This window comes from Eumetopias jubatus, unplaced genomic scaffold (genome assembly GCF_037043125.1).
Source record: "Eumetopias jubatus isolate StellerSeaLion01/CBP00866 unplaced genomic scaffold, mEumJub1_p1.0 scaffold_8, whole genome shotgun sequence".
Classification (NCBI taxonomy): domain Eukaryota; kingdom Metazoa; phylum Chordata; class Mammalia; order Carnivora; family Otariidae; genus Eumetopias; species Eumetopias jubatus.
Window position 1 is genome coordinate 76,439,885 of NW_028274814.1, and position 144,179 is coordinate 76,584,063.

A 144,179-nucleotide genomic window follows, 5' to 3' on the forward strand; every position below is an offset into this window, starting at 1 on the left:
CAAAAACATTGCCTTTTAAAGATCCTATTTGATCTATGGTTAAGATATATACTTTCATTAAAATCAACAAAATGATGTACCAAAATTCTATTGCATTTACCAGGATATAAAAAAGTTTTAGTAGCGGTTTCTTTTCCCCTTCCTTAATAGATTTTATATTCAAGTCAAAGATGGATGGATCTAAGACAACAAGAACAAAAGTTGAATACAGATGTTAAAATGCCTGTTCTTGTGACGCAGCCAGGGCATCACGGATGTTAAAGTGACATTTTTTTTCCTGCTTTGTTTCTATTTTCTTCTAATTTACAAAATCAGATCGTTCTAATCTAGAATTTTGAATTCTCTCTATTCTTAATATTTGCATTGTGATGCGACCTTTTCTCCATGTTGTTAAACACCTTCTGATGATATTTTAGTGACTGCATGATAATTATATTTTATGTATGCATCATTATTTATTTAGCCATTTCCCTAACAAAATGTTAGACATTTTGTGGTCTCCATTTTGGGCTACTATAAATAATAGTTCAGTGAACATCTTTATGCATATATATTTTAACAATGTTACTGATGTATAATTGACATAGAATAAACTGTAAGTAAAGTGTAGAACCTAGTAAGTTTCCATATGTGTATAGACTCGTAAGTTTCCACATGTGTATAGACTCGTAAAGCTATCACTACAATCAAAAATCTTTCTCGGATTCTTTAATCTCTCTTTAATTGCTCTTTACCCCCATCCTCAGAAAATCACTGATCTGCTTTCTGCCACTGTGTATTAGTTGGTATTTTCCAGAATCCTGTACAAAGGAATGATAAAGTATGTACTTCTTTTGTCTGGCTTTTTTCACTCAACATAATTATTTTGAGATTGATTCGTGTTGTTTTATGTTTTGAGAGTTCATTCCTTTTATTGCTGAGTACTCTTCCATTGTATGGATATACCACGATGTGTTTATCCACTCATCTGTTAATGAACATTTGGGTTGTTTCCAATTTTTGGCTATTACCAATAGGGTTCTTATAAACATTTATGTACACATCTTTGTGTAGACATATGCTTTTATTTCTGTTGGGTAGAAGACTGGAAGTGGAATGGCTGGGTTGTGTGGTAGGTGTATATTTACCGTTTTCAGAATTCCAACCACAGGGTGTGATGACAATTCCAGTTGTTCCAATGTTTACTGATTCTTATTATAGTAAGTCTTTCATTTTAGATATTCTGAATAGGGTGGGATATCTAGATATTCTAAGTAGATATTTTAATAGGATATGGTGATATTACATTGTAATTTTAATTTGCATTTTGCTAATGGTTAATGATGTTAAGCCACTTTTTACATCCTTATTTGCTATCTGTATAACATCTTTGGTGATGTGTCTGTCCAAATCTTTTTCCCATTTTTTTATTGCATTATTTGTTTTCTTATTATTAAGTTTTGAAAGTTCTTTATATATTCGGGATACAGGTCCTTTATCAGATGAACCATTTGCAAACATTTTTCTCCCAGTCCGTCATTTGACTTCTCAATCAAACAAAACAAAACAGTGTCTTTTAAATAGCAGGTATTCTTGATTTTAGTAAAGTCTCACTCAGGTTTTATTGTATTGATCTTATTTCTGGTATTGCACTTGAGAAATCTTTGCCTAACTTAAGGTCATAAAGAATTTCTTCTATGTTATCGAATTTTATAATTTTAGATCTTACATTTAGATCAATGATCCATTTTGTGTTAATTTTTGGACACTGGGCAAAGTATGGAATGAAGAGGGTTTTTTGTTCGTTTTCTTTGTATATGGATTGTAAGTTGTTCTATTTTCATTTGTTGAAAAGACTATCCTTCCTCTAGTAAATTGCACTTTGTACTTTTGTCAAAAATCAATTGACCATATGTGTGTAGGTCTGGACTTTCTGGACTTGCTATTCTGTTCCATTGATCTATTTGTCTATTATGATAACAGCATCATGCTGCTTTGATTACTGTAGCTTTATAATATGTCATACTATCAGGTTGTGTTAGCCCTCCACTTTTATTCGTTTTCTAAGTTGTTTCAGCTCTTCTAGGTCCTTTCATTTCCTTATGAAGTTCAGAGTCAACTTGTCAATTTTGATAAAAAAAATCCTGCTTGGACTTGGATTGGGATTACGTTGAATCTATAGATGAATTTGAGGATAATTTACATCTTACTAATATTGGGTCTTCTGATCCATAAATATAGTATATCTCTCAATTTATTTAGGTCTTTAATTTTTCTCAGCAGTATTTTTCCTTTTTTTCTTTTCTTATTGCTTTGGTTGAATCTCTAGTTCAATGATGAAAGAAAGTGGACATCCTTCCTTGTTTTCAATAATATAAAGAAAACATTCAGTCATCTTTCATCATTAGGTATGATGTTAGCTGTAAGCTTTTTTTGTAAAAATTGTTTTTTAGGCTGAGAATTTTCCTTTCTATTCCTAGTTTACTGTGAGTTCTTATGAGAAATATATGTTGGATTTGGCAAAATGCCAAATACAAATGGATTTTGCCAGATGTATCTACTGAGATGATCAATGTTCCACTTTAATCTCTTAATATGGGTGGATTATACTTATTGCTTTTCTAATGTTAAAGCAACCTTGCATTCCTGGGACAAATCCTATTTGCCATGATGTATTATCCTATTTATGTCATGTTGGATTCAATTCACTAAACTTCTATCAAGAATTTTTGCAGTAAGCGGGGGGCGCTTGGTTGGCTCAGTCAGTTAACCTCTGACTCTTGGTTTTGGCTTGGGTCATGATCTCAGGGTGGTGAGAATGAAGCCTGCATCAGCCTCTGTGCTCAGTATGGAGTCTGCTTGAGATTTTCTCCTTCTCCTTCTGCCCCTACCCCTGACCTCTCTCCCTCAGATAAATAAAATCTTAAAAAAAAAAAAAAAATTTTTGCACTAAGGTTCATGAGGGATATTGGTGTATAGATTTCTTATCTTATAATGTCTTTTCTTTTGGTATTGGGGTAGGGCGGGCCTGCTAGACTGAGTTGGGAAGTATTTGTTCCTCTGCAATTTTCTTGAAGAATTTTTGTAAAGTTGGTATTATTTCTTCCTCAAATATCTGCTAAGAATCACTAGAGAAGTCATCTGAGCCTGAAGTTTTCTTCGGGGGAAAGCTTTAATTTCAAATTCAATTTCTTTAATAGATATTGAATTATTTAGGTTATTTATTTTCTGTAAAATGGGCTTTCATAGTTTATGCCTTTCAGAGAATTTCATCTAAGTTGTCAAATTTATTGGCATAAATTTTTTAAAAGCAATATTCCCTTATTATCCTTTTTATTATCTGTTGAGTCTATAGTGTTATTACCTCTCTCGTTCCTGATGTTGTTTATTGTTTAACTTGTTTATTCTTCTCTCCCTCTCTTTCTCTCTCTTTTTTCCCTGATCAGTCTGGCTGGAGTTTTGGTTTTTTTTTTATTAATTGTATTGATTTCCTCAAAGAACTAGTATTTTGTTTCATTCATTTTATGTTGCTTTTCTGTTTTCTCTTTCACTGATTCTCACTCTGATCTTAATTATTTCATTTCTCCTGTTTACTTTGGATTTTATTTGCTCTTTATTTTCTAATACTTAAAATGGGAGCTGAAGTCAATGATTTCAGAAACTTCTTTTTGAATATAAGCATTTTTGTGCTAGAAACTACCCTTTGATAATTCTGTCAGCTGAATCCCACTATATCCCACAAGTTTTGATATGTTTTGATTGCATTTGCTTTCAGTGCAAAATATTTTCTCATTTCCCTTTAATTAATTTATTACTCAGGGGCTATTTAGAAGTGTGTTATTTTGTTTCCAGATATTTGACAACTCTCTAGTTATCTGTCTGTTATTGATTTCTAATTTAATTAATTAACTGTGGCAAGAGAACATACTTTGCATGACTTAAATCCTTTTAAATGTATTTAATCATATTTTATGGTTCAGAATATTGTCTGTCTTGGTAAATGTTTCATGTATACCTGAAAAGAAATATGTATTCTTCTGTTGTTGGGTGAAGTGTTCTTTAAGTTAACCATTAGATCAAATGGGCTGATAGTGATGTCCAAGTCATTGATGTATGAAAGAGTATTTCATTAATAAAAAACCTGAAAACAGTTCTTAGAAATGTTGATCTGCCAATTTAGATCTTGAAATGAGATGTTTAAATTGTTGGCTGATTATACCAGTTGATGGTTTCAGTCAGATCAACCTGTGAAAGGTTATGGTGGTACGAACACCATGGCCCAATTGCTGATGATACAGTAATTTAGTGATTTTGGAGAAAAAAAAGTTTTTAGTTGCAGAGACTTTCCTCAAATAAAATTTTACCAGGAACTTCAATACATATATCAGATAAAAGTGGAGCTTTTCAGCTTTTATGTGGACTTGAATTACTCAGCCTCACTCTGAGCCTTACTCTCCTTCCCCCAGAGTCAACCACTGAGATACCCCAGCTGAAGCTTTCAGATACCATGGCAAGTTTTGAAAACCATAGATCTACCCAAATACTCTGCTAAATAAGAAAAATAATTCCACTCAAAACACCTACTGAAGCAAGGTAAATAGACTTCAACTCTTGCATCAATAATATCGATTGATAAACTACCTAGCGGATTACTTGGAAAAGTTTCTGAAATTGATTCCTGTCTCAACAGTAAAATAAAGGGTCATGTTCAATTATTGATGTCTGCCAGGGGTGCAGGTGCGGAACTGGAAGAGCACATGCCTTGCATTTGATATTCTGGGTCCTGAGGTATAGACATGTTTGGTGTCTAAACCTGGTTGCACATATGATCTCCTGAGTTAAATTATAGGTTTTTTAAAGTAGGAAAACTACCCAATGGCGTTAGTCAAGCTCTTTCAAATTGAAATCTGCAGAACGTGCTTAGGTAACCTTGTGCGATAGAGATTTCTATAAGGATACACAGGAAAGTGAGAAACTGTGGGAAGCCATCCCAGAATTTCCTTCATGGCAGGTCAGTGGTCCCAACCATCTGGCAAGGGAACCGAAGCGGGGACAGCTCCTTCCTTCCCCAGTGCTCTGCCTCATTATGACCCACCTGCTCTCTTCTTTTCTTCCACTTCTCCTGCCATAACTAACTCCAATTCATGTTGTCTCAAGTCTTCTGCTTTCTGTCTTCTTTCTGTATATTTCCCTACTACATTCCTCTCTGTACAACCCAAGTTCAAATTTCCCACAGATAGTGATAGGTTAATGAGTGACCCTCCAGAATGCAGTGTCCCTTTGGGCAGAATTCTTATGCCAGGTCACTGGGCAGCCCATAGATAAGTGTCCTTACATCAGGTGCCCATCCCTAGTCCAATCACCTGTGGCTAAGGTCGCAGAATCACAAGGTACAAACGATGGAGAAGGGACCATGTGTCTGGCAGGAACTCTGAAGAATCCCAGCAGAGGGCAGCGTACCTGGCAGGCACAGAACAAAACCTATACATGACAGCCAACTCCAACAGAATTGTGTACATGGACTGACCTGCCTGGTGCTGGATGACGAACACATTTCCTTATGATGGGCTGCAGCAGTGGTTTTCAGACTATGCCAGGCAGGAAATCTTGAGTTCTGCCCACAGGAGACACTTAGGAGGTAGGACTCTGAGCGCCCTCTGCCCATTTTCAACCAGAGCAGTTTCATATGATTCACTATTACATATTGGATTTTCAAATAAAACTTCATTTGAAGATAAGATTCTACTACTCACAAACAGTGGATGGAGAGCCACCAAGGTATAGGAGCAGAAAAACTTTTGTTTGGATAATTTTTTTTTTTAAGTAGTGAAAATTATATTTTTAAAGAACAGAGTTAATAAGATATACACTGAAATACAAGATATCACAATGTATTTTACTCAGTTTTCTGTAAAATGCTTTTGGGAAGGGTAAATAGGAAAACAGAATAAGGTTACTTAACATTATGTTTCTTATCCCAATTGTTTTTATGTTTTGGGTGTTATGGAAATTGCTTAATCATAACTGTAAATATATATTTGATGAGTAGGATAAAAATGTTGATGGCAATGAGCAGATTGCACATTCAAAAAGTTAAAATAACATATTATTACAACTATTTTACTTGATTTTGTTTACAGTTACAGAACTGCCATCTCAGGGTAAAAGTTTATGTTAATTGTTAGTTACATTAACAGTTAACTATAATGAACTGGGATATAGCACAGCAACCATACACATTACTTATATGTTAGATCAAGGCATACATTATATTTTATTATAACAATCATATTTGTTATGCTCAGTCTTTAACATAGAATGATCATCTGCTAAGAACGTTTTTTAAAACCTGAAGGCATCCTGATGGTATTTATAAATATGAATTACTTTTCTTTTTTTTTTTTAAGATTATATCTGTTCATTTGACAGAGAGAGAGAGACAGGAGAGAGGGAACACAAGCAGGGGGAGTGGGAGAGGGAGAAGCAGGCTTCCCACTGAGGGGGAGCCTGATGCGGGGCTCGATCCCAGGACCCTGGGATCATGACCTGAGCTGAAGGCAGACGCTTAACGACTGAGCCACCCAGGCGCCCATGAATTACTTTTCAAATTGAGGAACCATATTCTTACTCTAGGACTGGGGACGTCCCAACCCCTGTCAATTACTTAAAACATGACTCATCCAGCAAAACTGTCAAGCCACTGTGACTTAATGACACGGCAGATAAAAGTATCTGAAACTCTCATCCAAACATTCCACTCCTTAGGTTGTGCAAAAATACCCCCGATGGGTCCTTCTCTTCAGAATGCTCCCCAAATGCCCTCTTTAACAAACACAAGGCAATAGCCTTCCTTTGCCTCCTCTCAGACTCCAAATCAGCGTCTGATTTAAGCAGAAAATTATTCAACTAGTCATCTTTCCTAGACACTTGTTAGAGTAAACATGTAAAAAGTTGCAGCTCCTCATCTGGGAGAACACTCAGAGGTCCTCATTGTTGTTCTATGTCTCCCCAGTCCTGGCGGGGATTATGCCAGCAGATTCTCACTATTGGTACTACTGAGAGCAGAAGGGAAAAGGAAGGGAGGTTGGAGGGAGCAACAGGAGCATGGATCATTTCCAGTTTTGTTTTTTTTTTTTTTAAGATTTATTTGTTTATTTATTTGACAGAGAGAGAAAGAGAGCACAAGCAGGGGGAGTGGCAGGGAGAGGGAGAAGGAGGCTCCCACTGAGCAAAGAGCCTGACTTGGGGCTCCATCCCGGGACTCCGGGATCGCGATCTGAGCTGAAGACAGACACGCAACCGACTGAGCTCCCCAGGCGCCCCTCATTTCCAGTGTTATCCAACATCCTGATTGTGTTGACTCTGTTGTCAAGTTTTGCTTCATGTTTACATAAAAAATGAGGAGGTCAGAGTGAAAGCAGGTGTCTTGGACTTTACATGGAAAGTCATTTGCATCAAGGACAACTAACAACAGTGGAAACATGGCAATTTTTCCAATGCCTTTGTTTTTTTAATAAAACAATAACTGGCTGCCAGTACTCATATAAATAAATAGTAAATCACGCCTTCCCTTCTCATGAACTCTCTTATTTGCCAATGAGCTTCTTCTAACCAAGTCAGTTAAGATGGAGCCTTGATGTATTTAAGTGGTTATGCATAAACATAGTTATGGGGCAAAAAATAACCATGCCATAAACACATTGCAATAATTAATTTTTATTCCTGTGTGTACTTAATCCTGTAGTCTGGACCTTTGATACAGTTCATTCAAAATAAAAATAAAGCCCTAATATAATCTTAGTAAGACCTTTTCCTCTGAAGTAAATGTCCCTGTGTAAATGTCCTAAAGCTATGGAGGCATTAAATGGCTTACAGTTGGATTTATGGTTCAAACTTGAAAGCCCTCTATTATCCAGGAAATGGTACATCACACCCAGCATGGCCCATATGAAATCGTGAGGCTAAGGGGCGGCTTCTGAGGCTAGGTTAGCCATTGTACTGTACCGTGAGTCAATTTTCAGATGGCTCTAACTATATTCTTAAACCTACCCAAGACCTAAGAAACTGTGCTGTCAGTTAGGAGGGAGATTGAAGGGGACATAGCACACAACTCAGCCCAAATGTGTCACTGTTCCTGGAATAAAACCCAAATCATGACCTTCTGAGGCTGGCAAGTACCATTTTCTTAATGCTGAATAACAGGTATCCCTACCGAAGGAGAACAGACACACAGCTAGTATACAATCAACATGGGCGGAATTTAGAAGTTTAGCTCTTTTTGAGAGAGGGAGGCAAACCACAGGAGACTCTTAACTATAGAGAACAAACTGAAGGTTGATGGAGGGAGGTGGGGGGGCTAAATGGGGGATGGGGATGAAGGAGTGCACCTGTTGTGATGAGCACCGGATGTTGTAGGTAAGTGATGAATCACTGAATTCCACTCAATATTCCACTATATGTCAACTAACTAGAATTTAAACAAAAACTTAAAATAATAAAAATAAATAAAAAATAAATAAACAGCTGATGGGGATTAAGGAATGCACTTGTTGTGATGAGCACCGGGTGATGTATGGAAGTGTTGAATCACTATATTGTACACCTGAAACTAACACTGTATGTCAACTAACTAGAATTTAAATAAAAATACACAAAAAAGAAAAAAGTTAGCTCTTTTTCGTAAAGATTATCATTAGAAATATAGTACATTCAGGGGCAAATAATAAAAGAAATAGGACACTATGGTAATTTGTAACACTGATGGGTAGAGAATGGTGCAATACACTATTCTACTTTCATAGATGTTTAAAATGTTTCCTTTTGGAGCTTAAAATGCAGTTTAAAAAGTAACTCCACCCTCTTTCCTATAAAGGAGACTCTAGAGAATATTTTCTTTATATATAGTCCCACAAAATAATACAAAGTTAATTTAAATCACTGAAACACAAACTTTACTTGCTGACTGTTTTTGCATGTTTATAAATCTACACAAGTTTTATAATTTAATCCTTGAAAAGCCAAATCAAATAAAGCAACATAATATAAGCACATTTTCCAAGTACCTCAAAGTCCATGATTCCAGTAGCAGAGGTTACACTAAGACAAGAAAGAAGGCTCTATCCCGGGGCGCCGGGGTGGCTCAGTCGGTTAAGCATCTGCCTTTGGCTTGGGTCATGATCTCAAGGTCCTGGGATCGAGCCCCGCATCAGGCTCCCTGCTCACTGGGGAGTCTGCTTCTTCCTCTCCTTCTGCTCCTCACCCCTGCTCGGTGCGTGCTCTCTCTTGCACTCTCACTCTCTCTCTCTCTCTCTCTCAAATAAATAAATCTTAAAAAAAAAAAAAAGAAGAAGAACTCTATCACTGTTCTAAAAATATTTGCTCTGATGGATGCCCTGATGTGACACCCCTTGTATGGGGCCCTAAGAAAAGAGAAATGAAATAGGTAGATAATTGGACCAAAAGTAGTTATGTGATTTCCAATTCGATAATAATGGCTTAGGTTGAATTATAGGAGTGGACTCGTTGGGGTGGGGTATATCATGCCGGTGAAATCTGGAAGATCGTTGTGGAGCTTCTGGGGTCCAGACCCAATCACCTGATATTCGCTGAGACCTGTTATTAAAGATAAACAAAGCCAGGCAGTAGTTAAAGCTGTGAGGGTAGATTTTATGCAGTCACAAACTATTGCAATAGGAAAAAGAACCCAACGTGAACTGAACTCAATGCAGCCAAAAGGCAGAAGGCTTTGTAAAGACTGGAGTGTGCTAAGGAAAGGACCCTGAAGGGTGTTAAGGGGGATTGGTCCATGTGACTAGATCATCTGGATTTGTTAATTAGGGCTTAGCGGAAGAGAAGCAAACGTCTCCTATCTTTATGACCCACGGGAAGCATCGGTGCAGGTTAGAGCAAGACAGCCCCCAACGTAGGCCCTGACCCTCCCACGGAATCTGTTAGCAGAGTCATCTCCCTGAGTGTTCACATTCCAAAGACTCTCAGGTCCCTGGGAAAACAGTTTGGGTGGTAGAATTATCTCTCAAAGGGCAGAGAAAAAATTGACAATTGCAAGCTTTCTAAAGAATTTACCTGAAGATGGATTTCAGGGGCTGATCTGCTTATCACCGGGTTTTGGCCTGGGACAAATAGTAAATTCTCTGGGAAGCACTGAGCTTTTTCAGGGAGGTCCTTTAAGAGGGGCTGGAGTAAACCTAGGAGAGTGGCCTTGAGCTGTTAGAAACTGTGCTAGAGTTGATTCAAGCAGATGGGAACGGACGAAATCATTTGTGCTGAGAGTCTGTAGTTTTTATAGGCCGAAGTTGAGATCAGGCTGAGAAGGTTCAGAAGAGCCTGACTACAGCTCGGTCAAGGAGAAAGCCTTTGTCATGGCTCAGACTTTGCACTAATATGATCCTGTTGCATTAAATACATCCCTGCTCCTTGAAAACCAATATCATGGTACAAGCATAAGATGCCTCACAGCAGGTGCATTACTTGCCAGGGCAAGAGAAAGAAAGGAAGTCTTAGTGGTGAGTTTTAAGATAAAATTTCCAGGGGGCGCCTGGGTGGCTCAATCAGTTAAGGGTCTGCCTTCAGCTCAAGTTCATGATCCCAGGGTCCTGGGATTGAGTCCCACATCAGGCTCCCTGCTCAGTGAGGAGTCTGCTTCTCCCCCTCCCTCTACCCTTGCTCCTGTGCTCTCTCTCTCTCTCTCTCTCTCTCTCTCTCTCTCTCGTGTGTGCACTCCCTCTAATAATAAAGAAATACAATCTTAAAAAAAAAAAGGTACAATTGCCAGTGACCAAGATCCCTGATTGCTTCCTGATGTGAATTGTCATTCGAGATGTGAGAGCATCCGCAGATGCTCAAGGACGTAATCCATGGCAAGATGGTCGTTTTACGCCACAGGGGAGAATCAGGAGGAGATGTAGAAAACGCAAGGCCTTTATCAGATTAGGACAGGAGATAACTGTGAATTTACTTTGTAGAAAGGACTGTTTACATATTTATTTTCCTTATCAACACAAAACCCCTCTCTTTGTTCTTCTCTTCCTTTTTATTTTTTTCCACTTTACTGAAATGGAGAGAAGACATTCCTTATTAACACTTAAACAGAAAATAATATATGTATCTGGTTAGAAAATAGAAATTCAAACAAGGCAAACACACAAAATGAAATGACAAGCCACATCCCCTCACATGAATTGGCTCCTTCTTGTCTAGGAGTTCACGTCAGAGGGAATTGCTATTCAATAGTGTTCTGTGATTCACTCATGACACAGAGGAACTTGTATATACATCTATGAATGTGCATGTGTTCATGTGTATTTTTCTACTTATTTTTCTTCTCTTTTTAATCTATTGAATAGGGTACCATACTATATATCTCTTTACTTGTTTTTTTTACTTATTACCAAATATTGAAAAACATTCCACATATAGATCTACATTATCTTTTATGTACCAGTATTTATATCTATAGACTTTCTTTCTTTTATTTTGCCAATTTCCTACTGACAGGAATTGATTATTCATAGTTTTTTGCCATTACAGATAATAATGTAATAATGAAATTTGATATCCCTAGAATCTAGGTGAACTTCCATCAATATATCTGTATAGCAAGATCCATGTGATGGGATTGTTCCTTCAAAAGACATATGCAATTAAAATTTTTATAGATAATAACAAACTGCCTTCCAGAAGGGTATTCAAATTTACACTTCCATCAGCAGGATACAAGAGGCTTTATTCCCCCAAACCTTCACCAGGAGTAAGTACCATCTAACTTCCTGCCCCCCCTCCATGTAATAGGTATTTCATTGTTTTGCTATTCATTTCTTTTATTATAAGCATCTTTCCTATATTTATTGGCCATTTGTATTTTTGTACGATAAGGTTCATGATCATATCTTATACCCATTTTTCTATTGGCTTGCTCACCTTTTAATTTATTTGAATGAGCTCTTTGTAAATCAAGAAAACTAGCCTGTCCATCTGTCAAAGTCTTCTAATGGTAAAAATAAATTATCTTCCTTCATCTTAGCAGATGGAATTATTAAGCCCTCTTATAAAAAGAATTTCAGTCTGATACCATTTAAAAATGAGATATTGGAGGTGACAAAAACCAAACTATCACTTATTTCAAAGGATAAGTGAACAGTACTCAAGGGAAATTTGATCAATAAGAGTTGGGAAAGCAACCAAATATCCATGCTTTATAATCTGCAGAAAACTTGTGCACCAGAACTTCAAAAAGCTGACTCTTTCGTGTAGTTCTTCAATACCTTTCAGAATCCTGAATCTTTCCAATTTTAAGTGATGCTGCTGACAAATGTTAAGTCTTATTCTGAACACCTCAACATCACTGCAAAATAGTGGTAAGCAAATCCTTAAACTAAAATGATATCAACTTATACTCGAAGATAAGGCATAGTACGGCAAGAGAATTATGTTGTCGAGTAGCCATTATGATTAGAGTCGGGGGACTTGTCTGTCACTTTCTTGTCATGTAACCTTAGGTAACTCCGTCTGGTTCTCTGTGTCTTAGTTTTCTCATCTATAACATTAAGATAATAACTTTTTTACCTATCAAATAGTTGTTTTGCAAATTAAAAGATCGCATGGTAAAACATTTCTGCAAGCCATGTAGCACTCTCAATTACTTTAATTGTTGGAAAGTAAGTAATATATCTATAAATCACATTCAGCAATGTCTCATTGCCTTCCTGATTGTCCTCCAGCTTGTGGAAGATTGTGGTACTGATCACAAAACCTAATATAAAATTTTCCCATAATGTAGGTATAAAACGAGCCTTAAGTTAATTTTATTTTTTTCATATTTAAACAATGGCATATTTTGATTAAATGTGCACATTATAATTTCTTATTTGATCATGTTTAATGTATGTCTTCAAATACAGGAATGATGAGAATCAGAATCATCAAGAAATCCAAAGCAGTCCTTTGCAAAGATGATTTATCTGTTACAGGAAATAAAATATTTAAGGTATATAAAGTAAGACTCGCAAGAATGCTATTAGAAAGATTTCTATATAAGAAGCATTTCTAAAATGTTCTTATTCTAATTTCTAAACATTTAGGGAAAACTTTTTTGTCTTTCAAAAAAGGTATCTTTTTAATGCTTAAAATTATGAGGATTATGTTGTCCTAAAATCTACATTGTACCCAGAGATGTTAATATGGAAGCTGAGAGGTTTGGGCCACTTTAGGGATTTGAAACTTTATTCAGAAACACTCAACCTTGTCATTGAAAAGGGCTTTATTATTAAGTGCAAATGGCCTATTTTGTGGAAATTGCCAGTGAACGGTGTGATGATCTGAGAAGCAGCCCTCATTCTGGAGGTTCGAGCAGCATACAAGCCCAGGCTACCATTTGCAAGAGAATTCTTTCCTTAAAATGATGATGAGTTGAGTTAATTGTACCAGACAAGGCAGACGGGACATTTCATTAATATTTAGGGACTCCTCCCCAAGTATGCCTGCTCTTTCACCACACACACACACACACACACACACACACACACACACACGTGCATGCTCCCACACACTTAGATATTCCCATTTGGTGCCTGCCTCCTAGATAGAACCTCAAGCATGAGATAAAAGGAGTCTCTGAGCTCCGGGCAGGTCATTTTCTCAGGAGCCATTGCCTCTTGACCTCTCTGCTTGTTCAGATCTGGTCTATCTTTCTTAGCCTTTGTATTACTGGGTCTCATCTCATTATGGCACCAGTATGACTGTTATTGGTCCAAAACGGGTCTAGATTGGGACATTCCTAGATGAGTAGTCAGATTTTGTGGTTACCTTGTGCAAGACCATGTTTGAATCCCCAGCTTTCAGGAGCCTGGCTCCCACTTTCAGACGGTTAATTGTTTTCTCCGAAGCTTCTGTGTGTTCCTGGATTTCAAGTCAGCTCTAGTAACTATCGGTAACTGACATTAACTACAGTAGCTAAACTCTGTGATGGTTCATTATGTTTTGAATGGATTCAGTCCAGATTTCACCATTATCTTAGCTGCAATTATTGCTACAGTGGAAGTCATTATGCCATCTAAGGGTGTTTTACACTTGCCTTGAACCTAGAGTCAGAAACTGTGCTTCCTTTTCAAGTCCAAAGGAACCCTTTGCTTAACATTCTGCACTCATATAAGTTAGCCTGCCCCCTGGTTACCAACTTCAATGAACAGATGTTTTAACATCTGGAGAACTTCCAACAGGCTCTATCTCCATGTGCCTTTGGGATATGTTTCTCAACTATTCCTGGCTATTTCTTACTTCTGGCTTTTTTCCCCCCTTCCTGCTTTTTGTTTTATTTATTTTTATTTTTATTTATTTATTTATTTATTTATTTATTTATTTATTTATTTTTAAAGATTTTATTTATTTATTTGACAGAGAGAGACACAGCAAGAGAGGGAACACAAGCAGAGGGAGTGTGAGAGGGAGAAGCAGGCTTCCCGCAGAGCAGGGAGCCTGATGCAGGGCTCGATCCCAGGACCCTGGAATCATGACCTGAGCCGAAGGCAGACGCTTAATGACTGAGCCACCCAGGCGCCCCATGTTTAGTTTTATTTTTAAGCATGAATCACTCCCTAACATTCGCTATACATTTACTTGTTTATTACCTGTCTCCCTAAATAGAATGTAAGTCTCATTGCCCTCTGTGTGCCCGTCTAATACCTCACACTGAGCCAGTATCTGGCACATAGGAGCTGACGAAACATTTGCTGAATGGATGAATGAATGATTTGTGTAACCTTGGACAAGTTACTTCTTTTGAGGTTTCCACGTTGTTCTCTGCAAGATGAGACCATCAGACTAGATTAGATGATTTCTAAGGACCTCTCGCAACTCGTGGTTGGGACTGCGAATACAAATAACTAAAGCCTGTTTGGAGAGTGATGGGAAGGGGCAGACACACAGATGGTGAGTGATTTTTGTGCTTCCCTGAGTAGAGGGGTCAGGGAAGGACTTTCTGAAGAAAGCCAAGTCATGCACATATCCAGGAGAGGAGAAAGTCTGTAGAGGGGACTGCAGATGCAAAGACAGGAGTGTGTTTGGCATGGTCAAGAAACCGTTCGGGAGGTGGGTGTATCTGAAGTATAGTAAACAAGGAAGAGAAGGTTGGAAGTTAGGTGAGAAGGTAGCCAGTGGCCGGGTCATGTTGGGGGTGAGGGGGGAAGGGGCTATATTGTGCTTGGTGTGAGAGGGCATGTCCATGAGGTATAGTGTACGCAGTGTGTGTGTAGTAAAGTCTTGTGTTTGTGTGATGTGTGTGTATGGTGTGCATAAATGTGTGGTGTGGTGTGATGTGTGTTTATGTATGTCTGCTTGATGTAAGAGGTGTGTGTATGCGCATGCGCGCGCACGCTACAGTGTGTGACAACGGTGTGGTGCTCATGTGTATTGGATTTATTTGTGCTTGGTGGAAAGGAAATGTGTGTGTGTGATGTGGTATGTGTGGTGAGTGTGTGATACACCGTGCATGGTGTCTGGAGTGTAGCGCGTGTACGGTGTGGTGTATGTATCATGTGTAGGGTGTGCAGGTGTGTTTGGTGTGAGAGGGGGGTCATTGTGGGGTGGTATGTGTGTATGTGGTGGTGTGTGTGTGTGTATTGAAGTTACTATTACAGTGACAACAAAAGCTTGTCAAAACTCATGCTGCCGGTGTGTTTCAAAACCTCAGCTTGAAAAGAAGAGAAATATTTCATTTCTGAGTGTTGCCTTCGGAACAAGCTCACGGGATTAAAGACCACCTTGCATAGGTTACTGCATACTAAGAAGGAATCTTGCTTATCAGATGATCCAGATTTTCAATAATCCACTGATGCTTTCTGAGAAAGAACAGTGTTTTGCTTCTGCTACATCATCATGATCATTGAAATCTAATACCTTTTAACATTGTAAATATATAATGCAGCAAAGCACACGTTACAAAACAAATCCATAATACATCTCAAGAAAGTACAGAGTCTTAAGATTCATTTGTTTATACGTCTGTTTCAAATGTGAGTTTGAAAGCCCAAGGATTCTTGACCTATATTATCTAGTCTCTTATGCCCCTGGCATCTTGGGCTGCCAAGAAAAGTGTATCAAAGTGTCAGGGAGAGCAAAATATGTTGTCACTTTCAACTCTGTTTTATGTATGAATATCTGTACCCAAAACCTCTCCTCATTTAATCAGTGAAATGAAATGATATACTGTTTCCGTCTTGACCCACATAGAAAACACAACCAAGACTGATGTACTAAAGATGTGCTTCACGATCAAGCTTTCAGTTATCCCAGAAGACAGTGGAAAATGCTTCACACGTTTGACAGATGACATAACAGATTTCTCCCCTAGGCATGACTGTGGCAGTTGTGTGCCAAAAGGAAAATCTATCCAAAACACAACTGGGTAAACTGGGAAAGGGAGCAAGAGCGGTGAATCCCCTCTTCTTGTGAGAGTTGTTGAGTGGTGTGCCCCTAAGTGTCCCAAGACATGTTTACTTGTTGAATATCCTGACCCAGAACAAAGGAGACTTGTCTTAGGTAAGACAGGTGTATTTCCTCTAGTGGCCTCAGTCTACGGATCGTTTCTAGGTTGTTATTGGTACTTTCAAATGAAAGACTACACATCTCTAAGGTGTTTTATGTTTAAGAGACTGAATTCACTAGAGGTCCTTGAAAGGACAGAACTGCATTGTAAAATAGTTGATTGCTTGAGCTCTTCAACCAGACGGTCATGGTTTGAGTTCTAGTTTTGCTCTTTACTAGTTATTGAACTGTGGGAAGTTTGTTTGATTTCCTCCTCACAAAGTTTCTATTGAAGATAGAACATGAGGCTGATTCTAGAGAGAGGATTAAATGAGCCAGTACACGTTAAAGTCCCTGGCACAAATTCAGCCCTCAGTGTTAGCCAATAAATATTCCGCTTCTGTGTCAAGTGTTCAAAATATACGCAACATCTGATCATTAAAAATCCATACAACTTTCAAAGCGTTGTCACATGCATTATCTGACGTGCTCCCCACAATGACCCATTATAGTAGACAGAGCAGATATTGTCCCACTTGGCAAAAGAGGACAGATTAGAGATCTATGACTTCCCCAAGATCTCCCCAGTGCCATGTCATGGAACCGGGATGCAAAGCCAAGTCTTCAGTGTCCCAGAGCTCCTTCCAGGGGATCAGTTGACCCAGTCAAATATTGAGTTGATATGTGACTCTAGAAAGAATATAAGAGATTCCAACGGAAGTTCTAGGTTTCTGTGTAGTGGGAGCATCGGGGATCTCCAAGACCACTCTCAGGCTCAATGATTCTCTAGAAGGACTCACAGAACTCAGAAAAGCTGGTAAACGTATGGTGATGGTTTTTACAGCCAAGAGTACAGATTAAAATCAGTAAAGGCAAAGATGCCCAGAGCAGGAGAAACCAGGCCTAAACTTTCAGTTGTCTATTCCCAGACAGTTGTACGGACTGTGCTTAATGCTTCCAGCAACAAGATGTGATGACACGTACAGAGTATTATTGCCAACCAGGCACACACCTGAGCCTCCGTGTCCGGGGCTGTTAATGGGGGTCAGTCCCATAGGCATGGAACATCCGAGTGACTGACCTTAACTACTCAGTCTCCAAGTCTCCACGGGTCAGATGGATATAGTGTGGTCCAGCGCCCCAGGCAGATGGAACAGAAGTTCACCATAAATCACATTGTTAGCATAGATGATCTGGCTTGGAACAAAGAATCAATTACACGAAGACACTCTCACCAGGAAGGATATTCCAAGGGCCTAGAAGTTATCTGCCAGAATTTAGTTAAGGCCAGTCCTTTCTTTAGGATGTGCAAGGTTTGAGCACTTTGAGTCTCCTGAGCTAATCCTATAAAGGATTACACAGCAGAGGGATAGTGTCTGGGCATCCTGAAGATACCAGAGCACAGCAGGAGGTTACTCAGAGGCAGACCCAGCCCAAAGGTGAGCCTAAGAACCAATTTCTAAGTTTGGTCCAAGCATCAGTCCTGCAAGCCAATGGGCATTTTCAGCTATTGTGGTGGGCTACCAGAACCTGGAAAAGCTGTCTTTCAATCTAGCTATGATGGGAGCCCCTGTCTCTCTTTGGGGCCTATTGGCATTCTGGGAGTATCCCACTCTGCACTCTGGGAGACCTCCCACACGGTGAGAAGGAGAGAGGCCTACTGTTACTCCATAACCAGCCCTGAAGTAAGGGCTTTATGGCAGGCACATTCAAAGTTTCATTAGAAGAGTAAGAAAGTGATGGGGTGCCTGGGTGGCTCAGTCATTAAGCGTCTGCCTTCAGCTCAGGTCATGATCCCAGGGTCCTGGGATTGAGCCCTGCATCGGGCTCCCTGCTCTGCAGGAAGCCTGCTTCTCCCTCTCCCACTCCCCCTGCTTGTGTTCCCTCTCTCGCTGTCTGTCAAATAAATAAATAAAATATTTTTAAAAAGAAGAAGAGTAAGAAAATGAAACAAGAACAACTCGGGCAACAGAAAACTCAACTCAGAATGGCTGAAACAGCTAAGGGATTTCTTAGCTCACATAACAAGGAGTTCGGAGGTAGTGCAGCTTCGGGATTGTTGAACTCAGCACCGTGACATCATCAAGAACCCAAGTTCTATCTTCTGCTCTTCCATTCCCATCATGTTGGTTAGCTTCCTCATGGCTAAAAAAATGGCTGTAGCAGTCCAGGTATCGCATCTTTGCAGTCCATTATCCAAACTCAAAAATGGGACTTTGCCTTGTGTCTCTTTTAAAGAGCTATGAAACCTTTCCCAGAAGCCTCGGCCACCAGCTTCCTTGATGACCCTTGGCCAAAACTGCTTCTTCTTAAGCCAATCACTATCAGGGAATGAGATTTTCTCCATTAGCTTGGTGTAATCAACCTTCCACAGCTGGGACTGGGAGTGGGACCAGCATTCCCTAAAGCCCACGGTTCCTTGGAAAAGTGTGGACCCTAGAAAAAAACTCAGGGTCTGTTGGAAGAGAGTGAGTTGGGGATTTGCTATTGGATAGGCAACCAAAATTGTCTCCTGCAGCAAACTGCCAGGTAGATTAGCATAGCAGAGGCGATTCTCCACAGCTTCTGAAACTTACAGTCTTCATGGGGGAATCCCAGGGGTCATTTGTATTGCCTCTGTTTCTTGGAGTTAAATGATTCTTAGGAGAAAAGTCCAAAGGCCTAAAGAGCCATGTCTGATGCTCATATAAGCTTTATCTTTCGACTTTTTGTCCAGGTGTTCTCTGTGAAGGAGAGCCCTGGACTTTAGGAAGGAAGCATACCCTTCATCTCACCAATGTCTTCATCATTACATCAGATGCGGCCACCCCAGTGGCTCCGATGCTGGTGCTTCTGACTAGAGTCCCTTAAATCTCAGGCAGGTCTCCATCACCAGAGGGTCCACAGAGGTTTTCAACATTTGTCAACCTTCAGTGTCTTTCCTAATCCCATGAGATTTTACAAAATTAAGACTTCCTATACTCTTTTTCTTTTCCCCTTGCTCATTTCATTTTCCACTGCCCACGTACCCTCCGGTTTGGTAACATTCCATCAGGAAACGGGATGGCTGAGAACCTTCCCCAGTGAACCTCAGTGTAGGATTCCATTAATCTAACAATCCCTTTGGCTAGTCCCAGTCTTTTCAATTTACAGAAATAAATCTGTGCTCTCAACTGGTGGGAACAACTTTCCAGCTATTATTTCTCAGTTGAAAAACCATTCAATTGCTTTCATAATTTGGTGTTTTGTATTTGGCTTCCAAACACCATATCCTAGAGCTGATAATACAGTTCACTTACCTTAAGTGCTTCCCCTCCAGAGCTATCCACCCACCCTCCTTATTGTGTTTAAATGCAGGAGGAGACAGCAACATCCTGACCCTCTATTAGAGCTCAATTCCTTTTTCTTCTCACTTCTGTCTCCCTTTGTCAAGTTCCCTAAGAACCAGCTCAATAACGGCCTTGCACTTTTGGTGATCTGTTATTTTTTCCTTATTCTGCCTCTTCCCATTAAATGATTTGGGATAACGGTCTTTTTATAGGTTGGTTTACCCAATAGTAGATGGCCTGTCTGTAGGTGAAAATATGCTTCACCCAATCCTTTTTTCAAACAGATGCCTTAAAAGTTGATTCTGGAGCCTGTCAACAGGAAGGATTCCCGAGGAGGATGAGGAGTGAGGGAGGGTATCAGAATAATCACAATAACCCTTTGATGGGGACTCACACTTTAACAGATGAGCTTGTTGGCAGAGCTTTGGCTTCTTTTTCCAATTATAAAAACAATACATGTTCCTTGTCAAGAATTTAGGAGAAAAAAAAACATATTTCCTTTCTATGGACAGCCCCTATCAGAAGAGATGAGGAGGAGTATATTGCAGGCAAGCATTCTAATGAACAAGACTGAATCACATACTCTACCTGCACAATTGCTGTAAGACACATTCAAGGCAGAAATACAGATTGTCCGTCCTTATGCTGGCGATTTGTTAGCAAATGAACACTGATCACTGACATCTGAAACATCTAAGATACTTTCTTAAAGAAATATGAAGCAGGTTAGTTCAGCAACATTCAACAACAAATACATTTCAGTTCCTACCAAGTTCCGGGTACTGTCCTAGGTTGGGGAATGTGGCAGTGAGCAGAACAAAGCACTCATGGAGCTACATTTTTGTAATACTGCATGTAATGCAATGTAAGGTGATAAATGAAATGAACTTGCAGAAGTATTTGATTATTGAACTGGTAAATTTGTTTTTCACAGAGGTATGTGTTAGTAACTCTGAAACTACTTTATGTGCATTATAGGCTTGTGCAAATAAATAAATGAATTGTGGATAATAAGAGCCAAGTATCTTAAATAAAGAGAAGATATAAATAAGGACAAAAGGGAGACTACAAGCAACCCTGTGTTTGATGGGAATCAGAGAAGTGAATGTGAGTCATGCTTTTAAGTAGATAGACAGAGATGTGTGTGCGTGTGTGTACATTCAGATGTTTCCTAGCTCTTTCATTGAAAGGGGCTGGCAATGATGACACCCCAGTAATGGTGAGCACACCTGGCACCCACCACATCTTGGTTTCTAAACATCATTCTTCAATCAAAGGAACCAGGGCTTCTTGGAGAAATAGCTGATTCCAGGACTGGAAAGGGAAAGTCCAAGGATAAGCCTGGACTCAGTAGAATTCCAATTAATGAATGCTGAAGGAATGACAGAAAAATGATTCTTTGGTAAACATCACAGTAATAATTGTCACAGGCTAGCAAGATTGCCAAAATTAGTGGACAAACTATGATGAAAAATAGGATATTTGCATAGTCTCAAAGTATCTCTCCACAAGATACTTATTAGTTACAATGAGAAAAAAACCCTAACTTTACAGTGGAGAGTCCTGGCAGACACCACCTTAACCAAATGATCAAAGTCAGCATCACCAGTGAGGAGACCTACTGACCTTGTGCACCCCTGACAGGCTGCCTCGAGAAGGGCTCAATATCACTTCTTTAACCTTCTTGCCAAAAATGCATAAGCTCTGCATAGTCACGAGAAAACAGCAAACCAATTCAAACCGAAGGACTCTTTTAAAAGAGAAAGGCATGGAAAATAAGGAACTGTTTCAGATTGGAGGAAACGTTAAAAACTTGAAAACTACATGCAATGGGGGACGTGGATTGAATTTTGGACCAGAAAGAACTATTGACGAAAACTGAATAAGGTCTGCAGGTTAGTTACTAGTAGTATATAGATCTTCCAAAATAGCACTATGCTACCAGTTAGTCAAAGTTATTAAGAAAATGACTATTACATGGAAGACAATAATCACATGTATTCATTTTAGGAAAAGGAAAAAAAATGCTTAGAATTCAGAAATCAGAGTTACAGCTGAATTATATATGTTAAGGTTATGTGAAATGCTCCAATCACTTTGATACAGAAATTCAAAATGATTCAAGTTCCATTCATCTCAAATCAGGCAACTTTCTCTCCCAATTCAACTCCTTCAAGTATGAAGGACAAGGAACCATTAGATCCAACCCAAAGAAAAGAAAAGCCATCTGTGCTGAAAGAGGAACAAAATTAGAACTCCATAATGGAACTTTGAACCCTTGGATTGCCTTTAGCTAAAATTTTTCCAACTACTTTTAAGCATCCAGTTTTACCCTTTCCTCTGAATGATGACATGCATGATACGTATGTCTCTGAATAAGGAGGAAAAAGAACTATTCTTTGTTTCCTTTGTCCTGTTTCCTTCTCTGTGAGTTGATCTTTTTATTCGAGTTCATTCCCATGAGAAAATGAACCCTGCATTGCTCTAGGCAAGACCACAGTCTAATAATCCGTTCTTGACTTTGATACTCTTTTGGTATATGTTTCAGTATGTTTGTTTCAATATACTGTTCAATAAGTTTGTTTAATGGGGTGGGCATACTATACTGTATTCCACTAGGTCACATTACTGGGCTGTCGCTGGGAGACAATTCTCCAGGGTCTCTGGCATTTCCGCACCTCTTGTAGGCAAGGTGCTCTCTTTCTTCCAAACTATCTGACCTGGAAACCTGTCACCTCCTAGCCGCCAATGAAACTGTGGCTGACAAACTTGTTAGCATGCAAGGAAAGCAAAATCTCACATCCCTGACAGTTTTTGACAGTCGTTTGAACTTGCTAACCACAAGTACTAATTTAGGCACGAGAGTTTAGGATCGGTGGTCAGTCCCAGAACCGCACTACATGACATGCCAGTAAGCACCCCAAAAATACTCACTTGAGACAGGCTTAGCACCTGGAGGGAGTTTTGTTTCGTTTGTTTATTTGTGTGTTTTTAATGATTTCTCTTAGAAGTCAGTGTCTTGTTTGGCAGGAAGAGTACCCACCTGTGTTTCTTTCAGCCCGCCACCAGGTAGAGAAAGCTGTTTTCAAAAACCGGAGTTAGCTGGTATCATGGTTCTAATTCATGCCAATGACATTTTAGCCCCCTGATAGGTCGGTTCGCTAAGCACGTGCCTCCTAACCTGCTCCATAATCTGGTTCTTTTCTTACAAGAGCAAGTGCGTGCATGCGTGTGTGTGTGTCTCTGTGTGTGTGTTTGCATGAGCATCTTCCTGCTTTCTCCCCCGGCAGTAAGCCTTGCTGCTGTGATCAACATGTTTCTACAAGCCCAGAAAATTACATTCATTACATTCCTGGTTCCATTTTAGAAACGGCTCTGAAAATCTCGAAGCCTCTTTTGTTTTGTTTCCCTTTACAGCAGCACGTGCGGTGGGGAGGACAGTGGAGGAGACAGGGAAAGGTGGCAGCAGATGGTACAGATCACATAGGAGACTGAGTAGATGGATGACTTTGACGTGTCTTTTCTTTGGAACGGATGTGTTGCCAGGTTGCAACAGCTCAGGAAGATGAGATGAGTACTTGCCGCAAATCTTATCTTTGCTGTCAGAGATTTACTGAACAGGAGTAGTGTTTGGCTCTTTCTTTTATCTGTTGGCCGGTAACCAAACAAAAATGCTCCATATGCTGGAAGGGACTACCCTATTTCGTTCAATGCAAGATTTCACCCACTGTGAGATGCTCCATTATTTTCTGATCTAGTAAGGAAGAAAAATCGTTGCCAATTAACTCTGACACATTGCCTATTATAAGACACATCCCAATTTCAGAGATGTTACAACAGGACAAACCGTGTGTGGCTCAGGATGAATGACATATGGTACCAGCGGTGCAGACGGTTTGCCTAGGCCACTTCAGGGTTTTTTTATTGTCTGACTTAGCCTGAGAGTTTGGGTCCCTGAATAAAGAATAACAGCTAGGACTTTTTAAACACCAACCTGTGCCTGTCCCATTTACGTTCATCCTCTAGACTGGAGGGGGATGAGTCCCATTTTACAAAGCAGGAAACTGAGGGTGAAGGGGAAGCTGCCAGAAGGGGGGGATCCAGATTCCAACCCAGCCCAGTCTCCTCTCCACATGGAGAAGCCTTCGGTTCCTCTGAAGAACTGTCACGTTGGAGAAGCAGCGCGACTGGAGAGCGGCTGTGAGAAGGGTACCGAATCTAAATATTTGCGGATCTGTTTTAGAAACAAGTCCCACCCGCCACGCAGTTGTCACACAGGAATAATTGTGAGACGGCGCTCCTCTCTTTAAGCTCGAGTTAAAAGTGAAAGGAGGGGCGAGGGGGTGGCGTTCACCCCGCGGCAGCCATTACTAGTGATATAATGGGGCTGATGCTTCTGGAAGCTACAGAGTTGCAGCGTCATTGTTTACCTCCTGTCAAGTCTTTATTCCCACGGAGAAAGCCCTTGCAGAACTCTGCCTCCATCCACCAGGCTTTTGGCCTTTTCAAGAGGCTGAGAGGTTAAAAGCCTTTGAATTCTTAACGCATATGCCTAAAGTATTTCTAGTACATTATTTAAAATATACCTTTCTCCCTCCCTCCCTCCCTCTCTCTCTCTTTTAGCTGTGATTTGAAGAAGTCTTCACCACACAGAATTTTAACTGATGGCAAAAATATAAAGCCTTGAGGTAATGTTTTATCACTGTTTATTACTGTAGCCAAAGAAGAGGCCTTGACAAGTGTTAGCTGCTGCTGGGTTGCCATGGCACTAATCAGTCAAGCAGGGATGGGATTTTTAAAGCCTGCTTAACCCTTTCTCTTACCCATGAGTGCAACCCTGAATGAAAGACTTGCATTTTGTGCAGTACTCTTGGGTGAAGCAAATCTGCCCCTTTGTAAGGAAGCCTCAGCCTAGCTGTCTGGGTTGTCGTGGCCCCTCTCCCCCTGGCCCCAGCCACATGCTCTGCTCCAGCCTCATGGGCCACCATCCCTCGGGCCTCTGAGCACAGACATGCATGGCTTCCTCTGCCCGGAACACCCTTTTGCACCTGTCCTGGCACCAACTCCCATTCACGTTCTATTCTGTGAAGGTAGCACCTCCTCCAGGTAGCCTTCCCCATCCCCTCCTCCGCGCACTCTGGGTTAGAAACGCGTCCTAGGTGCTCCAAGAACACTCTGTATTTACCTCCATCTTGGCACACATCACCGTGAGTATCATTGTTTAAGACAGTCTTGGTGAAAGGCGTCTAGAGCGGGCGTGGCTGTGTTCAAAGCTCTCCTTCGCTACTTACAGCTTGTGACCTTGGCCAAGTCACTTGACCTCTCTAAGCCTCAGCCTCCCTCTATGTGAAGGGAGAATAATATTAAGGTTTACTTCACAGAATAATTGTGGGGGTTACATGAGGTAATCTAAACAAAATGCCTAGCACAAGGGAAATTTCAATAATCAGTAGAGTAAAAATTTGTCTCCTCCATGTAAGCTCCATGAGGGTAGGGACCATGTCTTTTATTTTTTGATTATTCAGGACCTAACATAGTGCACATTTCCTAAAAGTCTAACACACGATGGCCAAGGCATGGGTTTCTCTACATAAATGAATTTTTCAGATAGCTACAGTTTACCCCTGAACACACACAAAGAAAATCCTTTCTTGTTTCTGCTTATTAAATTAATTCGCATATATTGGTGAAAATTGTGAAAACACAGCATGGCAAGAAACAAAATGAAAACCATCTGTGATCCTACCATTCACTGTTAATATGTTAGTGTACATCCTTTCACACACGCATGCATTCTTTTTAATGCACATGTATACATTTATATTACACTGACATATTCTAATTTAATTTTCAAAACATTTGCTGACTATTTCTTTATTGACAAACAATGTTTCATAGAGTCAGTACTGCAGTGAACATCCCTTGCGTCATATGTCTTCGCAAACATACGGCATTTCTCTTAAAATGTTTTTCTTGAACTGGTTGTGCCTTCCCGCAGTCTATAAGCATATCCATATCACTCTGCCCTTATCAGCACTGGCTTTATCTTAAAAAAAATCTTTGCCAATTTGATAGACAAAAAATAATATCTCATTTTCCCCCTCCTTCTGTAAATTGATCACACAGACCCTCACTTAGACTTTCTGATGACTCAGTGTGGTCATTTTGAGCATCAAGTACTCATCCCTCTGAATCTCCTTGCAATTCCCAGGGGCTAATGAGGTGTGTGAAGCTCTTTGTCCCTACACTGAATGGCCCCAGATGGTTGGGCTTTTCTTCTTTGATTTTAGTTTCTTCCTACACTGTAACCACCATATGTGACTTCTGGCTGCTTCCAACAGAACATTGACTCTTCTAATTCTCTATTTTTGATTCATTGTGTTTAACAAGCATTCACTGGATGCCTACAGGGTATGAGGTTTTTGGAAAGACTTTGAAGGAGAAAGGAATACAAATAGTAACCAAATATATGAAGGACCTACCCTGAAAGAGGAAATAGAGTCAAAAATCATTATACAATGGAGTCAACTGGAGATAGACTGAGTCCTTAAAATTAGGACTGCGGACAAAGAAGAAGAAGATTCCAAAGTGGGGTCCCGTATTTCTTAAAGCATGCTTTCAAATTCTACCCCAGGAAACTAGCACTGAGTAAAACCCTTTTAACCTTTGGCATAGAAACTAGATAAAATTATTTAAATCCTGTGTGAAATGAGATTAAGTAAACTTAATTTGGGGCTCTGGGTGCCTCTTCTGCCATAACAGCTCTAAACCTTCTGGCTCTGATTACAGGAGTTTCAGCGGCTCTTCAGAGAACATTCTTGCTTCTTTCTTTGGTCTCAGCTATTTCTTAGGGAAGAGATTTGGTGCCAGGATATTCCAGTTAAATGCTTCTGGGTAATAGTGAGAAATAGTGAAAAAGGATGATGTTAATAATGTGGCTTCTTTGTAACTGAACAATCTGAGATTCTTTCCTTTTATCCTCTCTTTGAAAAAGATGCTAATACAGGAGTGATACAACCGGTTGAAATGTAAATATTACTCAGTATCTAAGATATTTTATTTACATGTGGCCAAAATACACATTTTGAAAACTTCACCTAACATATCTTTCCTGATGTGTACTAAATATTGGACTATCGGTTTGCAAATTCCTAACTAGAATTGTTTTGTTCAGTTTTCACCCAGATCTACTGGCATCACCTAAGCCCAAATGTGATCTGTAATAAGATGACTTTTCTTTTTTTTTTTTCCTGTTGGACCTTCAGCATACAGCATAGAACCAACCTCACCAGGGGAATATCTGACTTAGTGAAACATTTACTCCATTTCCCTATAGCATATTATCCCATATAATGCTTCTTGTGATTGCAAAGATAAAACAATTTTACAACCAATAATGAATGAATGATGGGCAATTTCTTCTAGAATTCCTTTTCATCTTTGTCAGCTTTATGAAGGTTTTCGCATTTTCACATATATATTTCCAAAGAGTGTATGTGTATTGGGAAAATGTCCTGATAACTAATCTGACACATCTTCTTTTAACAACTCCAGAGAGAACATAGATCATTTATTGCTAGTTTTTTCAGTAATTTTTCTACAATGAAAGGATTTATGAGGTTAAAAATTTCCATCCTGTATGTACTTGTTCGAGTGCCTATTTATAAGCTTATACGACTAACTCTTTGATTTTCTAGCACCACTTAAAGTTGGTGGGCAAAGCTGACTTATTTGAGTTATGCCCCCATAAAACCTTGCTTCTTAAAAAAAAAAAAAGTTCCAGATAGCTGATTCAGGGCTATCCTTTATATATAGATTATGCTGTTACCTAGCAATGCCTTCAGGGACTACTGAGGCATAATATTTGATTGGTCCTCTAGTCAGTTAAAAAGTTCAATGTGTAGTATTAATTTGACTTTTTATTAGTAAACAAAATTATAAATTCAGTGACAAAGAGAAATCCTATGGTAACAGTGTAGCACAATGTCTTTAGGTTACATCCAAAAACTGTCCTTTACTATCATCATAAACAATTTCTTCTAGCCTCCCCCCCCCCCCACACACAGATCTTAAACAAACACTAGCAAGGCTTCCAACCAGTCAAAGCCACATCTGTGGGACAACCCAGCCCCATTAAGTTCCTACCTGGGAAAACCTAAAGTTGACAAAATAATTTACTGTTTGTTCCAGCCAACACCTGAAGACAGGACCTCTATTCTCCAGCGTCTGTGGGACAGCAGAAGCCCAGCTTCCATAACAGCCAATTAACAACCCCCCATGGCCTAAGCACGTTGACCTACCCACCCCCCCAACCTGCTTTTTGTAATTTTCCACTTCTCTGACTCCCACTCAGTCTCCACACCTCTACACAGGTCAGCGTTGAGCTCAGTTCTACATTCAAGCTTTTTCTCTACTGCAGTAGTTACTCAAGAAAGTCTGATTTTACTGGCTTTACCTAGCGTCCAGCTTTTTAAAACAAAAACAAAAACACATCCCACTGAAAACTCAAACTAAACCAATTAAAATATGGACATGTAGAGACTTTCAGGTCACCTCAAAAACATGTCAATAGCAGTAGTCTATGAATTAACCATAGTAAAATGGCAACTGGCCAGAGTTATGAAAACAGGTGATTTACAATCCATTCTAAGAAGAGGATTTAAAATAATGTTCTGCTCATCTCAATCATTCCTCCCATAAAATGAAAGAATCCAAGAGGGAGGTCTTTTGACAAACAAGTAACTACTCAAGATGAACTACAGTCAAGCTTAAGAACATCACCCTTATCCAAACGGTTAATTTTTCTGTTGGTGATGAGTTTTATTGCTGGTGGGCATTCCAGGAGTGTTCGTGCTGGATTTCCTCACTCGCCAACCGGGGACATGAGGTGGAACTCCAGTGGACATTGTAGCTGGTTTCTAACAGTCACTCCTCAGATGATTCATCAAAGCCAACCATGCCACTTACCTGTGATTGGGCTGAGATGTCAGGTGGGATTTGCTGGAGTTGTCTGGGGAAAGAGCAAGTTGTCTCTGCATCCTGAACATGGACAAGGATGAAGTTAGTGCCATAAAGAGAGGGCAGAAATAGAAGGAAGCTGGATTCCAGATAATATTGTTGAGCCCCTGAATCAACCACCCCTCCAGCCTGCATCGACTAAGAGTAATATAAGAGAAGGCACTTATTGTTTATGACATTTGGGGTTTGTATTCTGTTACTGGCAACCAGAGACATCTTAATCGAGACAGGAATCTGCATAGTGTTTTATAAGGTTCTCTCTCCACCAGCAGTAGCAGAGCCCACAAGAGGGAGGCAGCGCTCTCCAAGGAAGAGAGAGGGGCCTTCCAGCCCAAGGGAGCCCCCCAGGGGCAAAACTGTCGGTTTGATCTGAGCAGGGGAAGGTAGGTCTCCTAAAACTCAGCCTGACCAGTTCCCAGGGGACACAGAATGTTTGATAAGGGAAAGTGGTTAGGGAGGGGGCAAGGAGAAATCATTTTGAAATCAGCAAGTCTGTGAAAGCAGCTAAATGTGTATGTGTGTTGGGGTTGGGGGATGAGGCAGGGACGGGTGAGCTAGAGGGGAAGATGAACATTAAAGAGAGGAAAGATAATGAAGACAATGATATGAGAGGATACTGAAGGTTTCTTTTTCTTTTTTCTGAAAAAGTATGTTACATTTGGATCACCTGGTTTATTTGTTTATTTTTAAAGATTAGCTAGAACTTCATTCTGAATCCATCTGGTCCTGGTGACTTTTTCAAATAATAAGTCTTTTTTTTTAAGATTTTATTTATTTATTTGAGAGAGAGAATGAGAGACAGAGAGCACAAGAGGGAAGAGGGTCAGAGGGAGAAGCAGACTCCCCGCTGAGCAGGGAGCCCGATGTGGGACTCGATCCCGGGACTCCAGGATCATGACCTGAGCCAAAGGCAGTCGCTTAACCAACTGAGCCACCCAGGTGCCCGTCAAATAGTAAGTCTTTTAAACAGAGCACCGGAAGCTATCTCCATCCTGATGGTGTCCTTGGCTGCAAACGCCACTGGTCTTTTCAGCACCGGGATGGAACAGACTCAGCTCATTTATTCAGCTCTCCTAAAAACCCAAGGAGACCAGTAGGCATCCTAAGAGCACCTACCTGTGCTAGTGCCATTTCCCTCCCTTCAGAGGTCCTCTAGGTCATTTGATACTAGTCCTAGGGCTCTTTGCAGCAGGCTCCAGGCTCTGATTCAGTCTAGAGGGCAGAAGTCCTATGCCAGCTGCCAGATTTCTCCATCCAGCCCAGCTCAGACCAAGGCCATGCTCCCATCCTCCAGGTTCAGCTTGCCTGCTAGCTGTAGGACCCACTCATCTCCAGGGGAGAAGCAGTTGGATTGTTGTGGTGGAGGAGGGACAAAAGACATCAACTTCCAAACTCTTCAAATGTTTAGGAGGAGAAAAACTGGAGCTGGAGGCGTCAGAAGGATCCTCTAGAAGATGAACATAATCAGCCTTGAAGAATGTACAAACCTAGGACAGGAGAAGGGAAAGGTATTCCAGGCCAGTAGGGACATCCTACCTTAAGGAAGGTCATATGGTAGTTAGCTTGGATGAAATTTCGGGCTAATATAAAGCTGGTTGGATAAAATTGGATCCTGATCAAGGAAATCTATAAGTGCTAGATTGAGTTTGATCCTGGGTGTGGTAGACAGCAAGGGAAGTCAGGAAGACCTGGGTATAAATCTTGGTCTTTCATTTGCTGACTTTGTGAACTTGGGAAAATTGCTTAAATTCTCTGACCCTCATGGAGATAAAAATACCTTCTTCCAGAGCTCTTGCTAAAAGATCATGTCTGTAAAAGCTAAGGAATGACATATCATCAACTCTTTTTCCTCTTCCGGTGGTATTGAGGAAGGAAGACATGGTCTCCTGAGACCCCAGAGGAAACAGAAATGTTGCTGCGGGGAATGAGGTTGAGGAGGTGTCAAGAGGAAATCAGTTTGAAACAGACAAGACTGGGAAGGTACCAAACTGTACTTGTGTGTTCACTGGGGCCGTTTCTGGGGACACAAGTTGTTGAAAGAGCTAGTGGGGAAGATGGGATGATAGAAGAGGAAAAGGAACTAAGAAAGTGAAGTAAGCGTTCTTTAAGATTGCCTATGCATGTGTGACTCTGGGTCAGTCACATAGAAGACAGAGCAAATCGCACGGATCGACACATCAAGCACTCAATTGGATGATTTAAATTATGGCAAATCGTAGTAGAAGAAAAAAACCAGCCATCAGAAGAGTTGTAAATAGAGTTCCCCCAAAGCTAATATATAACTTACAGTACCCTTTGGGAAGTTCGGAATTATATATTATTTTTTTAGCTTTGTACACAAACACATACGTTTTTCTTCCCCTTGAACATGGGGTGGGGGGAGGGGAGGGACAAAATGTCCATGATTTTAATTGGTATTTCAGCCATCCTGCTAAAGAAGATTCACAGTTACTAATTTTAGGATGCATGTGATTAATCTCTCAGATACTGGAAGAAAAATATAATGCCCAAATAAGAGACACTATTTTTTATCAGTTGTTTAAATATTATTCATCTAAAAGGAACGATTTCAGATCTTAGAAAAAGGATCATAAGAACCTCACAAACACTTCTCAGGTTTTTCATATGTTTTGAAACACTGAGGAAACCATCTGCAGGAAATGTGGCAGATGCATTAAAGAGTATTCTTATTGAAACAAATTAAAATAAATATATGTGTGAAAGTGTCTAGCATGATGCCCAGCAAACAAGACAAACTCAATTAATGGTAGGGGAATCCAATTAAGTCCTTTAATCCAAATTTAACCCAAAATACTATCAGACAGCCCTTGGCTTTAGAACAGATTTGGGTCCAAAAATGTGGCTGGAGTAAGCCTCAAGGGTAACCATTGCTAATTCAAAGCTCCCAGAGACAGGCTGAGGATTGACATTCATTCCCTGTTTCAATATTTAATTTAGTGGGTTACAAGGAGAATATTTCTGTTGCACCTTTAAAAAGTCCATGATTACCTAAAGGCATGGTTGTTTTGGAGGCTGCTGGGATTAAGATGGTGTCTCTGGTGACAGGAGAGTTCAGTGATCCACAAAAGCGGGGGTTCTACACACTCCTCTCTGAAGTCTTGGATGGCTATAAGATGTATTAACTAGAGATAATTTTTTGTGTGTGGACGCACTCCCCTCATTGAGTTCTCATTAAATCCCACATACTTGCAGACATTTTCTCATTTGATCCTCATAACAACCCCCTGAGATAGGTATTATTATCATCTTCATTTTGTATATGGGAGAACAGGGTCTGGGGGTAAAACCAGTGTTGTGTGGGTAGATCAGTGGAATTTGAAATTAAATTGACCTCAATTTAAATCTTGGCCCATGACTTTGGCATTTCCTACCCATAATGGGCCTCCATTTGCGAATTCTAGCTTTGGTAGAATAATTCTTAGAAGACTAGAATTAGAAGTTGAGGTTATAATTACCTAACAAATATTTTTTAATAACTGTTAACAGCAAGCTGTGGATATCAAATGCCCATCAGGCAATGTTTGGGAATAACTGGCTCAAATTTGTTTTATTCATCAGGTTGTTTGGCATTGTGAAGTCCCAGTTTGAATTCACTCTGCACCACAGCATCAAGCCAGAACCTAAATTTTCAGGAGTTAGGATTCCCTAATTGATTTGGTGACTTTCTCTTTGTTTCTTAACAAGTCCCCTCCCCCACCATCCTCCTCCATAATGTAGGTGTTCTGTATTCTACTTGCCTCCACCTGAAGATATATGAAGGGAAAACTGAATAAACACATACCGTTATATTATATTTACTCTTTCCAAAGCACTGGTTTCCTTCCTGAAGATCCAAGTTCCCATCTGGTAGCATTTCTTAGTGCAGGTCTTCTGGCAATGAATTCCCTTAATTTCCATTTATCTGAAAAATGTTTTTGTTTCACCTTCATTTTTTAAGTACTTTAATGGAGAAACAGTTTGCCTTCAGTTAAATGCCCAAATTGCAATGTTCAGCTTGATGAATTTTTATGTAGGTCTATACTTATGTAACTACCATCCCAAGAAAGATATAAATATTTCTGCCGCCCCAAAACTTCCCCTGCGCCTTCTCGTCGTCAATTCCCTTCCCTATCCCCCAGCCTTGGTAGTCGCTAATCTGTTGTCAGTCCCTGTGGTTTGCCTTTTCCAAAATACCGTATATATAAATAGACTCATACAATATGTACCCTTTGGAGTCTGGCTTTTTTTGCTTGGCACAATGTATTTGAGATTCATCCAAGTCACTGCCTGTATCAGTGTTCATTTCTTTTCATGTCTGAGTAGTATTCCATTGTATGGATGGACCACAGTTTATCCATTCACCGCTGAGGAAACCTGGATTGTTTTCAGTTTCTGGCAATTTTGGATAGAGCTGCTGTAACATTAGGAAATACATTTTTGTGTGAATATGATTTTCAATGATCCCAGGTAAATGGATGGAGGAATGCTGAGTCATAAAGTAAGTGTATGTTTAATGTTATAAGAAACTGCCAAACTGTTTTTCAAAGTACTGTACCATATTATATTTCCACCCAAAGTGTAGGAGTTTTGGGTTCTTGGGGCCTGGTATTACCAGCTTCATTATGTTTTAGCCACGCTCATTATGGTTTTAATTTGCATTTCCTTGATCAATAACAATGTGGAGCATCTTTTCATGTGATCATTTACTGTCTATATGTCACCTTCGTTGAAGGGTCTTCAAATCTTTTTTCCATGTTTTTCCCCCCGGGTTGTTTGTTTCCTTATTGCTGAGCTTTCAAAGTTTTTTATCTACTCTAGCTACCAGTCTTTGATTCGATATGTGTTCTGCAAACATTTTCTCTCGTTCTGCAGTTAGTCTTTATTTTCTTAACAGTGTCTTTCAAAGAGAAGCTTTCAGTTGTGATAAAGTCTAATTTATTATTGTCTGTTTTATATAGTTTGTGCTTTGCTATATCTAAGAAATCTTTGACTAACCCAAGGTCACATAGAATTTTTCCTATATTTTATTCTAGAACTTTTACAGTTCTGCATTATACATTTAGGTCTCTGAGACATTTTGAGTTCCTTTTTGCATATGGTTCAAGGTACCATCGATGTTCTCGCTCTCTTTTTCTTTTTTGCATATGAATGTCCAGCTGTTCCAACACCATTTTTTTACTTCCTGAGTCCACTGGCTTCATTGATTCTCTGTTAATAGTTTATTTCATCTGTAGTATGTCTTTCAAGAGTCTTATTTCATACTCACTTTGGCTAAGAACTGAGTTTTGAGCTTTAGTAATAAAACACTTGAAGGATTTAGGAAGGAACAATGAGAGGGAGGCAAGGAAACAAAGAGCAAAACAAACAGACTGTCTATTGACAATCTTTGGGCTGCCGGCCCTGGTGTGCCTCGCTGAGAGAGCACGAACCTTACACACAACCCAGGCTCAAAGAGAGATCTGAGCCTGGGGTCCTGCCTGGAGAAGGCATAGTCAGGTGCCTGCCTCAGGACCAGGGCCCTTGGACAACCCCTGCTGCATAAGGCTCTCCTAGGACAAAGGGTGTCAAGAGAGAAAAGAAGGCTCTGAATGGGGGCTAGAGGCTATGAAAGAATCTTTTCAGTTCTACCCAGTTCTACCCAGGTTTGAATCATTGTTTTCAGTGTCAAATACCAAGAACCCCCACACCTGAGTAGGTAATCTCTTGTTCTTGCTAAGACTCAGATTAGTAAATGTGAACCAGGCACACGGATGTCCATCTGGCAACCTAGTAAAAACCGTGGGCAGGAAGCTTTCCCCTTACTCCTCTCTCTCCTCCTCCCTCTAGGAGGAAGGCAACAGAAAGGAATAATTAGTCAACCACCCAAATAATTATTTGAGCTTCAGTTACCAATAATTGTGTCATCGGACATGGTGGCTGGCTACAAAATGCAGAGATGTGGCGCATTGGAACTATTCTTGAGATTGTCAAGTGGTTAGTGGACACCCTGCCATTATTATGCTCATCCTTGCAGCGGGAGGTCCCTTTGTTCCCTATTGCTTCCTAGTTATCTTCGCATTCTACAAGAGCAGCACATGAGGTGACTCTGTCTTGTGCACTGTCTTTCTCTCACATTGTTGTTGTCTTAAAGTCACAGAAAGTGCTGGTAAGATGAGATATTTGTATATTTCTAATGTCTGGGTCCTGGCCATCAACATTCTTAATCAAATCAAATTCACGCGTTCTGCTACAATTCACCCATGTGGTACAAAGGCCCCAGTCAATCAGTTGGTCTAGTTGCTCTAGACAGACCTAGCTTCAGGTTGAACTGACACCACACCAACCAGTTGGCAGTTGGAAAACAGAGAGGTTTAGTGACCATTACGTATAGAAGAAACTGAGATGACTACTAAAGCAATTCAGTAAGTAGCTGAATTTTCTATGCTTTCATAAGACTTGACTCCTAGGGTATCCCACGTGGCCATATTCATGCCCATTTCCCCCATGTGTCACCAGCCCCCTGCAGACTATGTCTAGTTTATCCACACATCATAAATACCTCCCGATCATCCTTGCATCTAGAAGAGTGACTAATTCAATATGTGTTCAATAAATATTTGTTGACTTTGGTTGAAAATTGTTGAATGTGCCGAAGACATAGAAGGCAGTTTATCTTATCTGTGGGTATCACAGATCATGATCAGTTTGGCACTGTTGGTGCCGATGACATAATCAACTGGCTAGAATTCAACCTGATCTCAGCAATTTGGAATGTTAGGCCGCTGAAACCAGAAATTAATAGGAATACGGGCAAAGACCTGTGTAAAATGTATTTGTAACTGGGCTTTCCTAAGTCTAGGACGGATATCTGGTTTGACAGCTTCTGTCTAAGTGAAAAAGATCTAGCAGTTTTCAATGCCACACACTCAAATGCAGGTATGATGTGGCACTTTGCAATGCAAAGGCAATTTAAATGACAAGTACCCAAAGCCTGAGGTGCAGTTCAGGGAAGTAGCACACTCATTGCACGCTGCTAGCCAAGCCACAGGTGGGATGACGCATGAGTTTCCAGCACTACATTCTAAGGGGAGAATAGGCAATTAGAGCATGTTCTGCAAGGTGGGAAAAGATGAGGCTTAACCCATGGTATGTACATGGCTCTGAATAATTTGTGAGTCACTGAGTTCAGGGAGTGAGAGGGGCCCTGTAATTTACAATGTAGCTAGGAAAATGTTTTCTTTCTGGGCTCGGACGGAACTGTCTCTGTGAGCTGATGTTTGCCCTTGGGAGACATGTGGGCATAATCTAGTAGAGCTCTGTTAAGAGCAGGGAATATCAGGAAGTCAAAGAACAAAGTGCACGGAACATCCTGCTTCTGGTACTTCATCTACCCGGTGCCTTCTAATTGCAGGCTTCAGCCCGGACGTTCTCGTGCACAGATGCTGTGGATCCTCCTTGTGCCTCAGCTTTGGGCTCAAACTGCCTGCTCCCCCTGCAACATGAGCAGCCTGGACTGATTCTGCTGGGACTGGCTCCTGACATGGGGAACCCTTAGAAAATATGGGTTCAGGGACAGGAGCAGCCCTCTCAGGCTTCCTTGGCACACCCTTCTGCTTTGGATGCTCCTTGTGCCCTCTCATCTCTTGAAACCCCACTCTCCCCGGAGCTCGTGTGTGACCCTTGTGTAGTACCATCTTTCTGCCCTCTTCACCCTTTTGCACTGATTCTTAACTCCCTCAGACTTCCACTTCCTCTACGTTCTGGAAGGTTGTTCATCGGCATCCTCTACCCACTGGTCTTGCCATACATCAGACCCGGTTGCTCTCAGCTCCTTCTCTTTTCCAGCATTTACTTTTTCAGAGCCTGCACTAATTTGTATGAATGTTAACAATTTTGTAAGGAGATAGAAAAATAATTTATAGGGGCACCGGGGTGGCTCCGTCAGTTAAGCATCTGCCTTCGGCTCAGGTCATCATCCCAGGGTCCTGTGATAGAGCCCCGCATGGGGCTCCCTGCTCGGCAGGGAGTCTGCTTCTCCCTCTCCCTCTGCCCCTCTGCCCCAACCGTGTTCTCTCTCGCTTGCCTGCTCTCCCTCTCTCTCTCAAATAAATAAATCTTTAAAAAAAAAAAGAAAAAGAATTGATATATACTTTGCACACCTGAGATTTAATCCTTTTTTTTTTTTTAAGTGGCTTCCTATCCTGCCTGTCTCATAACGTATCAGTTAGGTGCATAATCCCTGGGGTCAGACATGTGCAGGTTCAAATCCTGGGCCTGCCACTAACTTGTCATTAACTTGGGCAAGTTACTCAGTATTGCTGAGCATTAGTTTCCTCATCTGTAAAATGGGAATTACAGCTACCTAATGCATAGATTAAATGAGATACTATAGGTAAAGTTCTGGCAGAGTATCTGGTACCTAGTAAGCCTAAAGACACTTATTGTTACTTATAACACTTCTAACTATGTGCATTTTTATACTTTATATCTAGGTAATCTTATATAACTAGATACTATAATACTTAAAATTATTTCACAATATCCCTTGAACATCCCTGCTCAAATTTCTCCTGTATCTTCATGTTTAGTAGAGGGTATTGAGTCACAAATTATGGAAAAATTTAATTGCTAGTTGAGTAGAATATTTACAGTTACCTTATGGTACTAGCTTTATCTCAGAGAACTGATCTTAGAAATTTAATTTTCCTCTTCTTTCTTTCTTTTTTTTTTTTTAATTTTTTTAACATTCCATTATCCTCAAAGCACAGTGGCCAAGTGCCCATAGTATCTGGGCAACAAAACCAAGTTCAATGTAAAAGTATTTATTCATTCTGGAGCTTTCATATTATTTGAGTTAGTAAATCAATATTAACTTGCACAGTATCCTCATATCCATGAATTAAATTAGTTCAAGGCTTTTTTCCAAAGGAGCCAAACCTCATAATTAATTTTATTTGGTCGTTATCCAGAATATCATAATAATTTTTAAATGTCAGGTCAGACATTTCTAATACATAGAAATCCCATTTGGGAGTTCAGAAACCTATCTGTTTGCTCCTTTTAATATTGGTGTGTCCTGGCCGATGGTTTTTTAAATAATATTATCGCTCAGTACTTTTTCTTCTTAAAAAGCATCTGGGTTTCAAACTAGCTAAAATCAGGAAAACTTAAGGAAGAGAAGTCAAAGCCGTTTGCATTGGGATAGCAAGAAGATAGCAAGTTGATGCTGAGTAGAGAAGGAAATGGAGGAGAGAAGACAAGTAAGAGAGCATCCCCTGGGCACAGGCTCAGCGGTCCCAGATGGAGCATCCGCCATGAACTCAGAGAAGCCTCCGAGCAGGGGCAAGAGGTTTAGACTCCATGTTCCTCATGGCTCTGGGGGAGAGGAAAAGGGCTGCTACCAGGTATAAGACACCTAGCAAAAACAAATACTCATCTGGGAGCATGTGAGGAAACTGTGTCCCTAAGAAAAATTTCCACAGAAACCCTTTATATTCAACAAAGGAATGACTGGGCCCTGGGCACTGGCAGTGCCCACCTAGATGATGCTCTGAAGGAAATTATGTTGTGTGCAGAGCCCAGGGGTGTTAGATTTTGTTTCATCACTGCAGAAACAGGAGGAAAAGATCTCCTCCTGTAGGAGAGCCTGTGGCCATCTGACTGCTCATGGGCACACTTGCTCTGTCTCCTCATTGCATTCCCATCACCCTCACATTAAATTGTCCTGCGCATGTGGAGCTTCTGCTCTGTGACTGAGTCTGGCTGGAGCAGGAGTGCCAAAGGTGAGGGCACAGATGAGGACTGTGGCATCTTTACCCCAAATGATGTTTCTTAGCCCAGCCTCAGGGGGCAGGGGGTGGCAACTGGAAATTTAGGGAATGTTTCCAAAAGAATGTTTGAGACTCTGGCCAAGGAATGAGTGCCAGATCCTGACAGAATTGTTTCCATGAGAGAACTGGTAAGATAAAGGACAAAAGCTGAAGGAATACAAAGGACCCTGAATGTAGTCAGGTCTGCTTAAGGACCCATGTGAGCCAGTGTAGCAGGGAAAAAGAGAAATGGCCTTTCTCCCCTCCTCTGCACTAAACCCGGCACCACACTCACAGCCCGGAATATGGTAACTTTGGCATGAATACTGACATCCTTACCTCAGACAGTGGAGGCTGGCCACTGTGGTAGGTTAGTCAAATGGCAGCCAGCAGAAAGACATGGGGGACGCCATGTGGTAACTAACTGTCTGACAGGTCTGTGAGCAAAGGTGAAGCACCTCTTTGGGGAGTCCCCAAAATAAATAGGAACGAGTTGGTAGGGGGTCGGGGGAAATACTAAGTTACTCTTTGAGAAAATGGAGTGGTGCCACAGGAAATTTCATGGCTGGTGAGGCCAGATAACGCTGGGTTTACACGTCCAAATATTAGAAAGGCAACAGTCAAACATCCCATTATAGTTCTTGCCATGATCTCAAAAAATAAAGAGAAGAAGAAAAAAAAAATAGAAAGGAAGGAAGGCACCTCAAATCTACCAGTGTCATGAATTTGGTGTAAGATTGACTCTCTTCATGCTGAATGATATAAAAATGCATTCTATTTTTCACAAAATGTTTGCAAAAGCCCGCAAAGAAATTGCCTATCATTTTTAATTTTGAAAAGTAAAGAAGGACTAATGATACAAATTTGTATCTAGGTGATACAAATCACAAATGGCAGCACTGCCATAATTTGCTTTATGAAGGGCCCACTCACCTACCATAGAGGCACAACCACAATTTAGACTCTAACAACTAATCTCCATCTTCCACTCTCTGCTTCTGATCTTCTACATCTCTGAAAGGCTCGTGCAGGACCTTCTGTGCCAATGTTACTTAGTCTCAATTAAGAGCAAGAAAATTAATATGGAGTTTAAATTGGGGTGACCTCTTCTCAAAGATGAAATAAGGGACTATCAAAGTTCATCAGAACATCTGGCAATGCTCGCTGAGGGAGAAATGTCCATAAGGTTTAATTATCAAAGGCAAGGTTTGTACTGATTACAATAATTCATAACCTCAGAGTCAGCACTTTTATTCTTAAACTTAAAGCCTCAGTTAATTGAAATTGGTGGCCCATTCTGCTGCACGAATATTTCTGGTTCATCATCCCTTTTTTAAAAAAAAGTCAGTACTTTGTCAGCATCTTTCTAAATACTTTATGAGTCAACTGTTCTGCTTTAAGAGGCCCAGGTCCTTTCCACATAACTGAAATTGTGTTGATGATTACAAACCTTACAATGCCTCTGCTCCGTAATTCTGAACTCACACTTCTCATTTTTCCAGTACCATTCATTCATTCATCAGTCAATTTGACAAATATTTACTGAATGCCTACGATGTGCCAAGTACTCTTCTAGAGGCTAAGGGTATAACAGAGAACAAAACAGACAAAAATCACCTCCATGGAGATTAACTTCTAGTTACAATGTTCAATGGATAAGGAATAAGAGGCTGGGCTGATTTAAGTTATACTAGGGCATACCCTGGTACTTGATTTTTGATTAATCATGGAAGTCAACTAGCCTGATGTTAGATGAGGCTTTTCCCTGAAATATATACTTCTAATCTATTTAAATATAGTTTCAGGGAGTTGGGCCCTGGCTAGTGAAGGTATCCTCCATTGTATTTCTCTTAATTATGGACAATGAGAGAGAAAAACCCTGGATAGTAGAAAGAACGCTGAATCTCTGACTCCTTTTAAATCTATAACTATTTTTACTCCCTCAGTCTATGCTATCTCCTTTACTGGAAAAAGAAATTTTTTTTAAGTAAAACAACTCCATTTTTTTCAGTGCTGAACAGAGGACAGAACATCATTATCAACCATCACAACCCTTCTGCAATCTTAGTCCTGTCAAGGAACATCCTGTAATTTCCCCTCCACCTCCAAAATCAGAACTGAATCCAAGATCAGTGCAGAACTGGGGGCTAATAATAGTCCACTCCCACTGATAACAGAAAGGCTGAGGTCTTCACAAACCTTTTCAAAGAACAGTTTGATGTAACTTTAAAGTCACAAATGGCTCTGTGTCTCTAAGCCAACATTTTGCAGAGGGCTGAGCTCAGTTAGAAATCTGAAAACTGAAAAGAACCAGTGAAGCCAGAAGCTAGTTCATAAAAGAGCAGCTGAAATGGCCGAAAGCTTGGGAGGCCTCCTGGTGAGGAGATGCTAGAACCGAACATATTGCTCTGAGTCGGCCAGGTAACAGAGAGCACCTAGAGGAATTCGAAGGTGCTTGGCAGTGAGGCACTGCAAGCGATAGACCAAAATGCTGAGAAAGCTAAACTCATAATGATACTACGTTGAGTGCTTGACATGTATTATCTTTTTGAATCCGTCCGATAACTCAGGAGGCAGAGATTGTTGCTATTATTCCCATTGCATGGTTGAGGAGAACTGAGACTTTCCCAACTTGCCCAAGGCCAACAGCTAATATAGAAGAACTAGGATGTGAACCCAAGTTGGCCCCAAAGCCCCCAGACCCTTGTTGCTACACCACATAGCCTTAAGAGCAGAAATAGCCAGCTGTCCGTAAGGTAAAAATAAATGAGGACATATAAACAAACAAGAATTCAATTATCATCACCCCAAAGACTGTAAATGGAATAGAATGTCTTATTGAGATGGCTGGGGTTCAGGTCTGCCAGAAAGCTAAAAGCTATATTAAAATGGCTTTGGGGGGGTGGTCCTCTTTTTTCTGGTAATGATTGAAAGATGGTTTTTACTCATTATACCACTTGGAAAACATAGATGGCATAAGGAAAATTAATATTTTGATTAAATAACATATCTGATATCCTGGGAATGTTAAATACCCAATTAGAGAGTGAACTTTTGTCAATCAGGGAAAACTGAAGTACCTACAATTCAGAGACTCTAACATTATAATGTCAGGTAAGTGTTCATGTCTTAGTGATTCTGTATGGCTAAAGAGGTGGGCAGAATGCACATAGAAAATTTCTGAACTACCTCTGCTCTGTCTGAGGGTGGAATTCCTAAATGTATTTTGCCTTAATGTCTTAGAGAAAAGAGCCTTAAAGAAATTGGTATAAATCTTTCAAGGAATCTAAGATGACAATGTGCTTATATTTCCTGTGATAAAGTTAATTTGTATGTTGGGGACCCACAAAATGAAGGTCACAATAGTGGCCCAGCCCATGTCACAGATCTAAACCTAAATCGGCCTGCACTTAGGGGAAACACCTGTCAGGGTAACTGAACGCACACCAATTACAGTCCTCCAATCTAGCTTTTGATAGCTTACCTTACCCTAGAAAATAGGACCTGCTAGCTTTCCAGAGAAATCCCCAACCTCCTGGGCACTTGTAAGAGGTAGGTGTATGCCAGTAAACAACTGAGGGGGAGGGGGTTTGATTCATTATTTGCAGGTTTCCATGATGTAAATACTCCTGCCATGTTGGATTGCAAGCTACCAAGGTGACATCAAGCCACCTCCTAGAAATGTAACCATCTGCTCCCACAAGCCAGTACCAAGGCTCCAGCACATCATTGATTCTAGGCCTTTAAGGCAAGTTCAGCCAACACTCTTCTTGTCATAGACTTTAGGATTTCACAAGCAAAAATAAAAATTTTTGAAAATTAGAGGAAGAATACCTAAAATCTCTTCCTCTCCTTCTTCTCCTTCTCTCCCTCCTTCCTTTCTTTGCTGAGTGCTAAAAAAAAACAACAACAACAAAAAAAAACTATAATCACCATCATTTCATAAAAGAAAGGATGTTTTAATGACAAAAACTGAAAGCAACATAATTTTAGAATAAAGAATAGCCTTTAGATCTAGTGAATCTAGATCTATGAAAATGCTATTACCTTATTTTTCTCATTTTGTTATTATAAACTAGTGGAATCTTGGTCTATCCATTAGGATGTTTTGGCTACAAATGACAAACAAACAAAACAACAACAACAACAACAAACCTGGCGGTGGCTCAAATAGCTTGGGTCATTTTCTTGTATCAAGAGGTCTAACGGTTAGTGGTTGCCAGCAGTTCAGCTGTGCTATGATGTTGTCAGACTCCGCCTCTTACCCCAGGTCTTCTTTCCACTGTCTTCTTTTTCTCGTGCTTGTAACCTCATATCCATTCGATGGCCTCTGTACTTCCAGGAAGACAAAAGGAAAACTGCAAAAGGCCTTGCTGGAGGTGGGATTTTGTCCCCCAGAAAGGGATGATGAAGTCCTAACCCTAAGTACCTATAAATGGGACCATATTTGGAAATAGTCTTGGCAAATGTAATTAGTTAAGATGAGGTCAGACTGACTTAGGGTCGGCTCTAATCCAATAACTGATATCCTTCTAAGAAGAGAAAACAGGCAGATACAGAGAGTAAACCCCCGTGAGAAGCTACAGAGGAGACACGGAGGGAAGATGGCCAGGTGAAGGCGGGGGCGGAAGTTGGAGTGATACAGCTGACAAGCGGAGGAACATCAGGGACTGCGGGCCACCATCAGAGCCAAAGAAAGGCAAAGAATTCCTCCGTAGAGCCTTGGGAGGGAGCAACACCTTGATATCAGACGTATAACCTCCAGAACTGTGAGGGGATCATGTATGTTGTTTTAGGGCCCCCAGTTTGTGGTCTTTTGTTATGGCAACCCTGGGAAACTAGCACAGGCCCCTCCATCACAAAGCCTTGTCTTGGGAAGTCTCCAAATTTGCCTTTGTAGCCCACTGGTGAGAACTGGGTCAGATAGCCAAACTTAGAAGGATCAATGGCCAAGGGGAGGAGATTTCCATGACCTATTCCGATTCATCCTTGAGCCTAGGTAGGGACTACTCTCCCTGTGATCAAGGGATCTCTCTCCACCATCTGAACACGTTGGAAGAAGGGCAGATGGCTTTGGGGAGGCAATGGGCAGTGACTGTCATACACGAAGATGGACTGTTCTGCTGCTTTGTGGACGACACATTAGCAATGCTACCCTATTGAACAGTGCTTGAGATTCACCCCAAAACAGATCTTCATATTCTCTAGAAGCACTCAGAGGTTTAGGTGAAGGATCTGGGTAGGTGGTTCCAGAGTAAGAAGTTAGAAAGATGAGGGTATCTGAGAGGTGGTGTTCCCAGGGAGAAACTATGTGATCTCATCTAAAACGAAGAGAGAAATTATGGAAGCAGCCCAAATGTTCATCGATAGATGAGTGGATAAAGAAGATGTGGTATGTATGTACAACAGAATATTATTCAGCCGTAAAAAGAAATGAAATCTTGCCATTTGCAACGACGTGGATGGAGCTAGAGAGTATAATGCTAAGTGAAATAAGTCAATCAGAGAAAGACAAATACCATATGATTTCACTCATATGAGGAATTTAAGAAATAAAACAAGCGGTCCTAGGGGAGTAAAAGAGAGAGAGAGACAAACCAAGAAACAGACTCTGAACTATAGAGAACAAACTGCTGGTCACCAGAGGGGAGGTGGGTGGGGGATGGAGGAAATAGGGGATGGGGATGAAGGAGGGCACTTGTGATGAGCACTGGGTGATGTATAGAATTGTCGAATCACTATACTGTACGCCTGAAACTAATATAACACTGTATGTTAACTCTCCTGGAATTAAAATGAAAAACCTAATTTAAAAAAGTTTTACTTAGCTAATAATAGCTAAAGTATCATTTCAAATTAAGTACCAAACCTTTGCAAGAATACTTGCTAAAATGGCGGTGGGGGGTATCAAACTATACATTCAGTATGATCCAACATTCCTTAGCCAAAAATACTGGGAAGAAAATAGCAAAATGTTAATAATGATTATCCCCAGGTAGTGAGATTTGTTTGATCGTTACAGTTTTCTCTTTTATTTTTCTGTCTTTTTCAAATTTTCTACAATGAGCATGGATGATAATGACGATGATATTTAATAGTTATGAAATGAACATGCGCTAAGAACTTTACTTGGATTTTTTTTTTCATTTAGTTTTCACAATTTTTGCAATAGGCACTATTGTTATCCCCATTGCACAGATAAGAAGGTTGAGGTACGGAGCCATCACTAAAGAAAACAAAAGAGAGTGAGAGAGAAAACCAAGAGAGAGACGATAATGGAATTTAGAGGAAACGTAGTGTCAGGAAACTGGAAATGAAAGGTTGGTGAAATGATCTGGTGCTCATGAAAATCCCCCATCCTTACTCCAAGGTAATTGTCACCCCAGCTTAAATGTAGGCAGCAACATATAGTAAGACATGAGTTTTTAATCTTCACTCAGTAACGGCTTAAACAGTTAAACCCAGCACCAGACAGTAAATGCATCCATGTTGTTAAACCTAGTTTTTTCGTAGCTAAGACAGAGATTAAACGTGCTCATGAATTTAGCTCCGCTGCCCAAGCATCCCATCTGCCAGGCAGCTCCCAGTTGTACACATTCTGGAAGTCCTCTCAAACCTTAAATTCCTTGAGTGCCTATCTGGGAACTATAGACATGGTCTGGAGGCCACGTCTTGTAGAGACTGTTACATTCCATTGGCATCTTCCTAGATCACCAGCCAAGCGCTATTCGGCCGCATCCTCTAACTGGACCTATCCTTTATCCCACCTGCTCTGTGTATAGGGTTTTAACTGGCCACGTGATCTGCCTTCCTCTTCCGGTTCTGCCTTCCTACACTGGTTCTTTGACCATGACTGCTTTATTCCCACAGTTTCCTCTGCCTGGGAGCACCTCCTCCTCTGTGTCCCCTCTGCTTCTCAGACATACATCTGTCATAGCAGCAAGACCTACTGTGGCTTATTACGTGTCTGTCTCACCTTACTAAGGACTTCGGAGGCAGTCTTAGTGATACCTTAGTGATCTTTGTATTCCCAGCATCTAACACAGTTGGGGGGCTATTAAATATTGGATGGATAAATAAAGGCTAATCCCAAGGGAAGCAGATCATGTTATACATTCCTCAGCTGGAGCTCACGGGGCTTGGCGATGTGCCACACTGAAGCCTGACAGGGACAAGACTTCAGGAAGGGTGACTGACCACAGGTCTTCCTGGTCTGTGGAAAAGCGGGAGATGCACCGTGAGCCCTAGGGCGAACATCCTTTGAAGTAATCTGATTTATTTCTGCAAAATTCAGTGCTTAGGTGTTGTGATCCATTTCTAATGTGCAAATTTGCTTTCCTGAGAAACTGAAAGGAACTTGAGCAACTTCTTAGGTAGTTTCCAGTCCAAACGACTTCTCAGCGTGAAGGCCTTCCTTTTCTGAATGTGCACGTGGACAGGTAGCAGTCGGAACGGAGAGCTGCAGAGCCTTGCCGCTGTGAGCGTGGTGTGGAAACTCTCATCATCCACGTGAACACGTGAAACGTGAGCCGGAGCCACGCGGCTCCGTGGCTGTGACGGGGTGGGCAGGGACTAGAGGGGGCTGGCTGAAAGTGAAGTCCAGAGGCTGTTGGAAACATACTCATTTTACGTATTCTCCCTAAGAACGGACTTGCTGCTGGTAAATGAACTTTTTCCAGCGCGAGTTAGGCAATTGCTGGATTTAGGTGCCAGACTCTTGTTGCTTCTTACTGCGAAATGCCCCCCACGTTGTTTTCCTTTTTCCTTTCTGCCATTTAGGCCCTGTTTCCTTTCTGCCATTTATGAGGTCACTGTGAACTTCCCGCACACCACAAGTGTACGGCGGGGGGGGGAGGGGGGAGCACCGCCACCTGTCTCGAGACCTCCTACCGTTCCTCATGATTCACTTCACTGTGCTTTTTCATTTCTTATACTTTGATCATGTTTATCTTCTCTGTTTCCTTCTGCTTTATTGCTCACATTTGTTTCCTACCTGAGTCTGGAAGTGACCTTAAGAAGCCATCTAAGCAGAAGGGAGGCATTGTGTTTTCAGACTTTGAGAAGACCGCCACTGCTCCGTAGGGTGCCTTCTGTGAACCAGAGAAAGGCATTCCTTCTGGACAGATGCAGCCCCACACCAGAATTCAGGCTTAGTGAGCAGAGAGCAGAGTGATTTCAGGGCCAACTCTAATGCACATTCTAGAGCGACCTGCCCAACCAGAAGGTACGGTCCTGTTTAGAAAAAAAAAAAAAAAGAGCCCATAGTCTTGCTTAAATAAATGGTTATCGTGATCATTTTTCTCATAATAAAAAGATTCTTCTTTAAAGTCCATTTAATGGATGAGTGGCCTTGAATACACATTTATTTCTTCAATCTTCAGTAATGTAAGGACCTCCTTAAATACGATTCAAGGCTAAACAGTGGCTTTCTGCGGCCATAACATCAAAGGCAAACACCATGGACGAATCTGCTAAGCTGTCTCTTCTCATGCTACAGCACCATCACATATATTGTCTTCGTTTCAGGAAACAACTGATGAGCAGGGACGATGAGCCAGACTTTCAAATCCCATCTTTTTTTCTCTCCAGGTTGGCATTTTCGCTTCAACTAGCCTTATGATGAAATGGGTGTCCTTGAAATTTCCAAACAGAAAGCTCCTGAACATAACTCTCTGCTGCTCCGGGCTTGGGAGCCACAGAAGAGAGCTCTTGGGTTGGCTTCTCTAGCCCCATCTGGCACTTGACTGGCCCTTCCCTGTGCCCCCCCCCCAACACCCACTTCAAGACAATGTGCTCGGACACCTGCTTGAAGTGCACGGACCAGTTCAATATCGCTGGAGGGAATCTCTAGGTATAAACTCCACACAGAAGAACAACAATAAGACTTCACTCACACAGTATTTTGTTACTTAGAAAATATTTTCCTATGCGTTAGGTTCATGTAATCTTGCATCGGAATTATCATCCAAAAAGCAGAAATGCATAAACTCAGTCTAGGGAAATAGAATTCTCTTTCAAGCTGTCGATCCCAGCCCGTCCTTTTCTATGGTTCAGGTTGGTTCATAAAAGGCACGAGTGACCGCCCGGCCCCAGGGGGCCCCATTTTCTGGGTCTCAGTCTTCAAAATGGGTACAGATCTCACCCCAGTTCATTTCTTCTGACCCACTTCTTCCTGGCCCTGAACTCCGAGCCTGTGGCCTCCACATCCTTTTTCCTTCCAGCTCCCTGCAGGCTAAGGGTAAAATGCTTTCTCTCAACTCCCTTTGGACTAGAAACCTGGTCTATACCAGTTTCCAAGGGAAACCTTCTTTACCTGCAGCCACCTATATCCTGAGTCTGGGACACATGATTCATTCACACAGAACCTCTATCTTTTTGAAAAGACAGTAATATTAATTAATGCTTCTTCCTGTCTGTATGATAGGCATGGCGCTCTGTGCTTCATGCATTTTCTCCCATTTCATCCTCACAACAAACAGGGATGGGGGCTATTAAGAGTATGCCCCTTTACAAATGAGGAAGCTGAGGCTGAATTTAAGCCACTTTTATCAAATGGACCTAGCTGGCCTCACAGCCATGGGCACTCTCTTTTCAGACTTGTTTCACCTCTTTATATTCTTCATGATTCCATATATTTCATTAAATCCATCTTCAGAGACACACAATTTTTGCTTAAAATCCCTAGGTTCCTCCCAGATTCCATACCCCAGCATTACCATTCAACAATCTACCAGATCTCAGAGGGTTGCCTCCCCCAAATCCTCAGTTTGAGCTTCCTCAGACAATCTAGCATTGCTCACAGCCCAAGGCATTCACTTTACTCTCATCCCAGGCAAAATGGAGGAAGCCACATTTTCATTATAACCCAGAAGAAGAAATATTCACCCCAGGCCTGGGGCTATCCATACAGGACTTGGAAATATGCATCATCTAGTCTTTGCCCTAAGGCGGAGGTTTTCAGCCCTGGATACACATTAGAATCACAGGGAGCGCTCATAAAGCTGGATGTCTGGGCTCCCAGCCTCAGGGCAACTGCTGAGGGATTTCTCCGGGGTGGGGCCTGGGTGCAAGTGGTTTTCTCCTTTGTTTGTTTTTAGTTTTTTTTTTTCTTTTTAAAGATTTTATTTATTCATTTCAGACACAGAGATACAGAGAGAGAGAGAGCATGAGCAGAGGGAGAGGCAGAAGCGGGCTCCACGCTGAGCCAGGAGCCTGATGTGGGGCTCGATCCCGGGACCCCAGGATCACGACCTTAGCCGAAGGCAGACGCTCAACTATCTGAGCCACCCAGGCGCGGTGATTCTAATGAGAACCCCTACCTGCCCTTCTCTTTGCCAAGCCATATTCATTGCCATTTTCTACAGCTGACTCAGAATCATCCAGATGCTATTTGGAGCACCTAGCACTTGCCAAACGGATGATTGTGCCTTCTCCATACCTTTTCATTAGCTCCTGACCGACAGAACATCAATTTACTTTGTCTCCTCTGTGTGACTACCTCCAATCTACCCCAAATCACTGTGGAATATCTATACATTGTTCTAGAACTACTGTTTTCTCATTGCATCTAGATTTGCTTTACTTAAACAAACTGATAACTATCTCCAAGATGTAGGCTATGCTTTATCATCTTTGCCTCTTTCCACAGTGCTGCAAATAGCTTCTAAACCACCATGGACAGTAAATGGATGCTGATTATAAGAAAAACTATTCTTCTTGCTTTTATTTCCCTTTGGTATGAAAGGCCATTAAATAGGCTGCAGAGAACAGGGTGTTTAGAGGCTGAAATAAGAGAAATATGTAGCCTGGAATAAAACCTAAAGATGTCCCGTAAGCAAAAGGGAATCTATAAATACTGCAGGCGGATTACCTGTCAAAGTGGGTTGTTCTTTTAGTATGAACTCACTGAAATGTTAAATGTTAACATCAAAACTTCCCTTCAGGAATAGTTGCTGGAGTTCCCACCTTACACCAAAGGCTCCAGCACTCTCTTTAGAATCTCTAGGAGAAGAATTCGAATTGGATGAGTCCAGACCTCTACGTTCATGTTGGAGCATAAAATTGGCAGCCTGGATCCTAGTCTAGGTTCTGCTACTAAGTAGCTGTGACCTTGATATGACATTGAGGCCATCAGAACTCACAGACTCCCAGGGTCTCTAGGGTAATAACGTTAATATAAATAGCTAACATTGATGGAGTACTTGCTGTGTACCAGGCCCTGTGCTCAGCATTTTTCATGCCTTATTTCACTCAGTCCTCATAGCCCCTCCCAGAGATGGGTACTATCATTATCCCCAACTGAGGAAACTGACCCTCACAGAGATTAATGTGTCCAAGGACAGGGGAAACGCATTTTGATGCAACCATATTCACTCAGCCCTAGCTCAAATGCCCATCCCTCTTTCCCCACATCTGCAACCGAGTGCATGATTCTGGGCTCCTCGGACACTTCCCCTGCACTGATATTTCAGTGCTGTCCCCCTTCGGTGTGTGTTCATTGTTTTTGCAGGTCTTCCCCAGCACGCTGAGAGTACTTTGAATCCCAGGCTTGGCAATTAGAGACACTCAATATAGATGCCAAGTTGGGGGTATAGACTCTTACTGAGTCCTCACAACATCTCTGTAAGTAGAAGTCTTCTTGCTTTTACGGCTAAAGGCTCAGAGAGGCTAAGTAATTGACTCAAATTGGCACAGGAAGTAAAAAGTGGAATCAGGTGTTGTATCCAGGCAACAGAATGTCCCCATTCCATACTGGTATCACCGTCCATTCAGTTGTCCAAGCCAATCCAGAAACCCCTCTTAAATTAGCCAAACTAGGAAGCCACTAGGTTGAAATAGCTCAAATGCCCTGGCAGCCTATGTAAGCAAACCAAAATCTAAGCCCAGATTACAAATGGAAACCTAAGGATAGCCAGTCACAAGTGGCCAGCTAGGCTTTAAGCTAGAGCCAATCAATGACATCCTTGCTTTGCGTCTACCTTTTCTCTAGAAGGTAAGTCTCGCTGGAAACTCCCGTTGGTGGGGTTCCCCTAAAGGCTTCTGATTTGGCACGGCCCCCTCGAACTGATGTTTTGTTCAAATAAACTTAAAATTTTGAATACACCTCAGTTTGTCTTTTAACACCAGGGAATCATTCTCTACAATACTTCCCCAGTGGTGATTCCTTTTTTTTTTTTTTTAATATGGAATGCTTCACAAATTTGCATGTCATTCTTATACCCTCCTCCACTCCACTCACCGCTCGGTTCATCACTCTGTCCCCATCCCTCGATCGCATCCATAATTCAGATTACTGCCTTTACATACTCAGATTCCCATGATAGCGAGAGGGGAAGATCTGGAATGTTGGCCGACCCCCACCACAAAAACCTTAAAACTTGTGAATGACTTGTATAAACTACAAGCATTTCTTTTTTTTTTTTTAAGGATTTTATTTATTTATTTGACAGAGAGAGAGAGAGAAGAGCAGGGGGAGCAGCAGAGGTAGAGGGAGAAACAGGCTCTCTGCTCTGCAGAGTGCCTGACGTGGGACTCGATCCCAGGACCCTGAGATCATGACCTGAGCCGAAGGCAGACGCTTAACTGACTGAGCCACCCAGGCACCCCCAGCATTTCTTATCATCTCTTTTAGAGACGAAGACACTTCCACACGCTTAGTCCTGAATCGCCTAAATCATGGTTCCATGGGAAGTTAGCATTGTATTTTCACTCACTGACATTAATTTTTGCCTGAGGATCAGCACACTGCTCTAGTCCTGTAAATCATACGAGGCAACCAGATAATCTCCAAGATTCTAATCTTGTTTGCTGATCGTATTTCACTGGTTTATTTCATCATCTGCTATTTAGGACCTAATCGTGATAACTGCACTGGTTTCCTTGAGGTGTCGTTGCTTTTAACCCATTTCATTGCTCAGTTTCTCTGGGGTTGGGGCCTTGTGTTGCTCTTGCCCTCACTGAACTGAATTACCCGTATCCCGCCTACCTGTCATTGAAAAAATATCATGTGCTGTGATATTGAGGTGCTTCTGCTGTGCTTTGCCACCTGTAGGGGGGACACTTGGCCACACTGCTTAAGACCTCCCTGCAGTACTTACTGCTCCCCCTTTGCAGCCAGCATCCTTCAGATAACTTTCTCCTACGTCCCTGAAACAGATCAGTTTCCGCACTGCCTGCCTCATGTCTGAGGTGGGTCTCCTTACAAGCATGAGAAAAAGTTCAAACCCATAAATGTCCCTTTGATATCTACTTATTGCAAACACAAGAGAAACTTCTTCAGAGCAAAAGGAGTCAGTCATTTTTGGCAGACTGCTCAGACAGTTTCAACAATGAAGTTTCTCCGAATATTACGGTCTCCTGCTCTTCTGGGAACCATGGAACAAAGTACTCTAGCTAATATTCTCAGATGACCTGCCAAGAAGGAAGGTCACTCTGGTAGGAGTTCCATATGCTATTTAAAGAACAGATGTTCCTTCGGTGGGAGAACAGCATTAAAACCAGGGTTTTAATGAGGCAGGGAAAGGTGAGATGTGGCAAAAGGCGATGTTGAATGAAACTGTTCTCTTCAAAAATAATGCTGGCCATTTATTCTGTTTTGTAATTCCATTTAACCTTACTGGTTTCATTTGGAGTATTGTGAATTATTTATTAGCATTATATATTTAACTTGTTAAATGAAGAAATGTGTTCTCATATGAGAGGAAAAGAAACCTGCTTGAGTCTTTTAGCCTTTAGGAATATTTCTAAAAGTTGGAGCTGTCACGAGGGAGAAAATAAGGGTCATGAGAAGCGGAAACGATCTCTCTCCATATTCATTATGTTTACATTTCAATTCTGTCTCACAACTGATGGCTGTAAGACTATTCCTTTTCCTTCTACCTCCCTTTCTTCCTCCTGTGATTGTCTAAATTCATTTAGAGGCAGTCAATCCCAAAAAACTAAATGGTAGTAGATAGAGGAGGCAGTGGGCATTATGCTCTAGAAGGTGTAGTTCCTGTAAGTAACATGCTGCAGTGAGAGTCAGAAACAAGATTGCTCAGGTCAGGCCAGTCCAGTTCAGCGTCAGACACAGGGCAAGTCAGGAAGATCTAAGAAAATCTTACCTGAGTCTATCAGTTATCTGTTCTACTTTTTCTATTCTCCACTCTCTCACCTTCTATTCGATTTTTTGTGTGTGTAGTTAAATATTTATTTTTCACTTTATTATGTCCATGCAAATAGCATTCATAACTTAATATTGACTGCACAATGATTATTATTAAATTTTCTTACCATTTGCTTTTGTACTGTAGGTAATAATCGCCTTTAAAAAAAATTGCTTAGTTTTCTTTCTCTCCATAACAATTCTTCTCACACTTTCCAATATTCTATTAGACCAGTTTCCCACAAGATCCGTCAAACTAGGAAATGTATCAATTCTGATTCCAAATAAATAAATTCTTTCAGGGGTGCCTGGGTGGCTCAGTCAGTTAAGCGTCCAACTCCTGGTTTCGGCTCAGGGTTGTGAGATCAAGCACCATGGCAGACTCTGTGCTTGAGACTCTCTCCCTCCCTCTGCTCCTCCCCTCCCCCAACCCCGCCACGGGCGCGCTCTCTCTCTCTCTAAAGTAAATAAATAAATATTTAAAAAATAAAATAAATTCTTTTAAATTTGTGAGGGCCAGAGCATATAGTTCTTTTATGAAATTTGAAAATTGTACCACTTTTGAAATAGAGTAATTTATAAGTGTCCTTTTTAAAAAATATGCAAACCATAAAAAATATAAGTAAACCATACCATCTTCAGGTGGGAGCACTTTATTGGACTCAGTAGAGCTCAGGGACTAAGTTTCTAGCATTAGAGTACCTGTCTTCAAATCCTGGCTCTGCCTGAAACAAGATGTACCTGAAACAAGATGCTCACCTATTTGTGCCTCAGTTTTCTCAACCATAAAATGGAGACAATAGTAGTTACCACAAGGACTGTTTGAAATTGAACTTAAATAATACATGTAAATCATTTTATAAAATGATTTTATAAAATGCCTGATAAAATTTATCAGCAAAAGTGAGATATTGTTTAACAGAATAACAAAGGAAGAAATAATTTTTAAAAAAAGACTATGTAAAGCTTATGTATGAAAAAATATGAACACATAATTAAATGGAAAAATCATAAACTGGGGAGTACTGGGTGGTTCAGTCAGTTAAGCGTCTGCCTTCAGCTCAGGTCATGATCCCAGAGTCCCAGGATCCAGCCTTGCGTCAGGCTCCCTGCTCAGCAGGGAGTCTACTTCTCCCTCTGTCCCTCACCCTGCTCGTGCTCTCAATCAAATAAATAAATAAAATCTTAAAAAAAAAAAGAAAATAATAAACTGGGATAAAAACATTTATAGCATGCATGACAGAGCAAAAAGTTAACATTTAATATATCATAAGCCTTAGATAAAAGAGAAAAACAAGCAAAGTACATGAATTGGTAGTTTACTAAAGGAATAAAACTGGCTATCTGGAACCATATCTGCCCTCACTTGTAATAGAAATTACATATTAAAATATAATAATATACAAAAAATGAAAGAAGACAGAAATTACTAATATCAGGAATGAAAGAAGGGCCATCACTATGGATCCCATGGACTTTAAAAGAATTACAAAAGAAAATGATGAATAACTCTATGCCCCCAAATATAATATTTCAGGTGAAATAGACCATTTCTTTGAAAGATACAATCTACAAAAATTCATACCAAGGAGCAATAAACAATCTGAGTAGGCCTATGTCTATTAAAGAAATCAAATCAGTAGTTAATAATCTTTCAAAACAGAAAATACCAGGCCTGAATGTGTTCACTGGTGAATTTTATTAGACATTTAAGGAAGAAATGATATCAGTTCTCTACAACCTCTTCCAGAAATAGAAGCTGAGGAAATACCTCCTAACTCATTCTATGAGTTCATTGTCACCCTAATAGCAAAACCAGACAAAAATATTAAAGAAAGGAAAATGACAGACCAATGTCTCTCATAAACATAGATGCAAAATTCCTCAACAGAATACTAGCAAATCAAATTTAACGATATATAAAAAAAAATTATACATCATGACAAAATGGGTCTTATTCCAGGTATGTGAGGCCGGTTCAATGTTTGAAAACCAATTAATGTAATTCAGGACATCAACAGCTAGTAAAAAGAAATCATATAATTACATCAATAAATGTAGAAAAACATTTGAAAAAAATCCAACACCAATTCATGATATAGAAAAACAAACAAAAAAAACCACCCTACCAAACTAGGAATGGAGGGAAACACTGAACTTTCTCAACTTGATAAAGAATATATACAAGACACACAAAAGGATGCTCAACATCATCACTCATCAGGGAAACACAAATCAAAACTACAATGAGCTATCACCTCACACTTGTCAGAATCAAAACAAATCAAGAACACAAGAATCAGCCAGTGTTGGCAAGGATGCGGAGAAAGGGGAACCCTCCTACAGTGTTGGTGGGAATGCAAGCTGGTACAGCCACTCTGGAAAACAGTATGGAGATTCCTCAAAAAATTAAAAATAGAATTGCCATATGATCCAATAGTTCCACTATTGGATATTTACCCAAAGAATACAAAAGCACTAATTCGAAAAGACACATGCACCCCTATGTTTACTGAAGCATTATTTACAATAGCCAAATTATGGATGCAGCCCAAGTGTCCACTGATAGATGAATGGATAAGAAGATGGGGTAACTATATATGTATAATGGAATATTGGCCATAAAAAAAGAAATGGAATCTTGCCATTTGCAACGACATAGATGGAGCTAGAGAGTATAATGCTAAGTGAAATAAGTCAGTCAAAGAAAAGATTTCACTCATATGTGGAATTCAAAAAACAAAACAAATAAGCAAAGAAAAAAGAGACAAACTGAAAAACAGACTCTTAACTATAAAAGACAAACAGATGGTTACCGGAGGGGAGCTGGGAGAGAGGATGGGGAAAATAGGGGAAGGCGATTAAGAGTACACTGACCATGATGAGCACTGAGTTATGTATAGAATTGTTGAAGCGCTACATTGTACATCTGAAACTAATATAATACTGTATGTTAATTACACTGGAATTTAAATAAATAAATAAATAAATAAATAAATAAATAAATAAATAAATGACTCTCTACAAAATATCTACACCTAATATCCTACTTAATGGAAATTAGATGCTTTCTCCTTAAGATTAGAAATAAGGCAAGGTTGTCCTCTCTTGCCACTCCTTCTCAATATTGTACTGGAAGTCCTAAGTAATGCAGGAAGATTTTTTTTATAAAGAAACGAAAGGTATACAGACTGGGAAGAAGAAATAAGCTGTCTTTGCTTACAAATAACATGACTCTCTGTGTAGAAAATCCCAAAGAATGAACAACAACAGCAAAAAAAAATCCTGTGATTATAGCAAGTGATGATAGCAAGGTTGCAAGATACAAGTTAATATATTAAAGTAATTGCTTTCCTATATCCAAGGAATGAACAGTTGGAGTTTGAAATTTAAAACACAACACCGTTTATATTAGCACCGAAAAGAAAAGAAAAACCCAATTATAAATTTAAAAACAAATGTACAAATCAATATGATGAAAACTACAAAACTCTGATGAAAGAAATCAAAGACCTAAAGAAACGGAGAAGTATTCCATGGATAAGAAGACTCAATATTGTCAAGATATCACTTCTTTCCAATTTGATCAGCAGATTCAACTCTATCCTAATAAAAATTCCAGCAAGCTATTTTTTGACTATCAACAAATTGATTCTAAAGTTTATATGGAGAGGAAAAACACCCAGAATAGCCAACTTAATATTTAAAAAAAAGAACAAATTCAGAAAACTGACACTATCTCATTTTAAATCTTTCTATAAAGCTGTAGTGATGCGGTATTGGTGAAAAAATAGACAAACAGATCGATGGCACAAAATAAAGAAGCCAGAAATAGACCCACATAAATATAGTCAACTCATCTTTGACAGAGGAGGGGCAAAGGCAATTCAGTAAAGTAAGGATATTATTTTCAATAAATGTTGCTGGAACAATGGTACATCCACATATAAAAAGAAAAAAAAAAGAATTGACACAGACCTTATGCCTTTCATAAAAATTAACTCAAAATGGATCATAGACCTAAATGCAAAATACGAAACTATAAAACTCTTAGAAGATAAAATAGGAGAAAATCTAGGTGACCTTGTGTTTGGCAACAAGTTTTTAGATTCATCATCAAAAGCATAATCCATGAAAGAAAACTCAGTAAGTGGGACTTCGTTAAAATTAAAAGCTTCTGGGCGCCTGGGTGGCTCAGTTGGTTAAGCGACTGCCTTCGGCTCGGGTCATGATCCCGGAGTCCCGGGATCGAGTCCCACATCGGGCTCCCTGCTCAGCGGGGAGTCTGCTTCTCCCTCTGACCCTCTTCCCTCTCGTGCTCTCTATCTCTCATTCTCTCTCTCAAATAAATAAATAAAATCTTAAAAAAAAAATTAAAAGCTTCTGCTCTACAAAAGACACTGTTAAGAGAAGGAAAAAACAAGCCACAGATTAGGAGAAAATATATTTTTTAAAGATTTTATGGATTGATCGATTTGAGAGAGAAAGAGCATGCGTGCAGGAAGGGGCAGAGGGGGAAGGAGATGAGAGGGATAGAGATCTTAAACAGACTCCCTGTTGGGCATGGAGCCCACCCTGGGGCTGGATCTCATGACCCTGAGATCATGACCTGAGCCCAAACCAACAGTCAGTGGCCCCTAGGAGAAAATATCTATAAAACACTTAAGTGATTAAGAACTTATATACAAAATGTACAAAGAACCCTCAAAACTCAATAAGAAAACAACCTGATTTTTAAAGTGGGCAAAAGATCTGAACCTTACCAAAGAAGATATAGATGGCAAATAAGCATACGAAAAGATGCTCACTGTCCTATGTCATTAGGGCACTGCAAACTAAAACGAAAATGACACATCTATTAGAATGGCCAAAATCCAAAACAATGATGACACCAAATACTGGTGAGGATGTGGAGCAACAGGAACTCTTCAGTGCTGGTGGGAATGCAAATAGTACAGCCACTTCAGAAGACAGTTTGGCAGCTAATATTTCTACCAATCTCTATTTTTTTTTTTTTGTTTTTGAATTTTAAATGCATATTGCTAAGTGAAAGAAGCCAGTAAGAAAAGGCTACATACTGTATGATTCCAACTATATGACATTCTGGAAAGGGCAAACTATAGAGACAATAGAAAAATCAGTGGTTGCCAAGGTTTCTGGGGGAAGGCAGGATGAGTAGGCGAAGCACGCAGGATTTTTAGGGCGGTAAAACTGTTCTGTATGATACTCTAATGGTGGATACATGATACAGTGATACATGATGATATGTGACACCAGGAAACATGGTGGATACAAATATACATTTGTCCAAACCCATAGAATGTACAACACAGTGAACCTTAATGTAAACTAGGAACGTTAGTTAAAATGATATATCAATATTGGTTCATCACTTGTAACAAATGTACCACATGAATGCAAAATTTAATAGGGGAAACTGGGAGTCAGGGGAGGGGGGAGTATATATGGGAATTTTTACTTTCTACTCAATTTTTCTATAAACCTAAAACTGTGCTAAAAATAGTCTATTACTTTAATATATATTTTATATATCGTCGTATATAATGATATAGCATGTTTCACTTATGACATTTCAAAATTATTTTTATATTGCAATATCCACTGTTAGGATGAAATCTACTCTCCACTCAAATATATTATACATTTATACTTATACATTTGCATATATAATTTGTGTGTATGTATTTTTTAAAGATTTTTTAAATTTATTTCGAGAGAGAGAGAGCGCGCAAGTGCATGAGTGCGGGGGAGGGGCAGAGTGAGAGGGAGAGAGAAACAAGCAGACTCTGCACTGAGCATGGAGCCCAACGCAGGGCTCGATATCACAACCCATGAGACCATGACCTGAGCCAAAACCAAGAGTGGAATGCTTAACCAACTGAGTCACCCAGGCACTCCTGTGTGTATCTACTTTAAAATCTCTATTGCTTCTCAGTGCCCTTTACAAAAAAAAAGCCATGTTTACTCCTGTGCTTGTAGAACCTACTACAGTGCCTAGTCCATAGCAGATACCCAATACACATTTGCTAACTCAATGTTTGTTGAATGATATGTCGAATACTGAATGTAGATGACTAACTATGAATGCACTAAAATGTGCTATCATGTAGCATGGACATATTTCTCCATCTTATTTATAAAGTTCTAATGACAGGCATTTCCAAATGCCTCGCTGGCATCAGGACGCAAGGTGCCTTTAGCATTCTCCTGATATGTCAGACCAATCACTCTTGATCTCAGTTCAGCTTGTTAGAGTAGGTGGAAAATCATAAGGACAGTTAAACAGTAAGGGATATACAAGGTGTGGATTAAAAAGCACAGTTGCTCATTTAAATTCTATTTCCCCAGGTTCTTAAAAACAAAATAGAGATTTGCTGGAAGCTATTTGGAAGGCTTTTTAAAGTTCTCAATAGTGTGGTTATTAATACTGCCCTAATAGTATTATTATTGTTATTATTATTATTATTCCTTAACAAAGAAAACAAGTATTTTTCAGTTCATCTTTGAGTAAACCTGAGCTTCTATATTAAAACAGGTCATTAAGCTCTGCCTGATTGTGAAGGCATATTAAAAGCCATTTGAATCAACTACAATATCAATCTATTGGTGTTGCAAATATCCAATTATCTATATTCATTGTAAGCACCACAAATAAAACAAAAACAATACCGAAAAGATGCTTACGAGGAATTCAGGCTTTGAGAACCTGATTTCAATGAACTGCAAAGACAAAGAAATGAGAATTCATTAAAAACTCTGTACTTAACAGAAGGGTTAAAATTTGCCAGGATAGGGACTTGCTACTCAATAGCACCATCTCAGCTTCCTTTCTTGGGTTTGTAAGACTCTGAAATTGTGTCCAAATTTGCCTATCAAGAAATGTCGCTGCATTGCAGAAGCACGTGGGTTTCCAGGCGAGGCCAGGCTGGATGTTGCCTAGGAAACCATTACTGGTTTCTGCTATAGCTAAAATGGAAAATGTCTGTTCCTGAGGCAAGAAAGCCATCAGAATTCTGTCTCGGGCCCTTCTGTAGTTTCTGCAATCCTCCCTGCTTACCTGGCCTCTATCCGCTGCTCCCATTTGACCTGATGCTGTGTGGTTCCTGATTCCCAGACGTTCACTTGAATTTGACTCCCTCACTATCTAGACAGAAGTAAAAACCTAATGACTGCAAAGTTGTTTGGTTTTACCTACATAGTACTTTTGTTTATTTATTTTGACCAATGTTTAAAAATCAGGATATATCTCACAAAAACCTTTACAGGTTTTCTTTTTGAAAAATTGGAATACCTGTCAATAACTGAAACCACAGTCTCTCATGGAGTAATCTGCTAGAACAGAATGGCTAATGCCTACTTAAATGACATGTGTTCTCTAGTTTGCCACAATCCCCACTATTCCCTATTATCTCCAACAGTGAGGCTGAGTATTAAGTTTTCATTTACCACTCTACTTTCATTTTTGTTTTTCTTTATGGTAGAGAGGTATTTCTCTCTTCCCATGTCTTTACAAGAAGTGGCAAAATGAGATATGAGAGGTTTAAGAATTTCTAGAAAAAAAATACCTTCTTGGAGGAAACAAAGACTATTTCTATATGTTTAATATGGAAAATGAGTATACATACAAAGAACAGACCCTGCCCATTTACCCTCTTATATCTTATGTCTAATAGCTACAGCCATTGGAGTTTGTGGCTGCTCTAGTTCTCAGATATCTGGGTTTTCTTGGAGTGGATACTATGCTCTGGACTTATCCCCAGTCCTAGCTTGCTCCCTCATTTCCTTAATTCGTCCCTGTTTTTACAGACCAGGAGAGGCAATCATACCTCTAATAGTAAAGCTTCCGGGTGGTTCTAATTGCTCCTCCTCATTATCTACAAATAAGCTGATTTCCACAGATGGGCCATAACATTTCCTTCTAATTTAGAAATAAATGCTCGATAGTCCATGATTCTTCATATAAAAGAATCTGGATATCCTAGCTCCCTTACCTCCCTAATCATTTAATTTTCTTTGTAATTGTGGTTGTGTGTAGATTATGCTATAAACATCAACTAATTTAGCCAATGTTTTTTTTGGTGGTGTTGTTTTGGTTTTGTTTGTTTGTTTGCTTATGAAAAAGAAGGAAAGGGAAGGAAGGAGGGAGAAGAAAGGAAAAGGAACACAAATAGCACTCAACAAACTGGAATATTATCATTAGGGATGTTTAGACTGCATGACCCAGAATGACTTCTTCAAGGAGATGACGTGTGAGCAAAGATGGGACAAAATGAAGGAATGAACGTGGGGTTATGGGGTCTCTACAGGGCAAGAGCCTGCCCCACACAGAAGCACACGGGCATGTTCTGGAAAGAGCAGATGGGCAGATGGCATCAGGCCTAGTGGGTAGTGTTCTACTTCCTCTCCCCTTGGTAATTCTTTCAGCCTCCTGGAGGCAAGGCAAAAGTTCACTTCCGTTTTCTGCACGCTCCCTTAATGACCCTTAGCCTAAAGGTGATGGACGGAGGGCTAAATGGGTTTAGGTCTTTGTCCCCCAAATGTAAAATAAATGATCAGGGTAGTCGGGCTTGGGTTCGGATAAGCATGCCGGATCGGGCGAGATGAGGCAGGGAGCAGGCAGCTGGGATCCTCTGGTGACACAGAGAAGAGTAAAAACTAGATGTAATGAGTGCCGTCAAAGAGGAAGCCCCGGGCCCCTTCCCCAGGGCGGTGGGAGGGCACGGGGCCATGGCCTCCAGCGGGCTGCTGCGGCAGCCTCCACCCAAGCCCCCTAACGGGAGTGCCCTTTCTCTCCCGATAGGACAATGATGACCCGGCACAGCAGCAAGTCGCCAAGGGGAGCTCCCAACTGCCTTTTTCTGCACAGGTGACAGTGCGGCATGGCCCCTGACCGCTCTTCCTTCCTCCTCTGGACCAAGTGATGAAAGGACAGAACAATAAGGAAATCCTCCTTGCATTGGCAGGTTAAGTATGCGACCCTCATCGGACACATCCACAACTTAAAGTATTTGCATCAGCCTTGTGAGCTGGAGCCTAGCCCCTGGCCATCAACCACATGTCGTGTATTCTTAAGACATCCACTGAGAACTCACTCAGACAACACCTTTTAGCATTTCGCCCCCCTTTGGGACTTTCCCATTTGAAGAAATAATAAGCTCGCTCTCCAGTTTTCTTTAACAAATTAAGCATGTGACAAGCAAGGTCTCAGATTCTTTTCTTTGCCTATTTCCTCCTAAAATTTAAGTCTGCAATTAGGTAAGCTCTGCACGACAGTTTCTCCTTCAGACCGTGGGCTAACACAGCTCTCTGAATAATACCCCGCATTTTCTTGTTTTTTCCAGAGGAGCATAAGCAATCAGAATTAAATTGTACATAAATGAGGTATGAGAATTTTTCCCAGGGTCTTGCATCTGCACCTGCACCCAATGTCAAGGACTTCTGAACCTGCTGTCACCAAACAGGCGCCTGAAACCAAAGCCGTGACATGTTAGGTGGTAAACTTGGTGCCGTGCCCTCGGCGCTAGCCTCTGTGCTCCTACAGGTCATAATTAAACGGTCAGCTTGCCTTTGCCACAATATTCTAATTCTCCTGTATGTCACCATGTCCTCCGTGGCACCCTGTAGGCATGCAGCTGCGGACCGGGAGGTGTGAAGTGCCCAGTTGTGGGGAGGGCAGAGAGCATGGGGGTAGGCTGAGGCAGGCTGGAACTGCAAGTTGCTACTTCGTAGCTAACCAGCCTGGGCGGACACCCTGCAGGGCGGTTTAAAAAAGTAACAACTAGTGGACATGCATGTCTGGAATGTAAAGGAGACGCCCAGTAAATGGCTGGAGTAATTATTGTTGCTGATTCTGTAAAATGAGTTAATATAAGTTATTAACATTCTGAGCACTCAGTTGATGATATCCTCAGTATGTGTTCAGAATGGTATACTCAGTATGTATTTGGGATTGATTATCGTGATCTAAGGGAACCCAGATGCCTTGTCAACTTGGGATCTTCAGACCTCACCAAGGGAATGCTCTGTAGGTATCTGACTACTATGCCTGATTAGGGAAGGCAAGAGTCTGAGTATTTTCAGAAAAATCCTGACATGATTAATAGGTTGAATTCAGCCTCTGAAAAGGAAATGAAATAAGATATGCATCTTAGAAAGAGCAAAGACTGCAGGTTGGAGAATGGAACAGAGGAAGAAAAGAACACATCTGGGAAGATACATTAGGAAGCCACAGCCAGATTTCAGATTTGAACTAAGTAGCTGCTATAGGGAGAGAAGAGGACTGATCACAGAGTGGTCTAGAAAGGAGAATCTACTCTACTCCTGACGGAGGAAGGCAAGGAAGGAATCCCAGATGATCTTGCAATTTCTGCCATGGAGCAATTAGGTAAATACTGACTTCACTTACTGAGAGGACTAACAAGCTTGGGGAGTAATTAGTTTAGAATTTACTTTAAATTAGATCCTTACATCGTCACAGAGTTTATTCACCCGGGAACAAAGAGACATTTCTTTCTTCTTAGCTATTTTTGTCATGCATTTTAAAACTGCCCCATGATTTAACTAGCATGCATCACCAAGAATAAATGCATATTTAGAAAATAAACAGTCTTTTGTTCTCATACAAATATATAAGGTGACTGAGTCCACAGTTATGCAACACCTAGAAATCATGACTAAGAAAATAAGATATTGACATAGGACTCAAAGATTTATAGTCAAGGGGTCAGGGAAACTGGTAAACATCACATTCAGAGAAGTGAGAGTAATTTATAGTTCTCCATATTTTTAAGATTTATTTATTTTAGAGAAAGAGGGAGAGAGCATGAGCGGTGGGAGGGCCAGAGGGAGAGGGAGAAGAAAAATCCTTGAGCAGGCTCCATGCTGAGCAGGAGCAGGACACGGGGCTTGATCCCAGGACCCTGAGATCATGACCTGAGCCAAAATCAAGAGTTGGTTGCTTAACCAACTGAGACACCCAGGCACCCCTTTATTCTCCATTTTCATTTGTTTGAATATATTTCAGAGATTCAACAATAAAATATTAAGAAAAAGAATGTCCTGGGCGCCTGGGTGGCTCAGTTGGTTAAGCGACTGCCTTTGGCTCAGGTCATGATCCTGGAGTTCCGGGATCGAGTCCCGCATCGGGCTCCCTGCTCAGCAGGGAGTCTGCTTCTCCCTCTGACCCTCCCCCCTCTCATGTGCTCTCTCTCTGTCATTCTCTCTCTCAAATAAAATAAATAAAATCTTTAAAAAAAAAACTTAAAAAAAACATAAAAAAGAAAAGAAAAGAAAAAGAATGTCCTAAAGAAGAAAGAGAGAAAGGTAACAAGACATCAGCAATGACACTGGTTTTGTAAATGGTAATTTGGAAAAATATTTAAAAGTCTGCTATTTTATTGGTAGAATAGTGATACAAAATTGATATGTAAAACTAATACAATTTGGGTCAATCATTATAATTATAAAGCAAAAACACTCATTTGTAAAGAGTCTGACCAGAAGTCACTTTTTCCAGTGCTATTTTCAGTCATTTTCACATTTTTAGTAAAATTTTTATTTTTTTTAAAGATTTTATTTATTTGTTTGACAGAGACACAGTGGGAGAGGGAACACAAGCAGAGGGAGTGGGAGAGGGAGAAGCAAGCTTCCTGCAGAGCAGGGAGCCCGATGAGAGGCTCTATCCCAGGAGCCTGGGATCATGACCTGAGCCGAAGGCAGATGCTTAACGACTGAGCCACCCAGGCTCCCCACAATCTGATAATTTTAAATAGTTTTTCTCTATAAAACTTAACAAATTCTCTATTATTTAGAGGTAAGGGACATTGCTAAATCATTCAAAGCCCAATTCTCCTAGGATATTAAATTATTCTCTGTGAAAAAGGTTGTAAACATTTTTTTGTGCCACGCCCCCCCCCCCGAAATTTATGAACTGTGGCTCTAGGACTATGAGCCTGAGACTCAGGAGGCCTGTTCCTTAGTCTAAGCTCAGTGGCTAGCCCGGCTGGGATTCGGGCAGTTGCTAGACCTCCCGGAGCCCCAGCTTGACCTAAGGCCCTTTCCTCTTCCCCACTTGTCAAGTCTGTTCCTGCAGGGATAGGGGCACACCAGTCCACAGAGCTGTGCCATCAAATGGGGTACCTGTTAGTGTTTATATTTTATTCAGTGGTAGTCATCTAAAGCCTATTTTTATGTTACTGAAGCATGGATATATGTATACTAATTTCTAGAATAAATTGAGCATTTACCAAGTGCCAACCGCTCTGCTTAGCACTTTGCATATTCAATCTCCCCTGCCGGATTTGGGCCAGAGAAGTTAAGTAACTTTCCCAAAATCACACAGCTCGCACGTTTCAGACTCGAACTCAACTTTTCTGCCTGCAAAGGCCATGCTCTGAAACACTAAGCTAATACTAGAGCACAACAGAGAACTTGCATAAAACATACGAACTCTAAGAAAGTCTGTAGAAAATTTTAAGAAGTCCTGACAGAATGGGGTCTTCTATAAATTCCTCTCTCATAATTTGGCTCTTCTCAACCTATAACCTCCCAAACTCTAACTCCAGCCTTGCTCCTCAACAACACAGAAGTGTGCAGGTACTGACTCAGTGCGGAACTTAATTCAGCCACTAAATTGAACTCATGACAAGTTTTAATCCAGTCTCAAAATTCTCAGGATACTATCAGAGAAGACTTTGTGCCTCAGTAGAAACAAACTATTCATATGTGCTTGAAAGTGCTAAATGCAAGTGCTTTGAAGAGAAATGATCCATCAAGGATACACAGACTGTTTCAAGCCACGCAAAGAAAACACCTACTGTTTTGTGACTTGCCAAATTTGATCCTTTTTTTAAGGTAGCCACTCATTGATTTGAACATAAACACACAGCAGTTTGCTGAAATAAGTATATTCTAAGTACATATTTTGTAGGTTGATTTCTGGCCTGCTTGAAGCACTCCGTTCCAAGAAGATAAGAAAAATAACAGGGTTCTGGGAAATAGAAAATGTGAATTAAGTGATATCAGCTCATATAAAGATCAGCTTAAACTAATCTGTGGCTGGAACTATTAAAAGAGTTGTTAATATTAAAGGAACATCATTTTTATCCCGATACTCATATTTTTTGATGTCTAAAATATTTGGCTTTTATGGGTTTGCTTTTAAATAAAGCATAGTTTAAAATACATTATAAATTTGTAATGGCATATTAACATACATTAATGGACACCGAAAGGCAAAACCTCAGTCCTGACTGAGTCCCGACTCTGCTACCGGCATCCCATGGGGTTAAAACAGACCAGAGAAAACCAGTCCATGCTGAACACTCTCAATTCAAACAGGGGTTCCCAGCCTGCAGTGGGCCTTCATGCTGCTCAGTAATTATAGACCCCGTCATCTCCCAGATGATGATTTCATTCCTTCTCCTCAATCCTCAAACCTCTAATAGCACCTGCCTCAGGTTCACTCTCAGCTGGTGACCTTGACTTTGCTGCCTCTTTCACTGAGAACATAGCAGTTGGGAAGAACTCTACAAGCTGGTGCCTCCACACCTACCCATATAGCAGCCTCATGCCCCTGCACCCAGCCTTTTCCCGTGTGTGCTCCTAGCCAAGGCCAACCCCTCTACTTGGGCACTAGATCCTAACTGTTCACCAGCATTGCTCCTGCATCACCTGGTTTTCCCTATTTACTGATGTACTCCTATAAGCATACAAATATACTATTTTTCTTCCCATCTTAAAAGAAGATAAAATTATCTTACCCTCCCTTCGCCCTTGTGGAGGAAGAAGAATTCAAGATTCTTCTGGGTGGTGTAAGAAATTAACATGAAACAGATTAACAGGGCAAAAAAAAATTAATAAATATGCACAGAGGTCTCATAGATATGGGACCTAAGAAGTGACCAAGGCAGGCAGCTTTTATACTTTCTAGACAAAGGAATGTAACTTTATGAGGAATTGACAGGACAAAGAAAACTTATGTTTGGGACTGTCAATTAGCAAGGAATATAAAGAGAATTTAGGCTGGGGTGGTAAATTAGCAAAAGTAACAAGGTTTACTTATGTAGGCTTCTTCAGCCCTGAATTCCCCGTCTCTGATGATAAGGATGTGTCTCTTCCTCCCAGTGTCGGGAGGGTACCTTTCACATGGGAGATTTATGACCTGCTTTCTAGAGACCTAGGATGGTCAGACTGTTTTTGTTACACTGGCTGTTTCTTAAATAACGTTAATTCAAAATAATCATTATCCTATTGCAGCATATTTGGGGGCATCCTGCCCTGGGCTCCCACACTTTCCAGCGGACTTCTCATTCTCTACTTCCCTTTGTTTATAGTTAAACTCCTCCAGGGTGGTATTGTCTCTGATTCTCCTCTTCGTCTTTCTTAACCACTCTAAGCAGGCTTTGTCCCTACCACTCAGTCACGGTCACCAATGTCCTGCACAGCCAATGGTCAAATATCCCACTTGACTTCGCAACTATTTCTGACACAGACTATGTCTCTTGAGTCCTCCCTTGAAGCTCTCTTTCCCTCGGCTTCCAGGCTCTGCTCTCCCACTCTCCTTGTTTTCTTCCTGCTTCCCTGATTCTTCCTCCTCAGTCTCCCGCATGAGTTCTTCTGCTAGCGTAGGTTTTAATTCTCAAACCTCTTTTCCTCCCTAGCTTCACCCTCTCCACTGGTGACAGCATCCAAGCCAAACGGATATCTCCAGCCTGGCCCTCTCCCCCTAACTCCAGACCCGTATATCCAAATCCCCATTCAACATTTCAATTTAGATGTGTATAAGGAATCTCAAATGTAACAAGCCCCAAGTCAAACTCTTGTCTTCCACCCCTTAAACCTGTTTCTCCTAAATTTTCTCCATCTGAGTAAATGGCAACTTCATCCTTCCTGTTGTTCAGGCCCAAAACTACAGAGCTAGCCTTACCTTCCCTCCTTTTTCTCATACCCTATCTTCTCTCCACAGGCAAATTCTATCACCTCTCCCTTCAAAATGGATCTGGAGGCCGACCACGTCTCATTCCCCAGCTATGTCACTCTGGTTCAGGCCTCAACCCTTGTGTTAGTCAAGAACCTCTGAAGTAGTCTCCTTGCTTCTCCTGCTCCAGTCTATAGTAAGATGGTGGGAATTTTCTGCCCAAATCCCTCACAATGGCTCCTAGAGTAAAAGCGCAAGTCCTTTCAATGGTCCACCACTGACTTCTCTTTCTTCTCTGACTCCATCTCCTGTGTCTGCCTCTCTTGTTCACTCTAAGCTAGTCACACTCACCTCTTTATTGTTCTCTCTGCTTGGAGCTTCCTTTCCCCAGATTTCTATATGGTGTTTCCATCACCTCCCTCTGGACTTTGCTCAAATGTCATCTTCTCTGGGAGACCTTCTCCAGACCACTGTTGGTCCCTTCTAAGTTCTCAGCTGGGTCTCTGTAACAAAAGACAGATTGACAAGAGAAAAACATACAAATTAGTCTTCAAGAAGAGAGGCACTTGGGTGGTTCAGTCGGTTAAGCATCCGATTCTTGATTTCAGCTCAGGTCATGATCTCAGGGTTGTGAAGTCAAGGCCCACGTAGGGCTCCACACTCAGCGGGGAGTTGCTTGAGATTCTCTCTCCCTCTCCCTGTCCCCCACCCCCCACTTGCTTGCTCTCTTTCTCTCTCAAATAAATAAATAAATCTTAAAAAAAAAAGTGAAATGAAGACACAAAGCAAGGTTAAGCCTGAGTGTTTTTCACTCTGGGTTTGATGAAGACTGGTAGGACAGAGGATACCAGCTAAGGGTGATAAACTGGGGGAACTTACCAAAGCCTGTTTGTTTAGATTCCTCTCTGAGTCCTGGTGGCTTTGGAGATAAGGATGCTACTTTCTTCCTGGTAAGGGGAGAGCACCTCTCTCAAGAGAGCCTTGTGACCTGCTTCAGGGGAGGCCCCAGAGTCATTCCAGCACCAGCCATTTCTCAAGTCCCTTTGTCTTAAAATATTCAGCATGCTGAGGTGCCATATTCTGGGGTAGTGGGTCTCAAACCCTGTCACTACCCCATTTAAAATTCCAACCCACAGCCCCTGCATCCTCCTCATCCAACAATCATGTTCCTCTTCTACCTAACATATTATTTTACTTATTTAATTTTTTTGTAATTGTCTGATTCCCCCAACCAAATGTCAACTCCATAGGGGCAAGGCGCTTTTTTTTTTTTTTTAATGCCACAATTATTTATTGAATGAATGAAAGAACTAGTGGATGGGCCATGGTTAATGGTGTGGACATATTTTATTATACTCTGCTCTATACCTGGTGCTCTGGGTCTATGTCCTCATTTAACCCTTGCATCTATGTAGCGACTGTTATGGTCATTATTTTGCAGATGAGAAAATCAAGCCACAAGGAGTTCAGTGATTACCAACATCATGCAGCCATAAATGACAAAGTTCATTATCAAACCCAAGTCTGTGTGGCCCCAAAGCTACTTTATTCACAGCATCATGGCTCTGGCTTCAATTCACACCATCAATAGACATGCAGTCACCATATCTCAAATCCATATCAAGGTTCCCCAGACAGGGTACGAGGGCCTGGGTCAGTTCTAGGTGCCACACCGTATGAATGAGCTTCACCTAACTCATGTTACAGGCTGTTGTGAGCCATGAGTTTTCTGTACCATTTCAAACATCTGAATATTCGGAACAATCTGGATGATCCGTTTACCGAAGACTTTCTGCAGGTTAACGTCCGTTCTAAGTGGTGTTCGTATTCTTCTTTCCAGACATCTGCCTTAAATAAAAAGGAAAGTTGACTCTTCATGAAGAAAGGAAGAGAGAACAAAATATTTTGGAGAGCTATAGATTATCTGTATAGAATATTTCTGATAGAATAGACAAGAAGCCCATGACCGCATCACTTTTGGCAGGACAAATGAAGGGTTAGGAAACAAGAAAGGGAGAGGGACTTCTCACTCATACCATCTGCACCTTTTGAAGTTCCCTGCCATATGGATTAAGTACCTTTCAAAACTAAGCAAAATAACAATGGAGGTGCACCCTGTCTAGCCTTCCACCAAGAGTGCCAGAGTCCAGCTCCAGCAGGGGAGGGGTCCTTGAAGGAAAGGACGGCGTCGGCGAGTGAGGAGACACGGACACAGGATCAGGTTGCAAGCATCTCCTCCTGATAGACTCGGAGGGACCTTATTTATTCATTAGAACATTTCCTTGTTTTTCCGTTTTTTCATAACATGTGAATTTGTTTTTACATTTTATTACAACCATTCCGGATTTAAAAACAAAGATGCTAAACAGAGTGTGACAGTGTGAGACAAAGTGTGACCTATCTGCCATTGTGTACTAAAGCGAAGAAGTTATATTTTTACTCTTGCTTAAAGGTTTACCTAAAGTTTACTCTTTCTCCAAAGGCAGTTTACAATGTGTGCATCCTATCTTATCAAAGTATTTATTCCATTTCTATATGTCTCTTGTCCTTGCTCCACAGACACCACGGAGGATTACTCCTCTTAATCTATAACCAGAGGCAGACAGATGATGCTTGCACACTTTTTTCCTTTATTCTTATACTATTTGTTCATGTCTTCATTAACAACTCCATTGTAAGGAATGGGGGGAGTAGGGGTAAGGAAGTTAATCCTACACCAGGGGCTTGCCTCGAGGGGCATACCAAAGGTGGCCTCCTATTGTGTATACAACATAGGGAGGTCCTTGTACTGCGGGAATGACATGAGATTTGCCTTTCCTAGAATTCTGATGTTTCAGAGGTGCCTGAGGAATCTTATCAATAGGAATTTTTACTGGGCCTGGATCCAACAGCTCCCTTACAGATGGGAGGACATTGGGTATTTTTACTTCTTGGCCCATTGTCAGCCTTTTTGGAATCAGTTTCATTATGATTGCTTGCACAGGCATAACTAAATTTACAAATCATTTTATCATGAAACCCCAGAAAAAATCCCATGATTATAAAGATTGCCGCAAATAAAATGAAAGGAAGTAGCAGGAGCCAGCTGTGGAGTCTCCCGATTTTTCAGGATTGTCCCTCATACTTGGACTTTGTCAAACAGCATGAGTAGCTTGGCTCGCAGCACAAGAGGGCAAGGGGACCCCAGTCCTAAGTGCCCTGAGCACTCCGTCAAGGTGACAGTCATTCAGGCTTGCTCCAGGCCTCAGTTCCACCCTCTGCAATGGGAAGACAATGATTAGAGCTTGCCTGATTTTATAAGCGGGGTCTGTTGCAAGATTCTAAGTGTAAAATCGTCTACATGCATCAGTGTTCATTATCATTTAGGGGAAGTTTGGCGGGTAAGAAAGCAAGCCAGCTCACTGAGCCATGGAACACAAAATGGGACCAAAAGACAGCAATACTGTCTCCATATAGTGTAGTAAGTTCTTAGAAGAAAATCGGTAGAAAAATCTGCTTTTTGGTCTCAAACAATTTTATTTTAAATTCAAAGAGGATAAGCAAGATTATCATCTGCATCATTCCAGCTCCTCTGTTCTCTGATTTTGGAATTCTGCTAATTCTGGTCATGCTTCCCTAGACCTCACAAGGCCTTTCACCCTCACAATGCACAGATGAGCTGGAACCTGGAGAGAGTTGAAACTCACTTCTAGAATCAAATAATGGCCAATTTTCAGCTATGTAACACACTACTCTTAACTGTAAAGTGCCAAAGCTATCCGTTGGGTTCTAGATGCAGCCTTGCCTTAAGACATGCAACGAGTGTATGAAAAATCATGGAAAAAATGCAAAATAACTTATTTATAAATAGAGATAGAGATAAGAAAATAAAAACAATGTGTAAGGGGTGGAATTCATGAGCCACACACTGAGTATTCAATGAAGTACCGTAAAACGACATTTCTCAAGAAAAGGCAGTTGGGTTGCTTTATAGGCCAATTTACCTAAATAGCACAGTATTTAAAAAACGAACAAAAACTAAGTGCAGAGGGAGTGTATTTCTGGACTGTTGTGGGGCCTATTACTCTTGTTATTTTAGACCATTAAATGGGATGGGGAAATGCTCGGTCCTAAAGTATTTTGAACATCATAGAAGGTCCACAGTTTGGGGAAGAACATTTTTAGAGCTTCATTTCCTCATTTTTCCTTTTTTCTGATGCTTTTCCTCTTCTCTTTCATCTTGGTATTTGTAGGGAAGGGGGTATTCCTCGGCCTTCCAAACCCAGGAAAACAAAGCAGAGCGCTCATCTAACCCACCGGAAGACCCCCCACCCCAAACGACGCCCTCCAGTTCCCTGCAGGTTTCCCGGGTTTCCCGTGGAACAGCAGAGGAGGATCAACAGGTCTCATGGGTCTGCCACTTTCTGAGCTTACTGGGGCCTGTAGTCCTCTGTGGCCATGTACTGGGCTGCTCCTCTTCCCACAGGGCCGTGGGAAGGTCAAGGGAAAGGATTTGAAAGCCTAATGTAAACTAAAGCAGCACAGGATTATTACTATGAAAAATTAATTAGAAAAGGGAGCAATCTTCTCATTTTCTTATTTCTCTTTTCTCACTTCCCCTTTCTCTGCCCTCCCCGCCCATCTTTCTCTCCTTCCCCACTCTGCTTTCTCAGCAGGGAACACACACAAGGTAGTAAGAGCCCAGGGTCTGAATTGTTAAAACAGAACAAAGTTTAAGAGCCAATATAAGCTACACCCAATTACTGAGCAATGTGAAATGAAAACCAGCTTAGCCCCAGATTCCAGGAAAATGCTACATTTTTGGGTTTACTTGCCACTTTGTGTTTTCACATGGGCCAGAGCCTTCAAGCTTTGGTCATTAGTCTTCCGCTTCCTAATGCAGAGAAGTAAATGCTGACTCGTGTCATTTGCCTCAGATACCACCGGAAATGGCATCTTCTCCCCAGCCACTGGCTCATGAACCCAGCAGCACCCAGACGTGAACTTACCTGCCTAGCAGTCGGGGCTCTGGGCTCTCCAACCTGGCCCTCTGATTGACAGCCGACAAAGGAATCTGTCGAGGAAAGAGATCTAGAGTCAACCGAGAGGTACACTTTTTAATCACCAGTTACTTTGATGAGTAAGTACTTTCCAGTTTTCCCATTTTATTTTAAGCATTAACTTCACATTTCTGAGCAGCCTTTCTTAGGATCCTCCTTTCTTGGGCACTTACTATAGAGTGGAATCACCATGCTAACGCCTTCACCCTACCCCCACTTAACTGCATAGCCCCAACGAGACAACAGTTATTTTGTAATGAGAAGGATTTGTGATTGATAAACTACTCTATCTCTAAAAATGTACAGTAAAGAGAGACAGACAGTTGTGAACAGGAGAAAGGATGTGAAGCATCTGTTGTCTGTGCAATCTTGTATGTTGTGGTTGACCACAAAGGCTTGGCATCAGCTCTGACTCCCAGCTCTGCTTTTTATAAAATAGATGACCTTGGGCGGATGACTCAATCTGCCAAACTTAATTTTTTGAATGTATAAAATGGAGAAAAAGAAAATACTGATGTCACAGGGTTCTTAAGAGGAACTAACAGAGAGCTAAAACATGTAACACACTGGTGACATGGATACTAAACATTACTGAATAACAAGGGAACTTAGCATTTCTAAATAATAAATGTAAGGCCTTCATTCAACTGGAAAGCTCTCTTAACTAGTAAAACCCATCCCTCAAACATGCTGAGGTGAGTTCAGACATTCCTTTCTCCAGCTGAGTTCCTCTCTTCTCAGACCTTGCCCCCCTTCTGGTTCCAAGCCATAGGGTTTGGAACTGGCGAAATCCTCAGTCCTGCTGCCAACGCACAGAGCAGTGGGAACGCAGGTCTTCCAGATCCTTCTACAACATAGTACGGGCAGGGAAAGGGCAGACAGAGACTGACTCTTAGAATCCCATTTTTATATTCAAAACCCATTTTTCCCCAGAGAAACACTATTGCACTTAGCATTCAGATACTACACTGTTAATAAGAATAACAGCAATAATAAAAGAATATCCATTTTAAGAGCTCTTTCGCATAATCTCTTTGGAGGAGCATCGGAAGCCATTTCTCCCATTTAAATGCTGAGGTAAGCATCTCCCACAGAGATGAAGTGAGCTCTGGAGGTGGTGAAACCCCAGCCTGCCGACTCAGCCTCATGTTCACATCACCCGTTCAGTTGGCTTTTGTGACCACTCCTGGAGACAGAATTTTCGGAATCCAACCTGTCCATCAGTTGAAAGCCACTTAGTCATTATCGGCTCCCCCTCACCCTTCCTTTTCATCCCTGGGAACTTTTTATTCAACCACCACTTAGAATCTGGAGTAGTCTGCAGAAGTCCAAAAAACGTTGAGGCACAAGCAGTGCTTTAGCACAGACCTGACCTCCCCACTGACCCATTAGGAGGAATAGTTAACTACCAGTGATGCAAGCCCAACTAAGTGAACTTCATCCCCACTCCGTTTCCTAGGGAAAAAACTTATAGCTGTGTACAAAACATGGCTTTGTTTTGTTTTTCAACAGAGAATGAAAAGGAAAACGATATGCAAATATTTTTTTTTCTAGATAAGACTATTTTTTCCTCTCCATCTCAACTAATATTTATAGCTGGGGTTAAAAGCTCAGGCTCTGGAGCCATATTTCCTCCTAAAGAAACAAAACAATATCTTAAGCTGGTCTCAGCCATCCGAAGATTCATTGGCAATGACAGGCCAGTTCTGCCATTTGCTAGCTGGACAGCCTTGGGTGATGTACATAACCTCTCCAAGCCTCTGTGTCCTTATCCATACAGCGGCGAATATAAGAGTTTCTACCTCACCAGGCTGTGCGCAGAGAGAAGGCCTGGCACATAGTGACTGCTCAGTGAATGCTAACCATTATGCAGAGGCACTAGGCCTTCTGCAAGGGGTGGAAGAAGGGGTGAGACCCACTTCTGCCATCCAGGACTAGGGTATACTGGGGTGGAACGGCGCATGGGCGCTTAATCATAGTACAAAATAGAACCAAGTGCTCACTCAGGGCAGCCATCAGAAGAAGCAGATTTTTCTGTCTGGGGGAGAAAAGGGAGACCTTCAGACAGACCTGCGTTTGAAACTGGATCTTAAGGCAGAAAAAGAATTTCCGTGGGTTAGGGAACCTTGATCCTGAACCACAGAGCAAACATAAAGAGGTGAGAAAAGCTCTCTGGGGACACAGGGGCTCCAAAATTCATTCACGGGTGTTTGGGAGCTGAACAGGAGGAAGGGTCATCTCCTAGGGTAAAAAACAAGTTTCTAAATACAAAATGTTGGGAGTTATGCTAGCATATGAAATGAAAGTGAAGACACGAAAGTCAAAACCCTGTACGATCACGTTTTAGGTGAGAAAACACAAAATAACAACCAGACGCTTTTAGAAGTCTTTCTTTTCTTTCTTTTTTTTTTTTTAGAAGTCTTTCAAAGTGAAGTCACACTTCCTTAAGATTTAAGAGTAATTTATGGAAAGTAAAAAAGTTCATCATAAAATCTAATAAAACAGAGGTAAAATTGGTCACTGTGCTCAGCTTCCCAAAATATATTGCAACATCCTCCTCCCTAAAGCATAGCCTCAAGAATTACATCTTATTTTTTAATGCCAAGAAATAGTTGAACTGTTCTCCATCCAGGCTATCATTCAAGGATTTTGAGGGAGGTTTTTAGGAATAATGGAAGCAGCCAGGGTCACGAACCATAAAAAAATGCCTTGATCCCAGCATTTCAGAAGCAGAGGTGATTTCCACCTGGTTATCCCCAACCCATGTTGCACCATAAATTACATAGCAGCTCTCAGAAAACGCACAGCAAGAATATGCGGCCGTCCCCACAGATGATCGATTTTTACCTTTAGGAAGATTGTCCAAAGGTCACAAGAGAATTATCTTAGGAATTCAGCCACAGTTTGATAGGATAAATGGGCGTCTAGAGAATTTGAAAGTGATAAGAGGCCCACACAGACGGTTTACTCCTTGCCCCCTCCCCCTTTTCATCCCCTGGGAACTTTATTCTAGTCACCTGAATACGCCTGGAGCTCAGGAGACAAGTTTGGGCGGGCTACATTTATTGAGCACTTAAAAATGTGGCAGACCTCACGCCAATGACTTTGTTCACGTAACCCTCACTTCCTAAGAAATTCATAGTACTATTCTAGTTTTGTTGATGAGGGTTCTGAAGTGCAAAAAAAAATTTACTTAAGCTGCCCGGGGTCGCAGAGGCAAGTCAGCGGCGGAACCGGATATAAACCCAGGGGGCTGACTCCAGGCCCCCCTCTGAGCCACTGGGCTTTACCACAATACAGGAGTCATCTGCATACAAATGGTGATTGATAAGAAGACCCGAATAATTTGTTTCCATCCAAAGTGGGACTTTTTTTGGTGTGTGGGTGTGTGTGGGGGGGGTGCCCTTAATAGTTGCGCTGGAAAAACTGGGGGTAAGCCAGAACCGTGTGGGGCAAACTGAGAAGTATGATCAGCGTATTGACTGATGCCGTGAGCGTGGATGGATTTACCCCGGGAAAGAAGGTTGAAGAAAAGACGAAAGGGGCCGATTAGTGGGTCCTGAGAGAGACCAACAGTTGGGGAATTGCCCGAGAAAGAGCAACTCAGACAGGATCGTGGGGGAGGTGAGCCGGGAGACAAGGGTGTCAGGCTCGGGCAGTTTTCCGAAGGGAGTCACCGGGGCGCCCCGGCCCCGAGGAGCTGGGAATGCGGCTGGGGTGATAAGGACCACGACCACGAGGTGGCCATTGACAGGGGCGGCCGGGAAGTCACTGGTGATTTCCTGACCAGTATTTCTCCCGTTTGGTGGAGTTGGAAGCCGCATTAAAGTAAAAGGAGTGAGTGGGAGGTGAGGACCCAGCCACAGGGCAGCGCAAACAACTCCTGTTGAAAGTGGCCTTGAAGGGGAAGCCAAAGATAGGACTGTCCTGGAGGTGGAGTCAAAGAAGTTTCCTTTCTTTTTTAAAGCAAGAAACTAGAATGTGTTTAGTGCTTAAAGGAAGGAACCAGCCAAAGGAGAGTGAAGAAAAAGTAGAATGCCTAATTATCCCCTCTCCCGGGGACATTCTGGAGCAAAGTTCCTGAGGAGGTGGAAGGGCGAGCCACCTGAGCTGAGGAGTTACCTTTACAGCCGAGGAGGTACGGCTCTGCCCCTGCGGGAGGGAGGAGAAGGGGACTGTGGACTGGAAGTTTCCATGGAGGGAACGGGAGCAAGCTGCCGTCTGCAGGCTTGGGTTTTCTCTGGAGTCCCAGCGGGGATGGGTGGTCGTGCCCGAGGCTTAAAGGTGCCTCATGCACGGCCCGCCGCGTACTAGGCCCTTGAAAGACATTGACGTGATCTCTTTCATTCATCTTCACTGCTGTTCAGCGAGGTAGGTGATCTTACCCCGTTTGGCACCAGAGGGAAACGGTGGCTCAGCACAGTGGGCAGTCAGCCCAAGAGCGCACAGCTGTTTGGGGTCAGAGTCCACGTCTGATTTCATTGGCTCCTGGAAAGGAAAGCCAGCTCACTGCCTTTCTGTTATCTGGCAGAGTCTTCGGGGAGTAATAGGTAGGGAGTTAGCGGATGTAGTTTAAATAATGATTTGAGACCAGAATGTGGAAGTTCGTCAAAGACTGTACATGATTGAAATCCTGTTTTTGTTTATATGAATTGCTTTGATTTTTTTTGTTGTTGTTGTTTACTTTTAGGAGATCCTTTTGTAAAACAAGAGTTGTTTTTTTTTTTAAGGGGCTATTTGAATAAAGGTTCCATAGTTTATCTTTCGTTTTTAGAGAAGTTACCTGCTATCAGGTATTATGAAGCCCCACTTCATTCGTAAAGGATGTCACCTGCGTTTCTTTCTAAAGTCCATAGGAACATTTCCTATTAGCCTATTGTTATGGGAAAAATACGCTCCCTTATGGATTTTTAAACTTGGTAATTTTCAGACTCTTCAAGTGTGTGAAATCCCTCCGTGGATATTTTATGGCGAAAGAATCACAGATTTAAGATGGTGGCCCCGTAGGGATGGTGATGATACAAGTTGATTAGTTCTGCAGGGATTCCTGCCTCCACGAGGAAAACTTGTGGTTAACATGGAACCCACTTTGAAACCCACTAGTTTCAGTTTTCCATTTACATCACGTGTGTTTGAGATGTTAGATGTGGTGAGGACTCACTGAAGAGCCAAGTTAGAAATATGGGCCATATGGTAGGGTTAGGTGATACAGGGTTGGAGTAGAGGAACCCTGACAGCCGTTGGTGGGTGTGTGAGTCAAATTTGCAGAATGACAACTCTCAGAGCCCCAGGTAGACACAGGTGTTCTCTAAATTTTTGCTGAATTAATTGATGGGCTGCAGAGCTGAGGCCTCTTTTAGAGGTGAGGTTATTTGGAGTGGGGGGGATTAGACTCAGACTTTCTCCTGGCTGATAGTTGCAAATAATTTGCATTATTTACCATAGCACCTCACAGTACTTGTATGTGTTTTTTAAAATTTACTCCTGAAACCACTTTTTAAAATAGTAGACCTGCATTCTTTCCCCCTTTTTTGTGTTCTGTAGAAGAGTGTGTTAACTGACTTGGCTCAGAGCAAAAGATTAATCTCTTGAGAACCAGCAAACCTCAGGCCATTCGTCAAGCTTTCCCAAAGAGAAGTTTGAATTGTTTTTCTTCTTTGAAAACTTTATATGGCCTGCAGTTTGATTTTTGACAAGTTTAAAGCCCACTTAGAAAACTAAGCAAATGCCAAGACCTTGAGGTGAATCCCTGAAAAATAATTGTATTTGTACAAGATGGTACAAATATCTAGTCCATTAAGTGTAAGGGGATCTTGGAAAGTTCAAAACATTAATTTGATTACCAAAATGCAGTTAGAAGGAAATGAACTATTTATATTCCCGGGATAATGTTGCATTAAGATGGTTAGTCTTATGCAAGAAACTTTTAAACTAGTTACAAGTACTTCCTACAACTAATCAAAACAACATCCTAATCATTAGTGACCGCCTCTGGCTTAAGACTTTACTGCAGGGTCTCTAGAGCAGCTGATCTATTTCTGTGTCTGTCTTCCTGTAACTAAAGATCAGTAAGAAAAGAAAAAACAAATTAACCTAATTTCTACAACACATTGATTAGTGAAAAGCAAATGTTACATGTTTGGTTTGTGATAGTTATACAGCAATTGTCAATGATTTATAAGTCATGGCTTATGGAGCTATTAATAAATTAATTACCCCCAAACAAAGAAATCTAAGCAAAATTCTTGAAAGTCATTTATTATAGTAGTAGCCATTAGTAATGCATGTTTCTGTCAGAGCTTTAGTCAAAGTCCAAATAGAAAGCATGGAACTAACTTAAAATTATGATTTCAGGAATCATCGTGAAACTTTTTTTTTTTTTTAAAGGTGTTAATTTGAGGTTGGAATCACAGATTGCAAGGATCACTGGTATACTTCCTCCCTCCCTCTTGACTCCTCCAGCTGGCTTTGGCGCTTCATTTGCATACATCCTTCATAGCTGCTAGCACCTTCTTTAGTGTTTGCCTCTTACTGTCCATTTCCTTGCTGCAGCTCTTGAGAGAAGAGACTGCCTTTTTTATACGTAGTCCTTCCACCTAGTACAGTATCGGGTTCGCAATGATCTTTCCTGAATGAGTGGATGAGTTACTCTTATCTATAAAATAGCTACCAAAACAAATAGGTGAGTTGAGCAAATTTGAAGCAAAAAAAGAAGACTAGGTTCAAAAGACCAGTAATCTGTTTTCAAATCCCCCTTTTGTTTCATTTTTTGGAAATCAAAAGAGCTTTGAAAATGGAACTTACCAACGTTTCTTTTAGATTTAGCTCTCAATTATTCTTCATTTACCATCCGCCCCGCCCCCCCCCAAAAAAAGTCACTTTGTTTTTAAGTGCTTGGTATCTTAGCTTAAAGAATTCTTTCCCAGGGTGATAGTCCTGCGGGGGGGGGGGGGGGGGGGGGTTCTGATTTGTTGATCCTGTTACAGTCATGGTGCACTTTATCAAGAATTTCATGAATTTCCTTTCAGTTTAACTTCTGACTAGAGTGTTCTTTCCAGTCATTTCCTCCTCCCTTCTTTTCCACAGTCTGATCTGCTCTCCTGTTCCACCTCAGAAGAACAGTGAGAAATTTTTACCCAGTTTTGACTCTGAGCTCTTGGAGCAGCATCTGGGTGGGTTAAGTTCACTGGTGGGGGGATACAGGGCAGCCAGGATTCCTCAAACACTGGGAGTCTGCAGAATTGTATTTTGGTTATTCTAAAATTCAGGTCACTTATTTTTTGCGCGTCTCTTGGTAGAGATGAAGGTATGGGATGAAATATGTATACTGTCACTCACAGGCCCCCGCTCCCCGCCCCCAGTACACATAAACCACCTCTCCTGGGCAGGCAGAGGAAATGGTTGCCTGCCTGCCACACACCAAAGCACTCTTCTATCTTGTCTTCAAATATCTCCCAGACAGGAGCCAAGATTTTCAATTCAGACCAGCCTGCAGGGCATTCTGCTATAAAGGATGTCTCTGCTGTAAAGGATGTCTCCCTACAGAGACAGACTTTGGCGTCGGTGGTTTTAAATTTTAGCTCCATCACATCGATATCCTTCTCTATAAAATGGAAATAATAAAGATTGTCTCATAAATAGGATTACCTTTGTAAAGCAACTGGCATCCAGTAGCCATTCAACAAACATTAGTTTTGCTTTATTCAAAATCTTTCACTCGGATCATCTCATGTGATCATCACAGAACCCTGCTAGACAAGTGGGGCGCAAACATTGTAAATCCTCCTCCCCCTTTTATAGATGATTAACCTGGTGTTTTGAAACTTGCTCAGTAATTATGATAACTAAGCCTTATCCATGCTTATTACTTGCCAGGCATTGTTCTAACCATTTTACGTTTAGTCCTCACGTGAAATCTGTGAAGTGGGCACTCAAAGTCCCATTTTACAGATGAGGAAAATTGAGGCAGAGAAAGGCTAAGTAAGTGGCAAGTAGAGCTGGCAAATAGAATAGTTGGGGTTCACACCCAAGTAGTATTGCTCCAAAAGCAGTGCTCTTCACGGGTATACTTCAGTGCCTCTGTTTCCCACAGCTTTTAAGTAGTGGATTGGACTCCCACCTGTGAGTCCCAGTCTAGAGCACTTCACACCCAGAGAAGGAACGCACTGGGCCCAGCAAAGAAAGTACCCTGCCTGGAGAGCCACCAGGTTATTGGATCTGCCCACCCACCGCAGGGAGAGAACTCTAATGGAAGGGGACGGTGTTCAATATCATATAGGGGACGAGACCCACGATGGGAGCAGAGTGCCAGCCCAGAGAGCATCATGAGAAACTCTGGGAGGAGGTTTCCCCCTTCACTTTGTATTTTGGAGCCTGGGGTCTAGGGCAGGGGGGTACTGTTTGTTCACAAAGACCCTGAAAGTCTGCAGCACCTGTTCCTTCTATGTTCATGGCACTTAGCACTCTATCTGCTCCTGAAGGGCACGACCAGGTTTTACTTATTTTTATATCCCCTCGGGGGGGGGGGGGCACTGAGTAGACACTTAACAAGTGTGAGAAATGATTGCAAACAAAGGAACGTGCCTGAGCTCCAAGGGGATTTGGAGTTTGCTTAAGGTTTTATTTTGTTGTACCACGATGAGCTCTATCTTTTTTTCTCATAACAAAATCATGTAAATGAAGATTCTTTGGGGAAAAATAAGTCACTATTTTCAAGTGTTCTCTTAGGGCAACTCTTACAGACTACCCATTTTCGTGTTTTTATTTTTGTACTTGTACGTGTTTAAAACCACAAAGAGCATAGCTTTTCAAAACTGTGTAATTTAATAATAGCTATCCATCCACCCCTATTAAAATGCTTACTGATGCATAAAAGCCTACGAATATCAAGCCACAATGGATTCTATTGGCTTCTAAGTGTATGAAGTGGATGCCGTGTTCCTCCCCATCTGAGATCTGTTGGTGATACTGAAGTGTGTTGTTACCTTTTGTTCATTAATGGATATGGTTGTAAGTGACAGCTTTAAAATAAACTGAAGTTTTGAAGATGAGTGTCACAACTCTTGACGTTTTATGCAATGTGCTCAGGAGGAAAAATTTTGCCTCTACCCTGTTAGGTTCAGTGTCTGGGGCCCTGTGAATTAAACAAAGACAAGTTAAAAGGAGAAATAGCACACAATTTTTATTAATATTTATGTGCACGGGAGTTCACAGAATAGAAACTCAAAAAAGCAGATTCAGGGGCATAATTATATATCATCTTAATAAAGGAAAAGGGCTTTGGGTTTCATGGGATGATGAAATGTGGGGACAACTCGGAAATATATGAGGGTGCTAATGGAAAATCGGGGCTCTTTTAGTAAAGTTGGTTTATGCAAACTCATCTTGGTGTTGACAGCTCCCTGTCTTCTTCCTTGACTCTTCTCTTCCTGGTGGGCGAAGGAGCCCCTGCCTCAAAGGGAAATTTATACACTGCTTTTAGGCCGGGAACTCTTCCTGTGTCTATTGATTCTTGGTTGCCTTCAGCTCAAAATGATCCTTATGCCAAAATGGCATATTTGGGGATGGCATATTCTGATCGTCTTCCTATGGAAAGCAAAGAATATTACAGCTATAACATGTGAATTATTTCCAGTGTTATTGCCCTTTTTCACAAGTCCTGTTCATGACCCGAGTTGAAGGCAGATGCTTAACTGACTGAGCCACCCAGGCACCCCATACTTTTCCTTTCTGTTGTTTGTTACATTTCACTGATTCTTTTTAAGTTATTAAAAGAAACATACAATTATATAAAGTATATTTACAAAAAAGGAGGGAAGGCAAGCCATCCATAATCCCACATTTCTCTTAAAAGCTATGTTTTTGCATATTTTCTTTCCGTGTTATCTTATTTCCTATAGTTTCAGCGACATAGGGCTCACATGTGACATGTAACTTCTTCAATTTAACATATCGCAGCATTCTGGGCGTTCTTGCTCACTCACAGTCCTCATTGTTAAGCAGCTGCAAAGTCGGCCTCCCCGTTCTCCAGGGGTCAGACACCTGAGCTGCCTTCCCAGGGCCGGTTTCTCCCCCAGCCAGGGGAGGGCCTGTGGAGTTGGCCGCTTCTGACCTGGTGGAACTTGGGCCTCCCAAGAGCCACGGGGCAGGGGTTCACAGGTCAAGGTGAGGCCCGGCCAAGCAGGGCTTATGGCTCCGACTCCCTTCTTGCTCTCTTCCCACTCCCGGGCTTAAGGGCGTGGACTTCCCAGGCCAACCCTCCGTCCCCTTCCCCGAGGCTTGCCCACACCGAGAGCCTTCCGGGGAGGGGAGGGTGGGGGGTCGCTCCCAGCCACTCTCTCCTTCCGTCCTAGCAGTCTGAAGACCTGCCACGTGTAAAGGAAAAAACTAGGCCGCGCACCCTGGGCGTCATGATCCACCTGCAGGCCTCCGAAGTGCAGCAGCTGCTCCACAACAAGTTCGTGGTCATCCTGGGAGACTCCATCCAGAGGGCCGTGTACAAGGACCTGGTGCTCCTGCTGCAGAAGGACTGCCTGCTCACTACCAACCAGCTCAAGGCCAAGGGGGAGGAGACCTTCGAAAAGGACAAGCTGGTGGATGGAGGCCAGATGGGCCCCATGCACAATGGCGTCCAGTACCGGGAGGTCCGCCAGTTCTGCGACGACCACCACCTGGTGCGCTTCTACTTCCTCACACGCGTGTACTCCCCCTACCTGGAGGCCATCCTGCAAGAGCTGCAGTCCAGCGAGCACGGCCTCCCGGATGTGATCATCATGAACTCCTGCCTCTGGGACCTCTCCAGGTACGGCCCGGACTCCTGGCAGAGCTACCTGAAGAACCTGGAGAGCCTGTTCGGGCTCCTGGGCCAGGTGCTGCCCGAGTCGTGCCTCCTGGTGTGGAACACAGCCATGCCCGTGGGCAAGCAGATCACAGCGGGCTTCCTGCAGCACAAGCAGCAGCCCGGGGATGACTCCCTAAGAGGCCAAGTCATCGAAGCCAACTTCCACAGCTCTACCGAGGCGAAGAAACACGGCTTCGACGTGCTGGACTTGCACTTCCACTTCCGCCACGCGGAGCAGCACCTGCAGCGCGACGGCGTGCACTGGGACGAGCGCGCGCACCGCCACCTCTCGCAGCTGCTGCTGGCGCACGTGGCCGACGCCTGGGGCGTGGAGCTGCCTCGGCGCGACCGCGTGGCCCGGTGGATCCGGGGAGGACCCGGCGTGGCAGGTGAGAGGCCGGGGCAGGCCAGCAGAGATCCGCGGGCCTTGCCGCCTCCCAGGGGCAGCCCCCTCCTCCCGAGTCCCCCTCTGCCCCCGCCTCCCCGCCTGCCCTTGCCCCCACATCCTCATCCCTATCCCTTTCAGCAGGCGATGCCGCGGGTCCTGTGCTATCCCCAACATACGTATTTTTCCTCAGACCATTCTTTCCGGTCGGATCAGTTCTCTTCCAACTACTTCCATTCAGATGTCCCCTCCCCTACCCAGACAGGATTTGCCTTTGAAGATGACTTTATGATTGACCCTCAGCCCCCCGTGCTCCCTTTCCCGGTGCCCTATCTGCGAGCCCCTGTGGTCCATAGGGGTTTCCCCCGGTACTCGCCTCGCGGCCCCTATGGGCCCTGGGGCCGGCAGCCGAGATCTCCCAGGAGACCGGCCCATTCCCGCCCACAGCCAAGGCCTCAATAGACCCTCCTCCTGTTCGTGGACGGGACAGATCCTCTGACTATCCCGAAACCGACTGACCTTGTTAACTTAAGCCTTTGGTCCGTGCTTGGACTTCTTTTCGTTCACTGCTGTCACCGATAATGGCAGGGAAGGGCAATCCCCTCCATTTTTGTCGGCTCTGGCCTCTTTCCCTATTCTCTGGGGGTGACCAAGCATTTTTCCCGCTTGGTCATTTTTCCCGCTTGGTCATTTTTCCCGCCTCCCCACCTCCCCACCCCCTATCCTGTCTTTTTTGTAAACAGAAAATGGAAATAAAGAAGTTGTTTCAGGAAAGTAGTTGTGGGGTTTGGGTGTGTCTATATTTAATGGTGCCTCTCCCTTCCATTAAGAAGACAAAGCAAGGATAGTATCTGCTGTTTATGGAATCTACTTGATAAACTACTCGAAGTGGAATTTGTCTAACATCGTTCTGAAGTCCTCCATAAGATGGACCTGAGTCCTTACCAGTAAACAGAAGAGCTTTAACTTTTTGCGATCATATTTTCCAGAGATTCTCAGAGTCATCGGATTTTAAAACTGGGAAAGCTAAATAAATACTATTTAATTAACACAAACAAGGAAACAAGTTAAGAGAGGTGAGTGACTTGTCCTAGGTCGCACAAAAATCCCTCTTCCACTAGTCTTTCCTAGTTTTACTAGTTTCTGACTGACATGAACTTTCAAACCATGGGGACCGATTGATACCACAGCAATGTCACATCAAGAAGGACAGTTTACCAAACATGGTCTTTCTAAGAAAATGATGGTGAAAACAGCCATAGCTCCATAACTCCAGAAGCTCACTGGTTAGATGTGCAATGTATGTAAAGTAACGTGCATGGCATGCTCGTGATTTTGTGATTTCTTGGAATAGTCTTGAGTTTTGGACTTGAGAAAATTAGAATAAAGTAAGTTGCACTCAGTGATGGTGTCTATCACCATTACAGAATGAAACTACTGGTCAGAAGGGACCACCCAGGGCACAGCTCTGACAGACAGCCATGGCCATCTCTTTGCTGTTTTATGGAAATGTTAACATCAGGAAGACTTTCTATGCTAGGGTCTTTATCACCCTAGACTTGTGAAATGTTAACACTTGTATAAAATCGTCAAAACAGGACATGACTAACGTCTGAATGATAGATTATTTTGTTGGATTGATTTAACTGGTTTGTAAGTGCTCGGTTGGACCATTCCTGAAGTTGACAGTAAGTGTCAGGAAATGTTATTCTGTAAAAAATGAAATTCATGAAATCACAAAAAAATAGATGAGCTCAGCTCTCTATAGGGGAAATACACAGCAGCTTTTAATATAAAAAACCATAAAATTTGTGAAGAATAAGACCATCTTAACCGTGTCTCATATCCTACTGCAATGGATAGCATTTAGTACTGAATAATGTTTCTTGAATGAATCTGTGAGTGAATGAAGAGGTTGTGTACAAGGGTTCTTGGTGACACTGTGACCCAAGTCTCTGAGGAGATACTATATATACATGGACGTTGAATCATTGTAGCATATCTGAAGGAATATTGCTGAAACAGCTGGATGACAACCATCAAGGACTCAAGAAAGGTGGTAACTGCAAGGCAGAATTTGCCAGAATGTCCCAGCAAAGTCAGGAGAGAGAGCACCTGTCTAACTAATGTCAATGTTCTGATCCCAGGTAGGAGGTGAATGCACCAGGCTGTGAGATTTGGTAACATCAGCCCTCAAGATAAACCCGTTGCCTCTTTCTGACTTTACGTGTCCCAAGCAAGACAGAGCAGTGCTTAGGGCCTGATCTGAGTAAGTGGACTCTAGTATTTATATTTTCATGAATCAACCAATAAATCAGTGGTGTGATTTATGAGTTAGGCTAGTGTGTATTATTCCTCTTTAATCTGATCACACCAGGTGAGGCAAGGAAAATGAGTTCTTGGAGATACAGTACTGAGGACCAGACACTGAATGAGAAATCCACTGTCTTATATTAGGGATTAAATTGCACCAATCACTTAATGTAATGGTCCTGTTTCTTTCAGATGGGGAGGGATGCAGGTAGACTCAGACAGGGACAGTCTTTTCCTGCGCAGGTGTATTACTGTCCTAGGGCTACTGTAACGATTACCACAAACTTGGTGACTTAACACATTCTCTTAGCAGTTCTGGAGCTCAAAAGTCCAAAATCCACTACCCCCAAGCAAAATCTGCATGGGGTCTCCTGCTGTCCTACGTGATCAGGCTTCTGCCTGCCCCTACAATGCCATCTGGAACTTTCTTCATTGATCTCTATGCTTTCGGCCACACTGGGCTTCTTTCTCTTCATACACAACCTGCCAACCCCTTCCATAACTTGGGTCTTTGTGTTCGCTATTCCTTTTGCCTAGAATGTTCCACATCCCCTACTCCCTGTTTCTTTGGATATCTCACTTTTCTCCTTCCATCCCCACTTCTCAAGTGCCCCCCTGAAAGGCCTTTTAGGATCATTTCAGCTACAAGTACTGTTCTGATCTATCACAGCACGCATTCTTTCCTTGTATTGCTTATCCCCCTCGTTCGTGGCTCCAGTAGTTGCCTTTTAGCCCCTCCCACTAGGAAGTAAGCTCCGTAAGTGTTCATTGTTGAATTCCCAATGTCTCAGCACAGTGCTTGGCAAGGAAGGTGTCCAAGTATATTTACTTCAGATAAATGTTCAAGAACATAATTCACGTTGTGTACTCACAAAAACATAATTTATATTAAAACTGAGCTATATTCGATCACTTTTCTTTAGAAAATGTCTCTAGACTTCTCTCATAACTTGATCTAAGTCATTCAGGGTGGCTAACCGCCCCCCCCCCGCCCCGAGCCTCTTTACCCCCATAGGATTAGCCTGATAGCACCTTCAGTGCTAATTTCATACATATCCTGGCCTTTTATCATCCAGCCCTGAGCTTTCTTTGCCCATTTTTACTATTGCTACCTTGCTCCTTTAAGTCAGGAAACCTAGCAATGCAATCAAGCTCTTGTCTGGTAAAAAGAGCCTAAATTATTCAACAGTTATGAGAGAAATGATTGCTTTATTGTTAAGACATACAACACAGGGTTCATTCCACCTCTTCTCCAGCCTCAAGAAATGATAGCGCTCAAAGCTTTTTTCACTTGACTCTTCTGGAAAAAGAAAATTAAAAAGGGGTAAAATTAATGATTAAATTAACATTATCCAAGCAGCATATGATTCTCACCTTATTCTAGAATAAGGTATACTGTTATGTCAAAGGCCAAAACTTCAAAAGCTGTACCTTATTTTTCCCTAAGCACAAACAAAGTAAGGCCCAGCATTTGAAAACAGAATCATCCATCTGGCCATAAGATGGGGATCAGCCACCCCACCACCACCCCGGTCAGCTGCAGAGCTCTTGTTCACAGGGCCCCTGCATTGCATAACGCCTGGACCCAATGTTCATGTTATTTCCTTGAGTTGGTCACAGCGGTGGTTCCATCTCTGACAGCTTTTCATTCATGAATTCTGCAACGGTAAGTTATTTTGAAAATTTTGGTCTTTAAGGCTCATATTGAAAGGATTTGCCATTATTTTAAACAATTTTACGCTTGTTTTTATTTTTTTTAATTTTTTATTGTTATGTTAATCACCATACATTACATCATTAGTTTTGGATGTAGTGTTCCATGATTCATTGTTTGTGCATGACACCCAGTGCTCCATGCAGAACGTGCCCTCTTTAAAACCCATCCCCCTACCCCCTCCCCTCTAGAACCCTCAGTTTGTTTTCCAGAGTCCATCGTCTCCCCCTCCGATTTCCCCGCCTTCATTCTTCTCCTCCTGCCATCTTCTTTTTTTTTTTCTTAACATATATTGCATTATTTGTTTCAGAGGTGCAGATCTGTGATTCAATAGTCTTGCACAATTCACAGCACTCGCCATAGCACATACCCTCCTCAATGTCTATCACCCAGCCACCCCATCCCTCCCACCCCCCCCACCACTCCAGCAACCCTCAGTTTGTTTCCTGAGATTAAGAATTCCTCATATCAGTGAGGTCATATGATACACGTCTTTCTCTGATTGACTTATTTCACTCAGCATAACACCCTCCAGTTCCATCCACGTCATTGCAAATGGCAAGATCTCCTTCCTTTTGATGGCTTTATGCTTGTTTTTAAAACTCTAGAAACAATATCTCATTCCTACCACATCAAAAAAAGGCCTCTTATCACTGCTTCCTTAATGCATAGATAACAGTTTTTCCACAAGATTTTACCCATTAAGCTTTAAAGAAAGAGTTCCTAGAACATGTCTCTGAGCCATCATCTGTACATGAAATCAACAGGCAAGGATACTTGGGAGGATTTGTTCTATAATTGCCCCCATGTGGAAATTCACAATGACTCTTAATGGATTAGAGGCTCTGAGAAATTCTGCATGAAATGAACTTGATTAAACATGGTTAGCCTAGTGTTTTCCAGATTTATTGAGCCACAGACCATTTTCATATGCATTGTCTCTTAAAAACATGTTTTGGGAAATATCGTTCTAGAGAATGCTACGTAAAATCGTTGGTGTAAGTGAAAAGAAGGCTTGTTAGCGTCATTTTATATATGAAGCTCTTTTTCAGCGGAGCATTATAATCTGTGCCCAAGTATGGGCTAATATTCATTAGGTAAGCCTGGGACAAGTCTGAGATTGTTTAGTTAACCGAAGTAGGATGAAATGGACTAGGCAGGAATGATGGCTCTCTTCTTGCTCTAAGATGGGAGGTTGGAGGGGGAGAATGGGACTGTGTGGCCAGTCCAGCCTGCAGAGCAAGGCGTATCAGGGGAGGTGACAGTCATTCCACACAGCACCTTCTGTCAGCACTTAATAACACTCTTAGGAGCAGGCCCCAAGTCTCTAAGAAGGGACCTATCTTGGAAGAATGAGAGCACCCACTGAAGCTGCTATGGCAGAGCCAGACATGTGGTCTGTGACGTCTGTGACCCTGAGCAGGTCCCCTCCATCATGCTGCAGTGATGCCCTCAGACCTGGAGGGTACCTGGCTTCTCTTCACTTCCCACTCTCATGTCTACGTCGCATGGACTCATTTTTGATACTATATTTCATCTCAGTAATTCCATCACAGTGCCAAAGGGATCCTTTACCTACCATCCATTCCTACCTACCCGTACCATGCCCTAAGGCACTGGTTCTCAAACTTTACTTCCAGAATATCCTGGAAGGCCTGTGAAAATCACTGCTGCCATCTCCCCAGCAGCCTTCCTGATTCAGTAGGTCCAGAGTGCGGCCCTAGAATCTGCATTTCTAGTGAGTTCCACACTTGGAAAAGCGAAGAAACAAAAATGTAGAAAGATGCATGTAATTCCCACTTATGTAACCATAACCTAAATTTATAACCACTGTCAATCTTTTGCCATATTTTCTTTTATCCCTGTCCTGAAATATTTTAAAGGAAATTGCTTCATGGTATTTCATCCCTAAATATATTGTATTTGGGAAAGAAGGACATGTTCCTACATAACCATAAGTTTTACATCTAACAAAACTGAAAACAGCTTTTGATATCATGTGATACTGTTATAGACTGAATGTTTGTGTCCACCCCCGCCCCCCCCGCCCCGCCCAGGTTCATATGTTGAAACCCTATCCCCCACTGTGATGGTATTAGAAGGCGGGGCCTTTGGGAAATAATTAGGATGAGATGAGGTCATGAGGTTGGAGCCCTCATGAATGGGATTGGGCCCTTATAAGAGTCACAAAAGAGCTTGTTTCCTCTCTCCGCTCTGGGCCACGTGAGAATACAATGACAGGTGGAAAAAAGGGTTCTCACCAGAATCCAACCAAGCTGGCACCTTGATCTCGAACATCTAGAGAAATTTGTATATCAATTTCTAAATTTCTGTCTATAAACTTATAAATTTCCATTGTTTATAAATTTCATTTATTTTATTGTTGTAATAAATTTCTATTGTTCATAAGCCACTGGTTTATATACCAAAGTCAATAGTACTTCGTTATACCAGCCTGAACTAAGACAGATGCCCATTCTCAAAAATGTTTCCTACAGCTGTTCAAACTGGGATCCACTAAAGAATCACACATTGCAGTGGTTACTATTGTCTCTTGAATCTCTTTTAGTCCAAAGGAGAACCCAAACACATGCTTTTTTTTTTCTTCACGACATTGACTCATTGAAAAGACATGTCCTGTAGAATGTTCTACTTTGAGTTTGTCTGATTTCTGCATGATGTCATTTAATTTTTACTTTATCCCCTGTATTTCCTATAAAGTGAATGTTAGCTTCAAAGGTTTGATTAGATGCAAGTTAAACATTTTTGTTAGAATACTTCACAGGCAAGGCAATGTAGTTCACATTGTACCACAACAAGAAGCACCTAAGCTGGTTTCCTAGTATTCAATACTAAGATCAATCACCAAATAAAAGGTGACAGCTTAAGCCTTCATTTTTTAAAGTTCTATTTTTCTACTTGCAGTCAGCAAGTGTCCTGTGGGTACCATGTCAGTATTCCTATTCCTCATCAATCTTTCACTTAACGGTGTTAGCAACCGTTGATGATTCTTGCTTGAAATGGTGATTTCATTAAGGATGGAAAAGTGGTGATTTTCTAGTTTTGCCATTCCTTGTACAATTTTTAGCCAACATTCTTTTGTAAAAGAGAAATTTTTTCATCAATCAGAATTATTCGGTTACTCTAAGATACACTTCCTACGGAAAAACCTGGCCACCGTAAGATTAAGATATGACAATGACAATGGGTACAGCTGGATTGTACTCTCTCAGACTCCCCCTCCCAGTCAGCTGGGGCTTTACTGACAAGGACCCAGACACAGAGGAAAAGAAATGACCCCGATCATCTGAAATGTTCTAGATAGAAGCTGGGTCTTTGAAACAACACGAGAACATTGATATTGACATTGGGAAATAAGCTCAGAGCTACCCTGGCAACAAGGAGAGACCAGGTGGGGATGACTGCAGATAGAAGACAGGTGGTCTTGGTTTGGTAGATGAGAAGGAGGCAAAGTCTCCTAGAAAATTCTGGGAAAACTCTGGAAAACCAACCTAACAGGCCAGTTAATAAATGAATGTGACAAGTAGAAAAATTTATTTTGCATGCGAGTCATCTTCATTTGGGGACTGTTATCTTTCCTAATTGACCAATAAATAAATTATTGTGTATCAGAGTGAGGGTATATATGTATCTATGTCAATTGGCAAATGAGAGACTAACCTTTTACTAGTTTATTGGCAAATATTTGTTAGCTCAAAAAAATATTTATTTTGTATTAGGTAACACATTCCATTTCCATGGTTAGAGATAAAATTTAAATAAGAAAGCCATACTATATAATATTATTCAAAAAAATTGCTACTTGGGTGAATTAACTTAAGAATGCTTTACTGAGTAATTCCTTAATACCAAATTCTCAAATTTTTCCACTGAAATACCTCTAATGATGGAAGAGATAAAACCTCTACTCACAGGAGGTCTGCCTGACCCCAAGATCAAATTTATTTTCCACCTCCTATTAAAATATTAACTGAGGCCACCTGGGTGGCTCAGTCGGTTAAGCATCTGACTTCAGCTCCGGTCATGATCTCAGGGTCCTGGGATTGAGCCCTGCGTCTGGCTCCCCACTCAGCAGGGAGTCTGCTTTTCCCTGTTCCTCTCCCTCTGCCCCTCCCCCTGCTCATACACACACACACACACACTCTCTCTCTCTCTCTCTCTCTCTCTAATAAGTAAAATCATTAAAAAAATATTAACTGGAATTCTGGGCTCAACTCCGTACAGTATCATTATTTGTTTTATATTAAAAAATAGTAATAATGCCCTTCAAAACACTGAGTAGAATCAGTGCTACAGAAATACAGGGGGATTCAGGGTCCTAATCCATAAAACTGGAGGACGAGGGCACCTATCTCATAGGACTATTACAGATATCAACCGAGTTAATATTTATAAAGTCCTTGCAACTGTGATTGGCACATAGTTGGCACTCTAAAAGTATTTGTTAAAAAAAATTAAAGATTTTTTTTTTCAAGCTCATCCTATTGTTTTTATCTACCACCATACCTCCCAGAGTCTTAGTAACCCAGTTTGAGTGTGATTTTAATATTTAAGGCCGTAATTATGGTTGGAGTAAGAGAAGACGCAGAATGTGATCGTTTATTTGGGCTGAGTTAGAAAAGGAATCAAAGAACAGAGGGAAACGGATGCGAAGCCGGGACAGTGGCAGAGAGTAGTGGTGTCCAGGCAGGTTTATGGTGCAACTTTCAGCAAACGCTTCAGGGCCCCGGCCCCAGGCCGGGTGCCAGGCACTGAGGACTAGGGGAAAGTACCAACAGCTGTCAAGATGATGTACTGCAGTGTTTCCCAGACCAGTTCCATCAAAAATAAAGTGTAAGTGGCCCCAGCCTGGATGTCCACAATCAGAATCAATGGGGGTACACTTGGGGCATCAGGAGTTTTAAACACCAATTCCTTATGTAACTAGAATGTGAAAACCATTGTTGTAAGGGGATATTGCTCAAGGTTAATACCCTTTTCTCCTTACAAATACTAACTTTACAAAGAGTTTAAAAAAATATAATCTCTGCACCTTATCAAAATAGTCAGAATTGTTGGCTGGAAGAAAATGTAGTAATCATCTAGTCCAGTAATTCCTAACTCTAGTGGCATGCTATAGTAACCGGGGGAGTTAAACCAGCAAAAAAATCCACAGGCCCCACCCCAAAACAAGTAATTATCAGAAATCCTGGGGCAAAAACCTGGACATAAGTGTACTTAAAAGTCCTCTAAATATTTGTAACGTGCAGCCACGATTAAGAATCATTAATCTGGCCCAACCTCATTGTGCAGATGTGGACACAGGACTTGGAAATTAAATGACTTGCCTAAGATGGTAGAGCTTTCTTCAAAAGGTAATTGTGTAAGATAGACCGGCTATGTTCTAGTGCAGTGTTTTTCAAAATAAAGGTAATGACCCATTAGTGAATTATGAAAGCAGTCTAGTGCATCCTGACCAGAATTTTTTAAAAAATGAAATAGAATAGAAGACATCAGAATACATATCAAGCAGTGATGGTATTATTTCGTAGTGTGTGTTCAGTGACTAGATGTTAAATGTGATTCTCATTTGGGGTTCTTGTCCAAAAAGTTGGAAAGTCCAGCTCTGGAGTTTCCTTATAATTCTAATATCTAAGGACAGAAGCTCACATTTGTGTACAGGAGGGATACCACCACCTCCTCTGCCCAGCAGGTAGCCCGCAGAGAGGGTCTGCATGTCACTGAGGTCAAGAACACAGGCTTGGAGATGAAAATACCTCCAGGTAAGTTGAGTCTGTGCCCCTTATTGGTGACGAAAGCATGTGCAAGAAGTTAAACGTGCTAGGGCTCAGCTACCCAAACTGTAAAGTGAAACCCACCTCGCAGGATTGTTGGTTTTAAATAGCACAATCTCTATAAAGCACTTGGCATAGCGTCTGGCATATAGAAAATGGTCAGTAAATCCAAGTATCAAAAAAGGCACTCGTGAGCTATCATTTCCCGACTCTGAGAAGACATGAACTAAACATGTACTGAGATGAGGATGGTCTTTGGAGGGAAGTGTATTCTTGGGTCTGATGTTTATTTTAGAAGAACGAAAGTTTAAAAAATAGCTAAAGTGATTGCTTCAACAGGCAAAATATTAACAAGAACAATTTTCTGTTTTCACAGAACTGGAAGTTACGGCATCACAAAGATACCTGCTTACCCTGGAGACAAAACATTCCAATTCTTTTTTTTTTTTTTTTTTAAAGAATGCCTTGTCTTACAGATGTACAAGCCAAGTGTGTAATCAGCCACTTGATGTCATAACTTAGTTTTATTCTTAGTTTCTTTCTTTCTAGAAAGATATTAGTCAACATTGGCAGGGGAAAAAAACGTTTTGCATTCTTTCCTGGTAGCTGGATCCCAAATAAAAGGAAAAATCAGGCTGTTGGCTCAAAACCTCCCTACAGTTGCTCATGGAGCCCCCATTCCTCTTTTGCTCAGATCCTTTGCATAAGCATGGGTGTGTCTGAGGTACAGGTCTCCACTTTTAACATGCAGCTCCTCAATCAAGAAATACACTCCCCCACACTCACCCATGCCTCGGCCTCCAGTTTATAAAGAGACAACAGCTCATCTGGTCCTGAAATATAGACATGCCTGGGATATTAACATTTGTATGGCAGTTGGTAAAAAACCCGAATGTTCTTTTTCCTCTTATTCCTGTGAAAGCATATGAATGTTCTATAATGTCATGTGCATATATATATATATATATATATATATACATATACACACGTGCATGTATGTGCAGTTACACACATAAAAAAGACTGCGATTATATAAGTTGGTAGACCATAAATGTAGTGGGCTAGGCATTGTGGAGGATTTAGAGATGCATAAAAACTAGCCCTGTCATCAAGATGCTTAAAATCCAGTAGAGAAGATAGCACATGAGCACAAATAACTCTAGTCCAGGAGAAAATGCAGCGAGAGCCAGAATAGACACAGTCCAGCACCGCGGGAGCTCAAGGGAAGAGATTCCATGCATCCAGCAGGTGCAGGGGCCTAGAGCAGAGGAGGCATCTGGGCAGCATCCTGAGAGATGGACTGGAGTCACCTCCGCTGACGTGAGGTGGTGTGTTGTCCTAATGAGGGAGACCATAAACAAGGATCCGAAAATAGGCAGGAAAGCATGCCCGGGGAAGCAGTGAGGAAGTCACTTTGGTCAGAGCACAGGGCCTATAAGGGAAATAGAGCTCAAGAGTTTGGGGGAAAAGGTTATGTGGGAGTTTTCTCAGCTGCTGTAACAAATTGCCCCAAACGGGTGGGTTAAGATAACAAATACATTATCTTACAATTCTGGAGGAAAGAAGTCCAAAATGGGTCTCACTGGGCTCAAATCAAAGTGTCTGCAGGACTGTATTCCTTTCTGGAGGCTCTAAAGGAGAATCCATTCTCTTATCTCTTCCAGTTAAAAGTTGCTCCCATTCCTTGGCTCCTGGCTCCGTCCGTCTTTAAAACCAGTGATGGCCGACAGCCGGTTGAGTCTTTCTCCCGTCACATTAGTCCCATCACTCTGACACTACCTCTTCTGCTTCCACGTTTAAGGATCCTTGTGATGACACTGGGCCTACCCAGATAATCCAGGATAATCTCCCCATCTCAAAATCAGCCATTAGCAACCTTCATTCCTTCTGCAGCCTTAATTCCCCTTTGCCATGGAAATCTAACCTATTCCTGGGTTCTGGGAAATAGGACATGGACATCTTAGGGGGGCCATTATTCTCCTACCATAAGATTGAGCCACAGATTAAAGGGCCCTGAACGTCAGGATTGTCATCCCCATTTCTCCTGTTGGAGTAGAGAACACAATGTCTGTCTTCAGATGAAAGATGGTTTCTTTAAAGCCCAAATATTTTCTTGCTTTTAGCTGGAATTACAGCAATTCAGTATAGTAGCCCAGGCTGTCTCGTACTGATTGAATGTTCCAGGTGGCAGTTATAGATGACTTTGATTAATAAAATATGGGGAAATAAATTAAATATTGATAAATGCAGTTTGGTATGTTCAGTTTTTCCAAACACAGGACCCACAGGGAGAGGAAATCATAAAGGAGGATCTCAGTACTGGAAATATTGGGAAGCACTGCCTTAAAAAATACGGCTTCCGATTATTCCAGTTGGTCCTCCCTGTAGTATAAATAGCATTCTTTCTCTACTATTGACACATCTCTAGGATGGCAGGGTGAAAAGTTTGGAAAAGATTTAAAAATATAGATTTGGCAAATGCATTTCATCTTCCAACTTGTTTATGGTTTGATCAATAATTCATCCCTCAGCATCTGTCTCTTAAAGACGATCTTGTCTGTTGTCTTTATGGATGACAAATTAGGATATTAAAAAAACAAATACCTTCTTTTTAAAGCACACAGTGTCTCAAATGAAATGCCCCAAATTTATAGCGTGTAGATAACAAAAACAAATGACTTAAAGCCGTACAACAGGAAGACAGAAGAAATATCTGATAAAACAGGAAGCACAAATGTGATAATGGAAAATCCATCTGGGTTTGGATGTGGAGCTGTTCAAATGGCCTTTATTTATTTGCTTAGCCAATTTGAAGTTTCTCCCTTTAAAAATACCACTGCAGTTAAAATGTCCTACCATGAACTACCGGAGGGTAAGATTACATAGCCAGTCGTTGCACTGAGCACCGATTCCTTTCTAGTCCAGCTGTTGGTATAGAATATATTTTCCCCAAATTCCTAGAGCTTGCCTTTTGGATCTGAATAAAGACATGGTGAAAAGGCAGCACCAACTAGTTCTGTGGAAAGCCACATCTAGGCAGGGAGAGGGCTGTCAGTCGGGCACACGGACTGTGGCCCATGGTGCAGTTTTTCGACAAGTCACAGTGAGCCCTTCTTGAGCACTTACTATGCACAGGGCTTTGTAGAATTACTGATCCTCATAGCCACTCTGTGAGCCCTGCACTAGTATTAATCTTATCCCTACACTCCTAGTAACCTTCTAAAGAAACTAAGGCTTAGAGAGGTTAATTTGCTCGCCACCTCTAGTGAGCGAGGGGTAGGCAGTCAATCCCTTGGCTATTTTTTTTTTTTAACACAAATGTAGTCATTTCACTCCCCTGCTTTGTAACATTATCTCTTTAAAACTCACAATCCTGTGGTTCTCCGTATTGGCTCAGCATTAGAATCCCTTGCGGACCTTTGACAAAATACCATTGCCCAGAATCCACTCAGGACCACTTACAAGCAACAGTAACACCCATGATGGCAAATATTTATATTGGGCTCACAACGTGCCAAACATTTTCCTGAGGGCTACAAATATTTTCATTTAATCCTCTAAATAACTCTGTGATGAAGACATCATTAAGTATTGCCAGTTTAGAAGCGAGGAAGATGAGGCTCCAAAGGATTAACTGCTTAGCTCAAAGTCGGGTGAGAAGGCTGAGGTTCTGATCCCAGGCAGTCTGGTTTCAGAGTCTGTACTCGGAAAACAAAAATGAAACAAACTAAGCAACCACAACAAAAAGCCTTGCTGGTAACCTCTGCAGGATGCCAGAGAACCAACCCACTATTTTTTTAAAATGGCAAATAAACACATAGAAGCAGGCATTTATTCTGCCTTTATGTGTATAAACTGTACCTTAGGAAAGCCAGTGACCTCTCTTTTTAGGAGAATTTTGACTAATAAATGAATGAGTAATAAAATTAGAATATCGGGGCGCCTGGGTGGCTCAGTCGTTGGGCATCTGCCTTCGGCTCGGGTCATGATCCCAGGGTCCTGGGATCGAGCCCCACATCAGGCTCCCTGCTGGGCGGAGAGCCTGCTTCTCCCTCTCCCACTCCCCCTGCTTGTGTTCCCTCTCTCGCTGTCTCTCTCTCTGTCAAATAATAAAAATAAATAAATAAATAAATAAATAAATAAATAAATAAATAAATAATAAAATTAGAATATCATCATTTTGCAATCCTCAACAAAGTAATGAATCTAAGCCACGATCATCAATGGATGCCAATTTCTCAAGAAGAGGTGCCCAGATTCTTCTTTATAGAAGTACATGTCACCTCTTATGAAGTGTTCTTGCTAGAAAAACCAAGTCTCTCCAAGTTTCTATAACCAAATACCATTTTGGAATAAAACAAGAGACCAGAGGAACATGTCACATGCAGGACCTTGTGGGCCACAATCAGCAAAATCCAGACCATGGGGAACTCAACAGACAAAATGCCGGATTTCTTCACATATAAGTTGGGAGAGAGAAAGAGAGATGGTGCCTATGGATTAAAAGATTCATATAAACTAATTGCAACATACGAATGTATCATGTTTGGATCCCAATTTGATCAAATACCTGTAAAAAAATATAAAATCTGGGGACATTTGAACCTTGACTAGATATTTGATGCTCTTAAAATAATTATTCATTTCTTTTTAGGGTGAGAATTGTAATTATGTTTTTAGAAAGAGAGCATACCATTCATAGACATACACTGAAATATTTATGGGTACAATGAGAAATATATAGCAATAATTACTATTTAAATAGTTATTTAAGGATGTGTATTTAAAGTAGAACTGATTTGACTCCTGGCTCTCTCCAGCACTTTTATTAACTTTCTCGATGACTTAATTGAAATCATAATTCTCATCGTCATCATTTTTTTTTAAATACCCTGTGTGTGGCAGGTTTTTAATTAGTGTTTTTTTTTAATTAATGATAGCAATAATAGATTATGTGGGATTAGAGCACACTAAATCCTTCTCTAGAGCCCCCTGGCCAAGAGAATGCTACTCAGAAATAATTGTCAAATTACACACACTTCTGGAGAGTTGTGCTCACTGCTCAGCCATTCTTGAATTGACCTTTTATTGGCTTCTCTATCACATTTCCTCAATGGCCGTTCTGTCTTCACTCCTTTTTTTTTTTTTAAGATTTTATTTATTTATTTGTGAGAGACAGAGAGAGCACAAGCAGGGGGAGGAGCTGAGGGAGAGGGACTGAGCAGGGAGCCCCATGCGGGGCTCGATCCCAGGACCCTGGGACCATGACCTGAGCCGAAGGCAGACTTAACTGACTGAGCCACCCAGGCGCCCCAGTCTTCCCTACTTTTTACAATTTTTCACATCTCCTCTCAAGACATAATGCTTATTTGTTAAAAGTTCCTTATTTTCTCCTCTGTACCCTTCAAAATATCTGTGCTATTTTATGTTTCACTCATTTACTAATTCATCCATTCATTGAAAAATATTTAGTGAGCTCCTATTCTGTGTGGAGAACAGGTGTGAGGATACCGTGGTAGAAAGACAGACACAATTCCTTCCCCGTGGATACGCAGAGACCATTTGAACATCTCTTGGTATGCTTCCCATCCTTTCCTCCTCTCTTCCTTTCGAAGACCAATGGCTCCCCTCTTCCCTAGGAACTTGGAAAATTTAGCCAGGTAGAAAATAAAAACACAAAAACAACAACAAAAAACCCCCACAGGCTTAAGAGTTGAAACAGATCTGGGCTCAAATCATGATTCTACTGCTTAGTAGAGACACAACTTTGAGCAAAGACCCTCTCTGAGCTTACGACCTGATCTGCAGAATAAGAATACCCAAATCACAGTGCTGTGGGAACATGAGGTAAATATGGCCCAAAGCTGAGTAAAACCTGTGGCACGTAGCAGACACTTGCGGACAGCATTGCCATCATCATCATCACACCATCAAGCTTCCCCACCCTCACATAGACTTTCAATTATCCTTGCTCAGTGGCTTTTTCTCCTCTATCTGCAGAAGGATGTGGCCACACCACACAGATCATGGGGGCCATATAAGAACGTTTCTTCCTAGCCCCCAGGGAACTCCCACTTCCATTGGAGAAAAGGTGTTGCCTTCCTGAACCATCATCATCAGAACCATGCCTTTTTCCATCTCTGTTTCTCTCTCAGGTATGTTTTTCCTCGCCTCTTATTCAAAGGATGAGATGCTGATGACAAATGCATACACACGGGACCTCTGAGAAAGAAGCTTTACTTTAACTGGCTCTCACTGGGCTCAGTTGTGCACACCTGGCCCTTTTTGGTTACACTGGAAGCAAAGATCAGCACATAAAGTATAGGGTCTTTACATTTCAACTTTCCAGAAAGTATTTTCTTTTTTTTTTTTAAGATTTTATCTTTTTGAGAGAGAAAGAGAGAGTGGGGAGAGAGGAAGAGAGAGAATCTCAAGCAGACTCCGTGCTGAGCAGGGAACCCAGTGTGGGGCTCAATCTCAAGACCCTGAGATCATGACCTGAGCTGAAATCAAGAGCCCAACGCTTCACCGACAGAGTCACCCAGGCACCTCTTGACAAAGTATTTTCAATTGTCCTTTTATCTTCCACTCAGACTCCACCAGGAAATTCATAGAACTGCTCTTACTAACCTTACTTAGGGGTGAGAAGTCTGAGTCCCCGGTTGGTTAAGCAAGTCGTGGAACAACAGGCTGGATGGTGGTGGTGGAAAGGGTTGTGCCACTCTTTCTGGAGTCTGTTCACCAGGAGACAATTCTCTCTTCTCCAGTCATATCCCATAACAGGGAGTTTGCTGCCCACAGAAAAGAGTCTAAAGGGAGAATGACGTAAAATAAGAGGACAGAGATTAAAGCGGATGGAAGAAAAATCAGCGTTTGAGAAGTAAGAGAAAAAGGCTAAATCAGCATTTTTAGCAGCTGCCCTAGGGGTTGCTGCACCATGCTGGGCTGTCCTCTCTACCAGAGTGTTCTGATTTGTCAGCAGATCCTTTAAAACATCACTCACTCATTCATCATGGATTGCTCAGCTACTGAAAGCCCCCTACAACGGTGCTGGGCTTGTAGGCACCCAAGGAAGCCAGAGACCACACTCCAAATCATTCTCTATTGCTGGGATTTTGTGATAAATGCCAGAAGTTTCAACTAGCCCACAGGACTCCTCTGTACAACAATCACAGATGACCTCACCCATCCGGCTGGGGGCCCAGGGGCATCCTCCACAGCGGAGTTCACATCTGTGTCTCAGTTAAGTTACCTCTCGTCCTGGAATCCTGGCCCCATCGTGGGATTCAAATAGAATTGTGAAGAAAGGTGCTCTCGTGTAAGATATTCTTATCCAACTTCATTCCAAGAGCTCAAATGTGCTCCACTACATTCATGTGAATTGACCAGAGACAATGGAGGATGGAGAGACAGTCCAGGGCTTCTCTAGAAGGCAGGACTCTTTCACCTTGGGCTCACTTTTAACATACACATTGGCACAAGATCATTGGCTGAGGCTCAGATATTTCTAGAGAAAGTTTAGTATGTATATTTGAGGCCTTGATTTACATGGGAGCCGAAGAGCTTCCTAGGAAAAAGACCTGAACTGTGTATACCCAGGGAGATTAGACACACACACACACACACACGCACACGCACGCGCGTGCGTGTGTGTGTGTGTGTTCAAAGCATGCCGGTGTTTCCAAAGCAGCCAGATTACAGGGAGAATGATGGGGACCACTGAGGGAAAACACTCCATGAGGGAGGAAGGTCTCTGGCCTTGGGAGCTCAGGGCACTGGTGATTTAGGAATCACGAGGAGCCTTATACTTCTTAGAGAAGTCAGTGTCACTGAAACCCAAGTACAGCAGGACTCTATTTCTAACAGCAAAAACATATGATGGGATTCCAACCTCAAAGGCAGACACTAATTTTGGTCACACCCACTGGCATTAGGAACAATATTCTAGCTCAGTGGCATCACTGCAGACCTATCAGGTGAGAGACTGAGAAATTAGGAAGTCAGCAATAAGCAGGGCTGATCCGTGGACATATGTGAGCCCGACTGGAGAGTTCCAGAAATTGCTGAGGAGGGGAATACTGTCTAATCAGCTAAATGCAGATGCCCCCGCCTTTAGCCTTTCTCAGCTATTTTAGCAGCCAAAGACAAGACAAAACAAACAAACCCCAAACCCCATAAATCCAGTTCTGAAAAGAGTTGGTGAATAATATTAAGGTTTTGGAAGAGCCTCAATAAATTGCACTCCTCTTCCCCATCTGGGTTCTGGACAAGTTGAGGAAATGAAACATAGGTAGAGCAAATGGGGGTCAACTCGGCTGCTGCTAAAGACCAGGCTGAAAGAGTAGGCTTTAGGTCTGATGGTCAAGTGGGCTGAAATTAGGCAGACTTACCCACAGGTAGGCATTTGCTGGACCAGGGCGGGCTCAGGCGGGACAGACAGTACAGAGAGGTGTTGTACTCTCTTGGAAGGTTCACTCCAAAAAGGAAGAAGCAGAGCTGAAACAAGAGGCCTAGCAATTCTTCCAAAATTATGATCAGATTACTCACTCCAGTGCCCCAGGGGTGGAAGGAATAAATGGGTAAAGAGAGACAAGGCCTGTGTCTAGGGAGATCCTCATTATAGAAACTGGGAGAGGAGAAAGTTCCTCTCTCTCCTGTATCCACCGGGGGTCTTCCAGGAAAGCAAATCCATGCGAGGACGTTGTTAACTAGAGTTACGAAACACAGGGAACTGGTTACAAAGGTGTTAGAGTGGCTGAAAGAATATTCTGGATTGGAGGAAGCATCCCAAAGACCAACAACTGGGAAGCCACTACCCGTCTTAGGGCTGGAGGGACAAATGAAGAAGCTGGTATTACCTCAGCCCAGGAGCTGGGGCCACTTGGGAGACCCTGTGCATCATAAGGAGCCTATTTGGGCACGAGCTGGAGCCACACAGGAATCATGGCGGCTGCTGGATAGGCCTCCTGAAGCAGAGGAGAAGGGCAAGAAATACCCTGGCTTCTCCTTTCCTCCCAAACTCCAGTCTCCAGCATTTGCCTCTGATGGGCAAACCTCGTCTAGAGCCGGTGGTCAAGAGGGCCCGAGAAGCAGAGCTTGTGACTGTCAGACAGACAGAGCACAGGCAGGGGACGGATCTGAGAGCAAACAGGCAACCAGCCAGCACAACCTTTAACAAGGAAGAGTTTTAAGAACATTTTTTGTCAGTAGATTAGAGAGGAATTCATATAGGGACTCCTGGGTGGCTCAGATGGTTAAATGTCTGCCTTCAGCTCAGGTCATGATCCCAGGTCCTGGGATGGAGCCCCGCATCGGGCTCCTGGCTCAGCGGGGAGCCTGCTTCTCCCTCTCCCTTGGCCTCTCCCCCTGCTCATTCTCTCTCTCTCTCTCTCTCCCTCTGTATCTCTGTGTCTCAAATGAATAAATAAAATCTTTAAAAAATTTCATAAAAAAAGAGGAATTCATATACCTATCACGCAACAAAGCCTTTCCAAATTCTCTTTATTTCTTCAAATTTCTCTCCTGCAGCAGTGCCATGTCTCTCCCCATCTCTCCTCCCTGCTGAGCTCTCTCGCTCTATCCCCGTGGCTGTCCTCTGCTCCCCACCCCTCTCTCTGAATCCCTTCCACAAGAGCCTTGTTTAAAAGTCACAGGGACTTCAGTTGACCCCCCCCCCCACCTTCTCTATCAAAGATGGTGCTCCTTGGGGCCCTCTCGGTGGCCGCTCAGGCCTTTGAGGTTGGGTAAAGGGTATTCATGTGACCAACCTGGGCATCACAGAGTAGTCGAGGCAATCCAATTACCCAGCTGAGGAGGGAGGAGTCACCTGCTCAAAAAAAGGTCGTCAGCAGGAGCCCTGCTGCTTTCCTTTCCTCCTTCAGTTTAGAGCGCTTGATCACTTGGTTACCCTGGTTAATGCCTAAGTCAAAATACAGCCCCTGCAGCCCCCACCTGGCCTACAGGGGTGTTTGCTTTGGATCTAACAGAACTGAAAGGACCTCTTTCTGTTTCATTTTCTTGGAACCATAGAATTTAGATATCTGTGGTTTAGCTCACGGGCTCACCTTTGGAGGGTGGTAATCACTGCTATTTCAAGGTGGATGAAAAAGATTAGAATAGTGCCTGGGACATAATAGGAATTTGAAAACTGTGTGTTGATAACACACAGCTAGATTCTCTGATTGCATTCTCTTGCTAGTGCTGCCATAACCAAGTACCACATCCTGGGTGGCTTAAACAACAGAAATTTACTTTCTCACAATTCTGGAGGCTAGAAGTCTGAGATCAAGACTTTTTTTTTTCTTTTCTGGCCAGCGTTAGTTTCTTCTGGGGCCTTTGTTCTTCTGAGGCCTTGTTGTGTGGATGGCGGTCTTTTCCCTCTGTCTTCACGGGTTCTTCCCTCTGTAAATCTATGTCCTGATGTCCTCTTCCTATAGGGACATGACTCAGATTGGATTAAGGCTCACCCTAATATCTCCTATGTCCAAATAAGGTCACATTCTGAGGTGTAGGGGTTAAGACTTCAACATATGAAGTTTGGGGGAGGGACATAATTCAGCCCATTACAATGATTTACTCGAAGTCATATTGCATCTCATGCAATAGATCATTATTGTTATTATTTTATTATCTGAACGACAGAGGACAACACAGATATTTCCATGGTTAACTTTATTGTTGGTAGTGGCAGGACCAGGATTAGACTATGGATTTCCTGGCACCCTAATCCATCCCTGCTGGCTCTGTTAGACTGTCTTTGCATCATGCTGGGATAACAGCATAGTTGTTAGATGATCAAGCTGTGTAGGTATACCCAGGGGTCCAAAAACCAGATCTGCTACCTATTAGCTACTTGACCTTGGACCAACTCCTTAACATCTCTTGGCTGAGTCAGTGTAATGGGATAATAGCAGTCCCTTCCCCACTAAGAGGGATGAGGATTCAATGAGATGATGTATGTTGTTAGGGAGGAAAAACTTCCCCTCTACGCTCTTCTGTTTTGTCTTTGGGGACCTGCAAATTAAACTAACAAAAGATAGATTAACAAGAGAAAAGGCACACCACTTTTATTACTATATACATGCATGGGAGGCCACAGAAAGGAGTGAAGCTCCAAGAAGCAGTTAGTCTCAGGGGCTGACATACCATTTTAACTAAGGAAAGGAGGTTTGGGCTCCAGGCAATGATAAACCATGGGAAAGTAGCTAGGAAATATATGGGAGAACTGATGGAAGATGAAGGTTATTTTGGCAAAAGGTCTGTTTATGCAGACTCATCTCAGGGCTGACTCTCCATTTCCAGAGATTAGAGTCATTCCTGCCTCCCTGGTCTAGGGGCAGAGACGGAGGGAAGTTTCATAAAGGAAAACGTATACTCCACTTTTAGACAGACAAGTGGAGGGCAGAGAACTCTTCCTGTCGATTTTCAGTTGCCTTCAATTCAAACTAACCTAATGCCAAAGTAGCCCATTTTGGGGTGGCATATTCTGATCCCTGCTTAGCACCTGGTGTGGGCAGTCCTGGATAATCACCCATCATTACAGTCAAAGATGACCCTCCCTTGCAGCACAGCAGGGTGGCATGGGAAAGGGATGAAGCAGTTTTGTCTCTTCTTCAGTTTTTCTGCCTAGGCTTTCCTACAAACAAGATTTTCCACATTTAAAACTATCTGATCCACCCTGAAAACTCACTCAGGTCTGTCCTCACCTCTGCACCCCTTTGCCACAGTCCTGGTTCAGGTTCCTAGAGCATAGACTGCCCTCTATCTAGCTTCCTTCCACCTCAGACACCAGGAAAAAAAATGCAGAATCTTTCATGGGCTCCCCACGCCCTTACACCTTCAGAGTAAAGTTCAAGTGCACAGCCCAGCCCCACCTGCTCTGCACGTAACTTTTCAGTCTGAATCCCCTTTCCGGCCAGCTCAGCACCCACCCAATAGCTATCACCCACTCAGGGGTGCATTCTCCTGCCTCGGGGCTTTTGAGTGGGGGCTTCACGTAGTGCTCTCTCCCTTACGCAAATGTTGCCCACTCTCTGTAATATTTCTCCGCTGCCCTGCTGCCAACCCCCTTCCTGTTTTGTCTGATTAAGGTGTCCCTCTGTGTCTCCTCTGCTCTACAGAGCTGTAATTGTGCTATTTCCTCTTTGTCTCTAACTTTAATTCATAAGGTATTTGAAGAAGGGACCACATTTCACTCATCTCAGAATCCCAGTGCCCAGCACAGGCCTGGCGTAATAGAGTGGGCATTCCTTATGTGTTTATTGAATGTAGGATGCCACTTAGTCTGTGGCACAGAAACCAACAATAATTTAATAGCTTCCTCTCTTGTCTAAAGTTCACAGCTTCTATAAGAATATATGAGGTGAATAGCAGGGGGCAGGTAGTGATCCTACAAAAATATATGGGGGAAGGAACAGTTGTAATTGTAATGAAATAGACTTCATAAGTTTCCTCGAGGAAGATATATGTTAATTTCCCAAATGTATGAGCATCTGTGTATTTTCATGGAGAATATAGCGTCTTTTCTAACACTGAGATGCTTGAAATGGGATTATTTCCCTTCCAAATGAAAACCAATTAAATAAATTATATTTTTTCCCCTTGGTGCTTACAAAGTGTGGGAGTTGTCACCAAACATTACTAAATGTTCTAATTTAGTCATAAATGGGCTGAAAGAATGTAGCATAATTACTAAGTCCAAAGTAAGTTGTTCTAAATATTTTATCTTGTTCAGCATATGCTGCTAAAAAAAACTGCTCGAACTATAATTGTCAACATTCGATTCACAAAAAGTAAACAACAGCTGAGTATAATGGGATGATAAAGAATCTCTCCATAATTCCCAACATATGGGAAAGAGTATGTCCATTTTGAAGTGAAAGATGATCACGTTTATCAGCTGAGCTATTTTCTGTCTATAAATTCTTCCATTTGGAAAAAACATCCCCAGGAAAACTAGAGGCATTTTCCTAAGTGGACAGGAAGACATAAAAACATGTTTGATTTTGGGCAGGAGGAATTTAGACTCACTGCAGGGATAGGAGGGGGCAAAGCGAAAAACACCTCATGTTTCTGTAAGAGCAGTCATTCTAGAGTTACCAGGCATGAAATGAACAAGCATATGTGGAAAATGTCTGCGTAAATTTCTATTTATCAGTTTCAGTTTCTGTGAACACACTCGGATGGGTGGAGCCCATGATACATCTTGGCAAGATTTGGATTCATTTTAACCTGGAGGACTGAATTTCAGGGGAAGGCTCCTGAGAAGTTGCCTAAAGTATCTTTTTCTTTATCAGCTGTTTTGTGCATGTGGATTTCGAGCTCAAGGGAGACATTTAGAAACTATGTATCTTCAGAGGGAAGCACTAGAGGGGTGGGGGTGGGGGGTGGGCAGGTACTTCACAGCTGCTCTAGAAGAGAAAGATGGCGCAGGTCTCCAAAGAGCAGGGCTTGCTTCTTGGCTGAGAGAGACAAGGAGCAGAAGCCCTGCTAGGGGACAAAGGGCTCTGTGAAGAAATGCTGAGGAACAAGACTGCCCCTTTGTTTTTCCCCACGAATGAGGACAATCTGACTTAAATCCTTTCTGGAATGGGTAGCAGGGTTTGGGAGCAGGTATTGACGGAATAAATTTACAAGTCATTGAACCAATTAGTTGTGAATAAAACACATCTAAGCAGAGAGAAATGAAGAAGAGGGCTGGCTTGCTGAGAACTCTCTAAGGAGGAAAGGACATGTTCTCTATGGTGCAATGTGAGGTGAAACACAGCAATCTGGAGGCAAAGAACTGCTTTCTGAACTTCCGTTTTCTGGAGATGATAATCAGGAGTATTGTGAATATGCTTTGCCACTCTAAAACCGCGTAAGTTTTACTTACCTCATTCTACCTGTATCCTTGACATGCTGTTCTTACAAATGATAGCATTATAATTAATCAGATTAATCTCACTGAATAAGAATAAAAGCTGCCTTTTCACAGAGCTCTTCGTTGTGCCAGGCAGTGTATCCGTCCACACACAGTGATTCTTTCTGTATAGAGACTCTGTTGGACTTAAAGGAGAAGGGAGGTGGGAGCCATAGAGAGAGCAGAGTAAACAGGCGCACGCGCGCGTGCACACACACACAGCTAAGCTATTTAAGGTTACTTCAAGGAACATAAAACAGAAAAATTCTAAGAAAACAAAGGCACTTCAGGGAAAAACTCAGGATGACTGGCATGAAAAATCTGTAAAGGTCATTATATGAATTCTTGATGGGTAAGATGGCATTCTCATTCCTGAGACAGAGAAAATGGCAGAAGACCTGTGTATCTGAGGGGTTTGATTGATTTCACTTCTGTCAGTATCTTTTGAAAGCCAATGTTCAACACTGACCAGGAAGAGTTGAGCAGGTGGCAAGTGTAAGACACAGAATTGCCTTAGGCAGGAAAAAGTCACACTAAGCATGCCACACACCCAAGACAGTACAGGATGGATTGCCAAAGGGAATCCCAGAAAGGGTCTTTTGGGCGAGAAAAGAAAGAACAACAGGCGCTGAAGTAGCAGGAAGAGTCTTACTATGCTAGCTGGTAGGCATTCTAGCCCCTCTTCTTATGAGGCACACAATAATTTGTTAAATATTTGATGATGATAATGATGATGATGATGGGAAAATGTCTTAAAAATAAAAGGAAGTGAAGTAGGAGGAAACGGTGTGTCTTAGCGCCCATCCCACATCATTTAATCATGAGATATAACTGGATTTCATTGAATGCAGCATTGTAATGACACTGGATTCATGGTATGGATCCCGAAAGCAATATCCTAGACATTCTCGTTTTTGAACAATTTTGGTCATTTGAATTCTTCCCTTTAAGATGTTTTTTCCATCCATTATCTTGTCGGATGGTACTTACCTAACAACTAAGTGTTGAGTTGAGAGATGGTAATTAGATGCCACATCCTATTCTCCTGGTTTAATTTGACCTTTTCTTGATGAGGTGTTTTCTCCCCTCGGGTACTGGCATTTGAGGCCACCTAGGCAAGCTATTTTGGGTTGTTCTTTGCAGCAGAATTTCTCATATAAAGGGCTTCAATGTGAAAAGCCAGTCATTTCATTTTTTAAGTTAACATTTCTGCTGACTTAAACAGATTCTGCCCAACTTTTAGACAAAGGCATAGAACGGATGTGTATATTATATGACAAATGACAAGTGCTTCCAGAGAAGGTAAATATAATTTAGGTTCTAGATCGCTCCCCTGTCAAACTTTTCATCACTTCACTGACAATTGTAGTGATCTCCTTGCTGATGAGATTTTTGCTCTTTCCTCAAGCTGAGATTTATACTGACTTGAGATACATATTTTGGAGGAACATTTGTTTTGTGGTAGGAAGAATGAATTATCTCTCAAGTTTTCTCATTGGATTTTTCATTAAAGATTCATCCTCATTTCATGGTCCTCAGAAAATTGTTGATGCTGTGGTTTGTATTTTTTCAAAGCAGATTTTTAAGTTGGCAGAATAATTATGCTTGCATTGGTCTTTTGTGCTTAAAAAATAATTGACTGTGCTTGTGGGATATCCATATTTTACATTGACTAATTTGATTATTGGGGATGCTCAGTTTTTTGGCCTATGGGGTTTTTGTTGTTGTTGTTGTTGTTGTTGTTTTGCTTTTTCTCGTTTTAAGAGAAGGAGGTCAGCAGGGCACAGAAAGCCACTTCTCTGAGATTATTAGAATTTGGAGCAAACAGTTTCAGAAAGAACTGTATTTATCCCTTTTCATAAATGACAATATGTAGGCTTGCAGGAGAAAGAGGTCCAAGCAGGAAAAAGAGACAGATTAGTTTCTGAGGAAGAATATGTGTTCGGATGCTTCTCGAATTTATGATTTTAGGGTAATTTGGTACCACCATAATCACAATATTACCATGTATCTTTCTAGATGGTAATACTCATTTTAGCTCAGCCAGATTTATAGATGTTTGCTGATTCCTGCGGCATCTAGAGTCACTCATTCATAAATACTTAATGAGCCCTATGTAGGAGTCAGACACTTTGGCTCTATGCAAGGGACACTTTTATATTAAATCTTAGTTGGTCCTAGTTAAGATCTTGTAAAGAGAGTTAGGCACTACGCTTATGGTGTTTATTGCATTGTTCAAATATCCAGCATACATTTGCGATTCCTAAATAAGCAAACTCAAAATAGACTTGCTGTGATTCAATCTTTCTGTACAGCAATTTCATCCCTTTCAATGCTGTGGTACCTTCTATCTTGACAGTCCCTTTGCACATAAGAGCAGCTCAATAAATATTTGTTGATGGCAGACTGGGTATAGGTATGCAAAAGGTAGCACCACCCACCCCCACTGGCCTGCACTTGACTGTCCCATCATGGGGTTTCTTAGCATTTTCTTCTAATGAACTCTCAGTAGATAGCAAAGAAACGGGCCCAAACTCGCCCCAAATCCATGTTTACAGCTTTGACCAGACTGACTATCACTCTTTAAGTGTGCAAGCACAAAACAGTTAAACAGTAGAACCCAGGGAGATAGGAAGCAGACCACTTTAACCATAGCTGCTGCTACTGAAGGGGGGTGGGTGGGCTGGCCTTTACTGTGTAAGGTAAGAAGCATCCAGAGAGAAGAAGGAAGGGTATGGACTTGTATCAAGTGCGAACCCTTGGCAGGCACCCTACCAGCTGCTTGCATGAACCGTGCTTGGGTCTCATAGCAGTCCGGAGCCATCGGCATTTCAAGGTAGAAAGGACGGGTCTCAGAAGCAGTTAAGTAGCTTGCCCAAAGTCTCACAACGCACCTTTGGTAGATTGTGGACTGCGGCTCAGGCCAATGTGCTTGGAAGACCAGGCCTTTTCCATTCTGCTCAGCTGTGTCCATCCCACCTTCTGTAGTGAAGGGACACCTGCATGGCAAGCTGATCATTTGAGGTAGGCTCTCTCGATTTTAAGACTAAGAATCAGGTAATGAAGCATGTGCTGCATGTATTTTTTTTAGAAATGAGGAAACAGTGACCTCAGCCACGTGGCCAAGTCCCAGGGAACCCAGGCAAAGCAGGAGAATTGCGTTTCAGGAAGCGTAGGAAGCGTATCAGAATTAGGCTCAAGGAGACTGGGAGGAGAAAGTCGTGTGGATGCCAAGACCATTGTGGCAGCTCAGGCGGTGGAGTTCCCGGGTCTTCTGGGAGGCCTCTACCATGAACGAGACCAGTGCATTCTCTGCAGGTTTGCTTCTCTGAGCTTCTCCGTTTCTCTTTCACTGTCAACCGGTTTCCCCACCTTGTACTCACCATCCTTTCTTACAGTATCTGTGGGCCCATTGATCCTGCCTCCTCTCCACTGCAACGTGCTCATGGCTTCTCTTGGCCCCCTTTCTACTTCAAGGCTCTTTCTGTTGCATATTCTATGCAAACTCTCACTGCTAACTGCCCTGTTCTCTCCAAGGTTCTCAATTCTAACTCCTGAGAGTTAGTAGAGCCAGTTTCACCTCCAGAATATCTCCAGGGCTGTTACCAGCCTATCAGTTTTGACTGTCCTTGTTTTAGGCATCCAGCTGGGTGGAGTCACCCCAGGAGAGCTCAGGAACACCTCGCTCCTTCAGCAGCGCTGAGGCACTTGAGGGCAGGGTGACTGAAATGTTGGCAGTGACTGACAAGAGTCAAAACTGATCTCCCATCAATAGCAGGTCAGCATTGGAAGGGGGAGATCCTGAAATGCGGAGACACAAGATGGTAGCTGAGCAGGGAGTGGGGGACCAGAGGCGGCACTAGGAGGAGATGAAAAGACACCCAGCGGGGAATTGAAAGTTCTTGGGAAATGAGCTGCAGACCAGGAGTCATCAATAAGACATCTGCTGGGAACAGCGGCTTCTCACAGAGGAATCACCAGAGACCTCCAGGCACACTTTTTTTCTTTCTTCTGCTTGTGAATTTCAGGAAAATGTGTACAATCTCACTGACAGCAGAGATTTTCTTACTTCCTTGGTATAGAATCTGAGAAGATGACATTCATTGTGTATTTGTCTCTCTCAAACTTATTTTTTGAAATTATTATTTTTTTAAATAACATATAACATTGTGTCCGTGTCAAGTGTCAATCATGATTTGGTATTTATATATATTACAAAATGATCACTACGATAAGTCTAGTTAAAATCCCTCACCATACATAGTTACAATTTTTTTTCTCTTGTGCTGTGAGGACGTTTAAGTTTTATTCTCTTAGCAACTTTTGAATATGCAGTATAGTATTATTAACTATAGTCACCAGACTGTACATTATATCCCCGACTTATTTATTTTATAACTGGAAGTTTGTGCCTTTTGACCTTCTTAACCCAGTTTGCCCAACACCCACCCCTTACCACCGGCAACCACTAATTTGTTCTCCATATCCATGAGCTTGGTTTATTTTTGTGGTTGTTTTTAGATTCCATGTATAAGTGAGATCATATGGTATCTTTTTCTGTCTGACTTATTTCACTTGGCATAATGCCCTCAGGGTCCATCCATTTTTTCACAAATGGCAAGATTTCTTTTTTTTTTTATGGTCAAATAGTATTCCATTGTACGTATATACTGCAACTTGTTGTTGTTTTTTTTTTTAATTTTTCTTATTATGTTATGTTAATCACCATACATTACATCATTAGTTTTGGGGGTTTTTTTGTTTTTGTTTTTGTTTTTCTGTGTATAATTTACTTGTTATGTTTTTTGTTTTTTTTTTAATAACACCCAGTGCTCCATGCAGAACGTGCCCTCTTTAACACCCATCACCAAGCTAACACATCCCCCACCCCCCTGCCCTCTAGAACCCTCAGTTTGTTTTTCAGAGTCCATCGTCTCTCATGGTTCATCTCCCCCTCCGACTTACTCCCCTTCATTCTTCCCCTCCTGCTATCTTCTTTTTTTTTCTTAACATGTATTGCATTATTTGTTTCAGAGGTACAGATCTGTAATTCAACAGTCTTGCACAATTCACAACGCTCACCATAGCACATACCCTCCCCAGTGTCTATCACCCAGCCACCCCATCCCTCCCACCCCACCCCCACTCCAGCAACCCTCAGTTTGTTTCCTGAGATTAAGAATTCCTCATATCAGTGAGGTCATATGATACATGTCTTTCTCTGATTGACTTATTTCACTCAGCATAACACCCTCCAGTTCCATCCACGTCGTTGCAAATGGCAAGATCTCATTCCTTTTGATGGCTGCATAATATTCCATTGTGTATATATACCACCTCTTCTTTATCCATTCTTCTGTCGATGGACATCTTGGCTCTTTCCACAGTTTGGCTATTGTGGACATTGCTGCTATAAACATCGGGGTGCACATACCCCTTCGGATCCCTACATTTGTATGTTTGGGGTAAATACCCAGTGGTGCAATTGCTGGATCGAACGGTAGCTCTAATTTCAACTGTTTGAGGAACCTCCATACTGTTTTCCAGAGTGGTTGCACCAGTGTGCATTCCCACCAACAGTGTAGGAGGGTTCCCCTTTCTCCACATCCCCACCAACATCTGTCATTTCCTGACTTGTTAATCTTAGGCATTCTGACTGGTGTGAGGTGGTATCTCATTGAGGTTTTGATTTGGATTTCCCTGATGCCGAGCGATGTTGAGCACTTTTTCATGTGCCTGTTGGCCATTTGGATGTCTTCTTTGGAAAAATGTCTGCTCATGTCTTCTGCCCATTTCTTGATTGGATTATTTGTTCTTTGGGTGTTGAGTTTGATAAGTTCTTTATAGATTTTGGATACTAGCCCTTTATCTGATATGTCATTTGCAAATATCTTCTCCCATTCTGTCGGTTGTCTTTTGGTTTTGTGGACTGTTTCTTTTGCTGTGCAAAAGCTTTTTATCTTGATGAAATCCCAATAGTTCATTTTTGCTCTTGCTTCCCTTGCCTTTGGCTATGTTTCTAGGAAGACGTTGCTGTGGCTGAGGTCGAAGAGGTTGCTGCTTGTGTTCTCCTTTAGGATTTGGATGGACTCCTGTCTCACGTTTAGGTCTTTCAACCATTTGGAGTCTATTTTTGTGTGCGGTGTAAGGAAATGGTCCAGTTTCACTCCTCTGCACGTGGCTGTCCAATTTTCCCAACACCATTTGTTGAAGAGACCGTCTTTTTTCCATTGGACATTCTTTCCTGCTTTGTCAAAGATGAGTCGACCATAGGGTTGAGGGTCCATTTCTGGGCTCTCTATTCTGTTCCATTGATCTATGTGTCTGTTTTTGTGCCAGTACCATACTGTCTTGATGATGACAGCTTTGTAATAGAGCTTGAAGTCCGGAATTGTGATGCCGCCAGCTTTGCTTTTCTTTTTCAACATTCCTCTGGCTATTTGGGGTCTTTTCTGGTTCCATACAAATTTTAGGATTATTTGTTCCATTTCTTTGAAAAAAGTGGATGGTATTTTGATGGGGATTGCATTGAATGTGTAGATTGCTCTAGGTAGCATTGACATCTTCACAATATTTGTTCTTCTAATCCATGAGCATGGAATATCTTTCCATTTATTTGTGTCATCTTCAGTTTCTTTCATTAATGTCTTATGCTTTTCAGTGTATAGGTTTTTTACTCTCTTCATTAAGTTTATTCCTAGGTATTTTATTCTTTTTGGTGCATTTGTAAATGGGATTTAAAAAAATTATCTCTCTGCTAGTTATTATTGTATATAAATACAACAGATTTTTGTATATTGATTTTATATCCTGCAACCTTACTGAATTCATTTATTAGTTCTAACAAGTTTTTGGTGGGGTCTTTAGAGAGCTCTGTATCATCTGCAATAATGATAGTTTTATCTCTTCCTTTCCAATTTGGATGTTTTTTTACTTCTTTTTCTTGTTTAATTATTTGGGAGAAATTATTTTATTATATGACTAACGTACAAATGTACACTCACTATGAAAAATTCAAACAGGGGTGCCTGGGTGGCTCAGTCAGTTAAGCAACTGCCTTCGGGTCAGGTTGTGATCCCAGGGTTCTGGGATCAAGCCCCATGTCGGGGAACCTGCTTCTCCTTCTCCCTCTGCTGCTCCCCTTGCTTGTGCTCTCTCTCTGGCTTTCCCTCTCAAATAAATAAATAAATAAAAGTTTAAAAAAAGAAAAAGAAAAAAATACAAACAGTACAGATAAAGCCAAAGTCTGCCTTGACTCTCTTTCCCAAATCCTGCTTCTTACCCAGAGGGCATTTAGGTAGCTTTCCAGATCTGTTTTTATGCATATAGAGAGTTTCATTTGATTGTTTTGTATAAATAACAGCCCTATCCAGCACTTTGCAATCTAGAACCACTTAAACCGAAGCAGATAGGTGAGATTTCTCACACCTCAGAAATACCTGCATCCAATTTCCACACACAGATACTGAATGCCATTAAAGTCTAAGTAATTGAGGAGATAATTCAAAGGGCAAAAAAATCATTTGGTTAAAATATAAAGAGGCACCTCTCTGGTGTCGCCCCTTATTCTAGAAGCATTAGACAATCTGTGGCTTGGCTCCTGCTTAGTTTGGTGCTGTGAACTCTGTACACATTTACCTGATAAATAGCAGCTGAACTGAACCAGTATAAAGGTCAAGGTCAGCTGATGAAAATGAAAGTTCCCTCATCATAAACAACTATAAAAAGTCACACCAGACAATAATAGGAAAGTGAGGACCTAAACAAACAAATGAAATTTTTATTTGACAGCCCTCCCTCCCCCAACGATTATTGTTATTTCCATTCCGGCCACATCGCCTAAAACTCTTCAGGGGAGAGTTGAAACAGGAATTTAACCCTGCATGGAATCCTCACTGATTTATAATTTAAAATTGTATGAATTTAGGAAAATTAGCAAAGAAAATTCTCAATCTCAAAACTCCCTTTTCTAAAGTGCAGTTTAATTACTAATTGTATGTAGCCACTTAAATAGTCCGAATAGGACCATTAGATTTTTTAAATGATTGGCAATCAGGGCATCAATTAGCAGTATATATATGTGAACATCTGCTAACACCTATTTGCTTAATCCAAAACCATTCAAGTGCCGACGCACTTGGATTGTAAACCACAGGAAGGCAAGGATTCTATGTTCTTTTTTTTTTTAAGATTTTATTTATTTATTTGACAGAGAGAGAGAGAGAGAGAGAGATCACAAGTAGGCAGACAGGCAGGCAGAGGGAGAGGGAGAAGCAGGCTCCCTGCTAAGCAGGGAGCCCGATGCGGGGCTCGATGCGGGGGCTCGATCCCAGGACTCTGGGATCATGACCTGAGCCAAAGGCAAACGCTTAACCAACTGAGCCACCCAGGCGCCCCTGTGTTTCTATTCCAACATCCCTCCCTTGCCCCTGTATACACAGGACACTTACTATACCTCATGCATGGGCTTGCAGTAAATGCGTATTGACTGTCAAAAACATAAACATGACAAGACCCTGGAGATACAGGAATGAACAAGACAGACGAAATACTTGTCTTCCTGGTACTAATATTGGAGTGGCCGGCGGGGACAGAAAATAACCTTAAAATTAAAATCATGTCAGAGAGTGATCAAGGAATGAAGAGAACAAACCAAGGCAAAGAGAAAGGATGAATGGAGCTGGGTGTATTTTAGTTAGGGTGGGCTGGGAGGTCCTCTCTCAGGGGGCCAGTTAGGTTGAGACATGAATGATGGGAAAGAACCTTTTAGGCTAAAATCTGTAGTACAATTGGAGAAAACAAAGAAATCCACAAAAAACAATTAGCAAATAATGAAGAGCCACAGTGTGGGAGTGATGAGCATGAGGGCATTAACAGTCAGGGAGGTGAAAGCTATATGGGGATAAAGGAGGAAAAAGTTGTCCTCGATGCTCTTTAAGATCCCTGGCTGGGTCTGAAAATCAAACTGACAAAGATAGATAAACAGAAGAAACGCACACGAATTTATTTAGTGTAAGTCTTACCTGACACGGGAGACTTCATAAGGAAACAAAGACCTGAAGGAGCAGTTAGACTTGTGTGCTTTTATGCCACATTGGTTGGAGAGTGGACAGTCATGGGGGAATATGACAGGGCAAGGAGTATCTGGTAAGTGAAGCAAACTGGGGAAACCTAGCAAGTCCTGTTTGTTAGGATTCTTCCTGGCATCCCTTTGTCTTTGGAGATAAGCATGCTCCTTTCCTCCAGGGATTGGGTGTAGCAAGGGCACCTCTCACAGGAGGACTTTATGACCTGTTTCAGGGAAGAAGGCTGAGATGGGGAGGAGGTCAGAGTGACCTTCCTGCTTCTGCCATGTTCTCAAACTCCTTCAGCTTAAAATACCCAATAGGCTAAGGTGACGTATTTTGAGGTATGAGTCCTGAATGCCATCAGTGGTCTCAGTATGTCTGAATCTGGTCTGGGTAGGATTTAGGGTGAAAGAAGAAGGAAGGGTGGAGGACTTCACAGACGAGGACAGAGGTGAGGCAAGGTGGGAGAGGGAGGCATGAGACATAAGGAACCACTCCCTGTTGGGGTCATGCAAGGACATGGCCAGTACCTGAGAGTGGATGCCTCCTTAAATTGTGTGCACTTCTTGCCTCTTCTGCCTCCCCCTCATCCCAGGGCTAAGGATGGGCATGACTTGAGCAGAGAGCAAGGAGACCTCCTGGCTGAGAAGGAAAACTGCAGGGCTGGTGCTGTAACTGCAGACTTGGCATTGCGCTGAGAGGGCTTGGCACCACTAGCAAAGTCTCAGTGCTCTTCTATTGAAGGAAACAATTTCAGGGAATCTCAGCATCGGACAAAGCCACTCTGTGATCATGATGGATCAAGATAAAAACAAGACCACTTCATACTTATATCTGAACACAGACAAAACTTGAACCTTGTCCACGTCACGATACCAAACATCTCTCCCAGCTAATATGGTGGATGGCTCTTTCTTTATCAACTACACCCCTGGTTTCCTTCTAGTTTGCCCTCCCTATACCTAACATTTCTAAAGATACCAATCAGAGAATGAGCCAGCCTCCTGATACTACCCAATCTAGAGCACAGCCCTGCTTCCTTGAACACTCCCCAAAATCAGCACGTGCAAGCCTATGTCCTGTGGGTCTTTTTTAACACCCTCCCCGCCCCCCACTGAAACACCCATGGGTTGTGTAGGGGTGCTCCTGGTGGTTTTTGCTGGAGGGCACTGACATGGGTAAGAATGTGTCCCACTGGGGTGTGGAGGGGAACAAGATCAGGTGGTGGTAGGAACTGGTCGGTTTACGAGGTTGAGCATGCAGGAGGGCTCCCCAGCCTTGGAAGCTAGAGGCCATGGGAGGGGAAACTTGCTGTCAGCCCTTTAGGAACTGAGACTGGTCCAAATGGAAATTGTGGTACTGGAAAGTTGATGTGCCACATACACAGTTCATGTGGGTGTGGGGTAGGTGGCCTGGGCCGGGGGCTATTTTTCACAGATAGGAAAAAGGGGGTAGCAGCTAAGTGACTTCTTAAAATTTGCATATGGACTAAAACAGGGCTTCTGAGTCTCTTGTTTTTAATATTAGCAGTAGCTCCACCTGGCCCCATTCCATTCTCACCCTAACCACATGTAATATTACTAAAAAAATGAAACCGTTTCTTGGCTTTTTAAAAAGGTCATTCAATATGGAAATGCCTATGGGAAATTTAGTAAATAAGACAATTCACACTGTACCCGTGAACTTAATTTTATCATTCATTAAGCCAGCAGAGAAGGGAGTGTCTCAGCTAACTGCTCGGTGCTTGGTGTTGTTTTCCCGGAAACAAAACTTCTCTGTCTGTCACGACTCTCCAAAGCTCAAGGCCAAGACGTGGCTCCACTGACAAAGCTCCAGCGTTTCAGTTGAGCTCTCATGTCGCCTTTCTGCGGGTGCCCTCCTCCACAAGCCGTGCTGACTCCCTGAGAGGCCTAGAGGAAGGGGATCGCTAAGAAAACCTGACGCCTGGTAGAAATGCATTGCAATGAATGGAATTGCTCCGTATTGGACTTTTTGGCTGGAGTTTCCAAAAAGAGACTTCAAAGTAAGACAGATGTTCCAGGATTAGGTCACAGAGAAAAGTCTTCTCAGTCTTGGAAAGGACAAGACATGGGCCTATGTCTCAGACTCTGAGCAAGAAACTTCTCATCTCCTTTCCCTTTAAGTCTGTGTGGTGTCATTTCTCCCACCTGCCTTGGGTTATTGGCATGGGCATCTCCTTGCCCTTCCAGACTGTCAGATCCCAGAGGGCAGGATGCATCGCTGATATGCCTCTGTATTCTCCACAGCGAGTCTAGGGCCTGTCCCCAAGGAGGTTCTTGGTCATTGACTGGCACTGTATTTGAAATGCTCTGAAGAAAGATTTCAAAAATAGTTGGCTTTCTCTGATCGGAGTTTTGCTGGCTGGGAAGGTGATGCCAGGTAACCTCTCAGCAGGGTTTGAATTTTGAGTGCTAGGGAAAGAGCAACCTGATTCGAAGAGGGACACATTTCACTAGGATACACTCTGTTATCTTTGTTTTACATTTAAATGAAACATTTGGGGGCTACATAAAATTTGGATGACACATTAAGGGCAATTTCCACAGCATGATTCAAGTTGCTGATTAGAGATCTGAGGCCTCCTGGAGAATGCTGTTAGTGCTGCTGATTGGTTAAGGGCTGTTTCCCAATGCGGGGTGGGCTCATTTTCCCTTGGAGAACTGAAGAGCAGCGCCTTTCAGGCACAGCCAAAGCGAACTCTCTCTTCAAAAAGTCTGCACCCCTGAGCTGAAGCTCTTGAGCTCTCTTCCTAACTACACAGGAAGCAAAGAAATGTCAGCTGCACTGTGGGGTGAAGAATTAACCACCCTCTGAAGAGGTCTGACCTTTGTTCCTGGCTGCTAGTGGGTGACCTCTGGTGTGAGTCTTCTGGGAGCAGTGATTTAGATGGGGGGTTGGCCACCCCAGAAAGACCGACAACATGACTTGGGGCCAAGGCTTTGGGTCTTCTAGTATCAGTGGCCTGGAGACTGAGGTCAATAACGTGCTATCAGTCAGTCAGTCTATCATGCCTGTGTAATGGAACCCCAAGAAAAATCGAACGCTGAAGATGAGGTGAGTTCCCTGTGCGAACTGTCACACATTGATGTCATACAGCACGTCTCCTCTTGCTGGGTGAAAGCCCCCAATGCGGGGTGGGCTCATTTTCCCTTGGAGAACTGAAGAGCAGCGCCTTTCAGGCACAGCCAAAGAAGCTGTGTATTTGGAACCCTCCTGGACTCTGTCCTCTGTGTCTTTTCCTTTGGCTGACCTTTATCTCTATCTTTCCCCTGTAATAAAGCATAACTGTGGGTAAACCAGCTTTCAGTGAGTCCCGTGAGTCTTTCTAGAAAACACCAAACCAGATGGTGATTTGGGGACCCATTGAACTTACATTGGTGTCAGAAGTGAGGACAGTCTTGGGCACTGTGCCCTCTACCTTTGCAATTGGCCCTAAAGCTCTCACATGCACCCTCTCAGTAAAACCAGAAGCCAGGCCCTGGGAATAAGGAATTAGTTTGCTCCCAGGGAAGAGTCTATACTGAGACTGGGAGTATTCCCGTTTAGAGTGCTGGTGGTGGAGGATAAGGGACAATGTGCTCCCTATCCCCCAGCAAACCTGACAGGAATCTATCAACAGTAGGTTTACCAGCTAACTAGAAATATTAAGGGAACACGCTTAGATAGATTTTAAGGCACCTGTGCACGTGGAAAGCACGGGGTAGAAGAAAGAGCAGTGACCTTGAAAACACCAGACCAAGTCTCTAGCTCAGGCTCGAACTCTAGAAACCTCTGTTAGTCTATATAACTCAGTCTCCTGGGCTTCAGTTTTCCCATCTTAAAGTGGGAATGATGGTCCCTGGCCTGAACACTTCAAAAGTTTATTTGAATGAACAAATGAAATAATGTGTGTTAAAAGTTTAGAAACCTGTGGGGGTGCCTGGGTGGTTCATTTGGTTAAGTGTCTGACTCTTGATTTTGGCTCAGGTCATGATCCCCGGGTTTTGAGAATGAGCCCCACATCAGGCTCCATGCTCAGTAAGGAGTCTGTTTGAGATTCTCTTTCCCTCTGCCCCTCCCCACTCCCGCTCTTAAATAAATAAATAAATAAATAAATAAATAAATAAATAAATAAATCTTTTTTAAAAAGTTTAGAAAACTGTGATGTTATATTTCTAGAAACAGGCAATATTAATATTGTCATACTCCCAGCCATTTTATAGATGAGACCCAGAGGGCAGAAGTGACATATATTGCAAGTCAATAAAACTGGGACTCCCTATCCCCTAACTAGCATGCTGGTGATTTTTTAATAAAAGTTCACTGTATGAGAGTATTCTCTTGTCCAGGAGGCAGGCTTTCGATGACCTCCACCGTTTAGAATAAGCAGGGAAGTGTCGGAACACCGAACAGCTGTCAGGAACACCACTTTCCAATGGAAGCTTCCAACCATACAACCTGGAAGGTAATCTAAAATTAAGTGTACCAATTTAATGGTTTATTATTTATTCTATTGAGAACTACAGAATAGGTGAGGTAGAGCAGCTAGAGGCCAGTAAGCAGATGTGAGAGAAAACACCATCAGTGGCATCAATTTCAAGCAGGGACGAAATAGCCCATAATTTGTTAGCATTGCCAGTCTCCGTAATGATGTGCCTGAGTCATTAAAAGAGGTTTAAATGATGTTCCATTTGCCCTAAGAGATGGCAAAGAAAGGAAATAAAAAATGTAATTATTAAAAAGACAGAGACGAGGTTATCATTTTGTGTAGATGATGTCATTACATAGAGAGAAAGCTTCAGAGAATCAACTGAAAAACTTTTACAATAATACATTCATTAACCTCAGTTTCCTCAAAGTTATTGTGAAGATTAGCACTTGCACATGGCCTGGAACATGGGGGGTCCTTGGCAAGTGGCAGAGAATAAATACAAGCCTCATGTACAAAAGTCTAGAGCTTTCCAGCAGACCAGAAACTTACTAATTAAAAATTATAATGGAGAAAAAAGGGATCACATTTGAAATAACACTAACAAGCCCCAAAGCCAAATTCCCAAGGAAGAAAAAGAAATCTGAGGCCCCTATATGAGGGAAATTATAAAATTACAGAGAGAGAAAAAATGATTTCCATAAATGAAAAGATATGTTAAGATACTGAATGGCAAACAGAATAATGTGTAGTTTCCATATGAACTTATATACTTAGAATTATTCTAGGCCAAATCTCTAGTTTACAGTTTTTGGAACTTGGCAAAATCTCTTAAAATTTCATCTGGAGTCACAACAAGCAAGTACACTGAAGAATATTTGTGAAAGGAAAGAGAGGGGAGGGATGGTCCTAACACACAGAGTACATAATGTAATGTAGGGGAGGAAAACCTTTCCTCTACCTTCTTAGGTTCTGCACCTGGGTCTGAGAATTAAGTTGCCATAAGACAAGTGAACAGGAGAAAAACATGCACATTTTATTTACTATTTTTATGTGCACATGAGAGTCTGAAGGGAAATGAAGACCCAAAGAAGCATTTAGGACTGACAATGTACATACCTCTTAAAGAAACAATATATTTGTGGAGAACTGACAAGACAGTTAACCATGGGAAAGTGACTAGGAAATGTAAAGGGAAAACTAACAGAGGATGAGGGTTCCTTTAGATGGTTTGCTTGTACAGATCCATTTTGAGGTTGACTTCTAGTCTCCTGTGATAAGAATGTTCCTCCCTAATTCAAAGAGATACATGCACCCTTTGTTTATAGAAGCATTGTTTACACTAGCCAAACTATAGAAGTAGCCCAAGCGTACATCAATAGAAGAATGGATAAGGAAGAAGTGGTGTGTATACACAATGGAATATTATTTAGCCACAAAAAAGAATGAAATCTTGCCATTTGCAACAATGTGGATGGACCTAGAGTATATTATGCTAAGCAAAGTAAATCAGAGAAAGAGAAATACCATGTGATTTCACCCACACGTGGAATTTAAGAAACAAAACAAACAAGCCAAGGAAAAAAAAAGAGAGAGAGAGAGAGACAAGCCAAGAAACGACCTCTTAACTATAGAGAACAAACTGTTGGTTACCAGAGGGGAGGTGGGTGGCAGGGAATGGGTGAAATAGGGGATGGGGCTGAAGGAGGGCACTTGTGATGAGCACCAGGTGGTGTATGGAGGTGTTGAATCACTGCATCGTACACCTGAAACTAATAACACTGTGTGTTAACTATACTACTGGAATTAATTGAATTTAAATAAAAATAAATAATACATTAATAAATAAATAAATAAGCCATGTAGATATTTGTTCTGACATGTCAGAAACTGAACTAATCTTCTCCATCCCTCCTCTAGCCGTACTCTTCCTCATGTCAGTGGATAACAGCTCTACCTTTCCACTGGGAATCCTGCTTTCAGCGTGCATCCGAAGTCTGACTGCTTGTTACCCCTTCCACTGTTACACTGTGGTCCAAACACCATTACACCCCACCAGGATTACTGTAATAGCCTCTGAACAGGTCATCCTGCCTCTATCCTTGTGTCCTACAGTCTGTCTTCTGTACAGCAGCCAGAGCGGTCCTGTCAAAACCCAAGTAGACCATGAACCTTCCGATGGCTCCCATCTTATCCAGAGTGGATGGCAGAGTCCTTCCGATGCCACACAAGATCCCCCTTCCATCTCTGACTGCTGTCCCACTTTGCCCCCTCTGCTCCAGCCATCGTGGACTCCATGCTGCTCCTTCAACACGGCAGCCACCCAGAATGGCTGAGTGTACGGGGTGTAGATACACCATATCTACACATCATCTACACCCAGAGCCTCTGCCCTTGCCATTTCCTTCACCTGGAATGTTATTCCTCCAAATCTCTACATGGTTTACTCATTCCCTTCTGTTAAGCATCTTCTTCAAATGCCAACTCTTCAGATGAGTTCTGCTCTGATCACCTTGTTTATCATTGCCAGAAGTCCCCACCTCCCAGCCCCTGTCCTGGCACGACTGACCTTCATAGACTGCTCTAGTTTTCCCCCATGGCCCTTACTACTTTCTAATATATCATACAACAACATACTTATTAATTTTGCTTGTTGTCTCCTTCCTGTATAGACAAGCTCCACGAGGGCAGGAAATGGTGTCTGCTTTGTTTTCTAATATAAACCTAAAATAGTGTTTTACAGATGCTCCATATTTATTAAGTAAATGAATGAGACTAATTGGGGGAGTGAGAAATAGATGAGGAACTACTTTCTAGGCATCGAAAAGATGAACAGGAATCATCAAGAAGGGAATTTTACTTTTTTACGACCTATGCATTTAAACGTTTATCATGAATAAAACTCAGAGATAGGCTACTACACATATACTTTAGAAAACGCCCAGGTCTCTCCCGAAGTAAGAACTTTTAAAAATTTTAGAGTAGATGAGTACTCATAATAAAAATCCAAAATTCAAGTCTTAAGTCACTTTTTCCAATTCTGGAAAAAACGATTTGAGGTTATTATATGCACTTTTGCTGAAGCCTGCCTACATGGCTTTATGTTTTCTCCATAGTACTGATTAAAGTGTGGATTTTGTTATGGGAGTTTTACTCATTTTAGATTTCTATCCATGCTTGTTTTTTTTTTAAATTTCTATTAGCCCCTTGTTCCAAATTTTTATTTTCAGCACTATTTTAAGCAAGTGAAATCTAAAAAATTAGGAAAGACATTTTGAGCCATCACTGGAACTTAAAATAAGATTTTTTTAAATGCACATGGAATTATCTTAATGATATTAAATGGCTTTGCTATAAATAATCTTCTAAGGATCTTATATAAAAAGGTTGTAGGTAATTAAGGCCAATTTTTGACATTGTTTTTCAATCAGAAGGGTTTGGAATGAAGCTGAGAACAGTATAAGGAGACTGCTGGTTAATGCCCCTGTGTTCTGCCCAGTGCAGGGGGCGGGGGTCACACCCTGGGAGCTGTCCCACTCCCCCGTACCGCCCCCAACCCCTCCACCCCCGCTCACTTAGCAGCTGAGAAAACCATAACTAAGTTAAGCAAGTTCCAGGCCTAGGGGTTAAAACCACGATTTTGGTTTGATTGCCATAAAAGCTCAAGAGGGCAATTCTTTATTTCAACTATTTATTAACTGTTAGTGTTCATATTAAAAGCATAGAGAGTTATGAGGAATAAGGTGTTAAATTATTCTTTTCTAAAGAAGCTAACATTTAAAATTTCTGAAAATATTCATTTCGTCTATAACATTTTACTGGGAAATATATGCAAATATAGAAAGTACATAAAACAAATATACAACTTAACAGATTGTTGTAATGTAAACACCATGAAACCACCATTAGGTCAAGAAATAGACTGTTGCCAGGACCCAGAAGACGCCTTACTCTCTTCTTCCCTTCCCAGCGGTTACCACTAGCTTGGCTTGAAGAATAATTCTTTGCTTTGCATTAGAGTTTCACCACCTAAGTACACACCCCTAAAAATTACATTTGTCTTGTTAGTGATCTTAGAAAAACTTTCAGTCCTTCCCCATTCAGTATGATGTTAGCCATGGGTTTTTATGGACACCCTTTATCAGTTTGAGGAAGTTTCCTTCTAGTCCTGCTTTGCTAAAAAATATTTTTTTATCATGCATAGATGTTGAGGTTTGTCAATTGATACTGACCATGTGTTTTTCACCTGGGTCGTAAGTTACATCCAAAGTCACAGGGGAGTTGGGGAGCAGGAGGAAAAATGATTTTTTAAAACATTTACATGTTCGAAGTGTTAGTTCTTTGCCACCACAAACTATTCCTCTGCCATCAATCCAAAACTATCAAGAATCATTTATCGCAAATTGATTGGTCAACATTGTCAAAGCTGCCTTCTCTTATGGACCTCAAAACAGTTCCGAGTCCAGAAAACCCCGCAGTGTCTGCTCTGTACCGAGTGCTTCCTGCGGCCAGGAAGTGAGACCACATAATTATAGCCTCATTTTATGATGCCGCATCATTCGTTCTGTTTAGTTCAACATGAGGACGTCAGCAGCTTATTTAGAATTTTCCATTTGACATGCTCTCTTTTTGGGAAAGAGTTGTTCTAAAGAGTTGTAAATAATGACAAGCCTGAGCTTTTTATGTTTAAATTGGGCACAATGATTTCCACCTTATTCCCCAAACTTCCCGTCTTTTCTTCTGTTTGACATACACAAGCTATTTATACCTGTACCTGGCTCCCATCTGAAACCAGTGACACAGGCTTATGAATGGTGTTTGAGTATCACGTTATATGCTGTGTTTAAAACACAGCAACAGTCTGAAAAAAAATATGGTGAATTGTGTTGATTGATTCTGAATATTGAACCAGCTTTGCATTCCTGAGATAAATCCCAGTTGGTCTTGGTGTGTTATTCTTTTAAAATAATGCTGGATTTAACTTGTTAACTTTGTTTTCAGGATTTTATATCTATGTTTATAAGGGATACTGGTCTGCTGTTTTGTTTTGTTGTATTATCATTGTCTGATTTTGGTATCAGTGTGATATGGGCCTCAAAAAATGAATTAAAAAGTGTTTTCTCCTTTTTTACTGGCTAGAAAAGATTATGTAGAATGGTGTTATTTCTTCTTTAATTGTTTGGTAAAAGTCTCCAGTGAAAGCATCGAGGCCTGGAGACTTTTTTTTCCAGAGGTTCTTAAACTGTACATTTAATTTCTTTAATAATTATAAGATAATATATGTTTCTTCTTGACTGAGTTTTGGTATTTTGTATTCTTCAAGGAATTAGTCTATTTTATTTAAATTGTTGAATATCTATAGTAAAGTGTTCCTGGTATTCTCTTATTGACCTTTTTATGAAAAGGAAGATCACCCTCTAACTCAGTTCGACAAAGACACATTGACTACCTGCTATGTTGCTATAATTAAAAAAGCCACAAGCACTTTACTAATGATAGTAGTAGTTTATGGTCACGGAAATGATACGTGCTGGCCTAGGATTATCAGTTCAGATTTCCACATTGGCAGGATTCTAAGGCTTGGAAAGAAAGTCAGAATCCTCCCTCATCCAGCTTCATTCCGTGTTCGGGAATCTTCTGCACAGGAAAAGGCCTTTCTAAATAGTTGGGTTGGAGGGAGCTCAGAAATGAGAACTGGGCATGCTCTGGAAGGCACATCATCATCCTTGAATTCTGGATTCAAGAAGCTGGTATGGAAGGGTGACGACCTTGAGGAACACGGCAACAGGGTGGGGGGGGGCACTGTGCAGCTCCCTTTTCCCATTTGTCTTTCAAAAAAGTTTACTTTTCCCTTCTTTTGCCCAGAGAAAAAAGAAGTTGGCATACAACCCTGTTGGCAAACAACAGGATTCAGAAACTGCTACTCCAAAATGTGGTACCTTGGCATATTGAATATTTTAAGCTGAAGGAATTTGAGAAACAACAGGTACAGGAAAGGCCCTCTGACCCCCCTTTTCCCCTGAAGCAGGTTGTGAGAGGTCCCCTCCCTATACTTGGAGGAAAGGAACACCCTCATCTCCAAAGATGGAGGGAATCCAAATGAACAGACTTTGCTAATTTCTCCCAGTTTACTGCCCTTGCCTCATCTTCTTTGTCCTATTACATTTTTCCATTACTTACTCCTCTTCACTAAATCTAGTATAAAAAATGCCCAGGCTTAACCTTTTCTTCGGGTCTTCATTTCCTTAGGAAGCCTCTCGTGTCACGTAAAACTTACATTAAACACATTTGTATGATTTTCTTCTATTTTTCTGTCTTTGTCAGTTTAATCTTCAGGCACAGCCAGGGACCCTAAGAGGGTCAAGGAAAAGTTTTTCCTTCCCAAAAGTATTTAAAAGGAATTTGAATTGTAGTTTTTGAAAAATTCTTCAGTGCAAGGCCATTTGGATTGGTGAATTTCTACCTTAGGAGCTTTACTAGCTCCTGAGGGCAATTCCTATTTCAGCATTGTGCAATAATTGATGTCCAGATCAATGAACCAAAGTCAGTGAGAAAATACTAAGAATTAGGAATATTGTCCAAATGGCCAACTAAATAAAATATTATATATATGCCTGTGTCTTCATAAATAATAGATATAATAACATAAAAATATTTTTAAAGTTTTTATGTTTCACGGTTTGGTTTTAGTAATTTGGGAATTTTACTTATGTGGTATGTATTCTTCATTTACTTATGGTTACATATAAATAAGATTTTGTTGTAGGGAGAAAAATTATTTCTATTGGTAGTAAAAAAAAGAAGTGTTTACTTTAAAAATATTAATATTATCATTTAAATTTTATGATGCATGCTTTTCTTAAATAATAATTCACATTTTCCTGAATCTTAATATATCATGAAATTTAAAACCAAATGTATTCTGAAACGCTCTATACTGAATAAACATTTTAAGTTCACATAGACTAAGCATTATAACAGATGCATGTATGTTAGATGAATCGTAGGAAACTAACAATGATTCTTAAAGTTGACTGATTTTCCCTCATTCTTAAATGCTTTTTCCCTCTGATAAAACTTGCTCAGTAATTTTCTCTCAGTTGTAACACAAATGGCTACCATTTATTGAATACTGGCTACATGCCCAACACCGCACCCTAGCTGACATACATTTTCTCATTGAATCCTCACTACAGACCTACGGATTGAGCTCTCTGTTGTCTTTGCTTACTGAATGAGAAGACAGAAATTTAGAAATGTTCAGGAGCTTGCCTCAGACCTCACAGGTCCCTGGCACATAAGGATTCAAACCCAGGTCTGTTGGAAGCCAAGACTCCTAGTAAATGACTGGGAGGCAGAAATAAATAGGGAATGTAAGGGAGATGTCATTCGAGATCTCCTGGGATGAATTCTGACTCCTACATTTATTCCTTCCATCCCCACCTTTCCTGCTTGATTTACATAAGGGAGTATTTCTTCAGGCAAAGAACGCTTTCTTCTGACCTGTGAAAGAGAAAAAGAATGGAAAGACAACTCATGTTTTCCTTCAGGTTAGCAGATATTATCCAATGACCTTTGTCAGTAATTTCAACAAATGATGTCATGGTAGCCTGGTCTGCTATGTGGCACACACTCCGATATGTCCATCTGGTATGACCAGAGAACAACGTCTTCCTTTCTACTCTCTGAGGTGATTCCTGTCTTGTGTGGGTGCTGGTGTCACACACACACAATGGGTATCTTTGACATTGTCATTTTATAGATATACTGTATTTTCCAGATGCTAATGTTAGATGTGGAAATAATGATCTTGAGCTTCATTGCCTGCCCCCCCAGAACTGAACCCTATAATATTGCTCATCATATTTGCAAATGAAGGTTATCTTAATACTGTTTAGCTTGGTTAAAACGTTATCACCATGGGTGGTTACATACCTCCTGTCATTCTGATGAGAAGCGTGCTTATCTGATTGCACTCACCAAGTCCTCCTCCTGAAGGGGAGACTGTGGGGTGGCGGGGGTCGGGGGGGAAGGAGGCGCTGGAAAGCAATGGATGGGGCATGAAGGAAGAGGACCACAGGATCTGGAGCACTCAGCTGAAGACTGTCTCCACTCCCCTGACCACTTAACATCAACAGCAAAAACAAAGAGTAGTCTGTATCACAGTGCTTTATGGATTACAAAGCGCTTTCACAAATATTACCTTATTTAATTTAATAAGCACAATGGCCCATGAGATAGGCTTTATTATTCTCAATTTCTCTGCTGGAAAACTGAGTTCTCTTGAGCGGGAACTATTTAATTCAAACAAAATTTTCCAATAGGAAATCCAGTGTAATTTCACCAGGCCAGAGCTCGTGTCACCTAGTGTAAAGGAAAGTGGTAGAAACAGATACTACATGCCTCCAACGGTCATGTGTTCCTCCCCCACCTCCCAACTTGCTGCTCCTCTCACCTCATCAGCTCTTGTAACCCCTTCACTTCTTCTGCTTCAGCCACCTGGTTTCTTGCCATTCCTTGGACACACCAGCCACACTCTGACCTCAGAGCCTTTGCACTTGCTGGAGTCCTCTTCCCCAGAGAGTGGCGTGGCTCGTTCTCTCTCTTTCCCCAGCTCTCTGCTCAAATGGTACCTCATCAGAGACATCGTCCCTGGAAGCCCATACATAATAGTGGACCTCATGACTCCCTATCTCCTTTACCACTGTGCACTTGGTGGGGGGGGGGCGGTGGGGCTTGGAGTGTGCCCTGGGCACAGACCAATGGTAAAACTGCCTTGTGCTCACTCTCTATAATCTCAGCAAAAATTACCCCAGACCCTGCATGTGGCAAAATACCAGACTATTTGACGTTCTTATCCTTTCCATTACTGTAACTCTTTCTTAGACCTACAGGCTCAGTGATGAATGTTCTACTACTGGTCCCTTCTCTTAAGAAAGTGAGCTACCCTAGCAAGACCCTGTGGGATACATGGATCTATATTTCATATCAAGAAGACTCTGAGAGAGTTTTATGTATTCCTATACATGGAAGACATGTTATCATTGAAGTGCTCTCCTGTGGTGGTGTACAGTGATGGAGGGCTTGGCTGAAACCCTGTTGCTAAATTCAAATCCCAGTTCTATCACTGACTAGCTGTGTAGTTTGGGGCACAACACCTAACATCTCTCGGCCTGTTTCTTCATCTGTAAAATGAGGAGAGTCATAGTACCCACATCACAGAGGTGTTATGAAGAATAGAAGTACCTGGTTATACTTAGTGCCCAGTAAATGGTTAATATTATTATCACAGTGTACCTTATATTACAATTATTTGACTGGGTTTTTTTTTTTTCTGCAGTTTACAAACTTTTTCAAAGCAAGGATATGTCTTACTTATTTTTCTGCCCTTCTTACCCATCAGAGAGGAAAGTGGATGGCGTATGGTAATATACTAAATCTTTAGCATATGTTTGATGTTGGATTGAATAATCTGCTTTATTTTATTGCTTATAAATTCTTTTTTTTCTCTTTTTTAAATGTAAGCTCTATACCCAACGTGGGGCTTGAGCTCACAACCCTGAGATCAAGAGTCTCATGCTCTACGAACCGAGCCAGCCAGGCACCCTGATTGTCTAATAAATTCTTGATTAGGTTAGAAGGATGGTTGTTGAAAAAAAACATTTTGGGACTGAAATCATATTTATCTACCTAGAATAATGACATTTTGCAAAAATCTATTATATGTATATGGGAAAAAAGCCATCAAAATGTTAACAATAGTAGAATTGTCTATTTTCTAGATTTTCTGCACTTGAATGTATAACTTTTTTTTTTAAGATTTACATATTTATTTTTAGAGAGAGAGAAGGGAGAGGGGCAGAGGGAGAGAATTTTCAAGCAGACTCCTTGCTGAGTGTGGAGCTGGACTCCGGGCTCAATATTACAACCCATGAGATCAAGATCTGAACCAAAACCAAGAGTTGGATGCTTAACCAGGCACACCAACCTGTATAACTTTTATAGTTAGGAAAAGAGTTAATCTTTTTTAAAAAGTCTACTTGGAGAGAGAGCAAAGATTACAGTAGAAAAAAAAAGAAATGAGATGTATATTAGTAAGTATGGTTTCCCAATAATTTTGTTGTTCATTATGCCTTCCAAAAAACACAGTGACCTAATAAAATTGAGTTTGAAAGTTCTCACTAAGTCAATATATCCTGATAAATCTATAAGAAGGAATGGAGGCACAATCTTTGATGTAGAAAGTACATATCCAGTGATCATCTGAGCAAGAAACACCGTCTTTCATAAAATAAACAAAGGTAGCTGTTTCTATCAGACTGACTATAAGAAGATTATCATACTTAGAATGGAAATTCCAGGAACCTGAATTCTAATTAACATGGAAATGAAATCCACAAAATAAATATGTATTCAAAGTTTATGCAGTCCCAGAGTACAATGAAGACAGATGCAGATTGATCTAATCTGGTTGCATTAGGAACATGAGTGTATGTTGGGGAACATCGCGTGGAAAGTTGACATTTAATCCAATTAGGAAGGGCAAAGTAAAAATGATGAAAGCAATTTCCTTTGTCCAATTAAATTAGGCATCCAAATAACAAGCTGCTCTTTGACCTTCCTGGGAAGGGTCAGGATGGCTTCTAATGGTCATTAAGTAAATAGCCGGCCTACTCTTGCAGTTGCTTATAAGTGGGACTTGGGAAAATATATTTAGACTAAGAATCGACAAGAATTTCTCTAATGTATTCTTATTGTTTCTATTTATCAGTTTTTAATTTGGAGAAACAGAAGGACTGGTAAGAGTATCAGACCAAACCGAATATGGGGTCTATTAAACAAAATTAAGAGGTCACTTTCTGCTTCTTGCTAATTTGTGTTGCAGCTGCAAAAGAAAGGATTTTTTAAAAAATTGCTTGTTTGAGTGCTTCTCCAAGGTCTGACTTGAAATAGCTGAGGAACATTGTTGGCATTTGTAAAGATACATGATTTCTTAATTAAATTGGTGGCTTACAAAACTAAAGTTTAAGGACCTTCTTGATTCTGCCCTCGGTTATAATTCCCAAATCCTATTACATACAGCAACGGACATGCTGCCATTTCATCCAACAGCCTACATTGCAAGTGCATAGAAGTTAAATCAAATCTCTTTTCTTGCCCATGAAATTCCAAGTTTCCATGATAAAAGTAGATTATAAACACTGAATTAATGGAACAGATCTTAAGGCTATTTCTCCCTGATTCACACATCATTTTTGCTCACATCTGCTCATTCAGATTCAACAGACATTTACTAAGCATTTGTGTACTGAGCCCCATGTTGAGGATTCCATGGAATCTGCCATTACTTGGCCTTATAGTTAAAGGAGGTCTGAAGACATACCTTGAATTAGGTGTTTTGACTCAAAATCATGAATCCTTCAAAATACCAGAAAATTATTATCCTGGTGTGTAGCTTAAGTAATACATAAAATATTTGGAATCCAATTTTAATATTATTTTCACCATTATTATAGAAGTAATGTGCATACATACAGGATTTTAAAAATTAAAAAAAAAAACAGAATGGTAAAAATGAAAAATAAAATTTGCCCACCCCTCTCTTTCCCTACTTTCCATTCCCTCTCCCCACACTGAATTCTGGTACATTGTAAAAATAATCATAATACTGTGTAGTTCTTCCAAACAAGAGATAGGGTCCCCTTAAATCTGGAATGGCCTGGAGACTTACACTGATGAAAGAAATGTAAGAAGACACAATAAATGAAAACGTATCCCATGATCATGGATTGGAAGAATTAATATTGTTAAAAATGTCAGCACTACTGAAAGCCGTCTATAGATTCAAGGCAATCCCTATGAAGATTCCAATGGCATTTTTTCCACAGAAATAGGAAAAATGCTCCTAAAATTTATATGGAATCACAAAAGACCACAAATAGCTACAGAAATCCTGACAAAGAAGGGCAAAGCCGGAGACATTACACTTCCTGATTTCAAGCTATACTATAAAGCTGCAGTAATTAAAACAGTATGGTACTAGCATAAAAACAAATAGATTGATTGGACAGCATTGAAAGCTCAGAAAGCATATACAGTAAACAAATATTTGAAAAGAGAGCAAAAAATACCAAATGGAGAAAAGATAGTCTCTTTAATAAATGGTGCAGGGGAAACTAGATATTCACATGTAACAGAATGAAACCAGTCCCCTATCTTACACTGCTTACAAACATTAAGTCAAAATAAATTACAGACCTTGAAACTCCTAGAAGAAAACAGGAAGAAAACTCTTTGACATGGGTCTTGGTAGTGATTTTTTGGAAATCACACCTAATGTACAAGCAACAAAATAAAAAATAAACAACTGAGACTGCATCAAACTAAAAAGTTTCTGCACAGCAGAAGAAACTATCAACAAAGTGAAAAAATAACCTATGTAATGGGAAAAATATTTGTAAACCACATTTCTGATAAGAGGATGATATCCAAAACACATAAAGAACTCCTATAACTCAATATCAAAAAATACAAATAATCCAACAAAAAAAAGGTCAAAGGATCTGAATAGACATTTTTCCAAAGAAAAAAGTACAAAAGGCCAATAAGCACCTGAAAAGATGCTCAATATCACTAGTCATGAGGGAAATGCAAATTAAAGTCACAGGGAGATATCACCTCATGCCTGATAGAATGGCTATCATCAAAAAGACAAGCGATAACAAATGCTGGCATGGATGTGGAGAAAGGGAAGCCTTGGGTACTGCTGGTGGAATTGGAAACTGGTGCAACTATGAAAAACAGTATGGAAGTTCCTCAAAAAAATTAAAAATAGAACTACTGTACGATCCAGCAATTCCACTTCTGGGAATATATCCAAAGGAAATGAAAACATTAACTTGAAAAGATACCTGCATCCACACGTTCATAGCAGCATTCTTTAGCATAGCCAGGATATGGAAATTACTTAAGTGTCCATGTTGCATGAATGGATAAAGAAGATGCAGTGTGTGTGTATGTGTGTTTGTGTGAGTGTGTGCATATACACAAAGGATGTTATTCAGCCCTAAAAAAACAAGGAAATCCTATCGTCGGCAACCTATGGATGGACTTGAAGAAATTACGCTAAGTGAAATAAGTCAGACAGAGAGCGACAAATACTGTGTGATCTCACTTACATGTAGACTCTAATAAAAAATTTTAAAAAACCAAACTCATAGGAAAGGAAATCTGGAAAAGAGACTTGTGCTTACCTGAGGCAGGGGGGAATTGGTGGTCAAAGGGTACAAACTTCCAGTAATAAGATAAATAAGTCCTAGGGATGGAACATAAAACATGATGGCTTTGGTCCCCTGCTGTATGATATACAGGAAAATTGTTAAGAACTCTCATCATAGGAATGTTTTTTCTTTTTATTGTATCTATATGAGAAGATGGATGTTAACTAAACTTATTGTGGTCATCATTTCACGACATAAATAAATTAAACCATCATGCTGCACACCTTAAACTTATACAGTAGTGTATGCCGATTATTTCTCAATGAAACTGGGGCGAAAAAAACAGCCCTTGCAACTTTCTATATTTTGTTCTTGGAACAAAGCAGTCCCCAGGTGACCATGGGGAGATTGCCTGCTGGAAAAGGAGAAGCCATATAAAGTGAAGATGAGCCATTTCAAATGAGGCCCCCAACCAGCCAATCCCCAGGCAACCTGACCAGAACTACCAATGAACCCAGTCCAAACTGCTGAACTGCAGAGTCGTGAGCTAAAACATGGTTGCTGTTTTAAGCTGCTAAGTGGTATTCAAGTAGCAAACACGAAATGGGAGAAGTGACCCTTTGAACAGTTTCTGGTGTCTGCAGGCAGGAAGGGCACAGGAACACCTAAAAACCCATGGAACAGTGAAAAAATGCTAATGGGAAGAAGTAGAAGTGGTTGCATAAGAGGACTGTGGGGTAGGTAGTATTGTACCACCGTCATGAAGGAGATACAAGGGAAACTAGGGAGAGTAGAGGCAGAACAAAGGAAGGAAGGGGCTTTGATCATATACAAATATATAAATTCAGGCCTGTATCCTTAAGTACCTACTTCTAGGGCACACTGCCTACCCACCCACGTGTTGGCTGTCAGTGTAAGCAGATTCTTGCTGCTTCGCCTTCCCTGCCCGATGGTAATGCTGTGCAGATGGGTGGATGGCTTGGGAATAGGCAGAGAGAATTCTCATGACGGTGTGATGGTGTTTGTAGATTGACTCCGCTCCCAGCATTAAAAAATAAAGGAGGTGTTGTCAACATCTTGGGGGTGATAAGAGGCTGGGGCCAGTCTCCACAGGTACCCTGGCGACTGAGGTCAGCTGGCCTGGGCAAAGAAAATCCACACTCACCACTGCTCAGTACAGAGGATGACTGTAGGGATGGCCCTCCCAGCAAAGGGAGGCAGATCCAGGCCAGTCCACACTTGGCCTGTCACCGTGTCGGATCTGGAAATGGGCCAAGGGGAGAACAACCTGTGTTGAGTATTTGATAGAAACCTATAGCAACATTTTCAATGGGGGGGGGGTGGGTGGGGAACAAGAAAGACAGTGAGGGAAGTGATCAGAGGTTAAACTCAAAAGATAGCCCTTTAGGACCACAATATTAGCTCAAATGGAAGAAAAACTCTGTGAGAGGTGAGATTTATAAGGCTACAAACAATGGCACCCTTAAAACCAGCGCTGTGTATGTACATAGATTTTCTCTTTCTCTATCTGGAAGTTTTGGAGATCTTCTCTCCATCCCTGGGGTTTTGAAATTTCACAGTGTTGTAGCTTTATGGTGGACATATTTTGTATTCATTGAGCTGAACAATCAGTCCAACCTTTCAATCTGGAGACATGTCCTTTATTTGGGGAAATTTCCTTCTGTTTCTTTGATAAGTTTTCCCCATTATTTTCTCTGTTCTCTCTCTCTCTCTCTCTCTCCCTCTGGAACTGTCCTTTCTTCTTCCTCCTGTCTCCACATTCAATTTCCATCAGCTATATCATCAACTTAAAGTTTTCAATGTTTAGATTAAAACCCACTCTGTTCTTTAAACATACTTTATAGGTTGACTTGATTCTGAAAGCAGAACACAACACTCATAATACATGAATATGTGAATGTTATTCACTGAAGAATCAAGTGATGTGATTTGATTCATCTTAAAAAAGGAAATAGAATTCCTATGTTAGTACATGTCTGCAACTTCAAGAATGCAAAGGGTCTACTTTTCTTACATTCCATGAGCCGCTTAGAATACGACCACATTTCAGTTGGATTCGTACTTGAACCAACACTTTCTTAGAAACTTTTTTTTCTTAGAGTTTCTACAGTTGGGGTTTACTGGGGGCTAGAGGGCATTCCTATTCTTCTAAGGGAATGTTTGCCAGAAAATGGGAATTAAACTAGTAGTGACTTTTTCAAATCCTGAGAATTAATAACCTTAAAAAATCTTGGAGAATTTGCCCTATTTGCCTGCCTTGCTTCTCCTTGCAGTTAGATGACTATTTGGGTAGAAATTTGACCTTATTACCTCAACCTAATACCCAAATCTGTATGTAACTCTGGGAAATATATACTGTCAAGTTCAGATCTCCTTTCAAGTTCAGGAAGAATGCTGTGAGGCAGAATGTCTTTCAGAATCAATCTCTTTTTTGATATGAACCACACAAAATATTGAAAACATAAAAAGGACAGGGTTGGGACAAGCTACAAGAATGTATTTTTCTGAGACTATATCTCTTATACATGTATTGTAGAAATCATCCTAAGACATTGCCAGTCACTTCTTTTTTTTTTCACTTTAAATTTTTTATTGTTATGTTGATCACCATACATTACATCATTAGTTTTTGATGTAGTGTTCCATGATTCATTGTTTGTTCATAACACCCAGTGCTCCATGCAGAACGTGCCCTCTTTAATACCCATCACCAGGCTAACCCAACCCCCAACCCCCTCCCCTCTAGAACGCTCAGTTTGTTTTCCAGAGTCCATCATCTCTCCTGGTTCGTCTCCCCCTCTGATTTCCCCCCCTTCATTCTTCCCCTTCTGCTATCTTCTTCTTTTTTTTTTTCTTAACATATATTGCATTATTTGTTTCAGAGGTACAGATCTGTGATTCAACAGTCTTGCACAATTCACAATGCTCACCATAGCACATACCCTCCCCAATGTCTATCACCCAGCCACCCCATCCCTCCCACCCCCCACCACTCCAGCAACCCTCAGTTTGTTTCCTGAGATTAAGAATTCCTCATATCAGTGAGGTCATATCATACATGTCTTTCTCTGATTGACTTATTTCATTCAGCATAACACCCTCCAGTTCCATCCACGTCGTTGCAAATCATTGCCAGTAACTTCTTGATGTCAACTCAATTGGTACTAATCTTTAGAGAAGTCAAACTAGAAGGCTTTAAGGAACACTTCAACTGTTATTGTGATTAAGGAGGAGGGGAGAACCTCTCCTTAGATACCTTGCACTGTCCTCTTCCATGCCTTTACTGGTGAATATTAATTAATATAACACATATTAGTACATATTATTAGTTATATTATCATACTATATTATGGTGTTCTTTTATATTTAATATGTATTAACATATTAAATAATATATTCACTTAAGGCCAGAAGAGTCAGTCTGCCTTTCCTGGGGTTCAAGATTGCCTTCTCCTCTGCTTCCTTCGGTTAGTGATTGTGGCATCTGACCCTCTTCCTGGCATGAGCCACATTATGTAACCCTGTTCGTCATCATGTCACCCCATAGCCTCCCACAGTTACTAGTATTGATTCTTCCTCCCATCTTCTCTCTCAGCTCAGATTCTTAGACCCTGAAGTCTGCCTTAATCCATCTCCCTCAAAAACTCCCACTGCTGTTCTCAGATCTGGTAATATTGAATGTCAGCTTTCCTCTTGAATAAATGAATGTTTTCTAAGGAGTTCATATTCTCCTGACTTGAATCCCAGAATATCGGAGCCAGAAAGGACCTCAAAGTCAGCTAAACTAGTGGTTCCAGCCTGTGGCATTTGGAATTCCAGAGACTCTGGAGTTATTAAAAGTCTTGGAATCAATATATACATAGAGGTTTCTTTTTTCTTTCACTGGGCAACAAAATTGACACCATTATCATGTGGTATCCATAACTTTTTGAAATTAAGGAAAGTTTTCATACTCTAAAAATGTGAGAACCGCTGATTAACACCAGCCCCCTCATCTTAAAAAAAAAGATGCCCAGAAAACGATTTGATTTGCCTAAGGTCACAGGGTAAATTAGGATTATGTTGGGACCTTGTCATAATCTTTGGATTCCCAATCATCAACCCATTGTTCTTTCCAGTAGTCCAATCCCCCAAATACCATACTCCTCTCAATTGCATAGCTGCTCCCACAGAGTCTACTGCAAGAGAGAAGAAAGGGTCCCCATCTGGCTCAGGCTGAATTGTAAGAAAGCAACTTCTCCCTCCACAGCAAATATTAACCTTTATTGAAAAGTATTGCCAAAATATAACAAATAAATATAACAAATAATATAACAAACAAATCCTTAGAGAACACACTAGTATTTTAAAACAATTGCCCCATCTTTATTCAGATAATCTAATCTTGTGCACTGCTCCTGCCATGGGCAAAAGAGAAGCCCTAGATCCCAGAGGGTCACTGATTTAATCCCATCCATAGGCTTTCCAGAAGCCTATGGCATGGCTCTAAAAGAGCACGTCGGGACCCAATTTCTTCCTCAGAGATTTGGAATTAGAACTCTGAGAGATAGAGTCAGCTGGAGGAGGCTGCTGAGCAGGAAGGCAATGATGAAATGTTGGGCCTGGCGGCCATTTTGAGCCACAAGTCCATAATGAAAGAGAATGAGAGAGGGTGAGAGAGTGAGAGAGAGCGAGAGAGAAGGAGAGCAAATATGCACAAGATGGACCACAGGGCTACATAGAGAGAAGGAAGGAGAGTGAAAGATATGAAAGAGATCTCCTTGGATTCAACTCTTCTAGCTCCCACTTCCTGTCAGAGTATGGCCAACTTCCTTAGGATTCCAGAAGCTGTCTGGAGCTTAAAATAATTTCTTTATGCTTAGGCTGAGTTGAGTGGAATTTGCTCTCTGAATCAGTGGCCAGCTCTGGGAGAATAAATTCAGATCTCATGAATAAATACCTCAGAGTCTCAAAGCCTCAGATATGGTGGTTACTCAAGACTGCTTCGTGGGTGAGTCTGCCTAGTCAGAAAAATGAAGGATGAGAGCACTTAAATTTCAACCAGCACTGCCCCAACACACTTCAGTGCTGATGCTGGGCACTGGTTGGGCAATTGAAATCATCTATTACAAGAGTCTCGGGACACAGCAGACCCCCATGATATATGACTCCACAGAGACCTCATGTTAATCTCAACTATGTCTGAATTCTGTTCCTGTTCAGAAGGAGTTTCTCCTAAGTACTTGAGAATAGGAAAGAAAGTTCTATATAATTATTCTGGCATCTTTCATTTCAGGAAAAAAAATTTAAATTGATTTTGAGATTTCTGTTCTATAAGGCACTTGATGTGAAACATTAGTTCTAAGGTGATTTAGAAAAAGAAAAAAGTGTACTGTGGTGTTGAAATATATTTATCCTTTTTTATTCTCAAGGGCAAGAAATAAAAATAATAATAGGCTTCCAGTGTGGTGACAGGAAGAGGCTACCAGCAAAATCCCATGAGGGAAATAAAGAAGAAAAGGAAGACAAAGCAAGATTCCAGTTTGAGAAAGATGTGGAGAACAGATAAAAAACCAGGAAGGAAAACAGGAGACTGTTAATGATCGCCAAGATTCTTAAAAGATGGAAGAGTTCCTACTAATTCATTTAGGTGAGTAGCAGTAACAGACAAAAAACACAAGGGATGAACAGCATGACGCCGTGACTGGAAATCTCAGGGGCACCACACTGTTAAATTCTACCTTTGGCTTAAAAAAAATCAGAAAAAGAAATTTGAGGAAATGAAGGGAAATTGTGTAAAATGAGTTGTTGATAGGGAAAAAAAGCAAGTACTTGAGAAACACGGAAATATCTTTAAATCAGTGCCTCTGTAACATATATTCCAAATTGTTAAGAGATTAGTTAATGGATTTGGAAAAGTCCTGATGGTTACATTCAGGGAACAGTTTGAACACCGTATTTTAGAAAACGATCAAAGTACGTACATTTCTTCAAGATATTAGAGGAAAACTAAGGAAAAATGAACACATGTGGACCTAATTTTCTTCTTTTACTCTCCTTTCTAAGAAAGGCCTCCCCAGAGGGCATTATGCTAAGTGAAATAAGCCACAGAAGCATTTTAATGATGACTGCTTTAAAATTTTTGTCAGATAACCCCAACATCTCTGTCGTCTTGGTGTTGGTATCTTTTGCTTGTCTTTTTTCATTTAGTCTGAGTTCTTCCTTGCCCTTGATATAATGAGCAATTTCTGTTTCTTGGACATTTGGAGGATTATATTAAGAGACTCTGGATCTTAATGTAAACCTACTTGGGCAGGGGAGGAGGAGGGGACAACCTCATTGTCGCCAGCTGAGGGCAGAAGTTCAGGTTTTCCACTTGCCTTTTGTTGATGCCTGAGCTGGGTGGGGGTGGGAGTTTGGCTTCCCACTCGACCTCCATGGATACCTCCCCAGCTGGGGAGCATAGGGGTGCCTCATCACTGCTCCTCACCTGGTCTCCACTGACATCATGTTGGGGATGTTGGGGGGCCTCACTACTGCTGGGCAGTGGTGAGAGTCCTGATTCTGCATTAGGCCTCCTCTGACCCCAACCCAGTGGGGATGGGGAGGGGAGCCTCAGCACTGCCAGATGGAGATGGAAGTCCAAGGTCCCCAACTGATCTCCATTGACACTGCTACATGGAGGGGGCGTCATTATCCCTGGGGGATGAAAGTCCTGGCAGAGAGTTTGGGCTCCTTTTTCAAGCCTCACAAGGGAAGAAGTCCAGGCTCCCCACTCAGCCTTACTGGCATGGATGAGAGTGGGCTCACAGATTTCTCTGGGGTGTCTGGTTGGAGTAGAGTCATTGTCTAAAAGGTTTCTGTCTTGCTAGGTGCTCCTTTGGCTCAAAAGAGCAGGCTTCCGTTGGGGCCTTTGGGGGCTATATTCATTGGCCTTTTCAGGCTTCCAACTTCTTCAGCCCCAGGTCTGGGATAGATGAGGCAAAACAGAAAACCCAGGGAAATCACACCATGTTGTTCCTCAGATTCCATGGTCCCTAAATGGTCTGCCTTCTTCTCTCCACCTCTCAGAGTTTCCCTGTGTTTGTTTTATACTGTTTTATACAGGACAGGGTTTCAGTTGGACTCAGTGGGAAGAATAAAGAGAGGTCCATCTATTATTCTCCCTTCCTATATGTGGAGGTTTTTTACAGATCATTTTACTATAGTTAATAATAGCACCTCCAAGGGCTATTGTGAGGACTGAATGAGTTAATTGGGGCTTTGGTCCAGTATCGGACACATGGTAAGTGGTACCTCTCGTTGTTATTAGATAAACGGTATAATGTGGTTGATAAGGGAATAGATTTTGGAACCAGACAACCCAGGCTTTAAATCCCAGCTCTTACACTTAATAAATGTGGTAATCTTTGGGAAATTACTTAATCTCCCTGTGCCTAAATTTCCCAAAGTAAATGGTAATTATAATAGTTTCTTCTTCACAACGTTATTGTGAGAATTAAAATACTTAATATGGGGCACCTGGGTGGCTCAGTCAGTTAAGTGTCCGACTTTGGCTCAGGGTCTTGGGATTAAGCCCGGCATAGGGCTCCGCGCTCAGCGGGGAACCTGCTGGAGATTCTCCCTCTCCCTCTGCCCCTCCCCCTGCTGGTGCGCTCTCTCTCTCTCTCTTTCTCTCTCTCTTTCTCTCTAAAATAAATAAATAAAATTTTTAAAATAAAATAAAATACTTAATATATCTAAAGCACTTAGAAGATTGCCTGCACAAAGTAAGCTCTATTTAAGTATTAGAAATCATTCCCTTAAGCTAAAGAACTTCATTTTCTCCTCAAAACACCCTATAAAGTAAGTAGTAGAGCATCACCGTGTCCATGTACAAAGAAACAGAAGTTCTGAGGCATGCAGTATTCTGCCCAAGGTCACAGAGCCAGTAAGTGGCAGAGCTAGCCTCAGCCACAGGTCTTCTGATGTCAAGTCCAGGGCTCCTGATGTCACATAAGTACCGCATGAGGCTTGGTTAAGAGTGCAAGATGAAAACCAGGATTCTTGCTTAGAGAACACGGTGGGCAGACCAGTATGGAAATACACCTGGGCCGGCAGGGCAGTGGGAGGAATAAGGTAGAGAGAGGGACAGGCAGGAGTGTGGTTGTTGGGCTAGGTCTATGCCAAGAAACTGGTGTTGAAGAAACCACCCAGATGATTTCTAATGAGAGCCTTACACCCCAGAAGGAGTCCTGTGGACATCCCCTGTTCCCAGGGTTTCCCTAATAGCTCACCATTCCCACTCCAGGCCAGCCAAACACTCTTCAGGGCCTGTGTAGTTCCAAGAAAGCAGAGGCCATGCTTTCTTCAGTTCAGAAAGTCCTCGAGTCTGACTCCTGGAGTGGGGGTCCCTCCTCAAGGGGTTGCCACTGTTGCCCCTGCCCAACCTGCTGTCTGTAGCCTTCTGAGCCTCTCCAAGCCCACCCTCTGCTTCAGGGCCTGCATTAAGTGCCACCAGCCTTCCGGGGGACACCAGCCCACCCTGAGTTCGCCCCTACCTAAACCCTAAGCATTAACCATTTCTGCCATGTTTCAAGACATAGTAAGCACCATCTAATGTCTGGTCTTCTATTTCCCCTGATACGTTTCATATGTCTAAGTCCTGTGTAACCAGCAAGACCATGGCTCTTGAGGGCAGTGCTTGCATCATCGAGGTTTTGATGAGGTGTGGCCTCACAGCATTTGACATAGAACAGGGCACTGTGCAGTGAGTCAATTAATACTTGTTAACTCTGAAAGAAAAGGTCACAGCCAAGAAGAGCTGCCCCTAGGTGGGGTATATGACACCCCAGGGAAAATTTTTTGCAAGGCCCTATACAACTAAAGACTTTGATTAAATATTTTTTTTACAAAATGTATGGGCCCCTAGAAAGTATAAGATGTAACGATAAAGATTCAGAATAATGGGAAAGAGTGGAAGAAATACTTTAATATGTACTATTCAGTCATGGCCAATGTCCAGGGACCATCTTTTTCTGCGAAGATCTAGGAATCATCACTCATGTTCTTTATTGTCGAATGTGCTCCTCCTGGATAATTTTTTATTTTCCATCCCCAAAGAAGGTGAACAATGTTGTTACTACTCACAATGTTATAACTCTTTGAACTCGTTTATATTGAAACCACGCAGATCTCATCTCTGCATTTATTTAATACCTATTATATCACTCATGCATGGCACTGAATCATGCGTGTGTGGTCTGTGTGTACTGGTTTCCAATGACTCTCCCACAATTCATTATTGCGCTCTATTGATAATTGACCACAACTGCAAGTCTCATGTAGAGAATGCCCAAAAATGTGAATGGTATTCCATTTTGCGGTCATATAAAATTCACAATTTGGAATTTGAATAGCGTACAGACAGAATGACCTATCTTCTAACTAACTCTGTCTTCTCTTGACGTCTAGGCCGAAATCATCACATTCTTAGAAAGTGGTCTCTGTCCCTATTGACCACGCCCCTGACTTTCACACATCCCCACCAGCCAGGAGGATAGGCAAAGGGCCAGTGGGCCGAGTGAGTAAAGCTATCACATTCTGTAAGAAATGTTTGTCCCTCGCTCCAGGAGAGCACGGGGCCACCATATCCATTGGAGACAAAGCAGGACACACTGGTCAGAAGGGCCCATCAGCCTTCTCAATTCTCAAGCCATGGTCTGGAAAGCCTTTGGAGGAGATAGGCTTGGCCACCTCCAAGGACGGCCTGACTCGGGGGGCAGGG

General features: G+C 41.5%; 1 protein-coding gene and 3 long non-coding RNA genes across 15 annotated transcripts; 1 reads left to right on the top strand and 3 right to left on the bottom strand.

The window, feature by feature from the left end:
• Positions 1 to 27,899: 27,899 nt before the first annotated feature.
• LOC114224051 (uncharacterized) lies at positions 27,900 to 68,831 on the bottom strand. Its single transcript, XR_003612309.2, has 7 exons — positions 68,590 to 68,831; positions 68,062 to 68,213; positions 42,785 to 42,959; positions 42,464 to 42,522; positions 32,644 to 32,763; positions 29,958 to 30,328; positions 27,900 to 28,862 (listed from the first exon to the last, which is right to left on the bottom strand). It is a non-coding gene; the product is annotated as an uncharacterized LOC114224051 (long non-coding RNA).
• Positions 68,832 to 69,937: 1,106 nt separating this feature from the next.
• On the bottom strand, positions 69,938 to 77,292 carry LOC148163737 (uncharacterized). The gene is made up of 3 exons (XR_015768845.1): positions 76,872 to 77,292; positions 72,699 to 72,763; positions 69,938 to 70,967 (listed from the first exon to the last, which is right to left on the bottom strand). It is a non-coding gene; the product is annotated as an uncharacterized LOC148163737 (long non-coding RNA).
• PCED1B (PC-esterase domain containing 1B) lies at positions 72,643 to 94,445 on the top strand. 9 transcript variants are annotated; one of them, XM_028123082.2, is made up of 3 exons: positions 76,047 to 76,373; positions 76,717 to 76,887; positions 83,102 to 84,751. In XM_028123082.2, exon 3 carries the CDS (start codon positions 83,159 to 83,161, stop codon positions 84,434 to 84,436), a length of 1,278 nt encoding a protein of 425 aa, XP_027978883.1. In that variant the 5' UTR covers positions 76,047 to 76,373; positions 76,717 to 76,887; positions 83,102 to 83,158; the 3' UTR covers positions 84,437 to 84,751. The 9 variants fall into 9 exon arrangements, 8 of the variants coding, with proteins under 8 accessions (XP_027978886.1, XP_027978885.1, XP_027978883.1 ...); XM_028123081.2 differs by having other exon boundaries at positions 83,105 to 84,751; XR_015768844.1 differs by lacking the exons at positions 76,047 to 76,373; positions 76,717 to 76,887 and adding exons at positions 87,735 to 87,953; positions 94,173 to 94,445 and having other exon boundaries at positions 83,102 to 86,243.
• Positions 81,905 to 103,784, bottom strand: LOC114224049 (uncharacterized). 4 transcript variants are annotated; one of them, XR_003612308.2, is made up of 5 exons: positions 103,564 to 103,777; positions 102,655 to 102,762; positions 102,187 to 102,504; positions 100,427 to 100,605; positions 87,477 to 87,587 (listed from the first exon to the last, which is right to left on the bottom strand). It is a non-coding gene; the product is annotated as an uncharacterized LOC114224049 (long non-coding RNA). The 4 variants fall into 4 exon arrangements; XR_003612306.2 differs by lacking the exon at positions 87,477 to 87,587 and adding an exon at positions 81,905 to 82,334 and having other exon boundaries at positions 102,187 to 102,762; positions 103,564 to 103,782; XR_003612305.2 differs by having other exon boundaries at positions 102,187 to 102,762; positions 103,564 to 103,781.
• Between the last annotated feature and the right edge of the window lie 40,395 nt (positions 103,785 to 144,179).

Coding starts and splice junctions, on each gene's coding strand:
- PCED1B (XM_028123085.2), top strand. CDS start 83,159: ATGATCCACCTGCAGGCCTCCGAAGTGCAGCAGCTGCTCCACAACAAG.